The sequence below is a fragment of the Mesoplodon densirostris genome, chromosome 7 (genome assembly GCF_025265405.1).
Source record: "Mesoplodon densirostris isolate mMesDen1 chromosome 7, mMesDen1 primary haplotype, whole genome shotgun sequence".
Classification (NCBI taxonomy): Eukaryota; Metazoa; Chordata; class Mammalia; order Artiodactyla; family Ziphiidae; genus Mesoplodon; species Mesoplodon densirostris.
The window spans coordinates 116,793,994-116,911,607 of NC_082667.1; the positions used below are offsets into that span (position 1 = coordinate 116,793,994).

The 117,614-nt window shown below is 40.3% G+C and overlaps 2 protein-coding genes and 1 long non-coding RNA gene across 12 annotated transcripts; 1 reads left to right on the forward strand and 2 right to left on the reverse strand.

The window, feature by feature from the left end:
- Positions 1-10,167: 10,167 nt before the first annotated feature.
- HEPACAM (hepatic and glial cell adhesion molecule) lies at positions 10,168-28,458 on the reverse strand. The gene is made up of 7 exons (XM_060104845.1): positions 28,374-28,458; positions 13,370-13,711; positions 12,412-12,693; positions 12,027-12,120; positions 11,409-11,482; positions 11,036-11,106; positions 10,168-10,473 (listed from the first exon to the last, which is right to left on the reverse strand). Exons 1-7 carry the CDS (start codon positions 28,456-28,458, stop codon positions 10,168-10,170), a joined length of 1,254 nt encoding a protein of 417 aa, XP_059960828.1.
- An 8,288-nt stretch (positions 28,459-36,746) lies between these two features.
- On the reverse strand, positions 36,747-44,224 carry LOC132493791 (uncharacterized). The gene is made up of 3 exons (XR_009533021.1): positions 44,097-44,224; positions 38,069-38,239; positions 36,747-37,991 (listed from the first exon to the last, which is right to left on the reverse strand). It is a non-coding gene; the product is annotated as an uncharacterized LOC132493791 (long non-coding RNA).
- Positions 44,225-44,386: 162 nt separating this feature from the next.
- On the forward strand, positions 44,387-108,933 carry CCDC15 (coiled-coil domain containing 15). Of its 10 annotated transcripts, XM_060104604.1 has the most exons (18): positions 44,405-44,613; positions 44,972-45,160; positions 50,350-50,511; positions 51,034-51,225; positions 55,531-55,644; positions 60,472-60,594; positions 60,852-61,355; positions 61,929-62,051; positions 62,291-62,413; positions 64,512-64,628; positions 64,895-65,017; positions 65,492-65,614; positions 71,585-71,677; positions 73,223-73,326; positions 103,474-103,647; positions 103,969-104,117; positions 105,329-105,469; positions 107,252-108,933. In XM_060104604.1, exons 2-17 carry the CDS (start codon positions 44,981-44,983, stop codon positions 105,448-105,450), a joined length of 2,526 nt encoding a protein of 841 aa, XP_059960587.1. In that variant the 5' UTR covers positions 44,405-44,613; positions 44,972-44,980; the 3' UTR covers positions 105,451-105,469; positions 107,252-108,933. The 10 variants fall into 10 exon arrangements, with proteins under 10 accessions (XP_059960588.1, XP_059960594.1, XP_059960587.1 ...); XM_060104605.1 differs by lacking the exon at positions 107,252-108,933 and having other exon boundaries at positions 44,387-44,471; positions 105,329-106,218; XM_060104603.1 differs by lacking the exon at positions 107,252-108,933 and having other exon boundaries at positions 105,329-106,218.
- The last annotated feature ends 8,681 nt before the right edge of the window (positions 108,934-117,614 follow it).

Sequence of the window (117,614 nt, forward strand, 5' to 3'; positions counted from 1 at the left end):
GTGACTCACCCCTGGACATGCCGTTGGCACAGCCTCTTTCCATTCCCAGACTCTGGACACCCAAGTGCTAAGAACTGATGGGGATTGGAAGGCCCCATCATTCTGAGCTGTTCCTTAGGATAAGACTCTTTCTCCTCACTCAGTCCAAGCACCCAGGGCACTCAGGGATCCGTGGAGTGATGGCCGAGGGGACTTCCCAACAGTGAGGTATGGCTGGATGGCTCTCAGAGACCACAGTGATCATTTCCAGCAACCTGTCCCATCAGCATCCTGACTGTCTCATTTCCACACACTAAGGAAGAGCTGACTGCGTGAGTCATGGGGATGACATTAGTCAATGGGACACGCCTCCAACTATTTCAAGGAAGCTCTGCTCTGGGACCCTGGGGATGTGCCGGCCAGTGACCAGTTTAAATACTATCTTCCTTCACCCCCTAGTTTTAGAGTTTTGTGTTTTTGTGAGTAACTCTTTCATTGCTTGTAAGAGGGAAGAGAGAGGAGAGAGATTAGGTGCTCTTCAAGGGCCCTCCAGAGGACATTTTTTTCTCCTGGTTTCTCTGGCGTCTTATTCTATGTTTTCTGAAAATGCAGCCCAGGGACTCCTGCTGGCCAAGCTGGTGGGGTAAACAGTACTAATTCAGGTGAGATTTGATGTCCGTTATGCTTAGGTTGCGATCCTAGCTCCACCTCTTACTGGCAGAGGGACCTCAAATGAGTCACATAACTTCTCCAAGCCCCACCTTCTTTATCTGTGAAGAGTCTGTATGAAGTTTGTTGATAGTGGATATGTAAGTGCTGTGAAAACACTAGGTATGTGTTAAGTAGCCCTTGAGTGTTCTGGAAGGGGAATAGACCCTCACTGACCAACAGAGTCACAGCTGGCCAGCCCTCACCACCCAGGGCACTCTCTTTGGCCTTGAGATCCTGCCCTTTCTGTCTTCTTGTTTTTATTTTGTTTTGCTTAATTTTGTTTCCCTCTTTGCTTGAGTCTGTTTGGTCCCATTTTCCAAACTCTCCTCTGTGTTCCACGATGCCAGTAGCTGGAGGGAAATTGAGACGAGAGAGGAGACAGGAATGATCTCCTCTTAGCCGAAGGGAAAGTTGCCCTGAGGCCACTTGACTGGCTCTGCTTCTGCTTCCTCCTTCCTGGTCGCATCAACATCACAGGCAATTTGAGGGTCCATGTGGAAATCACCTCTAACACTCTCAACACCACGGTTTCTTGGCTTCCTCAGCACCAATGTCTATGGGTCACATCTAGACCAAACATTGGAAATTGGACCAAGTGGAGATTTTGAAAGCTGTTGGCGTCAGTATTTAACTGTCTGCTCACATGTCCAAGAAGAAAAAGAGATCAGTTCCTGTCCTTTGTGTTCAGCTTGTCAATGCCCTGCAGGCAAAGAAAAGACCACCAGAACTTACCTGTTGTTAACATGTTGGGTTTATTACTCCTTGCAGCTAAGGGGAGTGCGCACCATGGGGTGCCTCAGTAAGGTGTTAGAACCTATTATAAGATTTGGACTTTGACTAGGTATTGAGGAGGGTCCTAGGAAGAAGAGTTGTGCTCTAAATTGGGTGCTGTCAGGAATCAGGTACAATTCTATGATTCTTTGCAGAAGAGTGTCTTTGATAATTTCCTTACTATGTAGTATATCAAGTGGTTCTTTTTCTTCTTCTATTATGAACCGTGCTGAACCTTTATTTTGTATATCTCCTAGTATAACTAAGATTTTCTTTAGGGAATAAAAAACCTAGTAGTAGAATTTCTGTGTCTTGGGACATACAAATATTCAACTTCAGATGCTAATGACAAATTGTTTTCCAGATCATTTGGTTGTCCCAATAACCTTAAACCACATCTTCAGAAGAATTGATGGATTTCTTAATTTTTGACAATCTAGTATGCAAAATAATATATTATTATTGCCTTAATTTTCATTTGCCTGATTAAATAATGAAGCTGAGCATCTTTTCAAGTATTATTTGCCATTTGTGTTTTTTCTTCTGGGAAGTATTTGTTTCTATCTATAGCTCATTTTTCTATTGCTTATATGTCTTTTTCTCAATAACTCTCAGGAGTTTTATACATTCGGGAAAATACTTCTCTGTGAATTAGAGACGTTGTGAGAAGAAGTTTGGCCTCATGTTTTCTCTTTCTTTATGATGTAATAGACTTCTTAATTTTGCCATAGATATATTTATATGTTTAGTGCATTTTTTCTATTTTTGAAGAAAATCTCCTCTAAAGTAAGAAAATATTCTTCCATATTTTCTTCTAAAAGTATACAAACTTCACATTTAAGTCTTTGATCTATCACTAAATGATTGTTTTATATGGCTTGAGGTAGGGATACACTTTTTCTTCCAGATAGTAACCAGCTTTCCCAGCACTACTTATTGCTTGGTCCCAGTGACCTGCAATTATTCCTTGGTCACATATCAAATACCCATATATGTATAGCTTGCTTCACTGGCCTCTTTGTCTAATCCTGCATGAACACCAGACAATCTCAATTACTAGAGCTGTATAAAATAAAATTATTATTTTATTAATAATTATTCTACAATAATTTGTAGAATTTAATAATTAGTATTAATCACCAGACATGTGAGTGAGGCCATCTTAGGCATCCAGCTGCAGTTCAAGATGCCAGATGATATAGGCACATAAATGACCTCATGCAGCACCACAGAATGAATTGCCTAGCTGGGTCCAGCCCAACCCACTGACACAAAGAATTGTGATAGAATAAAATGGTTATTCTTTTAAGTCATTCAATTTTGGGGTGGCTTGCTACAGAGCAATAAAGAAATGAGACCTCATGATATTATAATAGTTGTAGATTCCTTTGAATTTTCTATATAGAAAATTATATCATCTAAATATATATGAATTTTTGGTTTTTCAATTTCCCATCTTTATATGCTTCTGTTTCTTTTTCTTGCTTTACAAGTACAATGTTGAATACAAGGAGTGATTGTGGGTGTCTTTGTTTCCCTCTTCATTTTAAAAGGAATACGTCTAGTGTTTCATGATTAAAAATGAGGTTTGCTGTTGGTCTTTGTAAACATTATTTATCATGGTTTTTTTTTTTTTTTTTTTTTTTTTTTGCCATACTTGGGCCTCTCACTGTTGTGGCCTCTCCCTGTGTTGTGGAGCACAGGCTCAGCGGCCATGGCTCACGGGCCCAGCCGCTCTGCGGCATGTGGGATCTTCCTGGACCAGGGCACGAACCCGCGTCCTCTGTGTCGGCAGATGGACTCTCAACCACTGTGCCACCAGGGAAGCTCTATTTATCATGTTTTAAAAGTTTTATTTTATAAAATTATTAAATTCTACAAATGTTTTTTGAGCTGATGTTTTCTTTGTAGGAGGATTTTAATTTCTTTTTCTGATTCAAATTCTTTAAAGGTTACAAAGTTATTCAGGGTTCCTAATTCTTTTTAAATAAGTTTTGGTAAGATAAACACTTCTAGGAATTTTTCCTAAGTTTTCAAATTAATTTTGTCCATATTGTCTTTTTATTATCTTTTCCATCTATACTGAATCAATAATTTTCTCTTTTTTTTTTTTTTTCTTTTTGCGGTATGCGGGCCTCTCACTGTTGTGGCCTCTCCCGTTGCGGAGCACAGGCTCCGGATGCGCAGGCCCAGCGGCCATGGCTCACGGGCCCAGCCGCTCCGCGGCATATGGGATCCTCCCAGACCGGGGCACGAACCCGTATCCCCTGCATCGGCAGGCGGACTCTCAACCACTGCGCCACCAGGGAGGCCCATCTCTTTTTTTATTCATACAATTTATACGTCTTTTCTTTTTCCTTGATCAGTCTCATTAGAGATTTACTTTTTTTTTTTTTCTTTTTTTTTGCGGTATGCGGGCCTCTCACTGTTGTGGCCTCTCCCGTTGCGGAGCACAGGCTCCGGACGCGCAGGCCCAGCGGCCATGGCTCACGGGCCCAGCCGCTCCGCGGCATATGGGATCCTCCCAGATCGGGGCACGAACCCGTATCCCCTGCATCGGCAGGTGGACTCTCAACCACTGCGCCACCAGGGAGGCCCGAGATTTACTTTTAAAATAATCTTTTCAGAGAAATAACTTTTGGGTTAGTTGATCCTCTGTACTATATTTTTCTTTCTCTATTTCACTAATTTTTACTGGTCTTTCTATTATTTCATAATTTCTACTTTCTTTGGCTTTGTTTGGTTGTTCCTTTTCCAATGCTTTTATTTATTTTTTTTAATTAAAAAAATTTATTTATTTATTTATTTATTTGGCTGCGTCAGGTCCTAGCTGCAGCACGTGAGATCTTCACTGCCATTTTTATTGCTGCATGTGGGATCTTTAGTTGTGGCATGCATGTGGGATCCAGTTCCCTGACCAGGGATAGAACCCAGGCCCCCGGCATTGGAAGTGTGGAGTCTTAACCACTGGATCTCCAGGGAAGTCCTCCAATGCTTTTAGATGAATGCTTTCCTCTTTAATTTGCAGCCATTCTGCTTTTGTAACATAAGCATTTAAAGCGATAAACTGTCCCCTTAGTGACATTTTTGCTGCATTTTATGTTTTGATATATAGTATTTTATTATGGTTTACATTAAAAGAATTTTTAGAGCAGTTTTAGACTCACAGTAAAATTTAGAGGAAGGTACCGAGGTTTCCTGTATACCCCCTGTCCCCATACAGGCACAGCCTCCTCCATGATCAACATCCCACACCAGAGTGGTATTGATACATTTGTTACAATCGATGAACCTACACTGACACATCATAATCACCCAACTTCATAGCTTACATTAGGGTTCACTTTTGGTCTTGTACATTCTATGAGTTTAGACAAACATATGATGACATGTACCCACTGTTATAGTGTCATACAGAGTATTTTCACTGCCCTAAAAATCCTCTGTGCTCCGCCTATTCATCTCTCCCCTCCCCCTATCCCCTGGCAACCATTGTTTTTTTAACAATCTCCACAGTTTTGCATTTTCCAGAATGTCAGATATTGGAATCACACAATACATAACCTTTTCAGATTTGTGTCTTTCACTTAGTAATATGCATTTAAGTTTCCTCCCTGTCTTTTCATGGCTTGGTAGCTCATTTCTTTTTAACACTGACTAATATTCCATTTTCTGGATCTACCACAGTTTAATTTTATTTTTTTCCCCAGCTTTATTGAGATATAATTGACCTAGAACATTGTGTAAGTTAAGGTGTACAACGTGTTGACTTGATACTTTTATAAATTGCAAAATGATGACCACCATGGTATTAGTGTCCACCTCTATTTCTTTTTTGTGAAGAGGATATTTCAGATCTACTGTTCTGGCAATGTTCAAGTATATGATACAGTATTATTAGCTATAATCACCATGTTGTATATTAGATACCCAAACTCGTTGATTTTACAACTGGAAGTTTGTTCTCTTTGACCAATATCTCCTATTCCCCTACCCCTCAACCTCTGGTATGTACCATTCTACTCTCTGTTTCTCTGAGTTTGTCTTTTCAAAATTCCATACATAAGTAATATCATACAGTATTTGTCTTTTTATGTCTGATGTATTTCACTCAGCATAATGCCCTTGAAGTTGTTGCAAATGCAGAATTTCCTTCTTTTTCATGGCTGGATAGTATTCCAATGTGTATGTGTATACCACATTTTCTTTATCCATTTATCCATTGATGAATGAATATGGAAACTTAGGTTGTTTCCATATCTTGGCTATTGTGAGTAATACTGCAATGAACATGGGAGTGCAGATATCTCTAGAGATCTAGATTTCAATGCCTTTGGTTATATACCCAGAAGTGGGATTGCTAGGTCATATGATAGTTCTATTTTTAATTTTTTGAAGAACGTCCATACTTATTTTTATAGTGGCTGCACCAATTTACATTCCCATCAACAGTGCACTGGGGTTCCTTTTTCTCCACACCCTCATCAACACTTGTTATGTCTTCTTTTTTTGCTGATAGTCATTCTAATTGATGTGAGGTGATATCTCAACATGGTTTTGATTTGCATTTCCTGGATGATTAGTATCACAGTTTATCTAGTTACCTGCTGAAGGACATCTTGGTTGCTTACAAGTTTTAGCAACTATGGATAAAGCTGCTATAAACATCTGTGTGCAGGTTTTTGTGTGGACATAAGTTTTCAACTTGTTTGGGTAAATACCAAGGAGTGTGATTGCTGGATCATATGGTAAGAGTATATTTACTTTTGTTAGAAACTGCCATACTTTTTTTCAAAGTGGGTGTACCATATTGTATTCCCACCTACAATAAATCAGAATTCTTGTTGCTCTACATCCTTATCAGTATTTGGTGTTGTCAGTATTTTGGATTTTGGCCCTTCTAATAGGTGTGTAGTAGTATATCATTGTTGTTTTAAATTGCATTTCCTTGATGACATATGATGTGGAGCATCTTTTCATGTGCTTATTAGCTATCTGTATATCTTCTTTGGTGAGGTATCTGTTCATGTCTTTTGTCCATATTTTAATCAGGTTGTTTTCTTCTTGTTGAATTTTAAGAGTCCTTTGTATATTTTGGATATACAAGATCTTCCCTTTGTCTTTGGTATACTCTAGTTTTACTACATTTTATGTAGGTGTGGAAATCTTTTAAAATATCTTGTGTGTCAACCTTCTTGAATCTGTATATTTATGTTTGTCATGAGTTCTACAAAAATTTCAGTCATTACTCTTAAAATATCGTCTCTTCTCCATCTCTCTATTCTCCCCTTTGAGCTCTTGAGGAAATGTGTGTCAGACCTTTTCATGCTACATGCTGTATCCCTTAATCTCTTTTCTCATATATTTCATCTCCTTGTCTGTCTATGCCTAATTCTGAATAATTTCTTCAGGTACAACTTTCAGTTAACAAACTCTCTTCAGATGTTTTTTTTTTTTTTTTTTTTTTTTTTTTTTTTTTTTTTTTTTTTTTTTTTTTTTTTTTTTTGCTGTACGCGGGCCTCTCACTGCTGTGGCCTCTCCCGTTGCGGAGCACAGGCTCCGGACACACAGGCTCCGCGGCCATGGCTCGCGAGCCCAGCCGCTCCGCGGCATGTGGGATCTTCCCGGACCGGGGCACGAACCCGTGTCCCCTGCATCGGCAGGCGGACTCTCAACCACTGCGCCACCAGGGAAGCCCCTCTTCAGATGTTTTTAATGTGCTGTTAAACTCTTTCATTTACATTTTTATTTCAATAAATTATATTTTTATTTATGAGTTCTATTCCTTTTCAAATTTGATCACTTTTGATAGTCTCTTGTTGCTTGTTCATTTTTGTAATTTTGTCTTGTATTACTTCAAGCATTTCATAATTATTTTATGTTTTATATCTGATCATTTCAGTATCTGAAGACCTTGGGGGTCTAAATCTATTGCTTCTTATATTTGCTGACTTTCATCCATGATGATTTTTCTCCTTCTGTGTTTAATGACCTTTCCTTGTGAACTCGTCTTTGGTTGGTCTTAGTCTCTGAAAATTTAAGGAGATGTTTTCTTCCAGAGAGGATTTGTATTTTTTATTTTAGGAGCCTGGGATGCTACCAGCTGGGGCCCAATACCAATTTAATCCAGGAGTCTCAAGTTCAGCTCCCACACCTTGCCACTGGCACAAGTCTGGTCTTTCATCAGTGCTAATATAAACATTTGCCCTTGGGTAATCCACATTTTATGAGTGCTAAGAAGTCAGGACTCACCTTACACTTCTAAGCTTTTATATATGCTGCTCCTTCTGCCTGGAATATGTGTCCTTTTATCCACCCCCCACGCCCAATCTGATTAATCAGTCTTTCTAAGACTAAGTTCAGGCTTGCTCTCCTCCAAGATACCTTTGCTGACGACCCCTAGTCTGGGTTAGATGCTGCTCTTACATGCCTCTATGGCACCCTGTATCTACCTGTCGTTGCATTTTCCACACTGTATTGTAATAATCTGTTTACTTATCTGTCTTCCTCCACGAGACTCTCTTTGGTAGGGGTCATGGCATAGTTATGCTGTTTCCCCAGTGTCTGGCACAGGGCGGATCATGGTAGATTAATACATGTTTGTTGAATAAACGAAAGAACACCGGAATAAATGAATGAATGAATGAGTGAGTGATGATTTTGGAATGGACAATACGGGATTTCCAGAGAGGGTGAAGGATGATGGAGAGATGTGAGAAGAAAAGAGAAAAGGGAAATGACTGGTAGTTTTAGGCTGTTTGTTTGTTCTCCTTGATTAAGTGGAATAAAGTTGTCACTTCATTTCATCAAAAGTTTATTGAGCATCCAGTATGTGCTAGGCACTCTGCTAGGTGCCAGTAATACAAAGATGAAGATCAGAACGAAACAAAAACAAAACCACTCCCCCCTCACCCCATTTAAGGCAGATTTGGCTTGAGCCTGGGAAGCCGGCCCCTCAGGGATGCAGAACCGGGGTTTGGAATACAACTTGCCGGCATCTCACCTTAATCTTCACCCTTGCCTCTCAAGGCTGACCAGCATGTACCCATCTCCAAGTCCTGCATCTTCCACCTGCCTGAGCAACTTTCCCCTGCATACATTATCTCCTTCTAGATGAGGCACCTGGGGAAGTGAGGGGAGCAGTTCTGGCTAAGGAAGGGGAGCTGCAAAGGCACACCTGCTCCGAGGAGCCTGGAGAAGTGCACAGGGGCAGGGAGCTGGGAGGGGCACAGCGTCCAGGGAAGAGCAGAGAGGACCAACGAGAAATGTTGCTGCCCTTGGGGCTGGGACAAAACTGGCTCCAGTGTGGAGTGGTGGGGAACAGGGACCTTGAGAGTCGCTCTGTGGGATGGTGCAGAGTCAGAGCAGGGGCTGAGGAAGTTAAGGAGGGACCAGGGATGCACTAGAGGCATCAGGGGAGAGAGGTCAGAACACAGCGAGGGACTTCTTCTCTTTCAGCTTTTTAATTGCCCTCTCTCTTCACACGGTAGATTACTGTTCCTACAAACTGTTCAAGAGGCGGTGGCATGGGCGTGGCCCACCTACACAGTGGACCAGCCTCTCGGTATTCTGCTGTTTGTGTGACTGGGGAGTCTGCCCTTGTCCTGTCTCCTGGGACCTGAGCATCTGGGAGCAAGGCAGGTGAGAGGCCAGAGTCCAAGGTTCCATCATGTCTCCAAGACATGCTGGGGAGCAATAAGCCTCCTCCTCCCCCTACCATTTTTGGGGAGAGTCAAACTTCATCCTCTTACAGCTGGAGGAAGCCCAACAACTTTCCGGGGGATAATGATTGTTTGAAAGGCTTGTTTTGTAGAAAGCCAGGGAGAAGCCATAGGTATGGGGGGTCAAAAGACAGAGCTTCACTTGATCTAGCCTTCTGGGCCTGAAGAATGCGTGAGAAGCCCCTTCTCCATGGAACAGGGACGGAAAAGACGGAAAGAATGCCGGGCACGCCACTGAGGGAGGCTTTGGGAGGAGGCCAAGCGTGGGAGGCTTGAATCCTTTGCTCTTGCTAGAACCCCGGTAGCTAGCGGGGCAACGGAATGTATTGTCCTTGAGCTCCTCCTTCACCAACTGGTAGGTACCGAGGTACCATATGCCTGAGAAGGGTGCTCCAAGGTACTGCCTTCACAATGATTAGGTGGATGCTCAGAACAGCGCTCTGTACACCCAGTAAAGGGCATCGGACTTCCCCTTAGTTTAGGACAGTTGAACGTTTGAGGCAAGTGGCCTCTCTGATCTGGGCTTGCCAAAAAAGTTCCCCAGGAACCAGGAGTTCGTTCGGAGGGAAGGGGAATGGGTGGAAGCGTGAGTGTGCCCTAGGAAGGGCATAGAACAGTCAAGGGGGTAAGGTTACTGATGTTAGTTTCCATAAGCCCCTCGGGGATTGGGCCGTAAATTTAATAATCTATATGGTCCTAAAAGGGCACAACCCACACCCACTGAGAACACAACTAAAGAGCCGGGAGCAAACGTAACCCGGTTTCACCATCTGATCCACCCTCCGCCTTCCCGCCGCGTGCCCCCATCTGCGCATGCTCACAATCGTCCACGCGCCGGAACCCTAGCGCCAGGTGAGGACCTCCATCTCCCCTCTGCCCTAGCCCCTCGCCCCTCGCCCCTGGCGGGCTGCTGCCCAGCTGCCCTGCCCTCCCCCGGGCCGCGGGCAGCAGTGCGCGGGCGCCCCCCGGGGGGTCCCGAGGAGGCTCAGGCGCTGATCTCCACCGCGCCGGCCTCGTCTTGCTCGCGGATCAGGTGCACGCCGCCCGCAGTCCGCAGTGTGCGCGAGGCGCTGCGCGAGCGGCCGGGCGAGCTCGGGGGCCGGGGCGGCGACGTGTGCGTCCGGCCCGTGGCGGGGGAGCGCGCTGGAGAGCGCGGGTAGCGGCGGGCAGAGCGGCTGGGCAGCCCCGGCGAGCGGCCCGGCACGGCCGGCGACACGGAGTAGCCGGGCGGACCGGGCTCCGTCGCGCTCCGAGGCTCTGGGGCGGGGTTCTCCTCGGGTTCCGGGGAGTCCTGCAAGGACACGTGCCGCGAGGGGTCAGCGGACAGCCGGCCAGGGCTGGGAGCGCGCCTGCTGTTCCAGGGCGCTGGGAATACCGAGGTGGAGGGGACATAGTTCCCTCCACACTCCGACTGCCTGGAGGGCTGCAGGCGTAGGTTTGTTTTTGCTTGCAACACAGGACACTTAGCGTGGTGCCTGGCACATAATAGGTGCTCATTAAATGTTGAAATGCATTAGTTTGAGTCCTTTGTCCACTTACTCTGCGCCTTCCACCTGCCTTGGACAGCGTGGGACAGAGTTGGTTATGGAATAGTAGGGAAATCACCCGAGACAGTGTCCAAAGACCTGGGTTTGAAGCCTAGATTTGCCACTGATTTACTTGTTTGATCCTGGGCAAGTCATTTCACCCTGTCAGCCTTATTTTTCTCATCTCTAAAGTGGGGATGACACAGATATTTCTCAGGGTTATTCTGAGTCCTAGAAAGGTATATCAATATGGTATGGCTATGTAATACCAGAACATGGTAGGGGCTGTTGGAGAGTTTGTGGGGCACCCAGCCCGAAGCTGCTTACCTTGTCCTTCAGGATGTAGAGTGCCATGGGGTTCTTCCGCTCCTGCTCTCCGCTTCGTGGGAGGGTGTCTGCTGCACGGAGCAAAGAATGGGGTGGCTGGCCCAGGTACGGAACCCTTTCCACCAGCCAGCACCTGCACTCTTTGCTTCCCGATGGCCAGTTAAGGCCATCGGGAAGCCAGCCTCCACCAAAGGGTCCGGAATACCTGAGATCCTACCTTGGCTGCTCCTCTCCCTGCTCTGCAGCCTTCGTGCAGTTGATGCAGGAAGGGGCCCTGCAGAGCTGGCTTCCTTGTCGCCCATTTCGGCCTTTTCCCAGCAGCTCACTGATCTGAGTGCAGATGGGACGGGTGAGTGTGTGGCTGGGAGCTCACCTTCTGCTTTCAGGCGGTCATCATTCTGATCCATATATTCCAGGGAGTTTTGCTTCTCCAGCTTCCTCTTCTTCCTGCAAATCAACCCAGCACCCTGTGAACAGAGCTGTCGAGTGTGAGCAGGAGAAGTTCTGGGGGTGAGGACACAGTGGGTATCTGATGGCCATAAACGAGGCCTTGTAACAGGAAGACGGGCTGAGTGCGGTGGGAGGGGGAGAAGTCCAGAGCTTTGGGATGCGTTCCATCTAGGTTTGCATCCTGAGTCTGTCCCTAGCATTGTGACTGTGGGCTAGTCATTTAACTAATCTGAGTCTCCGGTCGTTGTCTGTAAACTGCAGATAATCACATTTAAAGGTAACACCCTAACCACAAACACAGTGCCTGGCTCACAAAAGGTGCCGTGCAAGTGAAACCAGTATTCATCGTGCTGGGGTTGTCAGGGTTGTGAGCACAGGATGTGGTTCCATATACAACACATGCAGTGGTAAGATGGATCTCCTGGGAAGAGGTGCGGGGCCCTGGGAGGAAAGGCGTTTAAAGGAAAGAACAGAGCTTGGGGCTGGAATGGGTTGAAGGATTCAGGTGCTCAGGGAGAGGAACTTGGAGAGTTACCCAGACTTCTTGGATGGTTTCCAGCAGGCACAGACTGTCACCAAGGTCACAAGGAGGAAGATGCCTCCTGTGGACAAGATTATGTAGAGCGAGCTTCTTCCTAGGGAGAGAGAGGCAGGGACGTGGGAGAGACTTCAGAAGGGGCACGGGGTGTGGTGAGGAGAGCTTCCTGCGGCCGAAGAAATAGAAGAGGAACCCCAGGCAGCATGGCTGGCCAGTGGTGGACCTTGCCCAGAGCTCACTTCCTACCCGTGGCTGTCCTCCAGGGAAAGCTGGCCCATCTCTGCCTCTCTCCCCCTCCCGTGGCACTCTGTCGGGGATGTCCTTAGCCTCTCATGGGCCCCTGCCTCTCAGGGCTTTGAGTCCCAAGGGAGGGCAGCGGGAGACTCACTGTACACAGTGATCTTGACGGGCAGGCTGCGGCCCTGGCTGATGGGGTTCTCCACCACACAGCTGTACAGGTCGTCGTCCTCCATGAGCACGCGGCTGATGGTGAGCACCTTTTGGTCGGGGGACAGGAGCATCCGCGAGTCGTTGAGGAGGGGCTTGCCGTCCTTCAGCCATGTGTAGCTGGGCTTGGTGCCATTCTCGTGCGAGCAGTTCAGGGTAAAGGCCTCGCTGAGCTCCAGCACCGTGGTCGAAGCCACTAACACCTGGGGCCTCGAAATGGGCACTGAGCCCGGGGGTGGGAGGAGCCTGTGAGCCACAGGCCAAAAAGCATCTCCCTTCCCCTTCTTAACTGCCTACCTTCCAACTCAGTCTGCGGTGTTCAGAGATCATCACTCCAGCTCTTTACCACCATCCATCCACCCATCCATCCATACAGCCACTCACTCATTTATTTACCCACTATTTATTGAGCACATACTGAGCACGGGGAGTGCAATGCTGAACAAGACAGCTATGGTCCCTGCCCTCATGGACCTTCCCTTCCCTTCTTCCCAAATACCTTTCCAAGATGTCTTAAACTGACCCAGCCTGGAAGATATTTTAGTTGGGCTAAGCTTAGGTCAAAATAGGTTCAAATATTGGCTCTACCAGTTACTAGCTGCCTGAACTTATGCCCCAGTTTCCTCATCTGCAAAATGGGGTCCGTGATATTAACTATCCCTAGATTATTATGAGCATTACATGAGTCAATATAGGCAAAGCACTTACAGTCGTTTCTGGCACATAGTAAGCGCTGTATACGTGTTAGCTATGGCCTATCTGCCAACCTCTAACATTCCTGTTGGCTCACTCCCAAGCGGCTTTTGTGTGGGTTTTCTTGGGGTCTAGCTAATGTATTGGGTGGACGTGGCCCCAGTCCCAGTCACCAGTCCCGCCTCCTTCCCTGCCAGAGACTTTACCGTCTACAGTGAGGTTGATGGTCTTCTCCCCAGTGAAGGTGTCATCGGTGATAGAGATCTCAACCTCATAGGTGCCCTCGTCGGCCAGCTGCAGGTCGCTGAGAAGCAGGGAGCCGTTTTCAAAGAGGCGGATGCGGTCTCGATAGTCGGGCCGCAGGGTACCAATGACCTCTGTGCCGATGGACTGAACCACGGTCACTGGCTTGTCCCGCTTCAGCTGCCACTTGACAACGGGTTTGTCACTGCTGGTGCTGCTGTACTGCACAGAAAGCAGGGCCGCCTTCCCCACTGTGCCATGGATCAGGCGCACCGGGCTGGTGATGTTCACCCCCTCCAGGGGCTCTGTGAACAGAGACCCACGAGGTGAGGGCAGCATCAGGCCCTGGCTCCTAACCTCACTCCCATCTTCGAGTCCTCTGGTCTCTCCATGCCTCACCCTTCTGGACCGTTCACTCCCTGTCAGTCCTTCCTTCTTACCCTTCGACTGTAGCTCTGGCCCCTCCGCTCCCCTGTCATCCCTCACACCCATCCCTTTGCCCTCAATCCTTCTTCAATCTGGACCTCTGCCTCTGGCAGTTTTCCCTATTGCCTTCCTCTTGAGGAAGATTCCAGGTAACCCATACCTTATGTGGCCCATTTATGGAAATATGTATTGAGACTTCCCATGTGCCAGACACTGTTCTATGTCCCCAGGATATATCAGTGAGCAAAACTGACAAACATCCCTACCCCCTGAAACTTATAGGTCATTAGACCTCAGAGTGAATTTGTCAGATTTTCTCCTTAATTGGGCATTGGGAGAGTGGGGGATGGAGAAAGCATGGACATGTAGATTCCCAAAGAAAGGAGGGTGTCACGAGACAGCGCCAGTAAAGGGCACGTTTAGGGGCCTGAGGACAACTGGACAACCCTCCGGTCGTACCAAGAGCCTCCCCTATCCTTGCCCCAGCTGCACGTAGCATCATACTAGGCCTGGCCCAGGGCAGAACAGTCCTGGAAATTCACCCAAACTCCAGCCCAATTTGCATCCCCTATGGAAGAGGGATTTGGGACAGGTCAAGCAAAGAGCTTGGAGTCAGAAGACCTTGTAAGATTGGGCTCCACTGCTTACTGGCTGTGAGAATTTGGGCGAGTCATCCTTCTAGGCCTCACTCTTCTCTTTTAGAAAATAAGGATGACAACGATAACAAGAGCAAGTGTCTTATCCAGTTCACAGTGCAAAAGCACGATACGTATGTCAGTGACTGTGGTGTAGGGGAGAGAACACAGGAGTGAGCATCAGAGGTCGGGGCCCTATTGTTGACTTAGGACCTGGGAGAAGTTGCTTATCTGTTCAGGGCTCAGATTTCCCACAGGCCAAATGAGTGGTAACGAGATGGTCTCATGGTTTGTTCCAGCCCTGTAGTTAGTTCTGGGATTTTACCATCTTGTCCAATGGCAGCCCCATCCAGAGACACATCTCACATTTCAGAGATCTCTTAGGAACTTTGGGGCCTGAACAGATGCTGCTCGTTGGCCTTGCACCTGGCCTTGCAGAGCAATACAGCCACCTGAGGGAGGGGTCTTCTGGAGAGGATGTCAGCTAGGAACAGGGCTGAGTTTAGCTGAATAGACACATACATGTCAGGTTCTCTGTTCCTCTACACCCCCAGCTGCTTCCTTTGACTGTCATTGCCTCTGAAGTTCCCTCCTTCTTTCTCACCCCTGTTTCCCACTCTGCTACTGCTGCAGTGTAGATTTGGGGAAGGTGAGCTGTACCTTTCCAACCCCTATTCCTCTCCTTGTACCTCGAGGACCCAGACCAAACCAGGAGGCAATGGAACTAAAAGGCTAGTTGTGGAGATCGAAGCAAATTTAATTTGAAAACATATCCAGTCCATTTTGGGAGCAAATGCATTGTTAAGTAATGAGCTCATCGTCTTTGGAAGTGGTCAAGGAAAGGCCAATTGACTTTTCTTTCACCTCTCTGTGCTTCCATTTCCTCCTCTGAATAATGAGGTGGTGGGACCAGATGATCTCTAGGGGCCTTCTCCACCCTGGCATTCTATGATCCATCACCTGTCAAGGATGTTACAATCATAAAACCTTAAGCATGGAAGAGACTACTTTAATGATGAAAGCCACCATATGTATGAATATTACATACTTGTTACTGAGAGGAGTCTCAATTGGCAGGAGTTAGAATGGACAAAATCAACTATTTTCAAATTTTTTAAATTAAAGGTATTTTGGGGGCTTCCCTGGTGGCGCAGTGGTTGAGAGTCCGCCTGCTGATGCAGGGGACATGGCTTTGTGCCCCAGTCCGGGAAGATCCCACGTGCTGCGGAGTGGCTGGGCCCGTGAGCCATGGCCGCTGAGCCTGAGCGTCCGGAGCCTGTGCCCCGCAACGGGAGAGGCCACAACAGTGAGAGGCCCGCGTACCACAAAAAGTAAATAAATAAATAAATAAATAATTTTTTTAAAAAAAGGTATTTTTGTTCCCACAAAACCTTATAGAAACTGAAAAGAAATGAAATTTAGTTCTAGTTCACCTGATTTGGTCAAAGAGGTGGTGAGGACCAGAGCCCTGTCCTCCCCAATACCTTGGGGTGCTGCTAAGAATCCTTATGGCTCTGTGTATCAGGCTGAAATTGTTTGGCTACATGATCCTTAAGATTTCTCCAGCTTTAAGTTTCTGTGATAATTTAGATGGGATTTCCTGCCTTGCATCTGCTAGGTCCCAGGCTTGCTTTGATTTAGAAACACAAGCTTTCAAATTTCCCTGAATAGGCAAATAGGGTTTGGTGTGTGTGACTTGAGGTGACCCTGAAAAAAATCACTGAGCTTCATTAAAGGCCAGGGTGGGCACATCTACCCCCCTTCCTCAGGACCCAGTCTGAAGCAGTGGGGTTGGCACATGAGAGTGATATATGCAGAGCCATCCTGAGGTTTAGCAACCCCAAGCACTGAGGTTCCCCTTTCCTCCCTCCTGGAGGCTGGACAGTGACAGTCCCGGCCCCAAGAAAAAGTGGAAGGGATTCTCCTCCCCCCTTCTGTCTTCTCTGGCCCTCCCTGAGTTTCCCCAGCGTCCACTCTCTTGCATCCCATACAAGGTCCTGCTAGTGCTTTTGTGATGTCTTTCCCCCTTCAAGTCAGCTCTTTCTACCAATTTATTTATTTATTTATTTTGACCACACCACACAGCATGTGGGATCTTAGTTCCCCGACCAGGGATCGAACCTGTGACCCCTGCATTGGAAGTACAGAGTCCTAACCACAGGACCGCCAGAGAAGTCCCACTTTCTACCAATTTAAACTTGATTCTTCTGGATAAAAACATTGGAGAATGCATGTGGATTGCCCTGGGCCTCACCCTCTTCTAGGTGGATGCTTGTGAACAGGGCCTGCCCATGAGTCATAGGGATGTATGTAGGTATGTTCAGAGTGGAGGGAGCAGTCTTTCTCAGAAGCTGACAAAGAAAGCGTTTTCGCTGAGCAAACACTGGTTCCCAAAACTCGCGCCAAAATCGGAGTTGCTTTTAAGTTCAGGGTCCCACAACTTTCAAGGGACACAGAGAACTGGGACAGGTGCCAAAGCAGGACACAGAAGTGAGGAAATGGCTAACAGTGCAAATAAAAGGGACTGGGACCATTCAACCTTGAGAAACGATTAACTTAATCATTGTCCTCAAGTCTCTGAGGCATCATTATGTAGAAAGTTGCTCTTCCCGCTGGAGGCCGAAAAAAAGGAAACTGACCTCGCAGCAAGATGTCCCTATCAATTTAAACGGCCATACCGGATCAGGTAGGTGGCCCTCGTCAAGTAGGATTTTGACCTGTGGTGACACCAAGGAATGTCAAACTTTAAAATATAAGAATGTACCGAAGAGACACCAAGGGTGCACAGGTGCTGAGGGGACACCAAGTGAACACACAAAGAGAAGGTAGCCAAGAAGAAAGACTTCAGAAGAAAGTCTATTCTTTCTTCTGAAGAAACCAGCTCTACTAGCATCTTGATCTTGAACTTCAGCCTCCAGAACCGATTGGAACAAAGATGGCGGAGTAGAAGGACGTGCTCTCACTCCCTCTTGCGAGAACACCAGAATCACAACTAGCTGCTGGACAATCATCGACTGGAAGACACTGGAACTCGCCAAAAAAAGATACCCCACATCCAAAGACAAAGGAGAAGCCACAATGAGATGGTAGGAGGGGCGCAATCACAGTAAAATCAAATCCCATAACTGCTGGGTGGGTGACTCACAAACTGGAGAACACTTACACCACAGAAGTCCACCTACTGGAGTGAAGGTTCTGAGCCCCACGTCAGGCTTCTCAACCTGAGGGTCCGGCAACGGGAGGAGGAATTCCTAGAGAATCAGACTTTGAAGGCTAGTGGGATTTGATTGCAGGACTTGGACAGGACTGGGGGAAACAGAGACTCCACTCTTGGAGGGCACACACAAAGTAGTGTGCACATCGGGACCCAGGGGAAGGAGCAGTGACACCAGGGGAGACTGAACCAGACCTACCCGCTAGTGTTGGACGGTCTCCTGCAGAGGTGGGGGAGGCTGTGGCTCACCGTGGGGATAAGGACACTGGCAGCAGAAGTTCTGGGAAGTACTCCTTGGCATGAGCCCTCCCAGAGACTGCCATTAGCCCCACCAAAGAGCCCAGGTAGGCTTCAGTGTTGGGTTGCCTCAGGCCAGACAACCAACAGGGAGGGTACCCAGCCCCACCCAACAACAGTCAAGTGGATTAAAGTTTTACTGAGCTCTGCCCACCAGAGCAACAGTCAGCTCTACCCACCACCAGTCCCTCCCATCAGGAAACGTGCACAACCCTCTTAGATAGGCTCATCCACCAGAGGGCAGACAGCAGAAGCAAGAAGAACTACAATCCTGCAGCCTGTAGTACAAAAACCACATTCACAGAAAGATAGACAAGATGAAAAGGCAGAAGGCTATGTACCAGATGGAGGAACAAGATAAAACCCCAGAAAAACAACTAAATGAAGTGGAGATAGGCAACCTTCCAGAAAAAGAATTCAGAATAATGACAGTGAAGATGATCCAGGACCTTGGAAAAAGAACAGAGGCAAAGATCAAGAAGAGGCAAGAAATGTTTAACAAAGACTTAGAAGAATTAAAGAACAAACAAACAGAGGTGAACAATACAATAACTGAAATGAAAAATACACGAGAAGGAATCAATAGCAGAATAACTGAGGCAGAAGAACGGATAAGTGGCCTGGAAGACAGAATAGTGGAATTCATGGCTGCGGAACAGAATAAAGAAAAAAGAATGAAAAGAAATGAAGACAGCCTAAGAGACCTCTGGGACAACATGAAATGCAACAACGTTCGCATTATAGGGGTCCCAGAAGGAGAAGAAAGAGAGAAAGGACTAGAGACAAATGACAATGAAAGCATGACAATCCAAAACCTATGGGATGCAACAAAAGCAGTTCTAAGAGGGAAGTTTATAGCTATACAAGCCTACCTCAAGAAACAAGAAAAATCTCAAATACACAATCTAACCTTACACCTAAAGGAACTAGAGAAAGAAAAACAAACAAAACCCAAAGTTAGCAGAAGGAAAGAAATCATAAAGATCAGAGCAGAAATAAATGAAATAGAAAAAAAGAAAACAATAGCAAAGATCAATAAAACTAAAAGCTGGTTCTTTGAGAAGATAAACAAAATTGATAAACCATTAGCCAGACTCATCAAGAAAAAGAGGGAGAGAACTAAAATCAGTAAAATTAGAAATGAAAAAGGAGAAGTTACAACAGACACCACAGAAATACAAAGCATCCTAAGAGACTACTACAATCAACTGTATGCCAATAAAATGGACAACCTGGAAGAAATGGACAAATTCTCAGAAAGGTATAACCTTCCAAGACTGAACCAGGAAGAAATAGAAAATACGAACATACCAATCACAAGTAATGAAATGGAAACTGTGATTAAAATACTTCCAACAAACAAAAGTCCAGGACCAGATGGCTTCACAGGTGAATTCTATCAAACATTTAGAGAAGAGATAACACCCACCCTTCTCAAACTCTTCCAAAAAATTGCAGAGGAAGGAACACTCCCAAACTCATTCTATGAGGCCACCGTCACCCTGATACCAAAACCAGACAAAGATACTACAAAAAAAGAAAATTACAGACCAATATCACTGATGAATATAGATACAAAAATCCTCAACAAAGTACTAGCAAACAGAATCCAACAACACATTAAAAGGATCATACACCATGATCAAGTGGGATTTATCCCAGGGATGCAAGGATTCTTCAATATATGCAATCAATGAATGTGATACACCATACTAACAAATTGAAGAATAAAAACCATATGATCATCTCAATAGATGCAGAAAAAGCTTTTGACAAAATTCAACACCTGTTTATTATAAAAACTCTCCAGGAAGTAGGCATAGAGAGAACCTACCTCAACATAATAAAGGCCACATACAACAAAGGCACAGCAAACATCATTCTCAATGGTGAAAAACTGAAAGCATTTCCTCTAAGATCAGGAACAAGGCAAGGATGTCCATTCTCACCATTATTATTCAACATAGTTTTGGAAGTCCTAGCCATTGCAATCAGAGAAGAAAAAGTAATAAAAGGAATACAAATTGGAAAAGAAGAAGTAAAACTGTCACTGTTTGCAGATGACATGATACTATACATAGAGAATCCTAAAGATGCCACCAGAAAACTACTAGAACTAATCAATGAATTTGGTAAAGTTTCAGGATACCAAATTAATGCACAGAAATCTCTTGCATTCCTATACACTAATGATGAAAAATCTGAAAGAGAAATTAAGGAAACACTCCCATTTACCATTGCAACAAAAAGAATAAAATACCTAGGAATAAACCTACCTAGGGAGACAAAAGACCTGTATGCAGAAAGCTATAAGACACTGATGAAAGAAATTAAAGATGATACCAACAGATGGAGAGATATACCATGTTCTTGGATTGGAAGAATCAATATTTTGAAAATGACTATACTACCCAAAGCAATCTACAGATTCAATGCAATCCCTATCAAATTACCAATGGCAGTTTTTACAGAACTAGAACAAAAAATCTTAAAATTTGTATGGAGACAAAAAAGACCCCAAATAGCCAAAGTAGTCTTGAGGGAAAAAAACGGAGCGGGAGGAATCAGACTCCCTGACTTCAGACTATACTACAAAGCTACCATAATCAAGACAATATGGTACTGGCACAAAAACAGAAACATACATCAATGGAACAAGATAGAAAGCCCAGAGATAAAGCCACGCACCTATGGTCAACTAATCTATGACAAAGGAGGCAAGGATATACAGTGGAGATAAGACAGTCTATTCAATAAGTAGTGCTGGGAAAACTGGACAACTACACATAAAAGAATGAAATTAGAACACTCCCTAACACCATATACAAAAATAAACTCAAAATGGATTAGAGACCTAAATGTAAGACCGGACACTATAAAACTCTTAGAGGAAAACATAGGAAGAACACTCTTTGACATAAATCACAGCAAGATCTTTTTGGATCCACCTCCTAGAGTAATGGAAATAAAAACAAAAATAAGCAAATGGAACCTAATGAAACTTCAAAGCTTTTGCACAGCAAAGGAAACCATAAACAAGACAAAAAGACAACCCTCAGAATGGGAAAAAGTATTTGCAAATGAATCAACGGACAAAGGATTAATCTCCAAAATATATAAACAGCTCATGCAGTTCAATATTAAAAAAATAAACAACCGAATCCAAAAATGGGCAGAAGACCTAAATAGACCTTTCTCCAAAGAAGACATACAGATGGCCAAGAAGCACACGAAAAGCTGCTCAACACCACTAATTATTAGAGAAATGCAGATCAAAACTGCAATGAGGTATCACCTCACACCAGTTAGAATGGGCATCATCAGAAAAGCTACAAACAACAACTGCTGGAGAGGGTGTGGAGAAAAGGGAACCCTCTTGCACTGTTGGTGGGAATGTAAATTGATACAGCCACTATGGAGAACAGTATGGAGGTTCCTTAAAAAACTAAAAATAGAATTACCATATGACCCAGCAATCCCACTACTGGGCATATACCCAGACAAAACCATAATTCAAAAAGACACATGCACCCCATGTTCATTGCAGCACTGTTTACAATAGCCAGGTCTTGGAAGCAACCTAAATGCTCATCGACAGACAAATGGAGAAAGAAGACATGGATGGATCTAGAGACTGTCATACAGAGTGAAGTAAGTCAGAAAGAGAAAAAACAAATATCGTATATTAATGCATATATGTGGAACCTAGAAAAATGGTACAGATGAACCGGTTTGCAGGGCAGAAGTAGAGACACAGATGTAGAGAACAAATATATGGACACCAAGGGGGGAAAGCGGCGGGGGGGTGGGATGAATTGGGAGATTGGGCTTGACATATATACACTGATGTGTATTAAATTGATGACTAATAAGAATCTGCTGTATAAAAAATAAAATAAAATAAAAATAAAAATAAAATGCTAAAATAAAAAAGAAGGTACCTACCAGTAGCCTTGGAATCCCTTAATAGCCTCTTCCTTTAAAGAAACCATCATCTACTCATTTTCATGTGATCATTTTTGCTGGGCAAAGGTTTTCTTTTACCAGTATTTGCCTTCAATTTACCTTTTAAAAGTATCAATGAGATAGTGGGAAATGTGTTACACCTAATCTATACACTCTGATAACACTGACTGCAGTTAAATCCCTTTTTATCTGAAGGGCTTTTTGTTTTGTTTGGATGTGTCTCCACAAGGAAGTTCCTCTTTCCCTTTGGCTAGTATAGATACCCTTATTTGGGCTTTCTCCAGCTCTATTATTTTTTTGAGGTGTGGTAACCAGAACTGCATACGGTAACCCAAGGGCACACAGCATGGTTTTCGAAGAGGAAAAAATATTGCTTTCCACTTTTCATTTTTAATGTTTTTCTTAATGAATTAACAATAAAGGATATTAAAGGCTCTGAGAAAACAACCACCCTCCTCTGTCCCTACTGTATAGGGCCTTCACTGTTGGGGTTATTGTATTGTTTTCTTATGCTGTTACCACGTTGAGGCCTACAAAAGTGTGAAATCATTTTAAGTGTCAATCACTGAGGAATATAAGAGAAAACCAGGAAATGGAAATGGTGAAGAAGGCCCTTGGGATCCAGGAAGAGAAGGATAGCTTTTTTTCTACACTGTACAAAGTGTAGACGTTCAGTAATGTGTACCTAGCTAATAAGTGTTAAGCTGACACACAGAGATTTACCATGTTTTGGATTGGAATAATCATTATTGTTAAGCTGTCATATCTCCCAAGCTGACTTATAAACTTAATACAATGCCAATCAAAATCCCACGAGGTTTACTTTGTGATATTGGCACAAGGATCGACAAATAGATCAATGGAACAGAATAGAGAGTCCCAAAACAGACTTAAACATGATAGCTTGACTTTTTTTTTTTTGGCTGCTAGGCTTGTGGGATCTTAGTTCCTGACCAGGGATCGAACCCATGCCCCCTGCAGTAGGGCATGGAGTCCTCACCACTGGACCGCCAGGGAACTCCCTGATTGCTTGACTTATGACACAGGTGACATTGCAGTGAAGTGGAGAAAGCATTTTTTTTCTTTTTAATAAATAGTGCTGGGCCACGTAGGGAAAAAAAAGAATATTGATCCCTATCTCACATCTCACACAAATAGCAATTCTAGGTAGATTGTAGATCTAAGTGCGAAAGGAAAAATAATGTTTTAGAAAGAAAACATAGCATAATATCTCCATGACTTGAGGGCAGACACAGATTTTTTTGACAGGACGGAAAAGTGGTACCCATAAAAGAAGAAAATGATACACTGGACACAATAAAGTTAAGAGCTTCTGTTCATCAAAAGACACCATTAAGAGAGTGAAAAGGCAAGCTGTACAGTGAGAGATATTTGTAATACATATATCCTATAAACAACTCATATCCAACATATATATTTTAAATTCCTACAAATTAGTACTTTAACAAAATCCAGGAAACTCAGTAGAAAGTGGGCAAAAGACTTGGAACAGGTACCTCACATAAAAGGATTTCCAAATGGCTAATAAATATATGAAAAAGACACAACTTCATTAATCATCATAGAAATGCAATTTCCCTGGTGGCGCAGTGGTTAAGAATATGCCTGCCAATGCAGGGGACACAGGTTCCAGCCCTGGTTCGGGAAGATCTCACATGCTGCGGAGCAACTAAGCCCGTGTGCCACAGCTACTGAGCCTGCACCCTAGAGCCCGTGAACCAAAACTACTGAAGCCCACGTGCCTAGAGCCCGAGCTCCGCAACAAGAAAAGCCACCGCAATGAGAATCCCACGTACCGCAACGAAGAGTAGCCCCCGCTCACTACAACTAGAGAAGCCTGCGTGCAGCAACAAAGACCCAATGCAGCCAAAAAGAAATAAATTTAAAAAATTAAAAAAAAAACGAAATACAATTTTAAACCATAATTTGATGCCACCTCATACTAGGATAGCTAAAATGAAAACGAGAAGATTCAATTATTGGTGAATATATGGAACATCTGGAACTCTCAATCACTGCTGGTGGGAATGTAGATTGATACAACCATGTAGATTGATACAACCACTTTTGAAAACTCTGGCTATGTCTACTAAGTCTAACCACACACGTATAACTCAGCAAATTCTACTCCTGGGTATATCTGTTCACCAAAAGACATCTACTAGAATGTTTTAACAACTCTATGCATAAAGGCCCAAACTGTAAACAACCAAAGTGTCTATCAAAGTTCAATAGATAAATTGTGGTAAATTCATACAATGGAATATTCTACAGCACTGAGACCAAACAAGTTATAATTTTAACAACAAAATGCATGAATCTTACAAATTTGGTGCTCATTGAAAGAAGCCAGGCATAAAAGAATGCATACATATAATTCCATTTTTATGAAGTTCAAAGACATGCAAAATTAATCCATATTAGAAGTTAGGACACCACCGTGACCCTGGAGGGAAGGCAATAGTAACAGAAATAGAATGGGGGTGGTTCCGACGTGCTGAAATGTTCTTTTTCTTGGTCTTGGGGGCTGATTAAATGGGTCTGTTCACTTCATAAAGGTTCATAAAACTGTATCCTTATGCAAAATGCATGTTCCTGTATGTAATTTTCAATTGCAATTAAAAAAAAAAAAAGACAGCACCTACGATGTGAAGGTGATCTTAGGACTAAAAGGGTGGAAACCAGGCAAGGGACTTCCTGCTATTGGGTCGGTAGAGGATGCGCTAACTCTAGGATCCCAGAGAGTAACATCTTGCAAATCAGATTATCTAGATTTATGGCATGCTGTGTTTATGTCTGTAAATAGTATCCTAGCCTCTAGAAAAGCCTTGTTTGAATGTTCCAGGAATAGGGCTGTGATGAATTTAGGAAAGCCTCATTAGGCCATATTAGGTTCAGAGTACTAAGTGTTACTTGCCTGAGGCTAGTTTGGTGATTGCTGTCATAAGGGAGTATGGCAAGGGATTAAGGTAAATCTCTGGGAGCCAGGGCCACATGGTCCAGCCCCCCTTTTAGTGCCAATCTTAAAAATACATTTCCCAGCCTCCCTTGCAATTAATTATGATACTACTGATTTCTAGTCAATAATACTAGCAAAAGTTGTAGACACCTTTTATAGGCTGATTTAGAAAAACCTCCCTCCTTTTTTTTTAATACTCTACCTAAAAGAAATGAAGATAAATCTCAGACTGACCATTGGAAACACATGTCAAAGTTGATAGCGCTCCATCAGCTTGGTGCCTGAAAAACCTCATGGAACAGTCTTTCCTCATTCCAGGCCTAGCCTGAAACGGCACTGACTACTCCATGGTTAATGCCAGGAGGCCTTAAATTTTGGAATTTATTTGTCACAGAAGCTGACACTTTCCTCATAGGTTGAGGATGGCAGAAATTCCTTATAGAATCTCAGCTCTTTATTGCTCTTGAGTCCACAGCAGTACAATGGCCTGACCCTGCACTTACCAAGTCTTACCTGTCATAGATTGTAACTAATATCTTATTAGCATAGTTTATCTTTAGAACTTTTTTGTTATACCTTTTTTTTTTTTTTTTGGCCGAGCCACGTGGCATGCCTGATCTTAGTTCCTTGACCAGTGATCGAACCCATGCCCCCTGCAGTGGAAGCACGGAGTCTTAACCGCTGGACCGCCAAGGAAGTCCCTTGTTATATAATAATTATTAAGTTCCATTTTCCCTCACAGGAGATCATTTGTCACCTTTTTTTTTTGCCTAATCACACTGACTGACAAGATCTTTCTATATATTTTTTTCTTTACCATATGATGACCTGAAAGAGCTTCGGGAACATCTCTGATTTGTATAATTCATTGTGCATTTCCTATTCCCAATTCACTGCCTCCATACCCTCAGCTCTCATTTCCTCAACTCATTGTAATTTCCACTGAGACCGCTCTCAACAAGGCTAATGGTAACCTCTTTTTTAAAAAAAAATAAATTTATTTATTTATTTATTGCTTCGTTGCTGCACGTGGGCTTTCTCTTGTTGCGGAGAGCGGGGGCTACTCTTCGTTGCGGTGCGCAGGCTTCTCATTGCAGTGGCTTCTCTTGTTGCAGAGCACGGGCTCTAGGCGCAAGGACTTCAGTAGTTGTGGCACATGGGCTCAGTAGTTGTGGTGCATGGGCTTAGTTGCTCCGTGGCATTTGGGACCTTTCCGGACCAGGGCTCGAACCCGTGTACCCCTGCATTGGCAGACGGATTCTTAACCACTGTGCCACCAGTTAAGTCCCTAATGGTAACCTTTTAATTGGCTCTTTAATGGGCTCTTTCAGGTCCTTATTATACTGGGCTCCTTGATACATTTGATGTTGATTGTCTGGGAAACTCCCAACTCCCTTCACTTTATAGATACCACAGTCTCCCAGGTCTCCCTCTGTGTCTCTGATTGTTCCTTCTGGGGCTCCTCAGTGGGCTTTATTCTCTGCCTTCCTCTGCACATCTTGGGGTTCCTCAATGTTCCATATTTAGCTCATTTTCTCCTCCAAGGTAATATTTATTCATTCTCCTTGTTTTAAATCTCACCTCTTGGCTGACAGTTTCCAAATACTTCCCTCCAACCCTCCAGCTTTAGGTTATTCAACATTTTCCCACACATGACTCATAGGCATTTCAACCTCAACATGAGAAACACTAGTTATCATATCTCCCAACCTTGCCCCATTTTTTAAATTTATGGTTTCACACAGAAACCCTACCTCCTTCTCTAGATCATTTCACTTCCTATAAATCACTAGGTCCTGACTTTCCCTCCAAAATATTATCTCAACATCCCTCACTCCCCCTCTCTTTATTCTAATTCCAGCCCAGGTCACTTCTCTCCTGAACTATTGCAATAGCCTCGCTATGGTTTGACTTGTGTCCCCTAAAATTCATATCTTGAAGTCCTAACCCCAAGTATCTCAGAATGTGACCTTATTTTGCAGTGTGGTCATTGCCAAGGTAATAAGCTAAAATGAGGTCATGCTGGAGTGGGGTGGGCCTCTAATCAAAGATGACTGGTGTCCTTTTAAAAAGGAGAAATTTGGATATACACACAAGCACAGGGAGAATGCCATGTGAAGATTAAAGTTAATCTGTCACAGCCAAGGAACTCCCAGAAGCCAGCAGAGAGCACTGGAACAGAACCTTCCCTAGGGCCTTCAGAGGGAGCACAGCCTTGCCAGCACCTTGATCTTGAACTTTTATTCTCCAGAACTGTGAGACAATACATTTCTGCTATTGAAGCCACCCAGTCTGTGGTTCCAGCAAATGGATACAGGCTTCCTTTCCTATCTTGCTTGCCTACAGTTTCACCTCCAACACCTCACTGCAGAGTGAGGGATCTGAGCTATACTCTGGCCTTGCTTGTTCCCAGATTAAAAACCATTCAATGTCCTCCCCCGCTCCCATTGTTTGCAAATTATATTACAGTTTCCTTAGCAGAGTTTACCAGTCTCACCTAACTCCATCCACACTTTCTTCTCCAGCAGCGGTAACTGACTGGGCTGCTCCTAACATGTGATACCATTTCAAGCTGTTGATCTTGGCCCATTTTCCCAACTCTAATGCTCACTCCCACACCTATCTGTTTTTCTCATCTTTTAAAATTCAGTGCAGACATTCCCAGGAAACCTCCCCTGATATTCCCCCACTCCCATCCTGTACCACCAGCACCAGCTTCCTGATGCGGTAGGTGACCTCTCTCTGATTCTTGGAACCCTCTGCCTCTCTGACTCATAGTAGTTTCTGCATTTTATTAAAATGATCTCTGCATCTTATTTGCCCCACTAAATTGTGAATTCCTAGGCTCTCTGGAACAGTGTGTGTGTGCGCGCCTGCGTGTGTGCACATAAGCACATGTATTTCAAATAAGATCATTTCTCCAAGAAGTTGGTAGGGGGAGGTAGGTGTCTATGGCGTGTGTGTTATGCATAGGTTGGTGTTACTCTCCCAAACCAGGAGGCTTATTATCTCCAAAGCTTCTTTCATCTCCCTTGTTATTTTACACTCAGAGAAGCCAGGGTGGCGGCTGGGGAGACACAAAACCAAGATTTCCCCACCCCTCCAAGGCCCACCATAGTCCCTTGGAAAGAATGCCAGACTGGCCCACGCCAACAAGACATCCCATCAGAAACGGCTCATTGCCCTCCATCTAATGTACGGAATGCCGTGGGAGCTGCAAAGTCATGCAGGCTTTGGGGGATGGGGGGCAGGGGCCGGGCAGGAGGCATACAGAATGAAGAAATACATTCAACACGAATGCCTGAATTCACTGAGACGCTTCCCACGGTGGCTGAGCATTCTCCCCTCCTCCCGCCCCAGAGGCATTCTGGCCCTCAGCTCTCCCCTCCCTCTCCTTTGAAAGCCCCGGGTCCCTTCTCTAGACCCTGTCTTACCCTCTGGTCTCCTACCTGTCTGGATCAGAAGCAGGTAGAGAAAAGGAGTGAGGCGCAGGGCACTGAAGGCTCTGGACAGGGCTTCCCTTTCTCTCTTCATTTTGGGTGGCGTTCTCCAGCTCTGGTGCACACAATTAGCATGATTTCTCCACTCTGGGCACGTCCCTTTGTACCACTCGGAGTTTCTCTGCCCGAACACAACCCTGCCAAGTTCCCTCTGAATACACAGAGCTCTGTGTGTTGCTGGACTTGTTCTTTCCTCTCTTTCAGACCTGGCATTTTCTAGTTTCAAAGCCCTACATCCCGGGTTCGGAGGAGAGTATCTGCTTGGGAGATAATCTCCAGCACAGGGTTCAGTCTGATGGGTCCCAGCAGCCTAGCAGCTCTTTGTTCACCTGCGCTGAGCACCACTGTCAGGGGGAGATGAGGATTTGGGCTCATTGAAGGGACTGGGCTGGGACACAAACTAAATTGGACCTTGTGTGTCCCAACCTGTCCTGTCTCCACCTCACGCTCCCTGTTCCTGCAAAGGAGGGTGTGCGCCAGGGACACACCTCCAATAAACTCTGAAAATGGAGGGAGAGGAGCTTTTCAAAAGCTGGGGAATGAGAGATTCCAGAAACTTCTGAAGAAATGGAAAACTCCTGTTCCACCCCAAAGAAAGAAGATTGGAATATGGCTTGAATTCTATTATTTTCATACCTGTCCTGGTGCTGCTTGGGCTTCTCTCTCCTATCATAGAATCACATAGATGCTGGGAACCTTTCTCCAGAAGCTACTCTGCTCATTCCCTAGCCTCCAGCCCATTTCCTAGAACATGTCAGAACAAAGATGAAGGTAATAGCCCAAGGGCCTGGGGTTCTGTCACCAGCTACAGCCCAGCCGTTTCCTCAAGTCTTGAGGCGTGATGAAGAGAGACACCCCAGCTCTACCCTGACCCTTCATTACCACGTCCACATCCTCTCCTGAGGGGCGGCAGTGGAATGTATGCTTGCTAACTGTGTGATCTGGGGATGGGTGTGCAGCCTTGTTAATTCTCCAATTTCACATCTGTAAAAGGGGGGAAAACAGTAGCTTCCTTGTAGAAATTGTTGAGAGGACTGATGAAGATTTAGTACGGTAGAGTGCCTAGAAAATTCTTCGTTGGAGAGGTGATATTTTAAACTTTAAGGAAAAACTGCCTCTTCTTTTTTTCCATTCCTTTAGGGATCTTTATATCTTGGTGAGACCAAAAGTTTACAGCTTCCCCTCTTGACTGTCTCTAACGCTGACCTTAGTTTTGTAAATGCAGTAGCTATCTCTCAAAGTATTCTTTTTACATACTGGAGACAGCTTGTGTAAGCCAGGTTTCTAGAACTGAAGATTGAGTGCATGGTCCATCTGAGCCAAAGGATGGGGAGAAGAGGTGGGAAGCATTGCTTTTGAACTTCACAGAGGAACTCCAAAAAGTATTCTGAAATACACAAGTCAGATTTGTTTCCTTTTGCATCTTTATGGTTGTGACATTTTCCTACACAGCTCAAGGCGCTTGTCTGCCTCTGGTAGAGTTAATGGTGTTTCAGCATGAATACAATGAAAAAGAGAAAGGCAATATTCAGCTTCTGACATCGAAAATAGTATTTTAGAGTCAGTAGCAAGACGAAAGGCTTGAAAGCCAGTGTTTGTAAGGTACAGAAGGATATTTTAATTTCTTTTATCTGCTCCTTGGATGTATCACAGAGCAGGCTGTGGACCAGATCATAGCGTTCTTCTATAGTTGTAGACAAATGGCCTCTTTTGCCTGTGATGGTAGGTCCAGAGGCTTATTGTCTGAGGTAAAAGCATATGGTGTTCAGGAAATAGAAAGCCTGAACTCTGCCTTTTTCATCCTGAAGGACTGTGGAAAGAGAACTGTGATAGAGGGAGACGTGGGCAGGATCTAAGTTCTCCACATCCCCTCCAGGGATGAACCTTAGGCTCCTTACACCCACGCAGAATGCGAAAGTGCCCCAAGTGGCCACATGTTCCCTTGAGGGGACCCAGAGGTGCTGGAGGGTAAAGCACCAATAGAGGGCAGAACAGGGAGCAAAGGGGCCACACTGTGCAGGTGACAGCTGGGCCACCAACCGCCCCTCAGACCGGAGAGCCACCTAGACTCGTGCAGAGACCAGTGGGTGTCCTGAGAAGGCCCCGGACACCATCTCCCCCGTTGCCACAAGGACCCCTAAGCCACACCACCTATGCTCACCCTAACCCTTCTCAGAGAAGAGCTGGGTTTGGGGAAGAAACTGGAAAGACTGATCCAAGCAGAGACTGAGCTACCTCAAGTGAATGTTCAGGTGGTTGGGTTAGACTGAGTTTACCAGGATGGACTGACTTTTGGTTTTCCTCTGCTGCCCTGGGCGGGGGCGGTGTGAGGCTCACATGGGAGACCCCAGCAGCTGCAAAGGCACAAAGGCCCCACGGTGCCTTTGCACATCTGAGTGTACGAGGAGCAATTCTGCAATCCTGCTTCAGGTGTTCTAAGATGAGTAGCCCTACAGAGGCATATATCATCTGTTTCTGTGTTTTTCTCATCTCAACAACAGAGAGTTCTTTGATTGAAGGACTGTGTCTTATTGGCCTCTGTAGCCCTACTGTGTAACACAGGGCGGGGCCCATAGTAGGTGCTCAGCAGACAGTCGCTGACTATTGAATGGGCGAGAACTTGTGGGGGGCAGGGGGACTTCTCTAGCAGCTGGTGGAGTGAAGGGTAACTGTGAGGAGAGCCGGGCCGGAGGAACGACAGCGGGGAGGGCACCAAACAGCAACTGCAGATGACAGAGCGATGTGTGAGCACACGTGCGGCACCCCTTGGGGAATTCCCAGAAGTAACTGGGATTCACTTTGAGGGGGGCCACTGATCCAATAGGCAATGGGTGACAGAAACATAAGATAACAGTACAGCCAACTTAGTCTCACACACAACACGTACCGGTGATCTCACCTGTCTGAGCTGACCTTGTTTTATCCTTCCATGCATTCCTTGTGTTTTTCCCTGTGGGTGTGTCTGTTCCAGCTAATTGTTGATGATTCAGACTGGAGTTTTTGCTTTTTTGTCTTTCGTTTTTTTCTTTTGGTATGGATATCCTGGTTATATATATTATTTTTTTCTTTAGCTTTGAAGAGGGTTGTCCCCCTTGGGATCAGAAAACATGGTTACTGTGGCCACCTCCTCATTAGCCTGGGAGGCTCTCCAGGGCAGGGGCTGTAATTCTTCATTCTTATGTGTCTCCTCCCAGGGAGGAGCTCTGAGCTCTGCATAACATGGCTATTAAGCAATGTGTAGACACACCGCTTGACTGACCGCATCCAAGGCCCGTGCCCTTTCCTCCACTGAGCACTTCAACAGATGCATTTCTGCGGGCATCGTCCTCTCCTGAGCAGCTCGGCCCGGTCCTCTTGGCCCTCCAGCTGCACACAGGTGCTTCAGGCCACTCTCATTTGGCACCTGCTCTGGGGCTCTGGGATTCCGACCCTCCCCTCCCCCGCACCCATGGCAGCCCTGGCCTGCCGTACTCAGGCCGATATGCTGAGCACCCAGGCAGTGGCCCTGCAGCTCAGAATGGAAACCTCCCTCAACACACACACACACACACACACACACACACGCGAATGATGTATAGATAAGTAGGCTTTAGTAACCCTACCATTAGATTTAAGAATGTCCCTGCCCACTTGGCCTCTTCTCTTGTCTCCAGGCTGCAGGAAGAATGCTCTGGCACGGATACTACTGGAGAGGTTTGGTCCTTGCTAATACCATAACATCAGTGGTGATTTTTATATTTAGCATCCTCCCCCTCCTTCCCTTCATTCACATCCTGTTATTAATTGACTCAAATCTGTCTCCTCCACTAAACTGTAATTAATCTTTGGTAGCAGAATGAAAAATAATCTAACAAATGGCACCCAAATTCCTCTTATAGAATAAATTGTCTTTAGCAAGAAAAATATCTAGATATGCCACATGGAGCGGAAGGTAAGGTCTGAAGCAAAAGGCGTCAAGACACAAACAGATAAACCCCTGTGTAATAGAAACAAACTGGAATTGGGGATGGAGAAAGAGCAGAGAGGAGAGACGTGAGGGGTGGGGGTGAGGAAGCAAGAAGGGGCAGGGAGCTGAAAACAATTGAAGAACAACTTGCATTGTTACACTATAAAACCCTTTCTCCTCTGTCTTCTTCAAAACTCTAAGAAAAGTTTACTGTACACAAATCGCAGTATGTGTGTGTGTGTGCTTCTAGCTGATAGAATATGGCAAAGGTGATAGGATAGCCACTCCCTTGGTTAGATTATGTTATACAAGACTTAGCAGACCAGAGAGAGGTGGTCCTGCTGACTCTGAAGAAGTCAACTCCCCTGCTGTGAAACAGCCTCGTGGCAGGGAAATGCTGATGGCTCTAGGAGCCGAGAGCTACCCTCACCTAATAGCTGGCAAGAAAATAGGAACCTCAGTACTACAGGCACAAGGAACTGAATTCTTCCAACGACTACATGAGCTTGGAAGAGGACCTTGAGCTTCAGAAAGGACTGCAAACCAGCTGACACCTTAAGTGAAGTCTGATGAAACCTTGAGCAGAAAATCCAGCTAAGCTGTACCTGACCCACAGAAATTGTAAAAAAAATAAATGTATGTTGTTTCAAGCTGCTAAATTTGTGGCAATTAGTTATGCAGCATAGAAAACTAATACGTGTGTGTGTGTGTGTATGTGTGTTTACACACTGAGACAAAGGACGGAGTTCCAGGTCTGGATCAACAAGGTGGGCGGGAGGACAGCACATATAGAACAGTGAAATGATCTCTAAAGGGACTAATTCAGGTGAAGCAGGAGTTTGGAGTCAGAGACAATGCTGAGAACTTAGGCCTTCAGAAATTTGGAGAAGTATTGGTATCTTAGTCCGGGTTCCCCCAGAGGCAGACTCCAAGACAAGAAGCTAAATAGTTTACTTGAAAGGTGATCCCTGCAAAACCAGGAAGGATATTGGGGGAATGAGACATGGAAGGGAAGGAAGCCAATGAAGGTTGCACATCAAGCAATTTGCTACCGTGGACAGCTAGAGCTTAATCCTGTGGGAAATTGAAGAATAAGCCTCAGAATTATCCCACCCAAGGGGCAAGGGAGCTGGGATATTTATCCACAAACTGCCATCAGATATGTGTTGAAGGCTGCTTCTCCGGGGTAAGGAGAAGTTAATTCCCCAGATTTCTGGGTGACCTTGCAGGAAGGTATCCCGTCCAAACCTTCTCCCCTTCTCTAACTGCTCTCAAAGTGTGTGTGTGTGTGTGTGTGTGTGTGTGTGTGTGTGTGTGTAAGCTACTCCTACTGTCAGGCACTTTGTATCTATTTGTTCATTTAATTCTCCCAGTACCTCCTTTTCAGTAGATATTATCACCTCATTTTACAAAGAGAGACTAAAACTTCAAGAAGTTAGCAGTTTGCTGAGGTCATATAGTTACTGAGTGGCAGAACCTGGATTAGAGACCCAGGTTAGTTGCTATCAAAGCTGAGGCTCCCGACCACCTCTCTGGGTCATCAGTTGGAAGTTCAAATCCTGGTCTAACCCTTTACCCCCAGCACCCACCCTCTGACGACGCCCCGGGATGTAAGGTGGACCTCTCTGCCCACTCCTGGTGCCCTCTCGTTGCTGAAGTTATTTTCAATTCTTTGTTCCATAACCTATATGTGAACGGTGCTAGAGCTGTCCCTACCATCAGTTCAGTTTGCCAGAAAGGAGGGAGAGGGAGGACTCGGGAATTCGTGGTGCTGCAGCGCGTTGCCTGGGAACGAGGAATTTGTGTGAGGCTTTGAGTTGAGAGAAGGCAGGGCCCTGCTGCTCTGGCAACCAGCGAACCAGGGACAGATTAGCTAGCTCTCTTTGGAAAAAATAAGCTTTCTGTGGGCCTGGAGAGTGAGGAATGGCCCTCCCCAAGGACATTTTTTCTTTCCTTTTTCTTTTTAAAATTCCCCAGCTCTGGCTCGCTTCTGAGAAACATCAAATAGGAACAGAGATGGGGGTCAAAAGGCTCCCCGTGCCCTCCCCGGGGCCTTCATCGTGAATGTTGGTTTTGCTGCCTGTGAGTTCTGTGAATGTAAGGGGATGCCTGGAAGACAAGAGTTCTACAGATAGGGTGTCTCAAAAAGGCGTGGGGTTTACTAGCAGAAACAATGTGATCCTGCAACGGCATGGGGTCCAGATGTCCATAAGCCAGGGAGGAGGTGCTCCCAGTTCCGAAGTGGAAAACTTGAAAACATCAAAGTGTTTTAGGCTGAGAGTCAATATTTGATTTCTGAATAGAATTCCCACCCCCTCAGAAACTGAGAGGAACTCAGGCTTGTGTCCACGGTCGATGAACGTGCCCTATTCAGCAACTCTCCAGAGGGACAAAGAGGAGACATGAATTGGTATTAAAGCGGGGAGAGATCCAGCTTTCCTTGACCTATTTGAGATGTGGCGAGGACATTCTAGAAAACATCTCTGGCTTTCTGTTCATGTAAAGCTTCAGTGCTCAAAGAAAAACAGGCTGAAAAACCATGGGGAAGCCACAAATTACCCCCAACTCATGAATGGCTTCATTTTTTCTTTTCTCCTAGATCCTCAGATGGTGTCCTCCCACCAACCTTGTCAGGAACGGGTTTGGTCCCATCCTCCCTCTCCCGCCCTCCTCCCAAAGAGGGAGGCACAGAAATGGAACTCAGCTGGCCAGCATCTAATAACTGCCTACTGTGTGAAGAGCACCCCGTGTTCCAGACTTTAGTAAGAGGAGTGGGATGTGGGGAAGGGTGTCACATTCAAAAGTAACAGAAAACACAATCCTTGCCTAGGTGCTTAACTCTAGTTGGGAGAGCTGCGTCTGTATCTATAATACTGTTGATAATATATTTGTATTGCCCCTTACAAATTGTCTTTTATTTATTTTTAATATTTTATTTATTTGGCTGTGCCAGGTCTTAGTTTTGGCGTGCAGGATCTTCAGGTGCGGCATGCAGGATCTAGTTCCCTGACCAGGGATTGAAGCCAGGCGCCGTGCATTGGGAGCATGGAGTCTTAACCACTGGACCACCAGAGAAGTCCCCCAGTAAAGGGATTCATTATCTTATATAACCAGAGTCCTAACTAAGGGCATCTCTGTAACTTGTAAAAGTTAAGTGGCTCAGCAATGTTATCAAGGATCCAGGTCCTTTCTGTCTTGCTATCTACCAGTCCCAGCTTCTTTTTTCATCGTACTTATCACCATTTGAGACAATATGACGTAGGGGTTAACACAGACTTTGAAGCCAAACTCCCTGAATTTGAAATCTGGCTACCACATTACTAGGTGTTGAGTTAAACTACTCAATCTCTCAGTTTCCGTATCTGTAAGATGGGGATGATTATTATAGTATTACCTACCTCAGAGGGTTGACTTGAGGATTGAATAATGAGTTGCTGTGAGGATTAAATATGTAAAATGCTTAAGCAACCTAAATGCCCATTGACAGATGAATGGATAAAGAAGGTGTGGCACACACATACAATGGAACACCACTCAGCCACAAAAAGGAACAAAATTGGGCCACCTGTAGAGACCCGGATGGACCCAGAGACTGCCATAGAGTGAAGCAAGTCAGAAAAGCAAACATTGTATGTCAACACATATATGTGGAATCTAGAAAAATGGCACAGATGAAATAGAGGCTTGCAAGGCAGAAGTAGAGACACAGATGTAGAGAACAAACGCATGGACACCAAGGGGGGAAAGTGGCGGGGAGGGGCGTTGAATTGGGAGATTGGGACCAACACATACACACCAATATGCATATAATAGACAAGTAACAAGAACCTGCTGTATAAAAAAAAACCAAAAAAAACAAAAAAAAACTATAGGTTTAGCAGGGCCTTCTAAAAATAAATAAATATGTAAAATGTTTGAAACAGCTACCCTAGTTCTAGTTCATTCCTCAGGCTCAGCTGTATCCTGGAGACATTCCTATATCCTTTTAATAAATTCTTGTTTAAACCCCTAATTTCTGGGGTTCTCCATGGGGCTCCCCGCCATCAACAAATTGTCTTTTAGAATATGGTCTTATTTAATCTTCTAACAACTTTATGTGGTAAGAATTTTTTCCCAAGTAGGGACATGAAGCTCAGGGAGGTTAAGTAACCTGCTGAAAGTCACACAGTTTATAAGTCAGCATAGTGCAGATTCAGCTTGTGCTTCTTGGACTAGTGTTCACATACTACACGCCTGAAAGAGGTTGCCTTCACTCAGGCCCAGAAGTAAAAAGTGGGTGAAAAAAAGGAAGGCTCTGAGACAAGATATGAAACAAGGAAGGATAAAGGTGAGCAACAGGGACTTAAAAAAAAAAAAAAACGAAAAACTTAGTCAACAAGAGAATGATTGGGTGCCCAGTGGTGAGTCTGGGGACACTAAGAAGATGAATTTATGATACATGGGATTCAACATAGGGAGAGACAAGGTTGGTTTTTTCTTTAATTTTATGTATTTTTTGGCTGTGTTGGGTCTTCGTTGCTGCACTTGGGCTTTCTCTAGTTGTGGCGAGTGGGGGCTACTCTTTGTTTTGGTGTGGGGACTTCTCATTGCAGTGGCTTCTCTTGCTGTGGAGCACGGGCTCTAGGTGCGCAGGCTTCAGTAGTTGTGGCACGTGGGCTCAGTAGTTGAGGTGCACGGGTTTAGCTGCTCCCCAGCATGTGGGATCTTCCTGGACCAGGGATCAAACCCGTGTCCCCTGCATTGGCAGGCAGATTCTTAACCACTGCACCACCAGGGAAGTCCTGAGACAAGGTTTCTTAAAAGAAGGCCCCAACTAAGTAAGTAGGAAGGTGGCCGTGAAGACAGGCCAAAATGTTCACCCCTTGTTGTAGTACTTTTAGGGTCCAGCTCTGTCTCGTTTACAGATCCTTACCAGAGTTAGCCCTCCAGGATTCTGCATCTGGTTTGCTGCCCGTCAAGCCAAAGAATGTGATTCATCAAGATTTTTTGGTTGTAAGTGACAGAAGTTCAACTTGAACTGTTTGAAGACCAAAAGGAGGAATTTCTTGCACCATATAACAACATTTCGGAGGGAACCAGAATAATTGGGAATGAGATACTTAAAAGCCATAGCAGTTCTCTCTCATCTCTCTCGCTTATGTCTTGGTGTCAGCTTCGTTCTCATAAACCTTCTTACGCTTTTTGAGGGGGGCCGTTGTTGCCAGTCAGTCTGAGGTATCAGTGCTGCCCGATGTAACTTCTGCATCTGTGCTGGTAAGCACAGTAGCTGTTAGCCACATGTGGCTATTGAGAACTCCAAATGTGGCTCGTAGGACTGAGGAACTGAGTTATAAATTTTATTTAATTTTAATTAATTTGAAATTAAATAGCTACATGTAGCTAGTGGTTAACACATTGGACTGTGCGGCTTGTTATCCAGGGCGGAGGAGAATTTTGATGAAGCTGGTTAAAAAAAACTGGATGGAGGACTGTGGCTGCTGCAGCATAGGTCACAGACGCAGCTCTGTATCAGTCACAATAGCCAGGAGGATAGAATACTATCCCAGGCTGGGCCATGTGCCCAACCACGTGCAGACAAATCAGTCTGCTAGGGGCGGAAGAGATGACTTCTATGTTGCTTCCTAAAAAAAAAAAAAAAAAAAAATTAGCAAGCATTTATTGAAAACCTATTATATATTACACATTTCACATATATTACCTTCATTTTCACAAAAGAGTCCTGAAAGGTCAATTGTTCCACCCATATTGTAGATGAAGAAACAAAGATGCAGATTATGTGACTTGACCATAAACAGTAAATTGCAGAGTCAGAGTATAAATCCAGGTTTGTTTCCAAAGTCTCTGTTCTCTGCACTATAATATGCTGCCTCTAGAGATTTGGGATATAGAAAACAAGACTATTAATAGTGGATAATTATAACAATCATAGAAGAACACACAAAATGAATGACTTGGTTTTCTCCAAATAGTTATCTTGAGTGACTGCTACTTATTCTATAAAACATTTTTGAAGTCTTCTTTTGAAATTGCTTTTAGATCCTGCAACATTTTTTTTTTTTTTTTTTTTTTTGCAGTACACGGGCCTCTCCCGGCTGTGGCCTCTCCCGCTGCGGAGCACAGGCTCCGGACGCGCAGGCTCAGCGGCCATGGCTCACGGGCCCAGCCGCTCCGCGGCATGTGGGATCCTCCGGGACTGGGGCACGAACCCGTGTCCCCTGCGTCGGCAGGCGGACTCTCAACCACTGCGCCATCAGGGAATCCCCTGCAACATATTTTTTAAAGTACCTTTAATGATTGCAATTTTTATATTTTAGAAGTACATTTTCTAAAACAGTAAAAATATGGTGAATAATATTGGTAACAATTTATTGATAGATAAAATCATTTTGGTCCTAACTAACTTGTGTTAAGGCAAAGTCTCTTATCTTCGTGAAGCTTCTTTGGCTTCAAAGAACAGATACCCCTGGGAAGGTACCACCAGAGGAGGGGCACATCACAAGGATCTCGAATTGGAGAGCTCAAATGCTGAAGCAGCTCCTGGAACCAGTTTTTGTAGGTAGCTCGGAATCTTCTGCTTTTCTGCTTCATCCTCCTACATTTACCAATTGCCTCCCTCTACTTTGCTCATCTCAGGGCTCTCTATGTTACAAACAATATACAACCGAATGCAAATTGGCATTCATGATAAACAACTTTCTTGGCTCACATATTTTGAAAGTCTAGAGGTGGGGTAACCTTCAGACTTAGCTTAATCCAGAGGCTCAAAAGTGTCAACAGGGAATAGGAAGGACTTTAAACTGTGGTTTGATGGAAAAGAATAATAAGGGTTATCTATGTATTTTTACATTGGGAATCATGTGGCCTCAGAGCTGTTAGTGCCTTGGTCCCTGAGGCCTAACAACACTCAGAGGGGGTTGTAGGTGGGTTCTCCAGGAAGCAGACTCTAAGACTCAAGTTCAGGATGTTTATCAGGGAGCGCGCTGGAGATTGGAACCTGTGGAAGGGAGGAGGAGGAAGCAGGAAGAGGCACAGGAAGAGGTTGAGCTGTGATGCAGGTTGGACAACCTCAGCCAAGCCCACGGGGAGCTCTGAAGCTGAAATGATGGCTCATTGGAGTTGTTCCAAGTTAGGCAGAAACCGCCAGGCCTTTACATCCCCAGACCCACCGGTCTCAGGATGCGGCTGCTCCTCAGAGGGTGAGGCTGCTCTCTGAAGCTGAGGTTGTCCCTGAAGGAGCTGACAGCTCAAGGGACTACAGCATTCTCAGAAGCTGGGCCAACAAGTCGTTCCTTGAAGGGGGATCTGGGAAGCGCATCTCTGTGTCCATCCAAGATGAGTATTTGGTAATGAGGGGGACAATGAAATTCTTGTTATTTTTTTTATCACCCACCAGCAGAAAGGGGAAAGACTTCTGCATCCATGACAAATTAGAGAATTGTTTGCAGAGATCAGTACAGCAGATGCTATTGAGACAACCGGAACAATCTGCCATCAGTGCTACATACAATGAAATGCTGCTGCAGAAACTTATTTTGCACAGGCAAGCAGAAGAACCCTCATCAATTATTCCAGTTAGAAGGGTTATTTTGTGAGGTGGGTAAGGAGGAGGAGGAACAAAGAGAACTTTCAGGAAATATCCCAGAACATTGGTTGTTGGCCCTGGGGAATCCTGCTTACATTTGGGAAAGAGAGTGGAAGAGGGTACGACCCAGCTGCCTGAGGATCCCGATATCCAGATCCCACGAGAGTGGGAATAGGAAGCCTTCCCACTTCCAGAGAGGTTCTCCTTAGGATGGGCCCTTAGGACCAACAGGTGACCAAGTTCTCTAATTTGTTACAGGTAGGGGGTGTCAGTCAGCCACAAATAGGACAGTGACGACCAGGCAGCACATTTCTGAGTTCTGTGTGGGGTGGATCATTGCCAGAGACCCAGTGACTCAGGGCTTTGTGCAGAGATGCCCAGGGATCCCCCAGCCACACACATCAGAGATTATCAGCCCGACGAGGAGTGCTCTGGGGTGGGGCCGCAAGACTGCTGTCAGCAATACCCATTCGAGTTTCTGAAGAAGTTAGACATTTCTAAGCAAACAGTTCCCTTGCTGAGAAACAAACTCTGGCCATACAGAAGATAAGCCTTGAGAAAACGTCAGAAAATGGTTGCAGGGCCCAAGATGTGATCTTTCTAGACATACGAGAGTATAGATTCATATGAAGCCACTGGCACAGCAGCTAGTGGGAGGCACAGACCTGAGGTAGAGGGTTAGAGACAGCAAGGAGCTACCCAATAACACTTCTTCTGAGTGTGTGTGTGTGTGTGTGTGTGTGTGTGTGTATGGAGGTGTACAAATCAATCTCCCTCTGGCCCTCTCCAGTGGTATGTTCTTTTCCTCACCCTTCTGGGTGGATGTGGGATGGGTTTCCTTCTTGTTGCTTGATTACTCAGTGCTATTTACAAACCATTTATTTTTTCTTTTATTATTTATAAAAAGGGAGCTCCTTTTTTTCTCAGCTTCACCTCTTGCTTTGAATCTGATGTTAGACTATGTCACTCGCTACTTTCCAGGCTACACTCATCTACCAGCCTCCAGGTCTCTTCCTGAAATTCCGTGAAGATTTTTGCTCCTGGCTCTCACCAACACCCTTCTGGTCATGTATCTTGGTGATTTCAACAACCTCAGGCATAATCCATCCAGTGCTCTTGCCCTCATTTCTATGACCTCTTCTTCTCCAGTAATCTTGTTCTCCTACTTCCTCCCTTGGTGGTCATACCATAAACTTTGACAGTACCAATATCTGCAGTTTCAAGCACCCCACTCTTGGATCACCACCTCTTATTTTTTCAGTGCATTCCTTCTAGTATCCTGCTCTAACAAACCTTAGATCCCCACTGGAGCCTACAATCTCTTGATCCTACAGACATTACAAGGTCCCTTACCTACTTGTTATCCTTTCCCATATTACCTATCTTAAATTCCACGGTCAGTCATTTAATCACTCCCTTGCGGCTCAACTTTAACTCTCTTGCCCCTTTCTTGTTTGAGAGTAATAGTTTGGTAAAACCGCAACCCTGGTTAAAAGTAAAATTTCTACCTATGGCTATGCCTGTAACCATGCAACTGAAGGAAAACACTCAACCATGCTGACTAGTCTCACTTTAAATTCATAATCATGAACCTGACATGGGTCCTTAAGGCTGTCTGGAAATTGTACATGTTTCTAGTTCATACTTCTACTCTTCTGGATGACTATTTTATACCTTCTTCAAACCTCCAATGTCTCTTCCTCTATTTTATTAATTGATGAACTTGCTTTCTATTTGTATTAGTTATCTCTCTGTGTGTAACAAATTACCTCAGAATCTAGCATCTGAAAACAACAAATATTATCTCATACAGTTTCTGGCTGGGTCGTCTGTCTCAGGGTCTCTTATGAGATTGCAGTCAAGTTGTTGGCCAAGACTATATAGTCTCTGAATACCTGACTGGGGCTGGAGGATCCACTTCCAAGATCATTCACCTGGCTGTTAGCAGGAGCCTTGAGTTCTTTGCCATGTGGGCCTTTTTACGTGACTTCCCATGACATAAATGGCTTCCCCCAGAGGAAGTGATCTGAGTGACAGTGAGAATGACAGTGAGAGCAAGAATAAGAGATGGAAGGAATGAGAGTGCACGCTGGTGAGAGAGAGAGAGAGAGAGAGAGAGAGAGAAAGAGAGGACACAGTATCTTTTATAACCTCATCTCTGAAGTCACATACCATCCCTTCTGCCATATTCTATCTGTCACACAGACCAACTCTGGTACAGTGTGAAAGGGGACTACACAGGGTGTGAATACCAGGAGGTGGGGATCATCAGAGGCCATCTTGTAAGCTGGCTACAATTCTGTTTTACAGAGAAAACAGAGGAATCAGAAAAGAACTTCCCACTGCCATATTACCCAATTACCATTGGGTATATATTCTATTTTCACTGCTAGTGTTATAATGAACTCTCTCTCTCCTGCTATCTAAGGCCAATCCTTCCAATTGTTCACTAGATCCTGTTCCCTCTTCCCCACTTAAGGACACAGATACAAAAATTCTCCTCTCTCTCTCCTGCATTGTCAGTTTTCTTTTGTTTACTGGATAATTCCCATCAACAAAACATATGTGCTGCGATATTAAAGAATCCTCCTATGATCCTATCTCTCCTTTCAGCTACGCATTTCTGTGTCCCTTTACAATAAAACTCATTGAAAGAATTGTCTAAAATGACTGTCTCCAATTCTTCCTCCCCCTCTCTTTTAAGTCTACCCCATCATGCTTTTGCTCTCAAACTACTCTAAAAATACCGCTCTTATATAAGTCGTGTATGACCTCCATATTGTTAAATCCAATGGTAAATTCTCAGTCCTCATCCTATTTGACCTAACAGCAGAGCTTAACATAGGTGGTTGGTTCTCTTAAACAAAACACTTGGGCCTCCCTGGTGGCGCAAGTGGTTGAGAGTCCGCCTGCCGATGCAGGGGATACGGGTTCGTGCCCCGGTCTGGGAGGATCCCATATGCCGCGGGGCGGCTGGGCCCGTGAGCCATGGCCGCTGAGCCTGCGCGTCCGGAGCCTGTGCTCCGCAATGGGGGAGGCCGCAACAGTGAGAGGCCCGCATACCGCAAAAAAAAAAAAAAAAAAAAAAACACTTTCTTCACTTGGCTTTCAAGGTATCACACCCTCCTGGGTTTCTTCCTTAGCTTACTGGCTGATCCTTCCCAATCTCTTTGCATTTCCCTCTTCTTTCCAGCCTCTTTAATGTTGGAAAACCCCAGGGTCAGTTTCTCAGCCAGGCAGGCACCCACCCTGGAGTGATTGTACTTGCTGTTCCTTTTGCCTGGAACACTCTTTTGGAAAACTCTCCGGTGAAAATTAAAGTAGCTTGTTCCATTACCTCATGGAATTTTGCATTGGAGTCTTTGCTCAAAAGTACCTCAGTGAAGTGTTCTCTGGTCATCCTATCTAAAATTGCATCTCCTCTACCCCCCAACACACTTTTTATTTTTATTTTATTTTTTTGCGGTATGTAGGCCTCTCACTGTTGTGGCCTCTCCCGTTGCGGAGCACAGGCTCCGGACACACAGGCTCAGCGGCCATGGCTCACGGGCCCAGCTGCTCCGCGGCATGTGGGATCTTCCTGGACCGGGGCACGAACCCGTGTCCCCTACATCGGCAGGCGGACTCTCAACCACTACGCCACCAGGGAAGCCCCCAACACACTTTTTATCCTCTTCCTCATCTTTTACTCTACAATGCTCATCAGCACCAGACACATTTGTTAACTTATTCATTAGTCTATTTGGTTACTTCTCACTGTCAATTCCATGAACAAGGGATATATGTCTATTTTGTTCACTGCTATATATTTCCAGTGCCTAGAACAGTGGTGGTATATAAAAAATCTCTCAATTATATATTACACGAACGAACGAATGGGTGATAATAGCGAAGCGTCCCAGGATTATAGCAAAGCTTGGATGCAGACAGGAAGACCACTCACGAGGCTGCGATGTAAATATATAAGAACAGGTATGAAAGAGCTCCGTTAACGTAGCGAGGTGTACAAATATCAGTATGATTTACTGTTGGCTTAGTTCGTTCCTCAATAAAGCCCTGCCAGGCCCGCCTTCTCCCATCCTTTTCCCGTGCTTCCCTCAATTGGTCCCCTGCCCTGCCCAATCAGCTCTTCAGCCCAACATACTTCTTTTCCTGAAGGATGTGGGATGGTCCCAGCGCCGGGACACTGCGGGCACGGCCAGTGGGCGACACTTCCGCCCGCCTGTTACCCAGCGGCCACGCGGCCTCACCCGTGCCCCACCACCTCCACGCGCGTTTTTAAGTCCCGCCCACACAGCGAGACAAAGCGGAAGTGACGAACCTCTGGAGCGCGAAACCCCGCCCCTCACGCCTTTTCAGTCTCCGGGAGGTGACACAAGCCCGGAAGAGGCAGACGCAAGGCCGCTGAGGGGCGGGGCGGGGCGGGGCGGGGCGGGGTAGCCCTCTCCAAAGCGGCGGTTTACCGGAGGCGGTTCCCTTAGCGTCAGTGGTAGCTTGAATCCGTGGCGAACCGCAATCGGTACTAGGCCGGTGTAGTCTCAGCAGGAGTGGGACCCTGAGGCTTGAGAAACAGGCTTTTCTTTGGTCCGGGACTCCCCGGCGTTCAGCGCTTCCCCCCATAACCGGACACCGATTTTTCGGACTCTTTGCCTCAGACCCAGGTTCCCACCCCGCACCCTCCCAACCCCCTTGCCCTCCGGCTGCTACGCTCTTTCCTCCCTTTCCTGCATCGCTTTGCCGCCACTGGCACAGTCTCCGTTCTCTCATTCAGATTCTTGTTTCTCCCCCTTCTCGTCCCGGTTCCTTTCCGAGAGCGATCTTTAAACCTTTCCTTCCTTTATTTCTTACCCCTTCTTTTCCCTTTTTCCCCTTTTCCTTCCTTCTTCTCCAGTATCCTGTCAGGCTACTGCCTCCTCCAAGGCTTCTCTCCTTCTCAGGAGCCTGTGGCATACGTGTGAGGGGGTTGAGCTTTTAAGGCGGTCGTTTGAAGATTTTAAGCTTTTCCTCTCTCCTAACCAGGAGTCATAGATGCCAGGAAGTATGGCCCCCCTGAAGAAGCTTCGAAATACCACAAAGTTGCCCCTGGCTTTAAACCCCCTGAAGAGCAAGGACGTGTTGGCAGTGCTGGCTGAGAGGAACCAGGCTATAGTACCCGTTGGGGCATGGGTGGAGCCTGCCCCGCCAGATAGTTCAGCAGTCCCGGCATCTGTGAGTGTCAGTTTGATGCAAGTATGGTGGGGTTCTTCCTCCATCTTTCTTTTTATTAGCCTTCTAAATCCCTGGTGCTCAGATAAGATGAGCAGTCTGGGCATGCCTTTTCTATTCTGTCATAAATAGATATGTTCTTGCATTAGGATTATAGAACAAATACGTATCTACCGAAACTTCCTGCAGCTTTAGTCGGCATAATCAAATATTTATTACCTATATATATTTCAGTTTGCTTTGCAAACCCTTGATTGCTTTCTATGCACAAGACATAGGCACTGTCTTCCAGACACTCTACAATGTAGTAGGGATGACGACCACAGTTAATGTAACATTGATTGCTTAAAGTTTATGGTAAGTTTTGTAATGGAGATTCAGTAAGGTTCAGATGCAGTGGGAGAATAAAGGAGAAAGAGATTAATTCTGATTGGGATTCCGAGAAAGTTTAACTGTAAATTCCATGAGGACAGGGATCTTGATGTTTTGTTCATTCCTGTACTGGCATGTGGCAAGTCTTCAGGATATAGTTGTTGAATGAGTGAATGAGGTAATATAGTTTGTGTTAGTCCTTAAAGAATGGAAGTGCTGTAAGTACAGATGAAAGGGAAGAGCATTTCAGATGAAGGGAAACTTTTGCAAATTCACATGTGTGCCTGTCAGACAACTCTCTTACATAGCTATTAACACAGGAGAACAATTTTGTAAGATTTTTTTTTTCCTTTTTGGTAAGAAGATTTTTGATTGTCTTTCACCAAACTGTGCTCCTTAGCTATTTGTTCATATATTATTGTGGTTCATTTATTATTATAAATACCACATTATATTTATAGTAAGTTGTTTACATATCTACTTTTCCTGATGGAGCATGTAGATATTTATGGAATGCACAAAATGTTTGAAGATCTTCAGAATGTATAGACAAGGTGCTGAACATGAGTTGAAAAGTATGAGGTAGGTTCTCTTAGTGGTCCTTCATCTCAGAGAAGAAATGAGACATGTTTCAAGTAAATGTTAAATAGTAGTGCAATGGCATGTATTCATTCATTTTATTTATGTCTGTAAGGGTGTATATACATATGCATTCATTTATTGCTATGCTATTTCCAGAAAGGATTTTGAGTCTGAGTAGTATATGATTAAGTGCTAAGACTATTATAGCACTTAACGAAGAAAGATATGGTTTTGAATTGATGTGACCCAGGAAAGTTTAATGAAGAATTTGGATAATCAAAAAGAAAGAGGATGGTTCTCCAATTAAGGAGAATGGAGAGAGTAGGAAGTAAGCAAGGTATATTTAGGATTTAAGGGTAGGTTAGATTGATTGCAGTGGAAGGCCTAGTAGGGGCATGGTGGTTGATAGGATTGTGGAAAATAGGAGTGGTAGGGAACCACAGGAAATTTTGGAGACAGGATTGACTTCATTCATTGTTTAATATTTACAGATTAATTTCATGATCAAATAGTGTTTTGATTATATTAATTGCTTTAACTTTTTTTTAAGTTCTATTTTTTAAAACTATTTATTTATTTATTTTACTTATTATTTTTGGCTGCGTTGGGTCTTCGTTGCTGTGTGTGGCTTTCTCTAATTGCAGCGAGCAGGCTTCTCATTGCAGTGACTTTTCTTGTTGTGGAGCACAGGCTCTAGGCACGCGGGCTTCAGTAGTTGTGGCTTGTGGGCTCTAGAGTGCAGGCTCAGTAGTTGTAGCGCACGGGCTTAATTGCCCCGTGGCATGTGGGATCTTCCCCGACCAGGGCTTGAGCCCGTGTCCCCTGCATTTGCTGGCGGGTTCTTAAGCGCTGAGCAACCAGGGAAGTCCTGCTTTAACATTTTTAAAGGTGAAGGAGCGATTGGCTCCTGAGGGACAAATTAGGATGTAATGGTAACAATTTAAGCATGAAGTATAGCACCAAGATTTTAGTGGTAAATAATGTAGAGGGAAAGCCTTGAAAAAGGGATTGAAATGGAAATGAAAAGGGATAAATGTAAGAAACATCCCGGAAGAATCAGTAAGATTTGGTACAAAGGTATTTTGGTATTTAAATTATTGACACCTGTTTTTAATTGCCCATATTATGATATCTTTATAATATCAATAGCATAAAAATGTCTAAAAACGACCAAGATTTTCTGTGTTAAAAAGAATCATCACATGTTCCCACATATCAACTCAAAATATTAAAGTCTTGGAGCATGTGTAAACATGTCTCCTTTCCCTCATTTAAAAAATTCTGATCATTACCAGTCAAAGGCAATTTGATCAAGCATCTGATAGAACTCTTTATCACTTTAGCATATGCAGCCTGGGGAATTCACTCTTATTAACAGACGTAGGTCTTGTCAGCTCAGAGCTTCTAAAGCTTGGTTACCCTAAGATCATGTCTATGCTAAAGGGAAATGCCTAATCATTTTTGTCCTTACGTTTCAAGGAGCCATCAGAATTCATAAAAACGCCATAGTTTGAGACTGCCCCTTAATTAAATTATCATCCAAGGATACTGCTTTCCTATCAGCATATATAGCTATTGCATTGTTTTATAATTTATCTGATTATCTACTGTTGCGTAAGAAACCACTCTAAAACTTAATGGCATAAAGCAAACAATATTGTGCGTCAGGAATTTGAGCAGAACACAGTGGGGATGGCTTGTCTGCTCCACAGTGTCTGAGCCCTCAGTTGGGGTGACCCCAATAGCTGATGATATCTGGGACAACTTGACTGGATTCTGGCTGGTGGCTGGATTTCTTGGTTCTTTATCTGGCATCTGCTGGGCTGTAATGTCCTACATGGCTTTCTTACTCATATATCTGGCACTTGGGCTAGAATGACTAGAATGGCTGAGGACTGGCTGGACATCTTCTTCTTTCCACGTGGTCTCTCTGCTTGCTAGTATGGGCTTCCCTAGGTTAGAGGTTGCTTTATGACCTTGCCTGGGAAGTCATGGAACCAACACTTGTGCCTCAGTCTATTGAGCATACAGTCAGACTACATTCAGTATGGGAGATGACTACACGAGAGCATATATACTGGGAGGCTTGATTCATTGGGGGCAGAAGGGGAGATCATCTTTGGAGACTAAGGACTATGTAATATAACTATTAGTTCCACCATATATAAATTATCCGAATGTACCCTTTGACTGTCCTGAGGAACACTTCATTCTATATTGCCCCTTGGGTAGTCTATAGGGTGCAAAAAGGCTATGAAGAATTGGTTGTACAATTGAAACTGTACAGTTGTCCCTCAGTATCTGGAGGGGATTTGTTCCAGGACCCCCCTCTTCCCCCACCTCCCCCACCTGCAGATACCAAAATTCACAGATGCTCAAGCAGTTATATAAAATAGCATAGTATTTGCATATAACCTATGTACATCCTCCTGTATATTTTAAATCACATCTAGATTACGTATAATACCTAATACAATGTAGATGCTATGTAAATAGTTGCCTGTGCTTGGCATATTTAAGTTTTGCTTTTTGGAACTTTCTGGAAATTTTTCTTTTCATCCATGGTTGGTTGAATCTGAGGATGAGGAACCTGTGGATACGGAGGGCCGACTATTTATTTTTGTTTAACCCAGTATTTCTCAAGTTTATATGATTCTGGGAACCTCTTAATGTCCCATGGAACAAGTGTTTTCAGGTTCTGGTTGTCTTACACGATAGTGTTGCTAAGAAAAATATGTTTCTAAAATATGTTTCTATGGTACAATCTTATCTTTGGTTTACTCTTGAGATCCACAATTTGGAACCAGTCATGCACTTCAATAAGACGTTTGATAATCTCAAGGTATGAGTAAAAGAGGGCAGACAGAGATAATGGGAGTAAAAGAAAGGCTTAAATTTGTCTGGGTCTTGACTTAACTTGAGTCACTTGTTCAGGCTTTACTACATATATATCTACTTTGGAATTATTTTACTTAATTATTCATTGATATCTGTCTGTACATTCTACTCCTATGGTACATACTCCTGTAGAATAGTTTATGGGATAGATTTCTTGGAAATTTTAATTTTAATTGGAACTTAAATTCATTTGATTTTGAGAATTTAATGACTGTCTGTGAAATAATTTGGGGCACCCCTCAGAATTAGAATTTGGAATCACTGCATTAGAAGAAGGGATAGATAGGAGGTATGATGATTTTATTTAATATGAAGATTCCTTATGGAAGAGAGACATAGTCAAGAGAAAAGCAGTACAGTACAGGGCATATGTGTTGGAGTCAGAGAAACTTGTAGCTCTGCTACTTGCCAGCTATAGGATCTTGGGCTACTACTAAAGATTAATCCTTCTGAGCCCCATTTCCTCATTTTTAACATAAGAGGTAAGAATACCTAGTATTGGAGGTAGTTTTGAGGATTCATTGACACAAGGTAGTTAAAGTGTTTATCTCATAATAGATCTTTAATAATGGTAACTGCCGTTATTATATTGACTTTGTTATTCAAAGCACTTAGAGGAGGCGAACAATGATCAAGGACTCAAATGTGATAAAATGTTCCAGATTGTTTAGAATGTTTTGGAATTAAGCATTATATAAATATTGAGTACCTTTGTATTCAAGGCTCTGTGTTGTATACCATAGGGGAAACAAAGGAGAATTAAATACATTTCCTGCCCTCAAAGAATTCATAATCTAACGGGGAAGTTAAGAAGTACTCAACGTTAATAAGAGTGAGAGGTACCAGATGGGTATTGGATGGTCTTGACTGAGTGGGCCTTTTCCAGATGGAGGTGGCAAGAAGGCCATGCTAGGTTAAAAATGAGGCCTAATTCTCATTTTATAATAGGACATAGTGGGTGAGTGGTGAGCAGTCTGGTGTATCTGGACTATTTTACTCATTTTAGAAAATGTAACATAATATAGGTTTGAATTGGTTCATTAAGAATTAATGAAGATACTTTTAGTTCTCAGTACAATGAAAAATTAAGATTTGATTTGAGTGCTCACAGATTCCAATTCTTAGTTTGTGATTTGGCTTAAGTTCTTGGTACTCACTAGCTACATCTAGATTATCAGCTCTGAACTCCTGTGATTTCTTTACTGTACGGGGAATTTTGGGTTGTAGAACTGAATTATATTTTCAGGGCTGTATTCTGACTGCTTTGTATTTACAACAGAGTCCTAATGGGCAAAACGAATGGGACATGTAAGTTTATTTTCTATCTTTCATCTTTAAAGACTTCAGCATATATGATTGAAGAAGAGCTAAGGGAACAGCTAAGAAAGAAACAAGAAGCTCTGAAGCGTTTTCAGAGACAAGTCAAACGCCGAGTAAATCAGCAAATTAGGCTGAGAAAAAAGCAACAACTTCAGAGGTCTTATGAAGCCGTAAGTTCAAAAGTGAGCCTGAGTAAAGATTGAATGGGAAGTGTGTTTGTTATGAGAAATGCTATTAGGCAATGACAGAATCACTTTCTTTTGATTCCGGGCTTCGCATAATCTGATTTACTAGTGAGGGCAGTAGATTGTATATAGAGAAACTGTTGTTTCTGTTTGCTGTGTTGTTCTGACTCCCTCTTTTTCTTTCACCAAATAGTTATAAACAATGTCAGAGTTTGGGGTTGGGGTTTGAATTCTGGCTTTGCTGCCTACTAGCTTTGTGACCTTGGGCTAATTACTTAAATTCTCTCGACTATAGTTTCTTTATATGTGAAATGGGGATATGATACTTGTTTCCCAGTGTTGTTTTGAGAATTAGATAATGTAAAATATTAGCACATAGTAGGTGCCTGGTAAATGTTAGTTTCTTTGCCAGCTGAAGTTTTCCCCTCCTTCCCCCCAACCCCGGTTTTAAAGCTTTTGGGCTGCTGGTATTTGATTGCACTTGACTGGGGGAAGCTCACTCTTTCTTCCTTTGTGTAGGCAGAAAAAGAAGGCTCTATAGCCACGCACTCTTTGGATCCAGCATACTTAACTCTTAAAAGAACGAGTGTTTTTCCAAACCATTTGAATGCTGCTATTGGAAGTGCTAGGTTACCTCCTTCCCAGAAGCTTGAGGATGGAATAGAAGATAGAGAGAATCAAAATGAACTATTCCAACAACAAGCCCAGGCTGTAAGTACATATTCATTTTATTTTATGTCTCTGGGTTTTTTTTAGGCTATGATGTAGAGATTAGGAAGTGTCACATTCAACTTTGCTTTTTATCACCTCTTTTTTTTACCTTTGTAAAGTGGGGAATAGTGGGTGATGTTTATTTTTATATATATTTTAAATTTATATTTATTGGTCAGACACTTAAGAATAATCTAAAGAAAGGTGCCAAAGTGTTAGAGTTCAAAACTTATTAGAAAGAGCTTTAGGTCAAAGAATGTAGATTTTTCAATTATACTGAAATTGTGTTATGGGTAAGTTACTCTCAGTTTGTGGCATATGGACAAAAGATTATTTTTGTTTCTTTTTTCTGTCCCTCAATCTGATATCACAATAAATTGATCTATAAGTCAAGTAATACTATAGTAAACTCTAAATTAACATATTCAGAATTTTTTAATGTAACTTTTTAGTGACTCACTTTATATAACGAATATTTAAAAATTAACCACCATGAGTAGATTTATCCACTCAAATCACTTGATGCCATCTAATCAGTAGCCCCCTCCACCCTGCATAATGTACCCAGGCTTTTGTCCAGTTGATCATATTCTTCAACTCTTCTGTGGGTATAATCCTTCATCGTATCATTTTAAAATGTAATCCTAGGGTTAGTGAGAGGAGAACAAAAATGTGGAAAATTATGATTATGTGAAAATAAAAGTTGTGTGATTGCTGACATACTTTGTCATAAGTATGAAGCAAATCTGATTATGCTGTTACTATAAATAGGGAAAGCTTTATAATCACATGTTATGTTGAAATACTTATTAAAAAGATTTTTCTCTCTGCCCAAACTATGACTTTTTCTTGTCATTATTTGGTTTGTAGTGATCATTTTTATAATCATTTTTGTTTTTAAGTTTATGAACAGTTTACTGAGCAAATATTTATTGAGCCAGGCACTGCAGAAATTGCAAAGGATAGAACATTGACTGAGACAGAATAACAGTCCTTGCTTTCTTGCTACTGGTAGCTATAAATTCCATTGTAGTGAGGATTTTACTTCATTTGTATGATACATGAATAGGACACATCAGTCCACAGATATGTGAATATACTGTGTTTGTTAAACATTGTAGGGATACTAATATGTGAAATAGGACCTTTCATGGGTTTATATTTCCAAGTAGAGATACAAAGCTGGTAGACCCCCAATCTATTAGATAATAATATGGAGATATTTGCTGCATTGTTGATAAATTTGTGCAGTGGAAATTCAAAAACTTTTTAATTCCAAGGAAATAGTTTGGGAAGAATTCCTGGAAGAGGTGGAATTGAGCTGTGTATTCTGAATTGATAAACTGAATTTAATTGGTAAATTCAAAAGAATTTTGAGATGGGAGGAATAGTAAAAAGTCTAGAATATGTAATGAGCTTAGTATTGGGTTGGCCAGAAAGTTTGTTCAGGTTTTTCTGTAACAGCTTACAAAAACCTGAACAAACTTTGTGGCCAACCCAATATATTTGCTAATAAGTGATGGAACCTTTCTAATAGATAGTGTACCGGGTAAAGCAACAGAAAATGAGGTTAGATGGGTAGGAAAAAATCAGGTTATGAAAAGCCTTAAATGTTCCCCAAATCTAAAAAGTTTTTATACTGTTTTTTTCTTTTCTTTTTTTTTTTTTGGCTGTGCCTTGTGGCATGTGGGATCTTAGTTCCCCAACCAGGGATCGAACCTGTGCCCCCAGCCGTACAAGCGCAGAGTACTAACCACTGGACCGCCAGGGAATTCCCAACCCTGTTTTCTTCTTAAAAGAAGATGCACTACTGAGGAATGTTCAGTGACTTAAACTACTTTAAGCCTGTAAACTTTGCCCATGCAACACCATGACAATAGATGGTCAATTTTTTTTAATCTTACTGTTTTTGTTGCAGTTTCTATCCACTAGATGTCACTAAGAACTAGACAATGAGGCAGAGTTCAAGCACTTAACTCCTTTGGGACAGTTTCAGGCAAACGGAGAGTTGGTCATACTGTCTCTACATGTGTTCTCTCTTCTTTACTTATTTTTCTACTACTAACTGGTATTTTCATCATCACAGCTCCAAAACTTTGGCATACCTGAGGCTCCTTTAGTCTCTTCTCTCCAGCTTAGGATCTTTTAGGTCCAGCTCCTGTCTCTGACTTTTTCTCTGAACACTTCCTTGTTCATTATGTAAGGTAAGGAATCTTTATTGGCCTATCTGCCTTTTTGCATTAGGTCTAGGTTACTGGCCAGCCTCTAGCTTGGTATGCCTACTTAAAGGTAAATTGATGCACTACATTGGGGTTCATAGGCTATGCTAAGGGCCTCATGTGAGTTTTTAGGTGTATGGTATTTTTGTGGCTGTAGAAAAGTCTAACACACTGAAAAATCAATATGTTATCTTTTGCAAATAAACTATATTGTACTTGGATAGAATTCAACTTTGGGTAGATTTTTATGGCATTAACATACATTTAAATACATTGGTATTAGGCCTCCATGGCAGTACAATAGGTGAAATTCTATAAATGTTAGATCTCATCTATAGTCTTTTCCCATGACCTACATGTTATTACCACATTGTTTCATTTATATAGTTCCATATAAATTCCTACTTGTCTGAATAAATTAAAAAGAACTGAAGAAAATATGAACAATGAGTGGGGAACAGTGTCACAGTAGATATCTATATTTATCAAATTTCATCCTACGTATTTGTTTGAAGTTTTACATTTTAATGTATGATCAGTGTTTGCTTTAGATTTTAAGATTTAAGTCTCAAAATTTGTTTATTTAAATCTCAAAATTTGTTTATATAGTACATTTTAATTTTATTGGTCAGAACTACCTTTGCTTATTGATAGCTGGGTTTTCTATGTAATTATATAATAATTTATTTCCATCAGGGAATTTTTAAGTCTTGGTTAGCGATTCAGTGCCAGTCTTTGTTGATAACAACAGCTACAAAGGAATGAAAATTGTGTCTAAGCTTCTAGTACAGAAAAGACTTTTGGGGGAGTTCCCTGGCAGTCCAGTGGTTAGTCCTTGGTGACGTGGCCCTAGGTTCAATCCCTGGTCAGGGAACTATCCTGCAAGCCGCGTGGCGCGGCCCCCCAAAAAGAAAAAGAAAAGACAAGACTTTTGGTCAAATTTTATGTTTTGAGTAGTTACAAACACAACATATATATGTGTTTAAACTTAAATATGTAAATATATATGTATATATATACACATACAAATGCATATATATCTTTGTATTAGTTTCCTGTGGCTGCTGTAACGAATTACCCCAAACTTAGTGGCTTAAAATGACAGAAAGTTATTCTCTCACAGTTGTGGAGGCCAGAAGTCCAAAATCAGTTTCACTGAGTCAAAATCCAGGTGTCCGCAGATTCTAGGGAGAATTTGTTCCTTGACTCTTGAAGCTTTTGGTGTCTGCTGGCATTCCTTTGCTTGTGACCACATCAGACCCATCTCTGCCTCCATCTTCACATCACTTCTTCCATATGTTTGCTCTTCCTCTACCTCTCTTATAAAAACACTTGTGATGGCATTTAGTGCCAGTCTGGATAATCCAGGATTATCTCCTCATCTCAAGATCCTTAACTTAATCACACGTGCAAAGGCCCTTTCTCCTTATAAAGTAACATTTCAGGGATTAAGACCTGATATCTTTGGGTGGCCATTATTCAGCCTACTACAGTCCTCATAGCAGGTCATTGAAAGGATCTTTGGGTTGATTTGATGAAGGGTTGGGCTTCCCTGGTGGTGCAGTGGTTGAGAGTCCACCTGCTGATGCAGGGGACACAGGTTCGTGCCCCGGTCCGGGAAGATCCCACATGCCACGGAGCGGCTGGGGCCGTGAGCCACGGCCGCTGAGCCTGCACGTCCGGAGCCTGTGCTCCGCAACGGGAGAGGCTACAACAGTGAGAGGCCCGCGTACCGCAAAAAAATAAAAAAATAAAAAAATAAATAATAATAATAATTTCCAAATTCAGCCTTTTAGGTTCTAATATTTTTGTGTACGTACATAATATAAAGCATACATTATTAAAAAACGATTTGAGTAACAGCACTTAAATCAAGTTATGAAATACAGTCTCTTAAGATAATGAAAATAATGTTGTAAATACACTTATCAGCAGTTCAGAAAATCTCCTTTCCAAGTAATCCTCTTGTCTTAGGTCTGGCATTTTTTTAATAATAGGGGCCTGTTTTCCTGTTGGAACACTTAGTGAATTTGGTATTAAGACTTTAGCCTGTTTTTGTTTTCTTTTTTTCCCCTTTCTTTGGCAGCTTAGTCAAACCATGAAAGAAGCACGTCACCGGCTGGCATCATTTAAAACTGTGAATAAAAAAAATGCATCGGTGTTTCCAGATGATCGAAAGAAAAACTTTCCCACCCAAGAGGTAAATTAAATTCTAATGAGCTGTTTCTAAAAATACAGATAAAAAATAGGCTAAAGATTAATTTACATCTCTACATTATTTAGACCTGAAAAATAATTGGAAATAACCTTAATTATCCAATAGTAGGGAGCGGTTTAAAAGTTATGATATATTCGTTTATAGCTATTATCAAAAATATCATGCTTTCAAAGGATATCTGAAGACTAGGGAAAGTGTCTGTGATATAAAGTTAAGTGGAAAAAGTAGGATATAAAATTAGATACAATATAAGCTCAATTAAAAAAATTCATTCCATAAATATTTATGGAATATCTACGATTGCCAGGCATTATTCTAGAAGCAGGACTTAACAGTGGTGAAAAGGTAGACAAGGAGCTCCTGTGTTAGTAGGGAAGCATATAATAAATAAGCAAATAAATACAAAATATAATTTCAAATGATAAGTGCTATGAAAAAAATAAAGCAAAATATTGAGATGGGGAGAGAATGCTATGAGTACAGACAAAGGCCTGGAAAGAAATGGACCAAGAGGTTAATACTGATTATTTCTGGATAGTGATATTACAAGTGATTTTTATTTTTTTCTCTTGGTTTTCTTTACTGTAGAAGTTTTCCATAATGTATATATTTTATTTTTTAATCAGGAAGAAGGCAATACCATTATTTTTTAAAAAGAAAGAAATCCTTTTGATTCAAAATATAGAATAAGTTTAGAGTGAATAATTGGAACCTAAGTATGGAGTTAGACTTAAAAGAATATTTAGAGCTATGCTTGTAAAATTACATTGTTTTTGTGCCTCCTTATTTCCATGTTCACAAATTTGGATGTTAAACCCATGTATTTTCCTGTGTTTACTTAATTTTAGCATTAATTTCAAGTTTTGATAGGCAGCATCAGTAAAATGGATCATTAATTAGTCTTTTTTTACTTTTTTTTTGGTACCATTAAGAACTCTGTCTCTTGCTTAGTTCTTTCTCAGTTTTGCTTCCTAATTGGTATTTTTTTACATTTTCCTAGATTACATATATGTTTATATTTTATTTTTGTGTTTTTTCCTTAAGTATCTCTACAACCATCAAAGACATTTGTCTCTTATATGTTTGCAGTTGGTAGAATACTAAGCTATAGTACCTTCCTCTTCAGCGATAATTAAGAAATTTATAGTTAAATATAAAAAACAAGTGGGCATGGGTGTGCCTACATATGGCATTCCATCTTAGATGCATTAAGTATGGTTACCTTTTTCTAGGATTGCCTTGTTGTGACTTAAGACTCTTTTGAAACTAAATTCTTGACTTAGTTTCTTGACAATTTTCATACCTCTACCACTGATTTGGCAGTACTATAGTTTGGTCCATAAGACTGACTTCCCGGTACTGCTCAAAGGAGATGATTGGACACATTTTATTTAAACCAGAAAAAAAAAAAAAAAAAAGGGTTATCAGAGCCTAGAGACTGATACTTCACATTGTGTGGAGCATGTTCAAATCTTTCAACTGATGTTTTTCCCAGAAAGAGTACTGCTCCTGGGCCTGACTGAAATAATTCTCCAGTAGAAGGGAGGAGGATTAAGTCTGAGATAACATCCTTGTGTAAACCAGTTTGATACGTCAAAGGTGCCATTTAAGTGTAATTCATTATGATGTTGATGGTGAATTCAGGCTAGCTGCTTGCTTCCAAAGAATGCATGTGTGTGTTTTTTTTTTTTCTTTAAAGATGATGTTGGGGGTATGAGTTTATTAATTTATTTATTTTTGCTGCGTTGGGTCTTCGTTTCTGTGCGAGGGCTTTCTCTAGTTGTGGCAAGCAGGGGCCACTCTTCATCGCGGTGCGCGGGCCTCTCACTATTGCGGCCTCTCTTTTTGCGGAGCACAGGCTCCAGACGCGCAGGCTCAGTAGTTGTGGCTCACGGGCCTAGTTGCTCCGCAGCATGTGGGATCCTCCCAGACCAGGGCTCGAACCCGTGTCCCCTGCATTAGCAGGCAGATTCTCAACCACTGCACCACCAGGGAAGCCCCTGCATGTGTGTTTTTCAGGTAAAACATCACAAACAAATCTGCTCCATATAATTGAGAATGATCTAAGAAATTAGTGAAATTTTTCTTATCAAGTACATAGTCTTTCCCTCAAATCTGAACAGTTTTCTATCCATTCAGTTGTGTGAAGGAGGAAGCTCTTGTGTGAAGGAGGAAGCTGCCAGTCAGAAAGGAGAACAATCTATAACCCAGTTGAACTCCAGTTTTGTTTTCTTGTTAGACTTATTTTGACTGACATCTGGTTGTTCCAGATTTAGAGATAAACGTAGAAGAGATATATTTGCCTTGCCCACTGTTAGATCACCAAGACAAAATTATAAGCCTCCTGAAATTGTTACTGGCTAGGATAGGGGCAAATTATCATTTATAAAGTTAAAATATTCTCCTACCAGGAGCAGCTCCATGCTTTGTGACCACCTAGAGGGGTGGGATAGGGAGGGCGGGAGGGAGACGCAAGAGGGAGTGGATATGGGGATATATGTATACATATAGCTGATTCACTTTGTTATACAGCACAAACTAACACAACAATGTAAAGCAATTATACTCCAATAAAGATGTTAAAAAAAAAATTCTCCTACCAGGAATTTCACTTCCATGTGTTTGATATGTAAGTGACTTGTTTGTATACTTGAAATAGAACTCACTATTCTGTATTAGACTACCATAATCTGCTAGGATTGCTCCAGATCTTTCACAAAAACTCAGCTTAGTGTCATGAGCATATTGCTTTCTCTAGACCATTTATATTTGTATTAATTTTTCTTTTTTTTCAGAAAGCACTTTGTAGGAAACCATCATTCACCAGCATAAATATAGGGATAAGAGGAGAAATGCCCTTTGAGGTCCATCAAGGTGTTTTGTTTTGTTTTGTTTTGTTTTGCGATACGCGGGCCTCTCACTGTTGTGGCCTCTCCCGCTGCGGAGCACAGGCTCCAGATGCGCAGGCTCAGCAGCCATAGCTCACGGGCCCAGCCGCTCTGCGGCATGCGGGGTCTTCCCAGACCGGGGCACGAACCCGCATTCCCTGCATCAGCAGGCGGACTCTCAACCACTGCGCCACCAGGGAAGCCCTAGGTCTTTTAACTCTTGTAGATTACCAGAAATTTATGGAAGATCAGGTAGGGGAATGTAAAGAGTAGAGGAAAAAAGATGCCTTGTTAGAACTATCCACAGCTAATTAAGGATGGGTTTAACTATTAAGATTATAATGCCCAATAGTTTTTTTCTAACAGTTTTATTAAGCTATAATTCACATACCACACAATTCACCCACTTAAAGTGTACAGTTCAGAGGTTTTTGATATATTCACAGGGTTGTGCAACTGTCACCACAATCTAATTTAGAAGATTTTCTTCACCCCTGAAAGAAACCCTGTACCTGTTAACTGTCACTCCCCAGTCCCTCCCTGTCCCTACCCCCAGTACTAAGCAACCACTAAACTACTTTCTGTCTCTGTAGATTTGCTTATTTTGGGCATTTCATATAAATGGAATAATATAATATGGGGTCTTTTGTGACTGGCTTCTTTCACTTTGCATAATGTATTCAAAGTTCATCCACATTGTAGCATGTATCAGTACATCAGTATGTCACACTTAGTATATCTGTTCATCAGTTGATAGACATTTGTGTTGTTTCCATTTCTTAGCTTTTATGAATAATTGTGCTATAAGCAGTTTTTACATGTTTTTGCATGGACATTCATTTCTCTGGTTGTGGAATTTCTGGGTCATGTTAACTGTATGTTTAATATTTTGAGGAACTGCCAAGTTTTTTTTTTTTATTAAAAAAAATTAATTAATTAATTTTAAAATTTATTTTTGACTGTGTTGGATCTTCATCACTGTGCGTGGGCTTTTCTCTAGTTGCGGTGAGTGGGGGCTACTCTTTGTTGCGGTGTGCAGGCTTCTCATTGCGGTGGCTTCTCTTGTTGCGGAGCACGGACTCTAGGCATGCGGGCTTCAGTAGTTGTGGCTCACGGGCTCTAGAGCACAGGCTCAATAGTTGTGGTGCATGGGCTTAGTTGTTCCACGGCATGTGGGATCTTCCCAGATCAAGGATCGAAGCTCTGTCCCCTGCATTGCCAGGCAGATTCTTATCCACTGTGCCACCAGGGAAGCCCCTGCCAAGGTGTTTTCCATCAACAATGTATGAGGGTTCCAATTTCTCCACATTGTCTTCAAAACTAGTTATTGCCCATCTTTTTTATAGCCACCTTAGTGGGTGTGAAGTGGGATCTCTCCATACTTTTGATTTGTATTTTCCTGATGACTAATCATCTTGAATATCTTTTCATGTGCTTATTGCCCATTTATATATCTCGTGGAGAAAATCTGTATTCAAATGTAGTGCCATTTTTAACTTGAGTTGTCTTTTTATTATCAAGTTATAAGAATTCTTTATATATTCTGAATACAAGTCCCTTATCAAATACTTGATTGCAAGTATTTTCTCCCATTCTCTGGGTTGTCATTTCACTTTCTTAATGCTATCATTTGCAGCACAAAATTTTTAGTTTTGGTATAGTCTAATTTATCTATTTTTCTTTTGCTGCTGTGCTTTTGGTGCAGTATCTATTAAGCCATTGCTTAATCCTATGTCTTCTAAGAATTTTATAATTTTATCTCTCATATTTAGGTCTATAATCCATTTTGAGTTAATTTTTATATATGGTGTGAGGAAGAATTCTAACTTAATTCTTTTGCATGCATTCTTGTTTCTACCTGTAACAGATACATTTGGTTGTTTTTTTTTTTCTTTTCCATTTTTGTTTGTGTGTTCTTTAGGAACCTGACACTGAGGAATCTTCATCTATTATGATAGATAAGAAAGGGAAAAAGAATTTGTCTTGGGGGGACCAGCAGGATCTCCTTTTTGAAGACAAGGATATACCTTTCAGCACAGTTCAGGTAAAGCAGAGTGAAAGGAGATAGTATAATAGAAGTTAAAGTAATTATGATTTGGACTAGAGATGCCAGTATTCTTGTACTGGTTTGGGACTGTAGATTTAGGTTCTACTGAGTTGAGCAAAGACTGTAATTTTGCATTTTATTTTAGTAATTTGTTTGACTACCGTATCCTTTTAAGATTATTTTAGGAATCTCTCAGAAAACCCAGTGTTGCTGCTGCTTGGCATTCTATATTTGATGTTTATGTTCACCTTTAGAAAGTACAATTCAAAAATCCATTATTTGCTGTGATGGAAGAGGAAGAGGTAAAGCAGTTACATCAGGATGTTCTGCCAGAAGCCCAGGCTTATCTTCCAGAAGCCCAAGGTGACCTGCTGCAAACCCAGGGTGATTTGACAGGAGTCTGCAGTGTTGAGCTGGAAGCCCAGAATGTTGAGCTGAGGCTCAGTACCGAGGATATCAAGCTGGAAGGCCAAGCTGTTGAGCCCAAAGCCCAGGCTGTTAAGACCAGAACTCAGAGTGTTATGCTGAAAGATCAGAGTGTTGAACTAGAAGATGGGAATATTGTTTTGGACGTCCAAGATTTTCTACTCCAAAACCAGGCTTTTCTACCCACAGACCAGCATATTCTTCCCAAAGACCAGAATGTTCTACCCAAATGCCAGGACCAGGATTTTCTACCCACAGACCAGCATGTTCTTCTCAAAGACCAGAATGTTCAATCCAAATGCCAGGACCAGGATTTTCTACCCAGAGATCAGGTAAAATAGAGTGGAAAGGAGATATAACAAAAAGAAATAAGCTCTTTAAGGCTTGTAGTGGGATTTGCAAGGACTATATTGCAGCTGATTTGGAGAGCTATAGTTGGAACAAAATAGTTTACTGATTGATTTATCAAATAAATGTCCAGGGTTCTTATTAAGTGTTAAAATATTATCAGCAGCAGATTACCCCTGTCTGGACAATTTGCTTTTTAAAAAATTTTCTTCATTAGGGAAAGTATTTTTTGCAGCCATCATCTGTTTTGAGAGCTGAAAGATGGGAAAAAAGAGTGGCCCACAAGTGTCCAACAGTATTTTTTACCCAGGTTCCAAGGTCAGCCCTCCACCAGAGATCAGGTTGACCAAGAGGAAGAAGAAAGGGATCAACAGGAAGTAAATTACTTAGGGTTGTGGCTGGGTTTATGGGGAATAGAGTACAGTGTGTTAATTTATTCTATAAGATGTTCAATTAAACTCTGTTAACTCCTGAATTCTCAGTGCAACCTGAAGTATTAACGATTAACCTGTCTTTCTTAACTGAACAATTGCTATTTTATATTTGTTCTTTTTTAGAAAGCAAATTTGAAGCCGCCAGCATCAATTATGATAAGTAGGAGTGGGGGAGAGGTGTTTCCTCTGGATGTCCATCAAGATCTTCTACACAGGCATCAAGATCAGGCCTTCATCAACAGCAAGGTAGAGCAGAAAAAGGAGAGAGACCATCAGGAACTGCATTGTTTGGGTTTAGTTTGGAACTTTCCAAGATTGTTCTTAGCTAGATTTCAAAAAGTATGGTTTTCTGTTTTATTCCATAATGTTTCACATTATCTGGAGTTGAAAAAATTACTGTAAGGCTCCCAATAAAGCCTAGAATATTATTGCTATCATGTTACTCCCACTGAACAATTTACACTTTATGTTTTTTTCTCTTTTAGAAGGTACGCTTCAAGGAGTCATATTGTGATACGACAAATGAGAAAGGGAGAGAAGACTTTTCTCTGGCAGGTTATCAGTATCTGCCTCCTAAACTTCAGGACCACGCCTTCATCAGAGATCAGGTAGAGCACAATCAGAAAGAGATAGATAGGAAATAAAGTAACTGGATTTTATACATTTTCAACAACTGGTAATGTGAAATATAGAATCAGATCCTTGTTCAGTGAACTGTATCAGTCAAATCAGTTCTGTCATTCAGAAGGATGATAAATCACATTCATATTCTTATTGTGGAATCAGACTATTTTAATTTACTAAGATTATGCTATAACTTTTGCTGAAGCCCACATTATTACCACAAGCATACTGCCCTTACGTGAGTATTATAGGAAGAATTAGCAGATCCTAAATTACTTAAAATTTGGGGGTGGGGGGGTTGTCAGACTATTCTGTACATGTTTGGGGATTAAAAATTAAGATCTATAGAGTTGGGGTAAAAGTATAACATCCTTGTTCAAACCAAAATGTATCAGAATATCCTCATCTGGTACCATTTCCCTGGAGTTCTCACTGAAGCCTAGAGTATTAAGATTAGCATGTTGCCCTGGTTAGACGACTTGTTTTCTGTTTTTGTTGTTTCTTTTGAACATGTTTCTGAAGCAACTGTCATCTTTTATGAGAGAAGAGGGAGTGAGAGATGAATTGACTCTGGATGTCATCAGTATGTTAAACCTAAAATGCAAGACCAAGCCTCCCCTAGAGAGCAGGTAGAGCAGAATACAGTGAGAGCGCTGTCTACTTTCTAAAAGAGTAACAGATGAAATTTCTTAAGATTTGGGCTGGAGCTTGCCAAGCTAGCTAGTATGTAGACTACATAGAATTAAAGCTTCTAGAGTTAGGCTAAGAGTATGATGTCTTCATTTATTTCAGAATGTGCCAGATCTAAAGAGTCCAGGTGAGAAAGCATACCTCTGTCATTTGGGTTAAATAAGAGATAGGTTTTATATAACGTTGATTGGTTATCTGTAAATTGTTCTTCTTAAACTCAAGTCCTTCAGCAAATTTGGCTTTTGACATTTAGTCTTATACATACTGAAGGAATTCTACTCTTGGCCATCTGAAGCAGTACACCAAAGCCAGACATCAAATTTACAAACCAATTATGATGAAGGAAAAAACAAGCTCTTTGCCACTCAAAACTTCCTAGACTTCACCACTTCTAGTGTTTCTGCATGGAGTTATTGGGGACATCGAGTAGGAATACTTTGGGAAATGACACAAGCTTTTTTCCTGGCTTTACCTGAGAAAATGCTGCAACATGATAAAAAAGATTGCCTTGTTGCCTTATCTTCTTCCAAATGTGTTGTTGAATAAAGAGTTGCCCCATGCAAAAAATGAAAAAGAAAAAAAGTGCCAGAATAATCTGGGATTTGCTTTAAAATACTCCAGGAGGGGCTTCCCTGGTGGCACAGTGGTTGAGAGCCTGCCTGCCGATGCAGGGGACACAGGTTCGTGCCCTGGTCTGGGAAGATCCCACATGCTGCGGAGCGGCTGGGCCCGTGAGCCATGGCCGCTGAGCCTGCACGTCTGGAGCCTGTGCTCTGCAACGGGAGAGGCCACAACAGTGAGAGGCCCGCGTACCGCAAAAAAAAAAAGAAAAAAAAAAGTTAAAATATTCCAGGAAAGAAAGTGGGAGAAGAGATGGATGAAAAAACATGATGTTGCTGGGAGGGACAAATTGGGAGATTGGGATTGACATATACACACGACTATATATAAAATAGATAACTAATAAGGACCTACTGTATAGCACAGGGAACTCTATTCAATACTCTGTAATGGCCTATATGGGAAAAGAATCTAAAGAAGAGTGGATGTATGTATAACTGACTCACTTTTCTGTGCACCTGAAACTAATACAACCTTGTAAAATCAACCATACTCCAATAAAAATTAAAAGAAAAAACAAAAAACAAAAAACATTATGTTGCTAATTGTTGGTGCTGGGTGATAGGTATCTTGAGATTTATTATACTAATTTTTTCCCACTTTTATGTGTGTTTGGAAATTTTATATTAAACACACACATGCACACCTCTAATTGTTATATTACCCTCCCCTAGTATCATTATTTCGGGGTTGTCACTGAAGTGTACAGTATTGTCACTAACCTATAATTTTTGCTTAGACAATTAGTTTTGTGTTTTGTTATTCCTTTAGAACAAGTGTATCAGGCAGCCCTCATCTTTTGAGAAATGGGAGACTGAAAGACGAGTTGCTTCTGGAGTGCCATCGGTATGTTTCACCTGGTATTCAAGACCTAGCCTCTCCCAGAGAGTAAGTAAGGCAGAATATAGTGAGAAGTAAGTAACAGAGAGTAAATTCCTTAGGTTTTGGTTCAAGATTGACAGGACAAAGTAGTAACTGTTTCAGGGGTTGAGTGTTAAGGTCAATAACAATGGGCAAAGATATAATGTCCTCCTGTTCTGTGACCATTCTACCCTGTTAAAACTACTTCTGGCCTCTTCACTGAAGCTTTTACTATTGCCCTGGCATGATGCCACCGCTTGGACAATTGATGTTCAGTGTTTGTTTTCTCTTAGCACAGGAACTATGGGCAGGCCTCACATAATATGACAGATGAGAGATGGAGAAAGGAGTTACTTCTGGAGCACCATGAATATGTTTTACATGAAATCCAGGATCCAGGCTCCACCAGAGAGCAGGTAGAGCAGAGTATAGTAAAGTGTAAGCAGCAGAAAGTCAGTTAGAGTTTGGTATAGACTTGCCAGAGCTATGCTACCAACAACGATGATGATGATAGTGTTATCTCTTATTAATATTATCAAAATGTTATTAATATTATTAAGACTAACAGCTTAAATTCATTAAGCATTTACCATAGCCAGAATGGTTCTAAAACTTAGTATCCATTGTCTCATTTAACTCTCACAATTACCCTGGGAGATGGATACTATTATTATCCTTGTTTTATGGATAGAGAAACTTAGGATTGCTTCGCAGATACAGTTAAGATCCATCGTAGTGGCAAGAAGTGTAATGTCTACTTTTATGCTGTAATATATTAGACTATTCTGACCTATTTAGATTACATCAGGGGTATCGCTGCAGCCTAAAGTATTTTTACTACCATTACGTCACTGCTTATGCAATTGGGTGAATGCATTTGTATCTTTTAGAGCTTACGCTCCATACGGCAACCATCTGCTGGAACAGCTGAAAGATGGCAAGCAGGTTTGCTTCTGGCCGGCCATCAGCATCGTCCACCCAAGCGCCAGAGAGAGGCTCCCAGCAGCAGACAGGTAAAGCAGATTGTAGTGTATGAGCCCTGGAGTTAGGGTTGTGGGTCCTACTGAGCTGGGAGCAGTAAGGCTGAGCAAAAAGCAGATTATGGGTTTATTTCATAGTGTGTTAAACCTAGGATTACTCACCGAAGCCTAGGGTATTGTCAGGAGCGCTTGTTGCCTATTGGAAAAATTGTATTTTTTACATGTATGTTCTTTTATTAAAGGTGTATTTCTGGTGGCCCTTGTCTTCTATGGTGTGAGAGGGAAAGAAATAAGTGGTTTCTGGGGGGAGGGGTCAGGAGGATCTTTCACCAACAGCCAGGACTAGATCTCCATCAGTAACCTGGTAGAGCATAAGGTAGGATCACCAAGAAAGAAACTATTCAGAATTTGGGCTGGAGCTTGTTAAGGTTATATTGCCTAAGTTTTGGTGTATTGATTTAAGATCTGTAGTTTTTCAAGAAAATGTCACAGTACGCTGGCCTACTAAGATTTTTCTATGACTCAACTGAAGTCTAGTTTATTCCCACTAGAATTTTAACCATTGCCTGGATAATTTCTGACTTGTGGTTTCACGTTATTTTAAAGACAGAGCCTTCAGGCAACCGGTGTTGTTAGAATATATGAAAGAAATAAAGAGAAATTTCCTCTTGGCTGTTTTAAGAGAGCAGAAAGAAAAGGAGGCATAAAGGCAGAATTACGGATTTGGGCTGAGGTTTTTAGGACTAAACTGTAGCTCCTCTGTTATTTTTGGTTTGGGTCTCTTAAGATTGGTCTAAGGGAGGGCTGTCATGTTTTCTTCTGCATCGCCGTTTATATATCCTGAACTATGCCAGGCCCTTTTCTACTTCAGCTCTTTTGCTTTTTTTCCCCCTCTGCTTGGATAGTCTTCTCTTTTTTCTTCACGAAGCTGGTCCCTTCTCATCCTTCACGTTTCAGCTTAAATGTCACCTTCTTAGAAAAGACTGCTCTGACCACCTGATCAAGATTAGGCCTCCCCTCCTCTGTTTTTCCTCTGTCCCTGCATTCTGTTTGTTTCCTTCTCCATAAACAAGACAGTTTGTAATTATTTACTTTTTTACATGGCTTCCACTAGTCTATAAGCTTTATGAGGAGAGGCACCACACTTGTTTTGTTTACTGGAGTGTGGACAGCCTTTAACATGGTGCCTGGTACCTGCTAGTTTCTTGCTAAATTTGTTTAGAAAGAATTAGTCAGTCAAACACTTATTGAGCACCTGTTTGACGTTAGCCATTGTTTAGGTTCTAAATATCAAAGATATAACTGTGAACAAGACATAGCACTCAAATTTCAGACAGTCTAAAGAAGAGAGACTGACAAATAAGTGATAATTTTGAAGCAACATAATTAGTGGTAGAGGATGCATAGGGCATTAGCTGAGCACAGAAGAGGGGTGCCTAATCCTGACTGTTTAATTGAGGGTGCAGCTTTGGTAGTCAGAACCTTTTCTTCTTGTCCTTCTGCCATACCAGCCCTGAAAATCCTCAACCCTGGATCCGTCCTTTCACCTTTTAGGCTCCCAAATAATCCAGCCTTATTGGAAAAAAGCTCTTTACTAGTGTAGATTTATACACATTCATCCTTACGGTTTATAGTCACAGCTGGGTCCCCAGTGCTGCCTAGCTTTTTCCTTACTTGCCACCTATGGCCCACACCGATAATTCTAACCCTTAAATACTCCTTAAAGTTCCTGCTGCACCCCCATACTCTCAGACTTTTGATTAAAAAAAAAAAAAGAAGCCATCATGCAATAACTCCCTTGACCATTTACTTTTTTGCCATTCTTACCTGTTCCTCCTAATCTCAGAGGAAGAGATGTCTTTCTTTGGATCCATATTCTGGATTCTCTTGCCATCTTTTCTTCTGGGTCCAATTTTGAATATTATATTGTGAGACAGGTTTCTATTAAAATCCTCTGAATAATGTTGCATATTTTTGTTTGTTTGTTTTGGCAAGCAGTCAACCTGGTTAAATTCAGATTATACGTTCTTTCTCATCTTCTGTGAACAGTGGCTCCAATGTTAGTTCAGTTCTCAAAAAGCCTTCATTATACTTCTTTAAGTCCATCCCATGCATGCACAGCTCAGGGGTGATTCTGGGATGTGTGCCAGTTCATACACAGAATTAAGGAATCCACTTTTCTAACTCATGCATCTTTTTTTTAAATTAATTTTTATTGGAGTATAGTTGATTTATAATGTTGTATTAGTTTCTGCTGTACAGCAAAGTGAATCAGTTATACGTATACACATATCCACTCTTTTTTTAGATTCTGTTCCCATATAGGTCATTACAGAGTATTGAGTAGAGTTCTGAACTCACTCCTCTTGAGGATACCCACCCCCTATACTCTCCAGATACCAGGGGCCACATTTCCTGGAATTTTTAGTTACAGTCAGTGAGAGAGAGAGGCTCAGAGTGGGCTTACTCCTTGGCCAGTGCTGGAAGTCCAGTTTTTCTTACTTTTTTGAAAGCAGAAAGTTTCATTTTATTATAGCAAAAGTAAATACAAATAAACAAAAAGAAAACCCCCCCAAAATTCCAGAGATAACCACCATTAGCCTTTTGCTATGTATTGTTTTCAGATTTTCTCTATAACAAATAAATAACTTAAAAAATAACAGCATTATTGAAATATACAATCAATTCTCTTTATTCATAGTAGTTATGTTCTATAAAGTTGCCATAAACACTGAATTTTAGTGAATACTGAGCCATTCATTGCTCAACTGTTTTGTGTGAATTTCTGTTTAAAGACACCTTATTTAATGTGTGTTGTTGATTCATTAGCATTGTAGTCAGGGCCAGTGTCACTATAGCTCGTGCCTGAACGAAGCTTATCTAATATATGTAAATATTTTCTCCATAAGGCACATCACAGCCTTCTTATGCTTAAGAACACTAGGTAGTGCTTCAGCACTGTGCTTGAGGGATGTTTTAAATAGCAAAATCAACAAAAAAAGCACAAAAATGCAAAAACCTTTGCACCAAATGTACCTTGAAAGGGATACTTGTTTACAGTATGAAGGCCCAAACAAAGGCAGAGCATCACCGTGTTCGACCTCAGCTGGCAATGTGTACAACTGACGATTCAGATTTTTCACAGCTCTGTGCATGTCTCCAAGTGACCACAAAAGCACTGCAAGTATTCATTTTGTGATAACAAATACATTTTAGCGAATAGGCAAATTCACAAATACTATAGCAGTATTCAAATAATGAGGATTGACTACTTTATATACCATACAAGTCACCCATTTAAAGTGTACAATTCAGTGTTTTTACTATATTCAAAGGGTTGTGCAAACTTTGCCACAATCGGTTTTAGAATATTTTCTTCACTCCCCAAAAGTCATACACCCATTAGCAGCCACTCGCTCCCTTTTTCCCCTCACCCTGATCCCCAGCCCTAGGCAACCACTAATCTACTTTCTGTCTCTATAGATTTGCCTGTTCTGGACATTTTGTATAAGTGGGATTGTGGAATGGCCTTTTGTTACTGACTTCTTTCACTGAGCTTAATGTTTTCAAAGTTCATTGACCTTGTAGCATGTAGTAGTACTTCATTCCTATTCGTTGGATCATATTCCATTATATTCATATAGCACGTTTTATTTACCCATGCATCAGCTGATGGACATTTGGATTGTTTCCACTTCTTGACTGTCATGAATAATGCTGCTATGAACATTTGTTTATAAGTTTTTCTGTGATATGTGTTTCCATTTCCCTTGGGTATATACCTAGGAGGGGAATTGCTGAGACTTACGGTAATCATATGCTTAACCTTTGAGGAACTGCCAAACTGGTTTCCAAAGTGGCTGCACTATTTTTCATTCTCACTGGCAGTATTATGAGGGTTCCAACTTCTCTGCATCCTCACCAAAACTTGTCATTGTCTGCTTTTTTAATTACAGTTCTCTTAATGGGTGTGAAGTCGTATCTCATTGTGGTTTTGGTTTACATTTACTTGATGATTAATGATGAGCATCTCTTCACGTGCTTATTGGCCATATGTATATCTTCTTTGGAAAATTATTAAATCCTCTGTGCAACTTGTAATTTGATTATTTATCTTCTAATTATTGAGTTATGTGAGTTCTTAACATATTGTACATACAGGACCCTTATTTGTTTTGTGATTTGCAGATGTTTTCTCCTATCCTGTGGGTTGTCTTTTCACTTTCTTGGTGGTTTCCTTTACTTTGCAGCACAGAAATTTTTAATTTTGAAGAAGTCCAGGTTACTTTTTTTTTTCGTGGCTTGTGCTTTTGGTGTCATATCTAAGAAACCATTGCCTGATCCAAGGTCATGATGATTTACTCCTGTGTGTTCCTCTAAGAATTTTATATCTCTTGCATTCTGCAAGGTCTTCAATCCACTTTGCATTAATTTTCTTATATGGTGTTCAGTAGAGGTCCAACTTCACACACTTGGATATCCAGTTGACCCAACATAATTTGTTGAAAAGACTCTTTTTACCCATTGAATTCGCTCGTCACTCTTGTCAAAAATTAGCTGATTGTAAATTTAAGAGTTTATTTCTGAACTATCAGTTCTATTCCATTGATCATAAGTCTATCCTTATGTTAGTACCACACTGTGTTGATCAGTGTAGCTTTGCAGTAAATTTTGAAATTGGGGAGAGTGAGTTCTCCAACTTTGTTCTTCTGTTTCAAGGTCATCTCAGCTATTCCAGGTCCCTTGCATTTTCGTATGAATTTAAGGATAACCTTGTCAACTTCTACAAAGAAGTCAGCTGAAATTTTGATGTGGATTGCATTAAATCTGTTGATCAATTTGCCATCTTAACAATATTAAGTCTTCTGATTCATTTAGATCTTCTATTTCTTTCAACAATGTTTTGTAGGTTTCAATGTATACAATTTACACTTCCTTTATTAAATTTATTCCTAAGTATCTTTGATGGTAATTTATATGGATTTTCCTCTTAATTTCATTTTCAGATTGTTCATTGCATGTACATAAAAATACAATAGATTTTTGCATACTGATCTTATATCTTGCAACTTTGCTGAAAGATAAATAACTTTTAAGCTAAAAAGATACAAGTAATTTAATTTATTTCTAAAAGTTAGAGATCATAATTTGAGCCATATAATGTCCAAGTAAGTGTACTAAGTTATGTCAACAGGCTTTTCTAATAATTAGGGGGGAAATAAGCCCCAGTTTCTTCCCTGCCATGTCAGTTGATGGCTATAATATTTTCAAGCTTTTATTCTCTAAATTCACACCTTTCAAGAATATGTATAAATTGAAAATGATTATAGATTTGAGATGTTAAGGGATCTATATCCTGGACTCAGTCACAAGCACACACTCATGATAGAGTGATTTCAAGTGATCAATTTAGAAGGACTTTCATTCTGAACATTTTGATCTGTCATTAGTTCATTTTCTTTTTTTTTGGCTGCATTGGGTCTTTGTTGCTGTGTGCTGGCTTTCACTAGTTGCGGCGAGCGGGAGCTACTCTTCATTGCAGTGTGCAGGCTTCTCATTGAGGAGGCTTCTCTTGTTGCGGAGCATGGGCTCTAGGCATGGCCTTCAGTAGTTGTGGTGTGTGGGCTCAGTAATTGTGGCTTGTGGGCTCTAGAGCACAGGCTCAGTAGTTGTGGCACATGGGCTTAGTTGCTTCCTGGACCAGGTCTCGAACCCATGTCCCCTGCATTGGCAGGTGGATTCTTAACCACTGCACCACCAGGGAAGTCCCCATCCATGTTTTTGACCTGGATATTTTCTTTTCTTTATTGTTTTTGTTTGATTAATTTCTTTCTTTTATTCTTTCTTAAGGCTTTATTCTTTTATATTTGTTTAAAAAATTTTTTTTATCCAGTTGAGCTCAAGATTGCAGGAGAAAGGAATCAATAGATGAAATTATCAAAAGCATACATAGGGCTAACTTTTGGCAATTTTGTCTCTTTGTGTGACTGGACTTTCTAACAGGTTGGTGGTGAATATCAATCAGGATTGAACACTGAATTCCAAACTCCACTGGCACTTCAGTCAGGAGTAAGTCAAGAGGAAGACAAGAAAGAGGTATGTAGTAATAATGGCTTTTGGACATCAGTGTTTCTACTATAATAGTATATGTGAGATTGGAAACAATTTGTTGTGTCCTAACACATTAAGAGCTAGTACTACAAATTCCATAGATAAAGGCACAAAAGTTGCTTGACTCATTTTAATATGTTGAACTTCTCTTCTAAGCTTCTAGGATTTAGGGTACCTTGATGTGAAATCAGAGAGGTGATCCTAGTGAGTTTCTTCAGTTAGTGTATATTTGCCATAATAGCTAATTTAAGGATGAGTTTTAATTTGTGACTTCCTTTTTTTCCTTTTCAATCTAAAGTTAGTTTAAATGAACAGTTTTTAACACTGGCCATGCACCAGAATCAGACATGGAGCTTTTTTCCAAATACAAATGCCTGGACCCAAAGCAGATGTACTGAATCAGTATCTTAGGTAGTTTTGGGGCATCTGTGTTTTAAAAAAACACCACAGATGATTGTGATGTATCCTCAATATTGAGAACTGTTATTATAGTTTTAATAATTTTTACCAAAAAGACACAAGCTACTTTAAGGACAAAAACATGTCTGTGTGTATACTAGTGCTCTTTGAGTAGCTTGTGCCCTTAAAAAGAGAATATATAAATTTGGAAGTATGAACAGATCACATACAGGGTAGTAGCATTTGCTTTTTTTTTAAAAATTATTTATTTATTTATATTTGGCTTCGTTGGGTCTTTGTTGCATGCGGGCTTTCTCTAGCTGTGGCGAGCAGGGGCTGCTCTTCCTTGCAGTGTGCGGGTTTCTCATTGTGGTGGCTTCTCTTGTTGTGGAGCATGGGCTCTAGGCATGTGCACTTCAGTAGTTGTGGCACGTGGGCTCAGTAGTTGTGGCTCACGGGCTCTAGAGTGCAGGCTCAGTAGTTGTGGTGCACAGGCTTAGTTGCTCCGCGGCATGTGGGATCTTCCCGGACCAGGGCTCGAACCCATGTACCCTGCATTGGCAGGCAGATTCTTAACCACTGTGCCACCAGGGAAGCCCCAGCATTTGCTTTTATTATACTTGTTCCCTTTAAAAGTATGATGCTCAGATATTCCTCAATCTTCCCTCCCTCCTCCCCACCATATTAGGCTATGCTTAGAGTGTGGTTTTAATTTTGAAAAGTTAAAGTGACGTTGTTCTATTATAAAATACCTCTTACATTCTTTCTTTGGCTCTGCTTCTGTGGTACTTAATACTTGGGAACACAGAGTAAATATAGTATGTATCTTATCATATTAAATATGATCATTTCCTCAAGGGCAATTGACAACTGACCATGCTAAGTGCAAACTAAATTAGTACTTCTTTCTCTGATTTGTCTGTTACATCTAATAGTTATGTGCTTGAAAATATAAATCTCTTGCTATATGTGATATTATCCTGAGTCACCATAAATAGAAGGAAATTAAGGACTTAAGTCCCTGTGACTTTTGTGTCATATAGTTTTCTTGTTTATGGCACAAGGATATTTTCCTTTCTTGGAAAGTCCTCTGAGAGCGGAATCTTAACAATTTTAACTTCTTTTCTTTAGCGTCAAAAGCAGTACCTGAGATATAGACGACTTTTCATGGATATTGAAAGAGAACAAGTGAAAGAACAACAAAGGCAAAAAGAACAAAGGAAGAAAATTGAAAAGTAAGTTCTTTGATCCTCATTGTGAGCCTTAAATTACCAGTTAAGATGATTTTGGAAGCTAGGTTTTAGAAATAATCAAGCAGTGGTTTTACCTTCTTATCCGTAGTGGAAACAACTATTTTTGATCTGGATCGTAGTATTGAAAGATGGTTAAGAGCTATGTTGTTTTGGTTTTTTTTTTTTTGCGGTACGTGGGCCTCTCACTGTTGTGGCCTCTCCCGTTGCGGAGCACAGGCTCCGGACACGCAGGCTCAGCGGCCATGGCTCACGGGCCCAGCCGCTCCGCGGCATGTGGGATCTTCCCAGACTGGGGCACGAACCTGTGTCCCCTGCATCGGCAGGCAGACTCTCAACCACTGCGCCACCAGGGAAGCCCTATGTTTTTTTAATAGACTTTTTTGGGGGAATAGTTTTAGGTTCATAGCAAAATTAAGCAGAAAGTACAGAAAGTTCCCATTTACTCCCTGCCCCTACACATGGACTGCTTCCTCCACTGTCAATATCCTGTACCACAGTGATACATTTGTTACAACTCATAAACCTACATTGACATATCATAATCTATATTTTACATTAGGCTTCACTCTCCGTGTTGTACATTATTATAGGTTTTGACAAATGTATAATGACATGTATCTACAAATGTAGTATCACACAGAATAGTTCTATTGCCCTAAAAATGTTCTGTGCTCTGTATATTCATCTCTCCCTTCCCCCAGCCTATGGCAACCACGGATCTAGTTACTGGCTCTATTGTTTTGCTATTGGGTTGGCCAAAAGGTTCATTTGGTTTTTCTGTAAGATGGCTCTAGTAGCACTTAGTTGTCTTTAACTTCATTCAAAATAAGTATGTTAGATTGTATGTGACAGCTGTCATATCAGCGTGCATTTAAAAAAAGACTTATCAAAATTGGTGAATTTTTTGTGTAGCCATTTTAATATTGAAGATGAAAGAAAAAAACCATTTTTTGGCATATTATGCTTTATTATTTCAAGAAAGGTAAATACACAACCAAAATGCAAAGAAAGATTTGTGCAGTATATAGAGAAGGTGCTGTGACTGATCGAACATGTCAAAAATGGTCTGCAAAGTTTTGTGCTGGAGATTTCTCGCTGGATGACGCTCCACGGTCAGATAGACCAGTTGAAGTTGATAGCGATCAAGTCGAGACATGAATTGAGAATAATCAACATTATACTACACAGGAGATAGCCGACATACTCAAAATATCCAAATCAAGTGCTGAAAATCATTTGCACCAGCTTGGTTATGTTAATCGCTTTGATGTTTGGGTTCCACATAAGTTAAGCGAAGAAAACCTTCTTGACCATATTTCCGCATGCGATTCTCTACTTAAACGTAATGAAAACGTTCCGTTTTGAAAACAAATTGTGAGGGGTGATGAAAAGTGGATACTGTACACTAGTGTGGAATGGAAGAGATCGTGGGGCAAGAGAAATGAACCACCAACAACCACACCAAAGGCCAGTCTTCATCCAAAGAAGGTGATGTTGTATATGTGGTGGGATCGGAAAGGAGTCCTCTATTATGATCTCCTTCTGGAAAACCAAACGACTAATTCCAACAAGTACTGCTCCCAGTTAGACCAACTGAAAGCAGCACTCGATGAAAAGAATCCAGAATTAGTCAACAGAAAATGCATAATCTTCCATCAGCATAATGCAAGACCTTGTGTTTCTTTGATGACCAGGCAAAAACTATTACAGCTTGGCTGGGAACTTCTGATTCACCCGCCACATTCACCAGACACTGCACCTTCGGATTTCCATTTATTTTGGTCTTTATAAAGTTTTCTTAATGGAAAAATTTTCAATTCCCTGGAAGCTGTAAAAGGCACCTGGAACAGTTCTTTGCTTAAAAAGGTAAAAAGTTTTGGGAAGATGGAATTATGAAGTTGCCTGAAAAATGGCAGAAGGTAGTGGAACAAAAGGGTGAATACATTATTCAATAAACTTCTTGGTGAAAATGAAAAAAATATGTCTTTTATTTTTACTTAAAAACCAAAGGCACTTTTTGGCCAACCCAGTATTTTCAGAATATCATGTAGCTGGAATCATATGGTATGTAGCCTGTTCAGATTGACTGTTTCTCCTTAGTATTATGCATTTAAGATTGCTCAAATTCCTTTTCATGGCTTGATAATTCATTTCTTTTTAGTGCTGAATAATATTCTAAAATCTGGATGTACTACAGTTTATTTATTCATGCACCTACTGAAGGATATCTTGGTTTCTTCCAAGATTTGGCAGTTACAAATAAAGCTACTATAAGCATCCATGTGCAGGTTTTGTGTGGGCATAAATTTTCAACTCATTTGGGTAAATATTGAGGAGTACATTTGCTGGATTGTATGGTAAGAGGATGTTCACTTTTCTAAGAAACTATCAAACTTTCTTCCAAAATGACTGTACCACTTTGCAATCCATCAGCAATGAATGAGAGTTCCTGTTGCTCCACATCCTTGTCAGCATTTGATGCTGTCGGCGTTTTGGATTTTGGCCATTGTAATAGGAGTGTGTGTTATCTCGTTGTTTTAAATTGCATTTCCCTGATGACATATGATGAGGAGCATCTTTTCATATGCTTACTAGCCATCTGTATATCATCTTTGGTGAAGTGCCTGTTCAGGTCTTTGGCCCATTTTTAAATTGGGCTATTTGTTTTCTTATTCTTAAGTTTTAAGGATTCTTTGTATATTTTGGATAATAGTATTTTATCAGATGTGTCTTTTGCAAATAATTCCTCCTAGTCTGTGGCTTGAATTCTCATTCTCATGACATTGTCTTTTGGAGAGGAGATGTTTTTTAATTTTAATGAAATCCAGCTTATAATTATTTTTTTCATAGATCATGCCTTTGATATTATATCTAAAAAGTCATTGCCGTACCCAAAGTCACCTATATTTTCTTTTGTGTTATCTTCTAGGAATTTTGTAGTTTTGTGTTTTACATTTAGCTTTATGATACACTTTGAGTTAACTTTTGTAAGGGGTATAAGGTCTGTGTCTGTATTCCTTTTTTATTTTCACACAGATATTCAGTTGTTCCTATACCATTTGTTGAAAAGGCTATCTTTGTCTCATTATATTGCCTTTGCTTCTTTGTCAAAGAACAGTTAAGTGTATTTGTGAGGGTCTATTTCTGGGCTCTCTGTTCTGTGCCATTTACCTATTTGTCTATTCTTTTGCCAATACCACACTGTCTTAAAAGGGAAATGATGCCTGTAAGAGACTCACTTTAACTTTAAGGACACACATAGGCTGGAAGTCGAGGGATGGAAAAAGATATTCCATGCAAATGCTCACAAAAAGAGAGCAGGGATACCTATCCTTGTATCAGAAAAAATAAACTAAGTTTAAAAAGAAGGGTCACAATAGACAAAGAAGTCACTATATATGATAAAAAGATCAATTCATGAAGATGACATAACGATTGTAAATATCCAACATTGGAGCATCTAAATATAAAGCAGATATTAATAGAACTGAAGGGAGAAATAAACAATACAGTAAAAGTAGGAGACTTTAATACCCCCCTCTCAACAATGGATAGATCATACAGAAAGAAAATCAATAAGGAAACAGCACTTTTGAGTAACACTATAGACCAAATGGATCTATACACACATATACAGAACATTTTAGCCAACAGCAGCAGAAAACACATTCTCTTCAAGAACAAACAGAACATTCTCCAGGAGAGATCATATGTTAGGCTACAAAACAAATCTTAACAAATCAAGAAGATTGAAATTATATCAAGCATCTTTTCCAAACACAATAGTGTGAAACTAGAAATCAATAACAGGAGGAAAATTGGAAAATTCACAAATACATGGAATTTAAACAACACACTCCTGAACAACCAGTGGACCAAAGAAGAAATCAAAAGGGAAATAAAAAAAAATCTTGTGACATTATGGGATATGGCAAAAGCATTTCTAAGAGGAAAGTTTTTAGCTATAAAGAGAAAAGATCTCAAATAAACAACCGAACCTTCCACCTGAAGGAACTGGAAAAAGAAGAGCAAACTAAGCTCAAAATTAATAGAAGGAAGGAAATAACGATCAGAGCAGAAATAAAGAATAGAGAAAAAATAGAAATGATCAACAAAACTAAGAATTGCTTTTTGAAAAGATAAGACAAAATTGAAAATCCTTCGCTAGATTAACCAAGAAAAAAAGAACTCAAATAAATAATATTATAAATGAAAGAGGACTCATTACAACTGACACCACAGAAACACAAAGGTTTATAAGAGACTACCATTTACAATTATATGCCAACAAATTGGACAACCTAAGAAAAATGGATACATTTCTAGAAACATACAACCTATCAAGACTGGATTATGGAGAAATAGAAAATCTAAACAGACCAATTGCAAGTAGGGAGATTGAATTAGTAATCAAAAACCTCCCAACAACAGTGGAGGAGCAGACAGCTTCACTGGGAATTCTACCAAACGTTTAAAGAGGAATTAACACTGATCCTTCTCAAACTTCCAAAAAATAGAAGAGGAGGGAACACTTCCAAACTTATTATGAGGCCAGCATTATCCTGATATCAAGACCAGACAAGGACACTACAAGAAAAGAAAATTACAGGCTACTATCCTTGATGAATGTAGATGCAGAAAGTTTCAACAAAGTATTAGCAAATTGAATCCAACAATACATTAAAAGGACCACACACCAGGATCAAGTGGAATTTATTCTAGGGATGCAAGGATGGTTCAAATCCACAAATCAATCAGTGTGATACACCATATTAACATAATGAAAGATAAAAATCATGTGATTGTCTCAGTAGATGCAGAAAAAGCACTTGGCAAAATTCAACATCCATTCATGATAAAAACTCTCAACAAAGTTGATATAGAGGGAACGTACCTTGACATAATAAAGACCATATATGACAAGTCCATAGCTAACATCATACTCCATGGTGAAAAGCTGAAAGCTTTTCCTTTAGGATCAGGAACAAGACAAAAATGACTATTCTTGCCACTTTTATTCAACATAGTACAGGAAGTCCTAGCCTGAGCAGTTAGTCAAGAAAAATAAATAAAAACATTAAATTGGAAAGGAAGAATTAAAAGTGTGACTATTTACAGATGACATGCTATTATATACAGAAAACCCTTAGACTCCACCAAAAATCTGTTAGAACTAAATGAATTCAGTAAAGTTGCAGGATACAAAATCAATTTACAAAAATCAGTTGTATTTCCATATATTAACAATGAACTATTGAAAACAGAAATTGAGAATACAATCCTTTTTACCATAACATCAAAAAGAATAAAATGCTTAGGAGTAAATTTAACCAAGGAGGTGAAAGATCTGTACCCTGAAAACTATAAGACATTGTTGAAAGAAATTGAAGAAGACACAATTAAATGGAAAGCTGTTTCATGCCCATGGATTGGAAGAATTAGTATTGTTAAAAATATCCATACTACCCAAAGCAATCCACAGATATAATGCAGTCCCTATCAAAATTCCAATGACAGAAATAAACAAACAATCCTAAAATCCAAATAAAACTACAAAAGACCCTGCATAGCCAAAGCAATGTTGAGAAAGGAGCACAAAGCTGGAGACATCACACATCCTGATTTTAGACTATATTTAAAAGCTATAGTAATCAAAACAGTGTGGTATTGACATAAAAACAGATACATATATCATGGGACAGAATAAAGAGTCCAGAAATAAATCAATTAATTTGTGATGAGAGAGCCAAGAATATGCAATGGAGAAAGGATAGTCTTGTCAATAAATGGTGTTGGGAAAACTGGACAGCAGCATGCAAAAGAATTAAACTGGACCCCTATCTTACACTATCAAAAATCAACTCAAAATGGATTAAAAACTTGAACTTAAGACCTGAAACTGTAAAACTCCTAGAAGAAAGCACAGAGGTAACCTCCTTGACATTAGTCTTAATAATGATTTTTTGAATATGATACAATAAGCACAAGCAACAAAAGCAAAAAGATTCTAGTGAGACTACATCAGACTAAAAAGCTTCTGCACAACAAAGTGAAAGGGCATTATATGAAATGAGAGAAAATATTTGCAAACCGTGTAACCGATAAGTGTTCATATCCAACATATATAATGAACTCACTCAACCCAATAGAAAAAAAAATTTAAAAATGCGCAAAGGACCTGAATAGACATTTTTTCCAAGAAAACAGAAAAATGGCCAACAGGTACGTGAAAAAGTGCTCAACATTACTAATCATCATGGAAATACAAATCAAAGCCATAATGAGATACCACACCTATTTGAATGGCTTTTATCAAAAAGACAAGAGATAAGGGCTGGCAAGGATGTGGAGAAAAGGGAACACTTGCTCATGCTTGGTAGGAATATAAATTGGTATAGACATTATGGAAGACAGTATAGAGGTTCCTCAAAAAATTAAAAGTAGAACTACCATATGATCCAGCAATTCTACTTTTGGGTATATATCCAAAGGAAATTAAATCACTATCTCAAATAAATATGTGCACTCCTATGTTCATTGCAGTATTATTCACAATAGCCAAAACATGGAAGCTGCCTAAGTGTCCATTAACAAGTGAATGGATAAAAATAATGTGGTGCAAATATAACAATATTATTCAACCATGGAAAAGAAGGAAATCCTGCCATTTGTGACAGCATGGATGAAACTTGAGGGCATTATACTAAGTGAAATAAGTCAGATAAAGAAAGACAACTACTTTATGACCTCACATGTTAAATCTTAAAAAGTTGAACTTATAGAAACAGAGAATAGATTGGTGGTTGCCAAGACTTGGTGGGTTGGGGGAAATGAGATGTTGGTCAAAAGGTACAAACTTTTAGTTATAAGATTAATACGTCCTGGGATCTAATAATGTACAGCATGGTAACTATAGTTAACAATACTGTATTATATACTTGACATTTGCTAAGAGACTAGATCTTGTATGTTCTCATCTATCTTTCTGTCTGTCTATCTAGCTATCTAAAATTATTGGTATACATTGTATACCTTAAAGTTACACAGTGTTTTTTGTCAATTATATCTCAATAAAGCTGGGAAAAAAATATGAGTTCCAAGGCAAGGACCTACCCTCTTATCTGGGTCCGAGAGTGATTCTGCATTTATTCAGCAGATATGAATTTGGCATCTTTCATATCCTGACACTGTCCTAGGCACAAGCAATACAAAGATAAATAAAATGTGGTTTCTTTTCTTGAAAAATTCATAATCTAGGGTGGATGGGGGAGGAATTGTATGCAAATGGGTTATATAATTATTATAACAGAAGTAAGTACAGAGTCCCTGAGAGCACAGAAGAAGAGGGATTACTGATTTCATATGGAGAGTTAAAGAAATTATTACATTTCACTTGGGCCTAGATGGATAAATGTGTGTTTACTGGGGAAGTGGATAAGGATGGTGAAGTAGAAAAATCAACAAAAACTGAGTCAGGGTGGAAGGAAATAATAGTATTCATGCAGAGTTTTATAATTTACAAGGGCTTTCATATATTATGTTGTTCATATATTATCTTGTTTTATTGTTTCAACAATAAAACAAATGTTTGTTGAATGTTAAAGCCTACCACTTGGCAGGCACTGTACTGAATGCTGAGGATATGCAATTTGCATATGTGGCAGGATAGTGGTTCATAGCACAAGTTTAGAATCAAATAGTCTTAGGTTTGAATTTGCTACCTATTGGCTGTGTAACCTTCGGCACAGTTCTTCATGTGGATGAACTTCTTCATGTGGATGAACTTCTTTTTTTTTTTTTTGAAATTTTTTGGAATTTTTGAATTTTATTTTATTTATTTTTTTATACAGCGGGTCCTTATTAGTTATCTATTTTATACACATCAGTGTATACATGTCAATCCCAATCTCCCAGTTCATCCCCCCACTCCCCACTTTCCCCACTGGTGTCCATACGTTTGTTCTCTATGTCTGTGTCTCTGTTTCTGCTTTGCAAACTGGTTCATCTGTACCATTTTTCTAGATTCCACATATATGCGTTAATATACGATATTTGTTTTTCTCTTTCTGACTTACTTCACTCTGTATGACAGTCTCTAGGTCCATCCATGTCTCTACAAATGACCCAATTTTGTTCCTTTTTATGGCTGAGTAATATTCCATTGTATATATGTACCACATCTTCTTTATCCATTCATCTGTCGATGGGCATTTCGGTTGCTTCCATGGCCTGGCTATTGTAAATAGCGCTGCAGCAAACACTGGGTGCATGTGTCTTTTTGAATTATGGTTTTCTCTGGGTATAAGCCCAGTAGTGGGATTCCTGGGTCATATGGTAATTATATTTTTAGTTTTTTAAGGAACCTCCATACTGTTATTCATAGTGGCTGTATCAATTTACATTCCCACCAACAGTGCAAGAGGGTTCCCTTTTCTCCACACCCTCTCCAGCATTTGTTGTTTGTAGATTTTCTGATGATGTCCATTCTGTCTGGTGTGAGGTGATACCTCACTGTAGTTTTGATTTGCATTTCTCTAATAATTAGTGATGTTGAGCAGCTTTTCATGTGCCTGTTGGCCATCTGTATGTCTTCTTTGGAGAAATGTCTATTTAGGTCTTCTGCCCATTTTTTGATTAGGTTGTTTGTTTTTTTAATATTGAGCTGCATGAGCTGTTTATATATTTTGGAGATTAATCCTTTGTCTGATTTGGTTGTAAATATTTTCTCCCATTCTGAGGGTTGTCTTTTTGTCTTGTTTATGGTTTCCTTTGCTGTGCAAAAGCTTTTAAGTTTCATTAGGTCCCATTTGTTTATTTTTGTTTTTTTTCCATTACTCTAGGAGGTGGGTTAAAAAAGATCTTGCTGTGATTTATGTCAGAGAGTGATCTTCCTATGTTTTCCTCTAAGAGTTTTATAGTGTCCAGTCTTACATTTGGTCTTTAATCCATTTTGAGTTTATTTTTGTGTATGGTGTTAGAGAGTGTTCTAATTTCATTCTTTTGCATGTAGCTCTCCAGTTTTCCCAGCACCACTTATTGAAGACACTGTCTTTTCTCCATTGTGTATCCTTGTCTCCTTTGTCATATATTAGTTGACCATAGGGGCGTGGGTTTACCTCTGGACATTCTATCCTGTTCCATTGATCTATATTTCTGTTTTTGTGCCAGTACCATATTGTCTTGATTACTGTAGCTTTGTAGTATAGTCTGAAGTCAGGGAGTCTGATTCCTCCAGCTCCATTTTTTCCCTTCAAGATTGCTTTGGCTATTTGGGGTCTTTTGTGTCTCCATACAAATTTTAAGATTTTTTTGTTCTAGTTCTGTAAAAACTGCCATTGGTAGTTTGATAGGGATTGCATAGAATCTGTAGATTGCTTTGGGTAGTATGGTCATTTCCACAATGTTGATTCTTCCAATCCAAGAACATGGTATATCGCGCCATCTGTGTCATCTTTGATTTCTTTCGTCAGTGTCTTATAGTTTTCTGAGTGCAGGTCTTTTACCTCCTTAGGCAGGTTTATTCCAAGGTATTTTATTCTTTTTTTGCAATGGTGAATGGGATTGTTTCCTTAATTTCTCTTTCTGATCTTTCATTGTTAGTGTATAGGAATGCATGAGATTTCTGTGCATTAATTTTGTATCATGCAACTTTACCAAATTCATTGATTAGCCCTGGTAGTTTTCTGGTGGCATTTTTAGGATTATCTATGTATAGTGTCATGTCATCTGCAAACAATGACAGTTTTACTTCTTTTTTTCCAATTTGTATTCCTTTTATTTCTTTTTCTTCTCTGATTGCAGTGGCTAGTACTTCCAAAACTATGTTGAATAAGAGTGGCGAGAGTGGACATACTTGTCTTGTTCCTGATCTTAGAGAAAATACTTTCAGTTTTTCACCATTGAGAATGATGTTTGCTGTGAGTTTGTCATATATGGCCTTTATTATGTTGAAGTAGTTTCCCTCTATGCCCACTTTCTGGAGAGTTTTTATCATGAATGGGTGTTGAATTTTGTCAAGAGCTTTTTCTGCATCTATTGAGATGATCATATGGTTTTTATTATTCAATTTGTTAGTGTGGTGTATCACATTCATTGATTTGCATATATTGAAGAATCCTTGCATCCCTGGGATAAATCCCACTTGATCATGGTGTATGATCCTTTTAATGTGTTGTTGGAGTCTATTTGCTAGTATTTTGTTGAGGACTTTTACATCTATATTCATCAGTGATATTGGTCTGTAATTTTTTTTTGTAGTATCTTTGTCTGGTTTTGGTATCAGGGTGATGGTGGCCTTGTAGAATGAGTTTGGGAGTGTTCCTTCCTCTGCAACTTTTTGGAAGAGTTTGAGAAGGGTGGGTGTTAGCTCTTCTCTAAATGTTTGATAGAATTCACCTGTGAAGCCATCTGGTCCTGGACTTCTGTTTGTTGGAAGATTTTTAATCACAGTTTCCATTTCATTACTTGTGATTGGTCTGTTCATATGTTCTATTTCTTCCTGGTTCAGTCTTGGAAATTTATACCTTTCTAAGAATTTGTCCATTTCTTCCAGGTTGTCCATTTTATTGACATAGAGTTGCTTGCTCTTATGATGCTTTGTATTTCTGCAGTGTCCATTGTAACGTCTTCTTTTTCATGTGTAATTTTATTGATTTGAGTCCTTTCCCTCTTTTTCTTGAGGAGTCTGGCTAAAGGTTTATCAATTTTGTTTATCTTCTCAAAGAACCAGCTTTTAGTTTTATTGATCTTTGCTATTGTTTTCTTTGTTTCTATTTCATTTATTTCTGCTCTGATCTTGATGATTTCTTTCCTTCTACTAACTTTGGGTTTTGTTTGCTCTTCTTTCTCTAGTTCCTTTAGGTGTAAGGTTAGATTGTTTATTTGAGATTGTTTCTTGAGGTAGGATTGTATTGCTATAAACTTCCCTTTTAGAACTGCTTTTGCTGCATCCCATAAGTTTTGGATCGTCATGTTTTCATTGTCATTTGTCTCTAGGTTTTTTTTTGATTTCCTCTTTGATTTCTTCAGTGATCTCTTGGTTATTTAGTAATGTGTTGTTTATCCTCCATGTGTTTGTGTTTTTTACATTTTTTTCCCCTGTAATTGATTTCTAATCTCATAGCTTCATGGTTCAGAAAAGATGCTTGATATAATTTCAGTTTTCTTAAATTTACTGAGGCTTGATTTGTGACCCAAGATGTGGTCTATCCTGGAGAATGTTCTGTGTGCACTTTAATTCTTCTAGGTGTTTGTTCTTTAATTCTTTTAGGTCTTTGTTAAACATTTCTTGCATCTTCTCGATCTTTGTTTGCCTCCATTCTTTTTCCAAGGTCCTGGATCATCTTCACTATCATTATTCTGAGTTCTTTTTCTGGAAGCTTGCCTATCTCCACTTCATTTAATTGTTTTTCTGAGGTTTTATCTTGTTCCTTCATCTGTTACATAGCCCTCTGCCTTTTCATTTTGTCTGTCTTTCTGTGAATGTGGTTTTTGTTCCACAGGCTGCAAGACTGTAGTTCTTGCTTCTGCTTAAGTGTTTTGATTGGACAAAATTGATGAACGCTGCACTCTGCCTAGCAGAGAAAAGGGTAAACTCTTTCTGGTCATAGGTAACATAATTTGGAGCCTGTAAAAAATTTTAAAACAATATTATTCAGTCAAAATTTTCTAGGCATGTCAAGAGATAGGACCAGATAACCAAAAGCCAACAGAAGCAGGCTCACAGATGCCACAGATACTGGTGTTACCATACAAGGACTTTAAAACACTTGATAAATATCTTTAAGTAAATGGAGGAAAAGATGGAGAAAATAGATGAAAATGTGGAGAATTTCACCAGAGAACTGAAATCTTTAAAATAGAAAAAAATAGATAGTCTTAAATTGAAAAAATATGATCTTAAAATATGCAGTCCAGGCCTTCCCTGGTGGCGCAGTGGTTGAGAATCTGCCTGCCAATGCAGGGGACACGGGTTCGAGCCCTGGTCTAGGAAGATCCCACATGCCACAGAGCAACTAGGCCCGTGAGCCACAACTACTGAGCCTGTGCGTCTGGAGCCTGTGCCCCACAACAAGAGAGGCCGCGACAGTGAAAGACCCAGGCACCGCGATGAAGAGTGGCCCCTGCTTGCCGCAACTAGAGAAAGCCCTCACACAGAAACGAAGACCCGACACTGCCATAAATAAATAAATAAATAAATAAATGCACTCCATGCACAATGAGATACCACTTCATACTCACTAGAATAGCTTAAACAAACAAACAAACAAGACCCAACTTAACAGTACCAAATAGTGGCAAGGGTGTAGATTAACTGTAACTCATGTATTTAAAGTGAAAGAGGAGAAGAGCACAGCTACTTTAGAAAACTGTTTAGTGTTTTTACATAGTTAAACATACACCTACGCTATGACCCAGCCGCTCTACTGCTAGATATTTCCTTAAGAAAAATGAAAACATTCATAAAAACACCAAACAGAGACAATATATTTTCAAGCGTCCATGGCATTTACCAAAATTGATCACATCCTGGGTTATCTTCTAGAGTATGTTCTCTATAGCAATATTAGGCTATAAATTAGTAAAAATTTATAATAAAATAATAAATAAAATAAAATTTATAATAAAATAATAAATAAAATAAAAAAATAAATTAGTAAGAAGTACATTTTCAAAGATAAAATTGTAGTGGAAATTAGGAAGTACTTTGAAGGGAATAAGAATGAAAATAAAACATCAAAACTTCTCAGATGCAGCTAAAGCAGTGCTTAGAGGATACATTGCAGCCTCAACTGCAATTATCAGAAAAAGTGAAAAGGATGAAAAATCAACATTATAGTTTGCTCTCCTAAGAAGCTAGGAAAAAATAGCAAATCAAACTGGAAGAAAGAAGTCAGAAAGAATAGAAATCAATGAAATAGAAAACAAATGTACAATGGAGAAAATCAGCAAAGCCAAAAATTGGTTCTTTGAAAATTTAGTTTTGCTGGGGACATACCTCTTTTACTAATCAGTGAAACAAAATGAGAGAAGACATCATTTACCAGTATTAGGAATGAAAACGGAGCCATTACTACAGAGCGTAGAAACATTAAATGTTAATAAGAGGACATAATGAACAACTTAAAAAATTTGATCACTTTGATGAAATAGACAAACTCCTGTAAAAATAAAAAACTGAAAATGGATGCAAGAAGGAATAGAAATGAGTAAACCCATATCACGTAAAGGAATTAAATCACTTACTGAAAAAAAAATCTTACCTAAAAGAAAAATTCAAGTTCAGGTCCAGGCTCAGATGTCTTCATTAGGGGATCCCAAATATTTAAGGGAAAAAAATAACACCAGGTTTTACATAAACTATTCTAGAGAATGGAAAACAGAGAATACCTCCCAAATAATTGTAGAGGCCAGTGTAATCTTAGTACCAGCCTGACAAGAACGTTACAAGAAATCAACACTTACAGACTAATTTCTCCCATGAACATAAATGTAAAAATTCCAAGTAAAATAAGAAGACCCAGTGGCCTATGACGGGCACTGCTGCAGGCCCCTGTCCTTGGGGCTTCTGCCTGAACCTGTGTCTCCTTCCCCAGGGCAGCTTCTTAACCACCCCTGAAATGCTCCTAGGCCATGGACTTAATGGAAACAAAGCTTTTTGCAAAAACAATGATGATGAACAAAATGACTAAAGTAAACAATCCAAGATGTTTAAGAATTATCTTTTGGGGGCTTCCCTGGTGGCGCAGTGGTTGAGAGTCTGCCTGCTGATGCAGGGGACACGGGTTCATGCCCCGGTCCGGGAAGATCCCACATGCTGCGGAGCGGCTGGGCCCGTGAGCCATGGCCACTGAGCCTGCGCATCTGGAGCCTGTGCTCTGCAACAGGAGAGGCCACAACAGTGAGAGGCCCACGTACCGCAAAAAAAAAAAAAAAAAAAAAAAGAATTGTCTTTTGGGCTTCCCTGGTGGTGCAGTGGTTGAGAATCCACCTGCCAATGCAGGGGACATGGGTCCAAGCCCTGGTCCAGGAAGATCCCACATGCCACGGAGCAACTAAGCCCGTGCGCCACAACTACTAAGCCTGTGCTCTAGAGCCTGCAAGCTACAACTACTGAGCCCGCGTCCCACAACTACTGAAGCCCATGCGCCTAGAGCCCGAGCTCCGCAACAAGCGAAGCCACCGCAATGAGAAGCCCGTGCACCACAACAAAGAGTAGCCCCCGCTCGCCACAACTAGGGAAAAGCCTGCACGCAGCAATGAGGACCCAACACAGCCAAAAATAAACACATAAATTAAAAAAAAAAGAATTGTCTTTCACTGATGGAAGTAAATCATTTTTTCTATTCTTTCTACATTTCAATTTTTTATCACTAGCATATTTGATTTAGGGAGCCTAAGCAATACCTATATTGTAAGGGACCCCTTGCTGAATATCTTGTTTATTTTGCTATAGAGAGTACAAAGACTTCTGAAATTTTTATGTGGCAGTCCACTGGTGAGGATAGTTTTCCTGTGAGGTGTTTAATAGTTCCTTTGGTATGTTTTTATTCTCACATTTTTTCCCCTTTGAGATATGTTATAATACTCTTGTCCTAAAAGCAACTTGACAAAAACTGCTGCAGTAAAAAAGTGTGTGTGTATGTGTATTTTGGATTGGGGTTAGAAGAGAGAGGCTTGGAAGAATCCTCATGAGGTTGTTTAGGGTATCCTTTAGGCAGAATTCCATTTAAGTATTTCAAGGATCTTTTCTATTCTTAATATTCTTTAGGATTGTAGTTATATTGATATAATCTCCCAAATAACAATTTCAGAACATAAGGTCATTGGCTCTCAGACGTTCATTCTTATATCTAGGCCAGATTTGTCTTACTATAACCTAGTTATTTTGCCATAATTATGATCTGATCTACATCAAAAAAAATCTCAGTTCTGTGGTGCCCATATATAAGCATTTTTACAGACTCATCAGGCAAAAGACAGAATGGAAATTTCAGTTCATTTAACTGAAGCCAAGACATCCCTGCTGTGAGTATTTTATGTCTAACTTAAATCGTCTTATGACATCCCTACCACATGGCATAGTCGGTGGGGAATTCTTCTTTAGCTACACTGCTGACCTTCTTTGAAAGCTTTTCTGCTTAAGGCTTTTGTTTTATTGCCATTTTCTCACCAGATAATCTTTTTCTTGTTGGATTTATACTCTTGACCCCAGAAAAAATATGAAGGTCTCTGTCTTACAGATGGTATCAGAACATTAAATCTGTTTTCATTGACAGTTTGCAAGTAATTAAAATTTATTTTTTGCTTTTGCTTTGCTGAAGAAACTAAATCATGTATGCCTTCTTTGCATGGGGGTTATATGTTTTAACTTAAAGACAAAAGCCATTTTAGCAACATTCTAAAGTAAACATATACTTGCTTTCTGAACCGGGATTGATAATAACCACTTTACCTCACCCAGTTGTTATAAGAATCAAATGATATGTTTTCATTCATTCACTTAGCAGCTACTTATTGAGCATCTATTAATTGGTAGACATGACGCTAGATGTAAGAGGTGCAAAAAATGGAAGACATGATCCCACCCTTCAAGGATCTTACTAGATAGATTTCACTGACTAATGGGGAGGCAGATAAATGAATAGGTAATCATAATACCATATATTAAGTATTACAAGACAGTATAGCAAGTGATTAAGAACATGGGGATACATGTGTTGAAGTCCCAGTTCTGCTGCCTACCAGCTCTGTGACTTTGGGAAAGTTACCTTCTATAAGCCCCAGTTTCTTCTCTATAAAACAGGGATAATAATGATATATACCTTAGAAAGTTGCTGTGAGGATTAAATGAGGTAACATAGTAAATGAGCTTAGTATAGAATCTGACATGTAGTATATGCTCAATAAATGTTAGTTGCCAAATATTTAAGGGAAAAAATAATACCAAGTTTTATATAAAATATTCCAGAGAATGGAAAACAGGGAATACTTCCCAGATAATTGTAGAAGACAGTATAACCTTAATACCAACCTGTCATGGGTATTACAAGAAAGCAATGTTACAGACTAATTTCTTTCATCACCATAAATGTAAAAAATCAAGTAAAATATCAGTAAAATAAAATCGTTCTTCTTATGTCATTAGAAGGAAAAAATTACAAGAATGTCTGAGAGCACGGAGACTGTGTTTCGAAATCAAGTGTGAAAAAGGCCCCACGTGGGGCAGAGCTGTTCAATCACACAAAAAAGAGAGAAGTCAGTCCCCCAGGAAGCCTGGCTGGGATATAAATTGCCCAGGGCCAGGACATGCACCAAGGCTGCTGCTGCTGGTGCTCGGTCCATTTTCTCCAGGACAGGGAAGGCTTCCTGGGCTGAGTTGTGAAGGGTTAGAAGAAGTAGTATGAGACAAAATTGGAATTGGATTGGGGAAAAGAGCAGATGGGAATTCTAGGCAAAAAGAATAGCATTGTAAAAGCAGTAACTCATGAAAGAATAGGACACTTCTGAGTTGGATGTGATTGGAGCTAAAGGAATGGCAAGAGGTAAACCTTCAAAATGAGGAAAGATTATAAAGAACTTCGTATGTCATGAGAAGGAATTTGGATTTTATCCTGAAAACAGGAGCCATTTAGAGGCATTGTGAGGAATAGATAAAATGGCTAAGACTAGATGTTAGGGTATTATTGAAGTAATATACTTATAGAGAAGATGAGAAGTGAAATTAATTTTTAAAGGTTATTAAATATTAAGCCCTTACTGCATGTTAAATGCTTTACATAGATTATTGTATCATTTAATTGATATACAGTCCTGCAGGGTAGTGGTGGCCACCATTCATTGAGTGTTTACAATATGCCAGACATACTGTTGGATGTTTTAGAGGCATTAGCTCATTTGCCTACTTCAATAACCGTATGAGGTAAATTTTATTATTCTTTTTATTTTACAGATGAGAAAATGAGCCCCAGAGAGGTTAAGTAATTTGCCTAAGATTAAATCACACTTAGCAATGGCAGAACTGGGATTCAGTCCCAGATTTATTTGACTCCATCACCTAAGCACTTTGAAGGCTGTAACTTCAATAAGTTATAAGCCAGGGCCAGGAAGACAGCGAGGAGGAGACAGTTTTAAGAGCGAAAGAGATAGAATTAATAAAATATTGTCAGAGGAGAATTCAAGGATAAGTCCCAGGTTTATGGCTTAGGCCACCAGGTAAATGGGGTACTGTGAAACATTTTCCAGGAAGGAGGTGGAGGTGGAGAGGATAAGTTTAGTTTGGGGCATATTGGATTTGAAGTTCTTAAAGGAAATCCAAGTAGAGTGTCCAGTAGGAAATATTATTTTTAGTAATGATTTCAGAAATCACTAAGGAAGAATACTATCAGAATCAAGAAACAGAGAGACAGAGAAAAAAAGTTGAACAGAAAAACAGGATCAGCAGGCAAAGATTTAGACTGTGCTAGATTAGACCTTAATCATGTTGTACCAAAGAGGAAGCTTTCTTTCATCTCCTTGAGAAGTTATTTTTCTAACAGAGCACCTCTTTTTTTGAATATTATTTTATTGTATTTTTTTATACAGCAGGTTCTTACTAGTTATCTATTTTATACTTATTAGTGTATATATGTCAATCCCAATCTCCCAATTCATCCCATCACCACCACCTAACAGAGCACCTCTTCTAACTCCTGAAATAAATCTATTTCTTATTCTTGGATGCAGAATTCCTTTTATTTGATAGTGTTAGTGTTGGCAAATTTCTGTGATTGCTCAAGAAGTATGAACCCATAGAGCCAAAAAGATAGCCCTCAATTTTAGTTCCAGGTCTCTATCTTGGTTTAACTTTGTAAAGGATTAGTGGTGTGGCTTTATATGGAAGATAGCTAACAAGAGTTTTTGAGTCGTTGTAATTATAAGAATATATTTTTAATGCAGTTTGCCTGTGATAATCACTTTCTTTTCAGGATTCTCTTCAAAATGTAAATATTGACATCTACTTGTTGCTTAGTTCGGCATACACCCAGTGTAGCAAGTTTACAAATCAATTTGCAGTGTTTTGTATTCTTACTCTCTTTTACTGAAAGTCTGACACTGGTTTTAGAATACCTTTTAGCATAACCAGAGAACCAGTATAATTGTATTCACGTCAGTGCCCTGGGAAAAACCGATATGTTGACATGTTGATTTCCAACCTAGTTTAGTTTCTATTGTGTGTCAGCTAAAAGGTATATTTATGCAAGAAGCTTTAAAGACATCCGAGAAGAATAAACTTGTTTATAGAATAATTGTTTATATCAACTTTTTTAGTTGGTTTTTGCCATTTTTTATTTTTATGATCCTTTCTGAAACTACTGTATGGCAGTAGTTCTTAACCTGAGAATCTGACCAAAGCTGCGGATTCTTTTCCCAGATAAATACCTTTGAGACACTCAAGTGGAATGTCAAACTGGCAGGTAGTTAAGTAGGTTTGAATCTCAGAAGAATGGTCTATGCTGGAACTGTAGCTTAATGAGTTACAGGTGGTAGTAGGTGGTAACTGAAGCAGATGGTATGCGTAAAGTCACCTGGGAAGAAGGCATAGTGTAAGATATGGAGAATGCCTAGATGTAGTGTATTTCTGCTTATGTACTATGACTTTTTGGAGAGCCCCAAACTATTTTAATATCTAAGATATTTTGCTCCCTTGAATCAATTTTTGCTGCCTTGGGTACAATGTTGCCCCTGTTGAGCATGTAAATGCTAGATGGAGTAACCTGTAGGCCACCACTGACCTTAGAGAGACTTGTTTCGGTGGAGTGATTGATGGGTCTTAATAAGCCATAATGGAGTGGGAGAGGAGATCAGGAAGTAGAGAGAGAAAGCTAGACAACTCTTAAGATGTTTGACTGTGAGGAGAGGAGTAGCTATGGGGGAGAAGGGGGAAAGGGCTGATTCCATCATTTCTAGTAATTGTCCTGTTACCAACATTTGAGAAACAATGCTGATGTGTTCCTTAGCTCTTAGTTTACTGGTATAGAGAATAAATGGTATAGAGAATTATACCAGTAACTAAGCTGTTCTGTTGTCATTCACTTGGCTCCATTTGTTTCACTATTGAAAACCTCACTTTAATTTCTTATCTACAGAAAAATCTTTTCACATTCGCCTTTTTCACAAGCTGAAGAGTTATTGAACTAATCAAATATGAATGTCCTAAAAACATTTACTTTTTTTACTGGCTCTCTTTGGAATAAGATCTTTATATAAGAAGATCTTTAGCCAAGGGCACCTATGATCTTAGGCTTATCTTTAAACTTTTGTACTCTTTTAATCTCTTCCTTTTATTCTCTTATTTCATGCATTATATATATATATATATTTTTACATCTTTATTGGAGTATAATTGCTTTACAATGGTGTGTTAGTTTCTGCTTTATAATGAAGTGAATCAGTTATACATATACATATGTCCCCATATCTCTTCCCTCTTGCGTCTCCCTCCCTCCCACCTTCCCTATCCCACCCCTCTAGGTGGAGAGCACAGCGACATGTATTTTAAAATCAATTTTGGGGAATTCCTTGGTGGTCCAGTGGTTAGGACTCCAGGCTTCCACTGCAGGGGGCATGGGTTCGATCCCTGTTCGGGGAACTAAGATCTCTCATACTTCGTGGCACAGCCAAAAAAAAAAGTCAGTTGGGAAGAGGTATGTGTCTTGTGGCTCTTCTCCACATTACCTTTCTCACATTCCTAGTACACAACCTTATATGCCTTTAAATCTTGATCCTTGCTAGTTATAAAAACATTATCTCTCTGCCCAAGTGGCAATAGTGAGATTTCTTACCTCTACCCTATTACAACTTTATATTGCATTTGAGTTTGAATCATACCATAAAAGCTATATTTATGTTCTATACTCTTTGAGGAATACTCAACTTAGACTTACAGTTGTAGCTCAAGAAAGAACAGCAAGTGTGGCAGAACAGTTATAAGAAAATCCTTGTTCAAAGTGGCCTTGTCACTCTGCTAGAGGTGGCCAGAGATTAGCTGTCATAATCTGGATGGACTTAGTTGCACATACAATACAAGTTTCTTGTGCTTTTCCAGTGCCTGATCTTTCAGCCTTTATAGGACAGCTTCCTGGGTTTTAGTATATACCTGTGTTAATCTAAGTAAAAGGAAGCCCATAATTCCCCTGGAGCAAATAGCCTTCTACAAATGGATAGAAGCCCAGAATTTTCAGCAGTTCATGCTTTATTGAAGAGGTGTGAGTATGAATTGACCTCACACTACTGTTCAGAAAACTATAGCTCATTTGTTTCAAAGTAATTTTTAGCAACTGACATTATCAGAATATATTTATAAGTTCTAGTCTTGAATTAATTATATTTCTTAACAAAAGCTCTTAAATTAGGTTTTCTGACAATTTTCTCACTGAGCAACTCATTTCCTCTCTGCAAGTAGGTGTTTTTTTAAATAAACATAATTGATATTCAATAAACTACACATATTAAAGTGTAAACTTTGATGTTTTCTCTCTCACACACACACACACACACACAACGACTATCATAGTCAAGATAGTGAACATATCTATCATCCTCAAAAGTTTCCTCATGCCTTAGGTAGCACCTCTTTCCTGCCCTCCACCCCCCCTTTTCCCCAGGCAACCACTGGTTTGCTTTGTGTCACTATAGATTAGTTTGCATTTTCTGGAGTCATACAACATGTACTCTTGGGCCCAGCTCCTTTTATTCAGAGTAATTATTTTGTCCTTGTTGTTATGATACCAAGAGTTTATTCCTTTTTGTTACTAGATAGTATTCCATTGTATGGATATACCGCAATTTGTTTATCCATTCATAGTTTGATGGACATTTGAGTTGTTTCCAGTTTTTGGCTATTACAAATAAAGCTGCAGTGAACATTTGTGTGCAAGTCTTTGGAAATATGTTACCTTTTCTCTTGGGTGAATACCTGAGAGTAGACTGGATCATCATGGTAGGTATATATTTCATTTTTTAAAGAAACTGTCAAAGGCTTTCCAAAGTAGTTGTACCACTTTATATTACCACCAGCAAGAGTAATATAACTTGTAAGAGTTCAAGTTCCCTTACATCATCACCAACACTTGGTATGGTCAGTCTTTTTCATTTTAGCCATTTGAATAGGTATGTAGTGGCATCTCATTGTGGTTTTAGTTTACATTTCCTGAATGACTAAATATGTTGTACTTTTGGCATCATATTTAAGATATCATTGCCTAACCCAAGGTCACAAAAGTTTTCTTTTTTGTTTTCTTCTAGAAAGATTATCATTGTAGATTTTACGTTTAGGTCTGCAATCCAGTTTGAGTTAATTTTCACATATAGTTTGAAGTTTATTTTTTTGTATGTGGATATCCATTTGCTGAAAAGTTATTCTTTCTCCACTGCATTGCTTTTGTGCATTTGTCAAAAATTAGTTGTCCAGCAAACAATAAAAGAGAAGATTGATGTTGGACTTCATCAAAATTAAAAACCGTCAAGAAAGTGAAAAAACAACTACAGAATGGGAGAAATTATTTGCAAATTATATATCTGATGAGAGACTTGTAGTCAGAATATATAAAAGAACTCTTACAACTCAATAATAAAAAGATAACCCAATTAAAAGGTAGACAAAAGATTTAACTAGACATTTCTCCTAGGAAAATATATAAATGGCTAATAAGCACTTGAAAAGATATGCAACATCATTAGTTATTGGGAAGTGCAAATCAAAACCACAATGAGATACCACTTCACACACATAAGAATTGCTCCAATAAAAAAGACAAATTATAACAAGTGCTGATGAGGATGTCTAAAAATTAGAAGTCCCATACACTGTTGGTGGGGAATGTAAAACGGTACAATCACTTTGGAAAACAGTTTAGCAATTTCTCAAAAAGTTAAACATAGAGTTACCATATGACTCAGCAATTCCATTCTTGGGTGTATACCCAAGAGAACTAAAAATGTACGTCCACACACAAACTTACACAAATGTTCATAGCAGCATTATTCAAAATAGCCAGGAAGTGGAAGCATCCCGAATGTCCATAAACTGATGAATAGATAAATAAAATATATAGATATAGATAATATCTATACAGTAGAATATCAGCAACAAAAAGGAATGAAGTACCAGTACATGCTACAACATGGACTTATGCCAAGTGAAAGAAGCCAGTCATGAAAGGCTGCATATTGTATGATCCCATTTATATGAAATGTCAAGAACAGGCAAATCTATAGAGACAGAAAAATTAGTGTTTGCCTAGGGCTATGTGGGAGTGGGTGGAAGGTGACTGTTAATGAGTACAAGGTTTCTTTTGGGGATGATGAAAATGTTCTCAAATTACATTATGGTCATGTGAACTTTATGGTATGCAAATAATATCTCAGTAAAGATGTTAAAAAAAATGAGCTATACTTATATGTGTGGGTTTATTTCTGGACTTTCTCTTCTGTTTTACTGATCTATTTGTCTATCTTTATGCTAATACCATGCTGTTCTGATTGGTATAGTTTTATAATAATGCTTGAAATCAGGCAGTGTTAGCCCTCCAGTTTATTTTTCCCCAGAGTCGCCATGGCTATTTTAGGCCATTTGCATTTCCATATGAATTTTAAAATGTTTGTCAATTTCTACCAAAGAACCTTCTTGGATTTTGAGTGGGATTGTGTTGAATCTATAGATAATTTGGGGAGAATTGACATCTTAATGATATTGAGTCTTCCAACCCAGGAACATTTATTTAGCTCTCCTTTAATTTTTCTCAGTTATAGTTTTCAGTGTATAGGTCTTTCACATTTTTTGTCAGGTCTATCCTGAAGTATTTCATATTTTTTCAGCTATTGTAAATGGTATTTTAAAGAATTTTCAATTGCTGATTTTGTTGTTGTCGTTGCTAGTATATGGAAATATACAGTTGATTTTTGGATATGGATCTTAGTACTCACTTATTAATTCATTGGATTTTTTTACATGGCAATCATGTCATCTTTAAACAAAAACGGTTTTGCTTCTTCCTTTAAATCTGGATGTCTTTTATTTCTGTGTCTTGCCTGATTTCACGGCTAGAACCTCCAGAATGTTGAATAGAAGTGATGAGAGTGGACAATCCTGATTTTAGAGAGAAAGCATTTAGTCTTTCACCATCAAGTATGATGTTAGCTATAGTTTTTTCTTAGGTTCCCTTCTCTTCCTAGTTGGTTGAGAATCTTTATCTGGAATGAACGTTGGATTTTGTCAATTTTTTTTCCTCTCTAGTGATATGATCATAGGTTTTCTTTTCTAGTTTGCTAATATGGTGAATAACATTGTTTGATTTTCAAATGTTAAATCAGTCCTGCATTCCCGGGGTTACACCCCACTTGGTAATAATGTATTATCCTTTTAATGTATTGTTTGAGGGACTTCCCTGATGGTGCAGTGGTTAAGAATCCGCCTGCCAAGGCAGGGGACATGGGTTCCATCCCTGGTCTGGGAAGATCCCACATGCCGCGGAACAACTAAGCCCGTGCGCCACAACTACTGAGCCTGTGCTCTAGAGCCCACAAACCACAACTACTGAGCCCATGCACCACAACTACTGAAGCCCGCCTAGAGCCTGTGCTCCTAGATCCCTTGTTGCTTCGCAACAAGAGAAGCCGCCACAATGAGAAGCCCGAGCACCACAACGAAGAGTAGCCTCGGCTTGTGGCGATTAGAGAAAGCCCGCGCACAGCAACAAAGACCCAATGCAGCCAAAAATAAATAAATAAATAAATAAATAAATTTATAATGTATTGTTTGGTAAGACTTGCTAAAAATTTTGTTTAGAATTTACATCTATGTTCTAGGAGATATTGGCTTTTACTTTTCTTGTAATATCTTAGACAGGTTTTGTTTTCAGGGAAATGCTAGCCTCATAGAATGAGCTGGGAAGTATTTGGGAGGAAAAGTTTATATAGAATTGGCATTATTTCTTCCCTAACTGTTTGGTAGAATTTGCCAGTGACTCTCCCTGTTTCTGGACTTTTCACTGTGGAAATGTTCTTAACAACAGTTTCAACATTGATAGTAGAAATAGGGCTATTCAGGTTATTTATTTTTTTCTTGATGAGGCTTTAGTGGTTTGTCTGTTTCAACAAATTTGTCATTTCATCTAGGTTGTCTAATTTATTGGCATAAAATTATTCTTAGTATTCTATTATCCTTTTAATATCTGTAGAATCTGTAGTAGTTTCATTTCTCTTATTTTTTACCTTAAAAATTATATCTTCTCTCTCTTTTTTTCATGATTAGATAAGCTCAAGATTTATCAGTTTTATTGATCTTCTCAAAGTCCTAGCGTTTGGTTTCATTAATTTTTTATTCTGTTTTCTAATTCATTGATTTCTGCTTCAATGTTTATTATTTTTTTTCTGCTTACTTTAGGTTTAATTTCCTCCTCTTTTTTAAGTTTCTTAAGGTAGAAGATTAGGACATTTACTTGATACCTTCCTTCTTTTCTCATATAGGCATTTAGTGCTATAAATATCATACTAAATACTCTTTAGCCGCATTCAATAAATTCATTTTCATTTGGTTCAAAATACCTTCTAATTTCCCCTTTTTTCTTCTTTGGTCATAGGTTATTTAGCAGTGTGTTATTTAATTTCCAAGTATTTGGAGATCTTTCAAGGATCTTTCTGTTATTGATTTCTAATTTAATTCTATTGTACTATGTACGTCTTGAAATCTTTTGAATTTACTGACACTTGTTTTATGGCCCAGAATATGATTTATCTTTGTAAATGTTCTAAGTTCAATAACCTTACAATAGAAGAATGTGTATTCTCTTGTTCTATAAATGTGTATTCTGCTAGTCTATAAATGTTGTGGAGTGTTCTATAAGTGTCCATTACGTCAAGTTGGTTGATGATGTTGATCAAGTCCATATCTTTTCCATTTTTATGCCTAGTTATTCTATCAATAATTGAGAGAGGGTATTAAAAATCTCTGCCTGTAACTATGGATTTATTGTATCTCCTTGAAGTTCCATCAGTCTTTGTTTCGTGCATTTTGAAGTTCTTTTATTAGATACATAACTGTTTGGGATTGTTATGTCTTCTCAATTAATTGACTCCATAATTATGAAGTGATTTTTATTTCTGATATTTTGTTTTCTCTGAAATCTACATTGTCTGATACTACCTACTCCAACCTTCTTTTAATTAGAGCTAGCATATCTTTTGTATTTCTTGTATTTTTAATCTATTTGTTTCTTTATATTTAAAGTGCGTTTCTTGTCAGCAGCATGTAGTTGGGTTGTGACTTTTTGTCAAATCTGACAATCTCTTCCTTTTAATCAGGGTATTTAGATCATGTACTTATAATGTGATTTTTGGTAGGGTTTGATATAAGTATATTATCTTGCTATTTGTCCCATCTGTTCTTTGTCCTCTTTTTCTCTTTTTATGCCTTCTTTTGAATTACTTTTATATTTTTATATCTATTACATCTCCTTTGATGGCATGTTAGCATGACATTTTTTTTATTTTATTGGTTGTTCTAGGATTTATATCATACATCTCTAACTTTTCACAGTCTACCTTCAAATGATATTATACTACTTCACATATAGTATAAAAATCTTAATATAAGAATCTTAAAGTAATATTCTTCCATTTCTCTCATCCCAACCTTTATGCTATTGTCATACATTTTACTTTTATATATAAAATACATTGTTATTTTTGTTAAAGCAGTCTATTATTATTTAAAGAGATTTAACTAATAAGAAAAATCTTATATATATTACCTAAAGTATCACTTTGCTCAGGTCTGAAAGACAACCTTTAACATTTCTTTTAGTTGTGGATACACAGGCATACCTCATTTTATTGCACTATGTTTTATTGCACTTTGCAGATATTGCATTTTTTACAAATTGAAGGTATGTGGCAACCCTGTGTTGAGCAGGTCTACTGGTGCCATTTTTCCAATAACATTTGTTTTTTTGTTGTTTTTTTTTTTTGCGGTACTCGGGCCTCTCACTGTTGTGGCCTCTCCCGTTGCGGAGCACAGGCTCCGGACACGCAGGCTCAGCGGCCATGGCTCACGGGCCCAGCCGCTCCATGGCATGCGGGATCCTCCTGGACCGGGGCACAAACCCGTGTCCCCTGCATCAGCAGGCAGACTCTCAACCACTGCGCCACCAGGGAAGCCCAACATCTGTTTTTAATTAAGGCATGTACATTGTGTTATTGCACACCTAAAAGACTAAAGTGTAGTGTAAACAGAACTTTTATATGCACTGGGAAACCAAAAAATTCATGTGACTTGCTTTATTGCAATATTCCCTTTATTACAGTGGTCTGGAACCAAACCTGCAGTATCTCTGGGTTATGCCTGTACTAGGGATGAATTCTTTCAGTTTTTGTATGTCTAAAAACAACTTTGTTTCATTTTTCCCCCTCCATTTGTTCATTTATATATTTATGTGACATGCCTTTTTTTTTGGTGGTATAAAACACATAATGTAAAATTTAGCATTGTAACCATTTTCAAGTGTACAGTTCAGTAGTGTTAATAAATAAACATATGCACATTGCTGTGAATGTGGTATGAGGTGATACCTCATTGAGATTTTGGTTTTCATTTTCCTAAAGATTAGTGAGATTGAGCATCTTTTCAGGTTTGTTGGTCATTTATAGATCATCTTTGGAGAAATGTCTGTTCAAGTCCTTTACCCATTTTTAATTGGATTAACTGCTTTTTTGTGTTCCTTTTAATTTTTTGGATTTTTCCCCTGTGGTTTTATTTTGGATAATTTCTATCATTGTGCTTTCAGATTTCATTCTGCAGCATTTAATCTCCTGATAATCCCATCCAGTGTGTTTTTTTAATAAAGAATTAATTTTTATAGAGCAGTTTAGATTCACAGCAAATTTGAGAGGAAAGTAGAGCAATTTCCCACATGTACTCCCTGTCCCCTGACATTCAGAGCCTCCCCCATTATCAACATCCCCCCCTCCCCCGGTGTGGTACTTTTGTTAAGAAGTGATAAGCCTACATTGACCCATCATTATCACCCAAAGTTTATAGTTTACATTAGGGATCACTCTTGGTGCTGTACATTTATGGGTTTGGGCAAATGTGTAATGACATGTATCCATCATTATAGTATCACACAGAATAGTTTTACTACTCTAAAAGTCCTTTATGCTCTGCCTTTTCACCCTTCTTTCCTTCCCTCCAACCCCAACTTCTGGCAACCACTCATCTTTCACTTTCTCCGTTGTTTTACTATTTCCAGAATGTCATATGGTTGGAATCATACAGTATGTAGCTTTTTGAGATTGGCTTCTTTCACTTAGTAATATGCATTTATGTGCAATGTCTCTTCATGGCTTGATAGCTCATTTCTCTTTAGTACTGAATAATATTTCATTATCTGGATGTACAACAGTTTATATATCCATTCACTTACTGAAGGACATCTTGGTTTCTTCCAAGATTTGGCAATTATAAGTAAAGCTACTTTAGGGCTTCCCTGGTGGCACAGTGGTTAAGAATCTTCCTGCCAATGCAAGGGACACAGGTTCGAGCCCTGGCCAGGGAATATCCCACATGCCTCGGAGCCACTAAGCCTGTGCACCACAACTACTGAGCCTGAGCTCTAGAGCCCGCAAGCCACAACTACTGAGCCCACGTACCACAACTACTGAAGCCTGCGCACCGAGGGCCCGTGCTCTGCAACAGGAGAAGCCACGACAATGAGAAGCCCGCACACCGCAACGAAGGGTAGCCCCTGCTCACTGCAAGTAGAGACAGCCCGCACACAGCAACGAAGACCCAACACAGGGCTTCCCTGGTGGCGCAGTGGTTGAGAGTCTGCCTGCTGATGCAGGGGACACGGGTTCGTGCCCCGGTCCAGGAAGATCCCACATGCCGCGGAGCGGCTGGGCCCGTGAGCCATGGCCACTGAGCCTGCGCGTCCGGAGCCTGTGCTCCGCAATGGGAGGGGCCACAACAGTGAGAGGCCCGCATACCACACACACACAAAAAAAGACCCAACACAGCCATAAATAAATAAATAAATAAATAAATAAATAAATAAATATCCATGTGCAGGTTTTGTGTGGGTATAAGTTTTCAACTCCTTTGAGTAAATACCAAGGAGTATGATTGCTGGATTATATGGTATTGGATTTTGTCAATTGCTTTCTCTGTATCTATTTATAGGATCTTGTGATTTTTCTTATTTAGCTTATTGATGTGATCTATTACATTAATTGATTTTTTTTCATGTTGAACCAGGCTTGCTTTCTTGGCATAAATTCCACTTGGTTGTGGAATGTAATATATGTACATCTTTGGATTTGACTTGCTAATATTTTTGAGGATTTCTGCCTCTTGTTCATGAGAGATATTAGTTGTAGTTTTCATGTAATATCTTTGTCAGGTTTTGGTATTAGAATAATGCTGACCTCATAGAATGAGTTAAGAAATATTCTTTCTGTTTCTGCCCACTGAAAGAGATTGAAGAGATTTGGTATAATTTCTTCCTTAATTGTTGGGTGAACCCATCTGGGCCTAGTGCTTTCTGTTTTGGAAGGTTACTTATTATTAATTCCATTTCTTTAATATATAAGCTTATTCTCCAATGTATTTTTCATCTCAGAAATTGTAGTTTTCATCTCAAGAAGTTGATTTCAGCCTTTTTTATGTCTAAACTTTTTGAACATATAGGATATAGTTGTACTATCTGTTTTAATATCCTTCTGTGCTAATTCTAATAACTGTCCATTCTAGGTTGATTTTGATTGATTGATTATTCTCTTCGTTATGAGTTGTATTTTCCTGCCTCTTTGCATCTTATCTTTTTTTTTTTTTTTTTTTGCGGTACACGGGCCTCTCACCGTTGTGGCCTCTCCCGTTGCGGAGCACAGGCTCCAGACGCGCAGGCTCAGCGGCCATGGCTCACGGGCCTAGCCACTCCGTGGCATGTGGGATCTTCCCGGACCGGGGCATGAACCTATGTCCCCTGCATCGGCAGGCAGATTCTCAACCATTGCGCCACCAGGGAAGCTCTGCATCTTATCTTTGATTAGAGGTCCAACATTGTGAATTTACCTTGTTGGTTACTGGATATCTTTGTATTCTTATAAATTTTCCTGAGCTTTGTTTTGGGATGCAGTTAAGTTACTTTGGGGCTTTGCTTTTACAATGTTGGGTGTGTCTGGAGCAGTGCTCAGTCTAGGACTAATCATTATTTCCCACTACTGAGGTAAAATCTTTCTGAAAACTTTACCCAATGTCCTGTGCATTATGAGTTTTTCAAGTCTTGACTGGTGGGAACAGGCTCTATTCTGTGCTCTGTGTGAGCACAGGACACTGTTCCCTGTTATTCTTTTAGTTGGTTCTGTCCCTGGCCCCAAATCCTTTCCTCACATACATGCAAAATGCTCTGCTGTGTATTAGAAGGAGACCCTCTGCAGATCTCTCTCTGAGCAGCTCTTTCTCCCTGGTTTTCTGTCTTAGGAACTCGAGTTGCTTTTGTGTCCCTGGACTTTGAGCTTCATGTCCTCAACTCAGGGAGTCTACCAGGCCCCACCTCAACTCCCTGTCGTGCTGCCTCGAAACTTTCAAGGCAGTAAGCTTGGGCACTTGTAGGGCTCACTTCATTTGTTTTCCAGCTGTCAAGGATCACTGTCTTTTGTTGCCTAATATCTAGTGTCTTGAAAACCATTTTTTTTTTTGTATTTGGTCTGGTTGATTTCTGGGTTGATTTGTTTATCTATTTGGTTGTTTAAGGTGGGAGGGCAAGCCCAGTCCCTATTACTCCATTTTAGCCAAAAGCAGAAGTCCTGTCTACTTGTAGTTTTAACCTGAGAAAGTTCTTGTATTAGAATTCTTAAAGGAAAACTCTTTTAGCAGTAACCATTGGTCATTTCCATTCAGGAGGCTATGTGTATACATGAACTACGGGATAAACTCAAATCAACCAGCAGGAGTTTTTGAGGCTTTTCTAGGGGTGTTAAACTGATTTCCTGACTCCCCTGTTTCTGGGCATTTCTTGAGTTATTTGGATCTAGAAGCTAATTCTAAATAATGATTTTACGAAATTCCTAACCACGTTATGATTTTATTCTCAGAATTAAGAAAAAGAAAGAGCAGCAACGTTATGCTGAAGAGCAGAGGATATTAAGAACGAACTTTCATGAAGAGCCATATTCAGGGGAGAAGATGAGTGAGATACTAGCCCAGCTACAACTTGAGGAAGTAAAAGGAGCCAGAGAAAAACAACAGAAAGAAAAGGAATACCAAAGGTACTTTGAAAAGTTCTGTGTGAAATTTTGGCTCTAGAGGAAACTTGTTAGGAAGTCAGTGTTCTCATTTTCCTTAAAAAAGAGTTGACTGTGTCTTCTCATACTTTTGGGAGTACAGAACTTCATCACATTTCTTGGTTGCCTAATACCTCTCTGGAATAGCACTACATTTTTCCTAGTGCTGCTTCCCAGGACAAAGAGGAAGAGTTGAGGCACAGAGATATGAAATAGTTTAACAGTTAAAGCTGGTAGTAAAATAAGGACTCATACTCATTCTCTTCCTAGTAGTTCACTTTGCCTGGTCATACTGTATTTTTATAGATATGTAGAAGCTTTAAGAGCCCAGATCCAGGAGAAAATGCAGCTGTATAATATTACTTTACCTCCACTATGCTGCTGTGGTCCTGATTTTTGGGATGCTCATCCTGATACCTGTGCCAACAATTGTATTTTCTATAAAAACCACAAAGGTAAGTCTCTTAAAGGAATGGTTGGGGCCTGTAAAAAAACAACAACAGTAAAAGTAGTGATTGTAGTAATTTAGCATTTGTTGACTAAGGGCTTACTATATATCAGAGACTATTCTACACCCTTTACAAAACAACTCTGAGGCAATAAAAATAATTATAGTGAGTTATATTTCTCTTTGAGATCTGTTATCTTCTTGTCTCCATTTATGCTGGGGAAATATTTCTAGCTCACTCCACAGTAGTGAGACTAGGGTTTCAGGTCCTCCTGTAAATGAAGAATATTAGAGCTTGCCTCTTACGGCCATCTAAGTTAGGCCTTATCTAACATAAACTTATTATTTATATTCACACATATATATTATTTATAATGTATAGATATCCACATTAGACTTTCAGTTCTGCTAAGGATCACTGAGGGAAAGGAGGACCAATATAAACTCTACCTTTATCAGGGATCCCAGCTAGAGAAGATGAGTCATTCCTGCTGTGACTAGTATTTCTGTTTCCTGTCCATTCTTCAATATATTGATTTACATACCGTACAGATTATATAGGCTTCATACACACACTGAAAGTACTGCAAGTATTTGTATTCCTGTTGCCCTGTGATATGAGTTTCTTATCAGTCTTGTGAGTTATATTTTAAAACCACAAATCTGATCATGCCATTCCCCTATCATCAAACCTGTAGGACTTACCATTACAGTACAAAATACATGTCATATTTGGCATATTTTCTCTCTGGCTCCAGGCAACACTCCAGCCTTATCGAACTTGCTACTGCCAGGACATGCCACATTTTTTTATACCTTTGCACCCCACACACTCATTTCTTTGCCTACAATGCCTTCTTTCCTTTACTTTTATTAATCCTTCAAGACCATCTTAAATGTTACCACTTCTGGAAATCTTTCCCATCCTCTCCTAGTTTTTCTTTCATTCCAAACTTCATTCTGTGATGACATTTTGTATATGCCTCTGGTCTGGAAATATTACACTGCAATTTAATTTTTGTGTCCATCCTCTCCCTTATCTTTTCTGTAATCACAGAGTACTTGGCATGTGGTAAGTACTCAAGAAATATTTATTCAGTGAATGGGTTAAAGTTAATTCCTATGAGACTGGGCAGAGAAACAGTACTAATAGAAAAAGGTTGGGAGAATTGTTTAGAATCTGACTTCATTCACCACTGTTCAAATCTTTATTTGCAGCATATACCCGGGCACTACATTCAGTCATCAATTCCTGTGATATCCCTGAAGGGAACTCAGCTCTTCGAGTCGCCATTCATAATTTTGCTTCTGCACACAGACGGACTTTGAAAAATCTGTAATAAGAATCTGAAATAAACTGTTAGTATTTCAACCTTCACTTAAAGTCAACCCTGAGAGATTATTTACGAAAAGCTGTTAAAGTTTATAAGATGTGTAATCTGAAAAGAAAGACTGTCCCACATAATAACAGCTATCACTATAATTAGATTGTGACCATTGTCTCACTCTGTGCTTGGCACCAAGATTGAAAGTTGGCTTCCAAACTTGTCTCTTTGCTGTAAACCACATGGAGCATGTTGCTTTAAAAATGATCAGTCAGACTGGTAAGGTTTCTCTCACTTTGCTCTGCTCTGATCAGAAGAGATTATTAGAAATCTTTGAGATTATCTCATTTATTGTCTTTCTGTGTCTGTACTTTGAGTCCTGACAAAATTGAAAATGTCTGGATGAAGCAGAAGAGAAGATGATGAAATGAGTTTCTGAGCCTCAGTGGCCATCCGTTTTGCTGTTAACTTTTCTAGTTGTGTATAACAATTAGAGATGAGAACAATCTGAATTTGATGTATGTTTTCTTTTCTCAAAAATTTTTCTCTCCTGTTTTTTCATTTATTCCCTCTTTCCCCATTCAGTGACAATGGACATAGGACTTCTTAATTTTATAATTTTTATTGCAAAAAAGAGAAAGGCAAACTCTCTGTCTTTTGGGCATCTTTTATGTGAAATAATTGTGAGTGACATTTCAAAAAGTGAATCTGAAGTCAAAGTGAATAAAGTTCTACCTTATTTCCCTATCTTTAAAAAAATCTGGTGAATGCCATACCTACAGAGCAGATGAAATAAAAATTGCTATAGTTAGTATGAATTTGTTATTTCTTCACAGTGTTTCTTGACACAAAATATGAAAAGGTTTAATATTGTGAATTAAAGATAGGTACTGACATTTTCTTTTTCCTATGTCTTCTAATGGTCAGTGTTAAGAAAGCACTTAGGTTATGTCTCAAAAAACACCTAAATATCTAGCCAGGTCATTGCAAATAAGAGTCAGAATTACCCATGTGACAAGATTGACTGGTTATTTAACCAGATTATTTATTCAGTTCAGTCAAAATCCTTATGTAACTATATCCTTGATTTAGCCTTTCTGAGTTGTATTTTTTAACAGCTTCATTGAGATATAATTCATATACCATTTGATTCACCCACTTGAAATGTACAATTCAGTGGTTTTTAGTATATTCTAGGGTTGTACAACCATCACCACTAACAAATTTTAGAACACTTTTGTCACTCTAAAGAGATGCCCCTGTGATCCAGCAATCCAAAATAATTGAAAGCAGGATCTTCAGCAGATATCTGCACACCCATGTTCATAATGGCATTATTCACAATAGCCAAGAGGTGGAAGCAACCTAAGTTTCCAACCGTAGATGAATGAATAAACAAAATGTGGTATATACGTACAGTGGAATACTATTCAGCCCTAAAAAGGAAAGAAATCCTGTCACGTACTATAGCATGGATTAGCCTTAAGGACATGATGGTAAGTGAAGTAAGCCAGAAACAAAAAGACAAATACTGTGTGATTCCACTCATATGAGGAACCTAGAGTAGTCAAATTCATGGAGACAGAAAGTGGAGTGATGGTTACCAGGGTCTGGGAGGAGGGGGAAATGGGAAGTTGATTAATGAGTAGAGTTTCAGTTTTGCAAGATGAAAAAGTTCTAGAGGTCTGTTTCACAACAATGTGCATATACTTAACACTACTAAACAGTATACTTAAAAATGGTTACAATGGTAAATTTTAGATTATGTGTGGGGTTTTTTTTAACTACAATTAAACTTTTTTTTTTTTTTTTGCAGTACGCGGGCCTCTCACTGTTGTGGCCTCTCCCGTTGCGGAGCACAGGCTCCGGACTCGCAGGCTCAGCGGCCATGGCTCACGGGCCCAGCCACTCCACGGCATATGGGATCCTCCTGGACCAGGGCACGAACCTGTGTCCCCTGCATCGGCAGGTGGACTCTCAACCACTGCGCCACCAGGGAAGCCCTAAACTTTTTTTTTAATATAGAAAAGAAAAATCCCATACCCATTAGCAGTTGTTTCCCATTCCCCTGGCAATCACCAGCCCACTTTCTATCTCTACAGATTTGCCTATTTTGGACTTTTCATATGAATGGAATCATATAATATACAGTCTTTTGTGACTGGAGTCTTTAATTTAGTATAATGTTTTTCAGATTTGTGCATGTTGTAGTGTGTATCAGTACTTCATTGCTTTTATTGCTGAATATTATTCTACTCTATGGATGTACTGCATTTTATTTACCCATTTATCAATTGATGAACATTTGGGCTGTTTCTACTCATTAGCTATTATGAATAAGGCTGCTATGAACATTTGTTTACAAGTTTTTCTGTGGACATACGTTTTCATTTCTCTTGGGTATATACCTAGGAGGGGATTTGCTGGGTCATATGGTAGCTCTACGTTGAGCATTTTGAGGAACTGAAAACTGTTTTACAGAGTGGCTGCACCATTTTACATTCCCACCAACTGTGTATAAGGGTTCAGATGTCTTCACATCCTCCAACCCTTGTCCTTATCTGTCTCTTTAATTATGGTCATGCTACTGGGTATGAAGTGGTATCTCCTGGATTTGATTTGCATTTTCCTGATGGCTAATGATGTTGAGCATCTTTTCATGTGCTTATTAGCCCCTTGTATATCCTTTTTGGAGAGCTGTCTTTTCAGATCCTTTGCCATTTTGTAATTGTGTTATTTATCTTTTGATTGTTGAGTTATGAGAGTTGTTAATATATTCTCCATAAGGTCCATTATTAGACTTAGGATTTGCAAATATTTCTTTTTCACTTTCTTGTCTTTTCACTTTCTTGACGGTTTCCTTTGCAGAACAAAAGTTTTTAATTTTGAGGAAGTCCAATTCATCTACTTTTTCTCTTGTTGCTTTAGCCATTACCTAATCCAAGGTCACAAAGATTTACTCCTGTGTGTTCTTCTAAGAGTTTTATAGTTTTAGCTCTTACACCAAGGTCTATGATCTATTTTGAGTTAATATTTGTATATAGTGTTAGATAGGGGTCTAACCTCATTCTTTTGCATGAGGATATCTAGTTGTCCCAGTGTCATTTGTTCAAAAAACTATTATTTGCCCCACTGAATTGATGTGACACTGTTGTCAAAAATCAATGGACCATTGGGACTTCCCTCGTGGTCCAGTGGTAAAGAATCCGGCTTCCAATGCAGGGGACGCAGGTTTGATCCCTTGTCGGGGAACTAAGATCCCACATGCCTCAGGGCAGCTAAGCACACAAACCACAACTACTGAGCTCACACCCTTCAACTAGAGAGCCCGCATGCCACAAACTACAGAGCCCACGTGCTCTGGAGCCCGCACACCACAACTAGAGAGAGAAAAACCACACACCACAACTAGAGAGAAGCCCTCACGCCACAACGAAAGATCCCACATGCCGCAACAGAGATCCTGGGTGCCGCAACTAAGACCCGATGCAGCCAAAAAAAAGGGGGGGCTTCCCTGGTGGCACAGTGGTTGAGAGTCCGCCTGCCGATGCAGGGGACACGGGTTCGTGCCCCGGTCCAGGAAGATCCCACATGCCGCGGAGCGGCTGGGCCCGTGAGCCATGGCCGCTGAGCCTGTGCGTCCGGAGCCTGTGCTCCGCAATGGGAGAGGCCACAACAGTGAGAGGCCCGCGTACCGCAAAAAAAAAAAAAAAAAAATCGTTGGACCATTAATGTTAGGGTTTATTTCTGAACTCTCAGTTCTATTCCATTAATCTATATGTTTATCCTTAAACCAATACATTCTGTCTTGATTATTGTGGCTTTGTAGTAAGTTATGAAATCAAGAGGCATGAGTTCTCCAACTTTGTTCTTCTTTTTCAAGATTGTTTTGCTATACTGAGTCCCTTGCATTTTTTGTACAAATTTTAAGATCACCTTCCAGCAAAAAAGCCAGCTGAGATTTTGATAAGGATTGTGTTGAATCTATAGGTCAATTTGGGAGCTATTGCCATCTGATCCATGAACATGGGATGTCTTTCCACTCATTTAAGTCTTTAATTTCTTTTAACAATGTTTTGTAATTTTCAGAGCATAAAATGTGTACTTTTTATTAAATTTATTCCAAAGTATTTTATTCTTTTTGATGCTATTTTAAATGGATTATCTCCTTAATTTTACTTTCAGATTGTTCATCACAAGTGTATAGAAATACAATTGAGTTTTGTATATCAGTCTTGTATCCTGTAACCTTCCTGAATTAATTTTTTATGCCTAATAGTTTTTTAGGGCATTCCTTAGGATTTTTCATCTATAAGATTTTCTCATTTGGAAGTAGAGACAGTTTTACTTCTTTTCCAATCTAGATGCCTTTGATTTCTTTTTCTTGCCTAATTGCCTTGGATAGAACATCCAGTACAATGTTGAATAGGAATGATAACATCTGTGTCCTGTTCCTGATCTTAGGGGGAAAGCATTTAGTCTTTCACTATTATGTGGGATGTTAGCTGTGCATTTTTCTTGGATAGGCTTTATTAGTTTAAGGAAGTTCCCTTCTATTACTAGTTTGTTGAGTGTTTTTATCATGAAAATTTGTTGGGTTTTGTCAAATGCTTTTTTTGCATCTATTCAGATTATCATGTATTTTTGTCATTTTTTCTATTAATAAGATTATTTTATTAATTGATTTTCAGATGTTAAAGTTTTTCACTCCTAGGATAAGTTGTATTGGTTTTTATTTGTTTCTTTGGTCTCATCTAATGTGTTTTGATTGTTTGTTTGTTTTTTCTGCTTGTTTTGTTCTACTTTTTTAGTTTGGTTATCTGACATAGGTGAATTGACTTGTCTGACATCAAGTTAATGGTAGAATGGTGATGGGATTAGGTCTTACACAGGACCAGGGAAATTTCAAGTCTTCTTCCTCTAGGTTAAGTCTATGAATATAAATCTCACCTGAGAATGAGTATGCTTTTGTATTGTAGTTTGGTTATGTGTAGACAGTATCTAAAGATTTATTTTTGTGGGGTTAGAGAATGCTGGGATAACTAGCAGCTACCAAGGAGGAAGCCTGAGTCTCATGACCCTTAGTGATGATAGTTCGGTGAATCCTGTTTGAATTGGATGAATGTGCTTTGGAAAGGAGCCTGGACTCTAAGAGTTTGCCTGAATTTACACGTTTCTGAAGTCATGGTTGGGAGGACAAATTCTACAAGTTTTCTAAATTAGCAGGGACTAATAAGGAAGAAGAGGCCTGAAGATAAGATTGAGCCTAAATGAGATAGATTTTGATTTCAGGGCGGGGGGCTGAGGGATAGGATTAAATTTGGGCCCACTGTTTCAAATAAGGTAGGTGACAGACATTTCAAGTGAAAAACGATTGATTAAGAATGAACACTTTCCTAGATAACTGTTTCTTTTTTTTACTCTCTTCGAAGTTCCTATAGGTTTTCCCTCACACTTACTCTCAGTTGGTGACGATGCTTTCTGTATCACTGAAAAAACAAGCAGTCAAAAGGGAACTTCCCTGAGCTCCCACCATCATATCTACCTACCTACCTGTGTGTGTTAATTCCTGTTAATATGGATGAGCTGTTTGCTCTCCTGTCTTAGGCCTACTCTGACTACTGGCTGGATCCAGTTCCCTTCTACCTACTAAAGGACATTGCCTCTGCATTTCTTCCCCTTCTCTTCTGCATCATAATTTTTCTTTGACTACTAGAGTGTTCCTATCAGTATATAAACTTGCTGTAATTTCTCCCATCTTGAAAACTAACCAAGAAAAAGAGAAAGGAGAGAGAGAGAGAGAGAAAGAAAAAGAAAGCCACCTGCTGCCTTTCTTTACCCCACATTCTCCTTCATGTACCACCAACCTTCTCTGCTTCTCTTTATAAAACTCCTTGCGTGTCTATACTTCCTGTTCCTGTTCTTCTCATCACATTCACTCTTGAATACATTCTAGTAAGACTATTTGCCTTTACCTCTCCAATGAAAGTGCTCTTTTCAAAGTCATCAATGACATCCACATTGCTAAATCCAATGGTCGTTCTCAGACTTTATCTGGACCTGTCATCAGAATTAAACAATTGATCACTCTGTTTTTTTGAGGTACATTACACATGGCTCCCACAACCCCAAAGCTTTTGAGAGTGTCCCAGGGCTCAGTCCCTGGACTTCTTCTGTATCTACACTTGCTCTTCCGGTGATCTGTTTTAGTCTTGTGGCTCTAAGTATTACCTATATACTGATAACTCCCACATTTATGTATCTGGTGCAGACCTCTCCCTGAAAATGCAAACTTTTAACCCTAACTGCCTACTTGACATTTCCACATCATTGGTTTCCCTCAATTTGCTCTTCCTATAGTCTCCCCCATATCAGTTAATAGTAATTCCATTTGTCTAGTTACTGAAGCCAAGAACCTTGAAGAAATCATTGACTTTCCTCTTTCTCTCTCTTTCATCTTTCATCACTTCATCAGCAAATCATGTCAACTCTACCTGCAAAATATGTTTCCAGTTCACATTACTTCTACTGCGAGATGCCTGGTCCAAACCACCATCATCTCTCTCATAGATTATTATTATTATTATTTGTGGTACACAGGCCTCTCACTGTTGTGGCCTCTCCCGTTGCGGAGCACAGGCTCCGGACGTGCAGGCTCAGCGGCCATGGCTCACGGGCCCAGCCACTCCACGGCATGTGGGATCCTCCCGGACCGGGGCACGAACCCGTGTCCCCTGCATCGGCAGGCAGACTCTCAACCACTGTGCCACCAGGGAAGCCCTCTCATAGATTATTTTAAAAGTTCCTAAGTAATCTCTTCTTGCACCTGTGTACTTTCTCAATACAGCAGCCAAATTTAACTCATCTAAAACCAAACCTTCTGATCTCCACCCTCTGCACACACACGCATTCTCTCTCTCACACACATACACACATCCCAAACTATAAAAACATCTGTTTCTTCCTGCAGTCTTCTCCATTCTCAGCAAATGACAACACCATCCTTCTAGCTGTTCTGGCCAAAAAAGCATGGAGGCAACCTATACAGCCCACATCCAATCCTTGTTGGCTCTACCTTGAAGATATATTTAAAATACAGCTATTTTTTCCATGTCTGCCCTACTACAACCCTGTTCTAAGTCATCATCATGTCTCACCGAGTTATTGCAGTAGCCTCCTGGTTGGTTCTGTTTCTCTATTTGCCCACTATAGACTGTTCTTAGCACCACCCAAGTTCTTAGCACTTAGGACCACTTAGCAGTCCTTTCAAAAAACTGAGATCATGTCAATCCTCTGCTCAAAGTCTCCTTTGGCTATTCATTTCATTCAGAAAAAGCCGGAGTCCTTACAGTGTCATACAAGGCCCTGTAAAATCTGGTCCCAGTTACTTCTGATACTTTATCTCCCACTACTTTCCTCCTTGCTTGTTCTGCTGGACCTCGTTGACCTTGTATTTCGATGGATGTTCCAGGGACTCTTCTATTTCATTAGCTCTCTGCCTGGAGACACTTGTCCCTCAGATAATGTTTGGCTCACTTTATTACCTCCGTCAGCCTTCATTCAAGTGTATCAGAATTAGAGGACCTTCCCTGACCACGCTGTTTTAAAATGTGACCCTCCTACCCACCCCCATGCTTAGGTGCTCCATCTCCCCCTCCCCTGCATTATTTTTCTTCATGATACTTACAGCTGTATGGCATACTATATGTTTTACTTAATGTTTATTTTCTTTCCCCACTAGATTGTATACTCCACAGCACAGGGATTTTTGTCTGTTTTTGTTCAGTGCTCTATCTGGCACGTAATAAGCTCTCAGAAAATACTTGTTAAATAGATATACAGATTTCAATTTTTAAAATTCCAAATGCTTCTACATGATTAGTAGTTTTACCTAATGTTTTCGATCTTTAAAGGTCCTTAGACATCATTTTACTTTGTTTTTCATTCTTTAACTGTGACTGTGATTTGAGACAAATAATTTCTCTGGGCTACAGTTTTCTCTTTCTGTAAAGTAAGAGAGTTATACTAAGGGACCTTCAATCTCCCCTGTGGCTCTAACGTTCTATGAATGTATTCATTATGTTTTACACCTTTGACCTCACCAGTTTTCCATTTCATTCGCTCTTCATGCTGAGTTGAGGACTCGTGGTACCTTTTACTTGTAGATGTTGCGGTCAGACAAGTTCATCCTCTTCAACTCTGATTCCAACCCTGATCTTGTCAGAGTAGATGCGAGTTCAGTAGGTCACAACAGAATAGGCGAGCAGGGCAGGAGGATATAGGAAAGTATGGGCGTGTGTCCAGCAAGAGGGCCACGATCCCAGAAGAGCTCAGCTGTTCTGTTCCCCAGAGGCAACTTTATCAACGTACAGAATTCATGCCGAAAGACGGAATATACATGTGATAGAGGCAATTCCAGGGTTACGGTAGTAGCAGAGAATATTCATGCACTAGTTTTTGTGCAGTAACAATCACAAAGCTGGCACGTGATGTATTTTCCTAGGCAGTTCTACCTAAAACGGCTTGCTCTAATTGCTTTGATTTAATGAACTCTGTGGCTTCTCCCTGGCATTGTTCCAGTGTATTACTGGTAATTGTCCAATATTACTTACCCTTATTTTTTAGCCCTTTTATGATGGGCAGGGATGAGATTGTCAATAACTTTATTGACGATCCACTGGGTGCAGAGGCTAGAAACCGCTGCTTTCACACCTTCCAACAATTTAAGGTATGATAGGTAGCAGGTATTACTTTTCTGTGTTTACTTACTTAGATTTTGGCTTTGGAAGCAAACTATTCCTTTAGTTTCACTTTAAGTGTAGTGAGCATAGTTTGCTTTGTGTCCCATCTTGGGCATTTTTCCATGCTTCTCTGAAAAGAAGACTTGGCAGATTGGATATATTATATAGAGAGATAAAAGAAAATGTTCTCCTGGCATGCTAGGCCCCTTCCACTGGGCAAAAGACTTTGAATATGCTGACTTTGGTTTTTAAAGCTCTCTTAAGGTAGAAATGAATGGTCCACGTCTGGTCTTGCTCTCAGTATTACTGACCACTATTAGAGGGGTGTGCCAAAGAGAAGTCAAATCCATTCCTTTGGATTAAGACAGTCTGGTGTTGTACTTACTGCACGAGTCATCATCCCTTCCAGGGCCCAAGATGAGATCACCCTTGGTAAATGTTTTACTCAATTCTTGTCTTAGGTTCCTCCCCCTGCCTCAAAACATCTACGGAAATCATTATACGGAACCCACTGTGTATAATAAATTAACTTCTCTCCGGTTCACTTGAAACCAAGTCCCCCTAAAACCGAGTGCCCCTGCCGAGTTTGTGATTAACCTCTTTATCTAAAACTTGATTTCCTTTCTGGTCCTGCCCCTGGTCCCCTCACAATTGAGGAGTATCAAAGAAAAGAGGGGATTGAAAGTGAGCAGCACCCTGTGGGGTCCTGCCGGGTACAAAAGTCCCTCTGTGTCCCCCATTTCTTATTTGTAGAAAAAGGCTTTAGTCTCCTAAGGCTTCCCTGAGTTCCAATGAGCAGACTCAAGAAGTTGCTAATTAGGGAAGTGAGGGGAGGCAGAAACAAAGGAAAAGCAGTCAAGAAACAATAGTTCAGCCATAAAACAGAGTCTGAGTTCCTCCTCAAAGGATGCACGTACAACCTGACACATGTTTTTGAGTTGTTCTGCAGGAGCTAAGACCGCCCTCCCACCCATGGGGACTAAATGCTGAACACGAGCACATAGACCCCAGACTGGTTGGAACCAGAAGGTTGATGATAAAGATTCCTGAATGAAACATCACCCTTTTACCTTACACACCAATCAGAAGAAAGTCCATGAGCTGATCACGCACCCTGCAACCTCCACCCCTGATGTTGCCTTGAAAACCCTTCCCTGAAAGCCAACAGGGAATTCAGGTCTTTTGAACACCGAGCCACGCCATACTCCTTGCTTTGCACCCTACAAATAAACGCTGTAATTTCCTTCATCACAACCCAGTGTTAGTAAATTGGCTCTGCTGCACGGCGGGCAAGTAAGACCCAAGTTCAATTCAGTTACACACTTAGAACGGCACTAGCTATGTACCATCCTTGGGAGAATTGAGAAAACAGCCTCTCAAATCATTTTCTGTGTTTTCTAGTTTAGATGAAAACAATACGTAAAGAGAAAAGCCATGAGGATTCCATTTATAGGAAATGGGGAGAGAGAGGGAAACAAATTATACCATGAGAAAGCAGAAATCCAGAGGATAGATCATTCTGTAGGAAAACAAAACTTCCTTCAATAAGTTAATGGCTTGAATTTGAAAAATGGGGAGGTGTTATAAAGCAGAAACTAACACACTATTGTAAAGCAATTATACTTCAATAATTTAATGGCTTGAATTTGAAAAATGGGGAGGTGTTATAAAGCAGAAACTAACACACTATTGTAAAGCAATTATACTCCAATAAAGATGTAAAAGAAAAAAACAAAAAAAAACCCTGTAGAACTAAAATTCTAAAGGGCTATTCCTGGTGTGAGGAAGGTCAGAATCAATGATGATGAATGGAAAATACCTTGATATGGTAATGTTTACACATTTCATTAACATACTTGTACAGAAGCTTAAATTTCTGTGAAGGCTGATCTACCAATATTTTCCCTTATTCTTTCTGACTCTCATGTTTAGAAAATTCATGACCATCCTAAATTTATAAAAATATGCTTTTATTTTATTTAAAATATTAATTATCTCTATTTGGCATTTATTTCATAGCTGATGTTAAGGTATGCATCCAAATTTATTTGCTGATCTCTAGATGACTCTCCATTCATGAAGACATGTTTTATTGAATATACCATCTTTTCCCTATTTTTTGATAACTAAATTTCCATAAATAAAAATAAATAAATAAAAATAAACATGGGGAAGTGGCTCTAGATTTAGACAGATTTAAAGAGATTACAAACCTCAAATATAATGTATGGACCTTGTTTGGATCCTGATATGAAAAATTAAAAAAACAGTCTGAAAAATGTGTGTTTGAAGCAATTTTGAACAGAGTCTGAGCTGTTGATTGTGTTAGGTATAACAATGGCATTATAGTTATATAAGAAAATATCTATACAGGGATGGATACTGAAGTACACAGGGGGTGAAATAAAATTATGTTTGAGATTTACTTTACAATAATTCAACAAAATGAGACAAGAGAGATAGATGAAGTAAGTGTAGTGAAAGTTTGATAATAGTGAATCTAAGTGACAGGTATATTGGGGTTTCATTATGCTATTCACTCTGCTTTTGTGTATGTTTGAATTTTTTTTTAAAAGCAATTTACTTTAAAAAAAAAAAAAAAACACCTTGGGCCTGAAATAAACTTGTTAGCATTATAAATGTCCTTCCCTTCCTTTCTCCTTCCCTTCTCCCTCTCCCAATAATAGGAGGTTTAGGTAGGAAAGTAATATCCCTTAGCTGTGGGAGTTCTGACATGATAGTTATTATCGGGTGGTGATTAGAACCTAGAGGCTGCAGCATTCTGTGGTCTTTCTATAAGAAAGACTGGGCACCTAGTCTCCTGGTTTTATTATCTGGTGAATTCCCAGGCATATAAAATTTGAGAAGTTCAGGGATGAAAGACCATGGAAAACAGGGTAGATATTACAAAAAAAAAACAAAATGGTGATTTAGTAAAAGAAGCTTTGAAATCTTGGGGTGAATATTTATGTGGTTTAAGTTAGGGATGGGAAAAGTCACTTAGATTTCTATCTTCCCTCTGAATAGAATCTTCTAGAGATTGAAACATTGTTTTTTGCTGTCAAAGCTCTTTCTTGCTCTGCCTTCAGAGGCCTTACTGCTGTGGGATAGTTTGTGCAGTGGTTAAGGTCACAGTCACAGGTTAAATTCTGATTGTACCACATATCAGCTGTGTGAGCTTAAGCAAGTTACTTGAGCTCTCTGTGCCTCAGTTTCTTTTTCTTTTTTTTTTTTAACATCTTTACTGGAGTATAATTGCTTTACAATGCTGTGTTAGTTTGTGCCTCAGTTTCATCATCTGCAAAATGGGAATAATAATAGTACCTACTTCACAGAGTTGTGAGAATTCGATGAGATAGTTCAGACATTTCATTTGACCTTTCGTATTAATGCCTAAGAGAAAAGGTTTTCTAAGTCCCTAGGTCATGATGACATTTA

Bases quoted from the DNA above. Each gene is read 5' to 3' on its own strand.
- HEPACAM (XM_060104845.1), bottom strand. From the start codon at position 28,458: ATGAAGAGAGAAAGGGAAGCCCTGTCCAGAGCCTTCAGTGCCCTGCGC. The intron at 12,694-13,369 runs GTAAAGTCTCTG...CCCCGGGCTCAG, and splicing joins CATCAACCTCACTGTAGACG to TGCCCATTTCGAGGCCCCAG. The intron at 11,107-11,408 runs GTGAGCTCCCAG...TGCTCCGTGCAG, and splicing joins TGACCGCCTGAAAGCAGAAG to CAGACACCCTCCCACGAAGC.
- CCDC15 (XM_060104605.1), top strand. From the start codon at position 44,981: ATGCCAGGAAGTATGGCCCCCCTGAAGAAGCTTCGAAATACCACAAAG. The intron at 61,356-61,928 runs GTAAAATAGAGT...GTTCTTTTTTAG, and splicing joins ATTTTCTACCCAGAGATCAG to AAAGCAAATTTGAAGCCGCC. The intron at 103,648-103,968 runs GTACTTTGAAAA...GTATTTTTATAG, and splicing joins AAAGAAAAGGAATACCAAAG to ATATGTAGAAGCTTTAAGAG.